Source organism: Tasmannia lanceolata, unplaced genomic scaffold, assembly GCF_043159265.1.
Source record: "Tasmannia lanceolata isolate RefF3 unplaced genomic scaffold, GAP_Taslan_0.1 ptg000013l, whole genome shotgun sequence".
In the NCBI taxonomy this organism is placed as follows: domain Eukaryota; kingdom Viridiplantae; phylum Streptophyta; class Magnoliopsida; order Canellales; family Winteraceae; genus Tasmannia; species Tasmannia lanceolata.
In genome coordinates this window covers 7,813,091-7,957,269 of record NW_027518690.1, presented here as the reverse complement: position 1 = coordinate 7,957,269, position 144,179 = coordinate 7,813,091, and the positions used below count along the sequence as shown (strand labels likewise).

At 37.6% G+C, this 144,179-nt stretch overlaps 6 protein-coding genes, 1 long non-coding RNA gene and 1 pseudogene across 8 annotated transcripts; 2 read left to right on the top strand and 6 right to left on the bottom strand.

Annotated features, from left to right (window-relative positions):
- Nucleotides 1–10,055: 10,055 nt before the first annotated feature.
- On the bottom strand, nt 10,056–16,690 carry LOC143889670 (alpha-terpineol synthase, chloroplastic-like). The gene is made up of 7 exons (XM_077393961.1): nt 16,453–16,690; nt 15,671–15,932; nt 15,219–15,594; nt 11,610–11,828; nt 11,354–11,492; nt 10,571–10,819; nt 10,056–10,488 (listed from the first exon to the last, which is right to left on the bottom strand). The coding sequence occupies exons 1-7, from the start codon at nt 16,675–16,677 to the stop codon at nt 10,192–10,194; spliced, it is 1,767 nt and encodes a 588-aa protein (XP_077250076.1). The 5' UTR covers nt 16,678–16,690; the 3' UTR covers nt 10,056–10,191.
- A 14,789-nt stretch (nt 16,691–31,479) lies between these two features.
- Nucleotides 31,480–38,413, bottom strand: LOC143889669 (alpha-terpineol synthase, chloroplastic-like). Its single transcript, XM_077393960.1, has 7 exons — nt 38,116–38,413; nt 37,334–37,595; nt 36,882–37,257; nt 33,034–33,252; nt 32,778–32,916; nt 31,995–32,243; nt 31,480–31,912 (listed from the first exon to the last, which is right to left on the bottom strand). The coding sequence occupies exons 1-7, from the start codon at nt 38,338–38,340 to the stop codon at nt 31,616–31,618; spliced, it is 1,767 nt and encodes a 588-aa protein (XP_077250075.1). The 5' UTR covers nt 38,341–38,413; the 3' UTR covers nt 31,480–31,615.
- Nucleotides 38,414–60,543: 22,130 nt separating this feature from the next.
- LOC143890762 (alpha-terpineol synthase, chloroplastic-like) lies at nt 60,544–66,804 on the bottom strand. The gene is made up of 7 exons (XM_077395445.1): nt 66,576–66,804; nt 65,792–66,053; nt 65,340–65,715; nt 62,099–62,317; nt 61,843–61,981; nt 61,056–61,304; nt 60,544–60,973 (listed from the first exon to the last, which is right to left on the bottom strand). The coding sequence occupies exons 1-7, from the start codon at nt 66,798–66,800 to the stop codon at nt 60,677–60,679; spliced, it is 1,767 nt and encodes a 588-aa protein (XP_077251560.1). The 5' UTR covers nt 66,801–66,804; the 3' UTR covers nt 60,544–60,676.
- A 316-nt stretch (nt 66,805–67,120) lies between these two features.
- Nucleotides 67,121–68,522, bottom strand: LOC143889347 (uncharacterized). Its single transcript, XR_013254808.1, has 3 exons — nt 68,242–68,522; nt 68,060–68,136; nt 67,121–67,477 (listed from the first exon to the last, which is right to left on the bottom strand). It is a non-coding gene; the product is annotated as an uncharacterized LOC143889347 (long non-coding RNA).
- A 14,748-nt stretch (nt 68,523–83,270) lies between these two features.
- LOC143890761 (alpha-terpineol synthase, chloroplastic-like) lies at nt 83,271–88,726 on the bottom strand. Its single transcript, XM_077395444.1, has 7 exons — nt 88,473–88,726; nt 87,691–87,952; nt 87,239–87,614; nt 84,822–85,040; nt 84,566–84,704; nt 83,783–84,031; nt 83,271–83,700 (listed from the first exon to the last, which is right to left on the bottom strand). Exons 1-7 carry the CDS (start codon nt 88,695–88,697, stop codon nt 83,404–83,406), a joined length of 1,767 nt encoding a protein of 588 aa, XP_077251559.1. The 5' UTR covers nt 88,698–88,726; the 3' UTR covers nt 83,271–83,403.
- An 11,022-nt stretch (nt 88,727–99,748) lies between these two features.
- Nucleotides 99,749–100,486, top strand: LOC143889266 (transcription factor HEC1 pseudogene; annotated as a pseudogene).
- Nucleotides 100,487–108,443: 7,957 nt separating this feature from the next.
- On the bottom strand, nt 108,444–121,222 carry LOC143890760 (uncharacterized). Its single transcript, XM_077395443.1, has 5 exons — nt 121,066–121,222; nt 120,738–120,808; nt 120,557–120,637; nt 120,139–120,182; nt 108,444–108,896 (listed from the first exon to the last, which is right to left on the bottom strand). Exons 1-5 carry the CDS (start codon nt 121,103–121,105, stop codon nt 108,797–108,799), a joined length of 336 nt encoding a protein of 111 aa, XP_077251558.1. The 5' UTR covers nt 121,106–121,222; the 3' UTR covers nt 108,444–108,796.
- A 1,626-nt stretch (nt 121,223–122,848) lies between these two features.
- LOC143889667 (zeaxanthin epoxidase, chloroplastic-like) lies at nt 122,849–143,401 on the top strand. 2 transcript variants are annotated; one of them, XM_077393958.1, is made up of 16 exons: nt 122,849–123,609; nt 127,525–127,687; nt 127,841–127,915; nt 128,981–129,081; nt 129,202–129,317; nt 135,946–136,157; nt 136,736–136,827; nt 137,176–137,290; nt 137,420–137,523; nt 140,407–140,452; nt 140,815–140,879; nt 140,992–141,081; nt 141,209–141,278; nt 142,186–142,274; nt 142,353–142,437; nt 143,070–143,401. In XM_077393958.1, exons 1-16 carry the CDS (start codon nt 123,116–123,118, stop codon nt 143,139–143,141), a joined length of 1,989 nt encoding a protein of 662 aa, XP_077250073.1. In that variant the 5' UTR covers nt 122,849–123,115; the 3' UTR covers nt 143,142–143,401. The 2 variants fall into 2 exon arrangements, with proteins under 2 accessions (XP_077250073.1, XP_077250074.1); XM_077393959.1 differs by having other exon boundaries at nt 122,851–123,609; nt 141,209–141,263.
- Nucleotides 143,402–144,179: the final 778 nt, after the last annotated feature.

Genomic DNA, 144,179 nt, shown 5'->3' with positions numbered 1-144,179 from the left:
CAACCCCTTCCCTTCCTGCCTTAGAGTCTTCGCAGGTTAAGGGATTTCTTCCTCTTTAGAGTTAGTCCTAGAAAGTTTAGGAGTCAGTCCTACCATCATAGGGTTTAGGAGTCTGTCCTACCCTTGTAGGGTTTAGGATTCTGTCCTATCCCTTCATAAAGTTTAGGATTCCGTCCTTCCATCTTTCAGAGTCAGTCTTCAGCATAGGAGTCAGTCCTCCAGTCTTTCAGAAGCCTGTCCTATCATCATAGGGGTTAGGATTCTGCCCATCCTCTCATCGAGTCATGTGATTTTATCCGCTCCTGCAAGGTATAGGATGCTGTCCAACCCTTGCAGAGTCGTGATTCTGTTCATTTTCCCCGCAGAGTATAGGATGTTGTCCAACCTTTGCGGGATATCAGGAGTCTATCCTACCCTTATGATGATAGGATTCTGTCCTGTTGAGTCAAAAAACATCAAAAACATCTGAAAAATCAAAAATCTCAAAAATCTTGAGTCATTAAGAGTGTAGTTAGGAAAATCTGGTCCGAACTACGGATGGCTTGATCCCTAGCTGAGGGGTACGTAGGCAGCTCAGGCGTGCAGCTGGCATCCTGAGTTCAGTCACCATTTTTACATCACCATTCTACAAATATTTCTCACCTTTTCGTCCGAACTACGTTGGCTTGATCCCTCTCCGCAGGGTACGTAGGTAGCTTGGGTCCACCCAAGTTCAGTCAAACTTTTTTAATAAATATTTTCAAACATTTCAAAACAAAAGCAAAAATGGGCAAGGGTGGTGATTGCCATTTCACATGATTTTTACCCAAAACTCTTCAAAGTTAATAATAAATGGCATAAGAGACCAGGTGCTTGCACTTGGGCGAATTGGGAGCGCCTAACCCCTTCCCCATTCGTCATCAGGCACGGACCTTTTGTATCTCTGGTTATCTGTTGCGACAGAGCACAGCATGGGATCTAGGGCCTACTTCCCTGGATGGCGACTCTTTCTTTGTTTGAGGTACGCCTCGAATCCGGGCTAGTCTCCAAATCGAGAGGTATCTCACTTTACATCGCCGCTCATGCTGTGAGGGGCACTCTTTCGAGAGTTCCTTGGCGGAGCTCTCCTTCACGTGGATGATCCTGAGACTCGCGTGGGGGACACGTCCCCCCGCCTCTCTCAGATCGGGGTCCACACCTCTCTACTCCAGTCAGGCCCAAGACCCTTCTCTTACGACATCCCCAACCAAGGCCCAAACCCCTTTCAAACGTCAGCCCCATTGCCCCTAGTCAAATTAAGCCTTCCTCTTCTGGACATGGTACCCAACCTCAACCATTTAACCCTCCTCCCAGACCAAACAGATCCCAACCCCCAGCCCCCATCACGGATAATCATGATGTCTCTGGTGGATTGTCAGTCCCAGCCGATTCGAGGCCTAAGAAGACACAAAGTGAACCTTGTCATAGTAAGGAGGAGGCAATTAGGCCTGAAACAGAGTACTCCTCCAAAGAAGAGTCGGAAATGGAAGCTGATGAAGAAGAACACCCCATCTGAAGAAAAAAGAAACCCTCCATCAAAGGAAAACTAAATCTTCTAAGGTTCAAAAGAAGCTGAGGAAGAGCCAGAGACCAAGGTATTTTAGCCAGAAGATGAAAGACGCCTTGGATCATTAGTGCCTTAATCATGAGGACCGGCTCTAGATTTCACATGTTTTCTCTATTCTCTTTCTTGTTTTGTTATCAAGGGTATTATTATCTTTGTTGTTTCCCCCTCCCTTAGTCATTGTTCTCAGGATTGGGGAGTGGTTTTGTTTCTTTCATTGTAATATCTTTCTTTAATTAATATACTGGTAGGGGTCCGCCTAACCCCAGTTTACCGATAAAAAAAAAAAGAAAAAGAGAAAGAGACACAGCAATAACAACCCATGGCCTTAAGGGGTCCAATAGAAGTGGTTTCTATCACTGTTAATTGTCCCAAAAACAATACATCAGCAACTAAGAAAATAAACAAATAAGCAACTAATAAATAAATAAATCATAGTAGCAAAAGGTAGTGTTTTGAAAGAAAGAAGGAGCCATATAGCTTACCCAAAATCAGCAACAAAACCTGCAAAGGAGCATTACAGAAGAAGATCACCAAGAATACAGAAGAAGATCACCAAGAAAAAAATATCATCATCCAAAGAGAAATGAGAAAAAAATAAACTCCCCTTGAATGTGAATTGACGTTAAAAAGAGTTAAAAGTCTGCCACTTACCCTATGTTACAGGGGTGCGAATTATCCTACAGGGTGCGAATTTATCATCACCCAAAATGAATCGGCATAAAACGTTTTAAGAATAGGAAACGATTTTTAGGAAGGGGAGGCTGTTGAAACATCCATGGATAGGTTCGGCGTAAAGTTATTTGATTTTTTTTTTTTAAAGATATTTGCCAGGAATGGAAAGGACAGGTGAATGAAATCGTGATGGGGGTGTCCCAGTAGAAATTTTAGGAGTTCGTAATTGCAAATCTGGCAAATGGGTTCCATGGCTTCAATAATATCTGCAACAGGAAACTAATACATTTATCAGCCTTCCATGGCTTCAACAGATAACTAATGGGCAAGAGGCAGAAGGGGGAGGGGGCTGTCGTGAGGAGGAAGATGAGGCTGACGAAAAAAACATAAATTTAATAAAGAGGAAGATGAAGAGATTGGTTGTCGTTGAGGAAGAGAAAGAGGGACATGGGAGAGAATTGGTTGAGTATGCTTAGAGACATTAGGCATGATTAATGAGGACTCTTCAAACGATTCTATTTTGGTCTAGAGTTAAAAATGAAACTGAAATTTTATTGAATATTAGTTGCTAAATTAAATGTGACCATAAAAATTGAATGCGTAATGGACTTCTTTTTAAAATTCCTATACATTTATCAGTTAATATCCACATGCCCTATTACCAATACACTCCGATAATCTTGAGATTTTTTAATCTGTCTCGTTGATGATGATCGACTGGATCATTTATTTTTCGTCCTGCTTTCTATTACTTTTGAGTTTATATCCTTCTTTCTTTGTAATAGGATCAGTTTCGCTCCTCTTGGTGTGCTCTTTAAATTCAAATAAGGAATTATCAATGTGCTTTTTAAGAAATTTATCTTCTTTTTTTATTAAGATTTTTTTTATAATCATTCTTTTTCCTCCCCCGTGCATCGCACGGGTGTCCCACTCGTGTATATGAGGAAAATGATTGTGAGCTTGAAGCTCATATGAGCTTGAGGGCCCAAACACATGTGGGCCCATATTATTAGGATGGTCCAAAGCATTCATTTGAAAGGCCCTTACATAGATAGGGTGTGTACAAAAAATCAGCTCCATAGGATCATCCTAACCCATCCAAAAGTGGAGGGCAAAATGGACAGACGCCGTTGGCCACAAATTTGCCCATTTTTGGCCTCCGCTTTTGGACGGGTTAGGATGATCCAATGGAGCTGATTTTTGGTACACACCCTATCTATGATGGGGCCTTACAAATGAATGGTTTGGATCACCACAAAAAATGTGGGACCCATGTGTTTGGGCCCTCAAGCTCATATAAGCTATATGAGCTTCAAGCTCACAATCATTTTCCTCATATATATATATATATATATATATATATATATATATATATATATATATATATATATATATATGAGGAATGTGTTGGTGCGCTTGAGCGCTGGAATCAAACGGTGCGCTTGAGTGCACCAATCACATGGGTCCCAGAATTTCTGTGAGGATCCAAACCATTCATTTGCAAGGCCCTATCATAGATAGGGTGTGTACCAAAAATCAGCTCTATTGAATCATCCTAACCCCTCCAAAAGTGGAGGGCAAAAATGGGCAGATTTGTGGTCTGTCCATTTTGACCTCCACAAATGGATGGGTTAGGATTATCCTATGGAGCTGATTTTTTGTACACACCCTATCTATGTAAGGGCCTTTCAAATGAATGCTTTGGATCATCCTAACAATGTGGGCCACATGGGTTTGAGTGCTCAAGCGCACCATAAGGTTCCAACGCTCAAGCTCACAATCCTTTTCCTCTATATATATATATATATATATATATATATCATCTACGCTGTGGTGCTGCCATGTGGCAGTCCCTCCTCTTTCCAAATGGAAAAGATAACAAAATCTTTCAGTTGCTTAAGCAATGTTCTGCAAAAATAGTAAATATGATAAAAGCCACTTTCAAAAAACATCATCTCTCTTACAGAGGACAGAATCCCACCAGCATTCATATAAAACTTCACTGCTCTCAACACAAACAACAGATCCTTTGAGAAGTACAGAGAACCAACTTTTGTGTCTATATAATTAAAAAAAAGCCCCTTCTTTCAAATTGAAGTGAGGAAATGGATATCAGAGTCCATAAAAAGTAAATACACTTGCATAACTATCTAATTGGACGACTTGATGTGAATCGTTGATCAATCGATTTTGATCGTCCATTTCCAGAGCACAGATCAAATTGTCAAGATCACCCAACAAATGTGAGTTTCATAAAAAATGTTTTAAAATAAGAAATAAAATGCCTTTATGCAAGTTGGATAGTAAGTTAATGTCATACGTTTTTTTAGCCAGTTAAGCTCAAAAGTTATGAATTCTTTTGCAATGCAAATATAAATATTTATAAATCAACCAATAAAAAAGAAATATTTATAAAGCAGGGACATGCCAATCAATTGATAAGAACATTAAGATCAAGCTCATTTTAAATCACCCAAGAAAGGCCACAAACATCACCATGTCAGAAAAAATTAAAAAATAATAATAATTTCCATTAGAAGTTAATATTAAGAGCCATGCTACCAACATTACGCTTCATACCTACATCAGATCACTTTCAAGGCTACATGGAAAAGATGTGTCAAACAATGAAACAAAAGCATAAACGAAACATACGTAAAAGAAAGTGTAAACAACAAAAAAATTAAACTAATATTTGTAACCCACTAATCTAAAAAAAAAATTAATATTGCTGATAGACCCTGTTTAATGAGTACATTTACATGGTCAAATTCTTAGAAAAGTTTTGTTTAGAGACTTATGAAACATAAAAACAAAAAAACAATTAGGAACAACAACCATAGATAAATAAATAAATATTTAAAATGTAAAACAACAAATGTACTTAAATATTAAGATTAAGAAATGTTAAATTAGAAAGAACTACCAATACACGAATATTCGTAGGTGATGTAACTAATAGATAAATATGACCACAGAATGTTGACGCCACTTTCCTAACTTATAAATAAAGAGGGGTGATTATGGAACACCCAAATTCACCTTCTCTACTTTTTAAAAAGCTACAAACAACACTCTATTATAGGTAAGGGACTACTACTTGGAACCAAATGTATAGATCAAAAACTTCAATTGAGAGCATTTGTTGAGAGGCCCTTTTGGATGCCAGAATTTTTTTGGTTCTTGGGACTTTTGTGGAATTTCCGCAGGAAACCCACGTTTGGTTGCTAGTTATGTAGTGGGCAAAAAAGAATCCCACAAACCAAAATAACCCTGCACGAAACCCACGTTTGGTTGCTAGTTATGTAGTGGGCAAAAAAGAATCCCACAAACCAAAATAACCCTGCACGAAACCCAAAGCTGGAAAAAAATCCCGAGAACCAAAATAATCCCGCACGAAATCCGAGGAACCAAAATAACCAAAAGAAGATACTTCCAGGGAGTTTTTTTTCCCACCAATCTCCCAGGAAGTTTTTTGTTCCACAAAAGTCCCAAGAACAAAAATAATTCTGTCATCCAAACGGAGATCTAGTAGAAATTTTTCTCTCGCAGGAGAAATAGAAGTTCAAATTGTTAGAACCTCAAATAAAAGTTTTTCCCGTAGAGTATTTTCCGTCCAAAATGGCCTTCGTGTTTTTCGGGCAAACGGAAAAAGTTTTTCTCGGAAATAATTCCCCCCGCAGAAGTCAACAATTGCGGCTGCTTTTTTAATGTGAAATTATGAAACGCCGGCGATAGTGACATAATACTACGGATTGGGGCTCTTTGCAAAATATTGACTATATCCAGTTATTTTAATTCCGGATTGGAGCACATTGCAAACAATTGACGAAAACATGGTACTTTTTCTAACATGTGGGATGTGCATGTCATCCTAATGGGCCTCGTCACTTTAAGCCCATGCATAGCACGGGTGGACCCGCCTACCATTTTACATGGGCTTAGCAAATCCAAACAACAAGCTTATCCGACTCCTTAATTCAAGGGTTTTAATTTTTGAAAAAGGAATTGCAAATTTCACTCTCTTTTGCCAGCAGTAAGAGTAAGATTCTCGGTAACTTTCTCCATTCAATCAAACAAAGCTTCTAATTAACCATGCCTCCAGTAATAGATAAACAGTGACTGATAAACAAGTGGGCATTAAGAGTTATAGTCCCGTTAGAAACCGAGCATGGCTCCCATAGATTTCCAAAAGGAATCCGAACAGAAACTTTTCACCTTACAGAGCTGTTTTATCCTCTTTTAAACCAATTCCTTTTTGTAACTCAACAGCTCATTGCGTAAAAATGTGCCCTTAAACATTGAGAAATTAAACTGTTAACAAGATTTCCAGAAGTGATGTTAAAAGTTACAGAGAATCTGATCTTGTAGCAGCACAAGGTTTCAAACATTAACACAGGACAACCGTACTTATCTCCATTCGTTCTGATTAAAAGGACTGTAAAATTGGAAGTTCAATTGGTGAACTTGAGGAGCCGAAAGGGGAATGGCCACAAACGAACTAAACAACTGTGTCAAAGAGGTTTGGTCCAGTTCTGAAATCTGAGCAAAGGGATACTCAGACCTGGTCATGAAAAACTTGATCCCAGCCATTAAAACCGGAAATCACATGGTAACGGATCTTGCATGATCCGATCAATACTTATATGCAATTCTTTTTTTTTATCTTACAAAGCCTAACACAACTGAAATATCTGTGAATGCTTACTGATTTATGACAGAGGAGAGGATTTAGCTTGAAATTTCCTCGGTCTGATTTCTGCAGATCCAAATTCTCCCAAGACCACAAGCTAGGGGACACATGAGGTTGAATCAAGCTCGGAGTCGGTAAATTGATAATCTAAACAAGTGTAGATGGGAGAAATGGAAGAAAAGCTACATTCAATAGCTTGTAACTCCATTATCTCAAGGAAAAAGATGAAGATACAAGAGGAGTCAAGCTATCTATCAAAAGAGAAAATTCTCCACCAAAACTCAAATCACCAAAAACTTAAAAAAAGAGAGAGAAATAAGGCGCTTTATATCCCAGCCCTAATACAAAGTTACTTCCTAAGCTACCCTTATTAAGGATAAGACCATTAAGGGCATATACTAAATGCAAAAATAACATGTAAATACAACTAAAAAGATAGAAAATAACTAGGTAGTCTACTAATGCAACTACCCTAAGGAGATATTAAGGCCAATTTTTCTTGCGAACTTCCTGCCACAATTCATTTGATTCTTCAAGTTCTGTATTCTCTTCTTAACCATCCTCTTGCTCGACTGGGATTAGGTAGACTAGATGACATTCGTCCGCCCAGGATACTTTATTTTCTCGAGCTTATTGGGGACCTTTTGTGTTTGTTGGATCATCTTCCTTTTATGAGGAGGATTCCAATGTGGAGGAACCTACTTCAAGGTCGGAGTAGTCCTCTGATCTTGGTCTATTTCCCCGAATAAACTGAAGGAATTTGAAAGCTCAAATGCTTTTGCAGAGTCTGATTTCACTCAAGCTAAGCATGCACAAACATTCTATTAATTTAGGTTCTACAATGGAGAGAAATTGGGTAGAAAAATGTATGTGTGTGTCAGAGAGAGAGAGAGAGAGAGAGAGAGAGAGAGAGGGTGGGGCCCACCCAAAATGTCAGCATCTCCAAGAAACCTACAGAAGCCATCACCTACTACATGCTGTAGAAGCGAAGAAGATTCTATTCTAATTTCTAAAATGCAGAACCCACCTTCCTATCTTCTTCCCCCACACATGACCACCGCAAAAAAACCTTCAATAAAAAAATAAAAATAAAAATAGATTTCAGAAACTTGATTGTACTGTTGCAGAGGGAATTCCAAGAAAAGGCAACTCAAGCAGAGCTGAGTATGGATTAATAATTAAATTTGGCTCCTTACGAGACAACTTATTTACTTAAAAAATCTAAAACGGAATCCCTCCTATTTTTTTATATGACACCTTACAAGCTTCTCTCCTCTGTCTTTTCCTGCACTCTCTTTTTTCCCTTTCTCTGACCCCTCCTTGGCGAGAAACACAACAAATATAGTTATTAAACTGTATAATCTATACATATTAAACTCTCAGACAAAACACCCTCCCTTTCCCTCAAAATAGAAACAGTCAAATTAATGTTCAAGTGTCACAAAACAATTTATGGGTCATGGGTCACGGGATAACTACACTTCAAATTAAATCAGAAAGTGAAGAGACCAATCCATTCTTAAATTGACGAAAATGCCCTTTTTTGTTTCAATGGCTTACATGGTTTCATAGTATTTCTCTATGTTTTGTTCTTGTTCTTTTTTGTCTTCAATTTTAGAAGAGGAATGTTGCCTCATTAACGTGATCTGATCCTTTAATCCAAACGCCAACAGTAAGTCCTGCGATGGGATGTTGATACCATCTTGATGGGATGATCCCAGGCCCTTTTGTTCCATCAAGCCTTGTTTAGGTTTCTGCCAAGAAAAGCAAAGCCTTTGATTTTGTAGTTCTTTTTTATCCTAGGCATGTGGTGTCAATTCGAGATGGGGCTATGACCTTGTGGGTCCACTTGTGATGTTTTAAAAGTTTGACGGTCATGATTTCAGATTCATGCCTTCTTATGCCAGGGTCGACCCTTAGAACTTGATTGGTTCTTGTCGGTAATTAATGAAATGCACCTCCCTTCTTTGGTCGACGGTGTTCATGAACGGTGTGCCAGAACTTGTTGCAGTTTAATACGTTCAGCCAATTTCGACCTGAGGCACCAAACTGATAGTGAGATTGCTTGCACTCGGGGATATGGAGGACCATGCCAGAAAAGTGCATGAGAGCCCTTGCATGTTTTATAGTGTCCTTAATGTTTAGGCTAGATTATCAAAGAGTATGTATTGGGAGTTCCTATGATGTTGCTTAGGATACCGAAAGGACTTATGGGACTACAACAAAGTGTTTAATGTAATTAGCTATTTTAGGGGTATTTTGTGTCTCTAAGTATGAAGTCACTTGTTTAAAAGGGTAAGCATCAAGTGAATAGAAGTGTAAAACTTCTAAGGGAAAAGAGAAGAGAACAAGGTAACTTGTAAGTTTATTTTTTGATATATATAAAAGTCATTTTATTTTGGCATTTTATTTGTGTTTTTAGTGGAGCTCTACATGGGCCTTTTGGAGGTGTATCTCCCTAGCTCCCTTATCATCTTTTATCCATTACCACACTGCATAATCGATCCATTCAATCAGGGCCAACAATTGTGTATTGAGCCACCAATGTATGGTGTTGAAAGTCCAGTCCAAAATGTAGGCACGTTTTATCGATTTTTTCAAAAATGTTAGTTTCGTCAAAACGTGACATATTATTTACCATTGGATAGATTTTGAGTCTAGCTTCGAACAAAAACAGGATTTTCGATTGGAATTTTATACAAAAATTTATCGTCTAAAGAGTGATGATCTGTCAAAGTGGACTGTTTTTTACGAAATTCGAATTTTCAAGTCAAAATTTTCCTCAAGGGTCTACGTTAGACAAATTGAAACCTGAGGTGCGTAATTGGTGACTTTAAAAGTCAAGGTTATAGTTGAAAATGTCAGAAAGTTGAGGGGATGTATCTGTATCTTTCTCAAATGAAAAAGAAAGCAATCAAGAATACATGAAAAGAGTGTAAATATCAATATGGTTGATAAATCTGCAAAAACCATTCTGAGTATTGTATGAGCAGACGACTTAAAAGGAACTTCCCAACTTGAGGCCGGGTATTACATTGTGACTACAGATTTTGTTCTTTTCTATATAAACATTCTTGTTACTCCACAACATAGAAAGGGCTTAAATAATTAAAAATGCAAAATTTATATCTATCTCTTTATTGCAAGTTCATAATTCATGTAAATAATATTACATTTAGATATCGTCTGATATCTACTATTATGAAGTTGATAATCATCTCCATAGACCATAAAAGACTAATTATTTTGTAACCGAAATGGGTTCAACCAGCAATGATCTAAATCGCTCTTTAGTTTCATTATCTGGAGATCCAAATCCATCACCGAAGTCGTAATAGCATTGGGCCATCCTTAGAAAATCCAACGCAGCATTGATTAGGGATTCGGGAAGGGAACAAGAGAAAGATTCCTTATTCAGCTTCTTCCATGTATCACTAATTATACCTCTTATATGTTCGCGAGCAACTTCCTCTGGAGCACCTGTTTCGTGCATGTAACATTGGATAGATTTGGGAACATCACCTCTCTCTAGCTCATCCTATATTGTTGAAAAATATACATATACAATGAAGTCAGTGATTTAAATAGTGCAACATAGAAGCTAAGTATAGCTAATTTACCTTTGAAGTCCCCCAATCATCCCAAAGTCTTAAAATCAACGATGATGAACGTATAAGCTTAGAATACTTTTCTATGCAATCCAGTGCATTCTTCGTTATCTTTGTTTTTGATGATAAATAAGCATTGCCTAGCACAACTGGCCCCGATATCGAAATCCATGCATTGCTTAGATACTCATTAAGCGTCGGTGTATATCCATTGCAATACCATTTTGCCTCCACAAGGTATGATTTACATAAATCTGCCCACTAAATCAAATAAAGCATCTCATTAGATAGGTTAAACACTAATTCCACGCATGATAATGAAATTAGTTTTAAAATGCGGGTGCAGGCCAAAATGCAGCCAAAACAAATCCTAGTCAACTCGGTGCGGTGTGATCTAGTAGTTGATTGACCCGACTGAGTACTCAATTGATGAATTCATAACATGAGAGTCAGAGAGATTTTGATTAGATTTGAAGGACTTGAATAAGAACTCATCCATAGTCTAAGGGAGTCGAATCCGGCGAGGCAACGAAGAGATGGGGGAGTTTTGATACTATAATTGAAGGGACTTGCTAGGGACCATCGCAAAAGGCATTTCGTGTAACGTCTGTTGCATGAGTATGCAGTCATGGTATGAATAATGACAAAATCTGTTGGACAGTGGGCCTATGTGGCTGCTCTCTCATGCTAGTGACACTCTGTGAAATGCCTTTTGCTATGGCCGCTAGCAAATTCTATAGTTGAATTATTGAAGAGGGAAAATTAACTTGATAAGAGTAAGAATGAAGGCACTACCAGATTCTTTAGGATCCTTGTGATTTCCAATCCTTGTGCCTTTAGGATCTCATAAGCCATTTCATTGGTGGTGTTGAAGAGAGCCATAAAACATATCTTCATGTAATCTGGAAGTTTTTCTATGGAATTAACATCCCATCTGCAAAAAGTCAGTCAAATGTCTGTAATATGAGAACTAGACAAGAAGCATTGAAGGGTCCTAAAATATTGACAAATTCTCTAGTTGGGATCAAATTATTATATACAAACTCTCTACCTATCAATAGCATCTGTAAAGAGCTCCAGTTCTTCGATGGAACCATATAGATCATAGACATCATCAATGGTTGTTATTAGTTGATTCACTTTTGTAAGCGCTTCTCTATTCGGTCCAAACTCAGGTTCTGACATAATTCCAAGGGCCCATAAAAAGCACTCCATCAAACGGTCTCTAGAAAAGCTCAAGTGCTTACCAAGTTCCAAATTTCTCCACCACCTAAGAAAAGCAAAAGAGAAAGAGCATATCTTCTTTTTGAGGTGTCTTACACCAACAAACATTCATCATACGTATAGGGAAATGATCAGCACTTCATTATATTGATAATAGCAATCCTCTCGTTTTTCCGCAATTCTTTCATTGGCAATTAGTAGCCAATTAGAAAAATGTTAACCAAGATTGAAGTGTGATTAATAAAACAAAAGAGCACTGCTACTGCTATTATCTCCACAAAAGAGCCAATGTTTGATGAGATTGGTGATAAAACTTCGGGGTCTTTTATCGGATATCAACATGTCAAAAGATCGGCAAATGATAAGGCGGATGCGCTTGCCAAGCGTGGTGTATCTAGTGGTCCTATTAGGTGGTTTGACCACCTTCCTCCTTGAGGAGTGGTGTGCCGTTGATTGCATATTTCGTCTCTTTTGTCTTCTTGTTTTCTATTGTAAATGTGGGAGTTCCATCTCGGTCCCCCTTCTTTTTTTTTCCATCATTTATAATATTACCATTTCAAAAAAAAAAATGAATTGATTATAAACTATATGAGAACTGATTTGTACTTTTCTGATTGGATGTTGATAACATCTCGAGTATTGTAAGCCGTGAAAAGTTAATTAAAAAAGTGCAATGCAAAGGAATATGTTTCAGTATAAAGTAAATATTGTAGTGATACCAGCCACCTTGTGAATGAAGACAAAATCTACTGAAAAGTGGCTGGTCTCACATGCAACTACCCATCCACAAAATGCCTTTTGCGATCCCTAGTAAATCCCATAAATGTGTTATATATATATACACTAGTGGGACACCCCGTGCGATGCACGGGGAGTGGAAAAACATTATATTTAGCTTCTCATGATAGACAATAGAGAAACTGCATATTACGGAAACCTTATAGATCGGAGGGTTGCGATCATCCCATCGAAATGATTTTGGGGGCACAACCTATTTGCGTCGCGGCCCATCAAATGGACAGCTTGGATCATCCTATGGCGTTGACCGCAAACTTAATTTGAAAAATCTGGGTGGGGCCTACAATTTGGCCTTAATGTTAATGCACGACCCACACCATAGGATGATCGAAACCATTCATTTGATGGGCCACAATGTAAATAGGTCGTGCCCCTAAAATCATTTCCATTGGATGATCACAACTCTCCAATCTATAGAGGTTTCCGTAATATGCAGTTTTTCTGTAGATCGGAGGGCTATGATTATCAAATGGAGGGTTTGGATCATGGGGTGGTGCGTACAATTCATTTTGAAAAATACAGGTGGGGCCTACCTCGTTCAAAGATTTGAAGAAATTAATATTTGGGCCCACCAACTGTAGGGATAGACCAGTTCAAAGATTTGAAGAGATTAATTTTTGGGTCCATCAAAAAGATTTTAAAAAATATGGGAGGGTTTGACCAACCCGTAAGGGTCCGGGTGACACGGGCTGGGTCAAAATGAACGGGAAAATTTTACGGGTCACGAATCTTGGACCCGTACCCGGCCCAAGAACTATACGGACCACATCACAGGTTGATCCAAACCGTCCATGTGATGGAACACAACATCAACTGGTTGTGCCCTAGAAATCATTTCCATACGCTGATCCTAGCCGTCCAATCTATAGAGGTTTCCTTAATATGTTGTTTCTCTTACATCAGATGGTTAAGATCACCCTATAGATTTTTTTATTACAAAAGCATAAAGGAGGGGAGTAAGATTGAAATTATGTGGCTTTCATTGGTGCCTTTGTTAAAAAGCATAAAGGAGGGGGCAGGATTGAAATTATGTGGCTTTAACAGGTGCCTTTGTTAGAAAGCATAAAGGAGGGGGTAGGATTGTAAATACGTGGTTGAATGGGTGCCTTTGTTAAAAAAAGTCAAAAAAGTGATGTGTAATTCTCACAGATTTTTGGGAGAAATTGAAATAATTCCCTTAGTTTCCATTCCTATATATATATATATATACACACACACACTAGTGGGACACCCCGTGCATCAGGAGTGAGAAAATATTATATTTAGCTTCTCATGATAGACAATAGAGGAACTGCATATTACGGAAACCTTATAGATCGGAGGGTTGCGATCATCCCATCGAAATGATTTTGGGGGCACAACCTATTTGCATCGCGGCCCATCAAATGGACGGCTTGGATCATCCTATGGCGTTGACCGCAAACTTAATTTGAAAAATCTAGGTGGGGCCTACAATTTGGCCTTAATGTTAATGCACGACCCACACCATAGGATGATCGAAACCATTCATTTGATGGGCCACAATGTAAATAGGTCGTGCCCCAAAAATCATTTCCATTAGATGATCACAACTCTCCAATCTATAGAGGTTTCCATAATATGCAGTTTTTCTTCAGATCGGAAGGCTATAATTATCAAATGGAGGGTTTGGATCATGGGGTGGTGTGTACAATTCATTTTGAAAAATACAGGTGTGGCCTACCTCGTTAAAAGGTTTGAAGAAATTAATATTTGGGTCCACCAACTGTGGGGGATAGACCAGTTCAAAGATTTGAAGAGATTAATGTTTGGGCCCATCAAAAAGATTTTGAAAAATATGGGAGGGTTTGACCGACCCGTAAGGGTCCGGGTGACATGGGCCAAGTCAAAATGACCGGGGGAAATTTACGGGTCACGAATCTTGGACCCGTACCCGGCCCAAGAACTGTACAGACCACATCACAGGTTGATCCAAACCGTCCATATGATGGAACACAACATCAACAGGTTGTGCCGCAGAAATCATTTCCATACGCTGATCATAGCCGTCCAATCGATAGAGGTTTCCATAATATGCTGTTCCTCTTACATCGGATGGTTAAGATCACCATATAAATTTTTTTTATCACAAAAGCATAAAGGGAGGGTGGTAAGATTGAAATTATGTGGCTTTCATGGGTGCCTTTGTTAAAAAGCATAAAGGAGGGGGTAGGATTGAAATTATGTGTCTTTAACAGGTGCCTTTGTTAGAAAGCATAAAGGAGGGGGTAGGATTGTAAATATGTGGGTTGAATGGGTGCCTTTGTTAAAAAAAAGTGATGTGTAATTCTCACAGATTTTTGGGAGAAATTGAAATAATTCCCTTAGTTTCCATTCCTCTATATATATATATATATATATATATATATATATATATATATATATATATATATATATATAGAGAGAGAGAGAGAGAGAGGTTTCTCTCTTCTTTTTTGTGTTTTCCCGGTTTTTCTTCTTTTAGTATTAATTTTTCGGATTTTTGAACGAGGGAGGAAGAGGAGGTGGGAGTGCACAGTGAAACTCCGCTTCCTCTCTCTCTCTCTCTCTAACACACACACACACATGTAAATGAGAGACAGAGAAATATGTACGAGGATGATATGTCGTATGCACTTGCCTAGACATGGCTTTAACATTGGTTTGGTATTTGGCTTGCACCATGTTGTAATCCAACTTAGCCAACTCGAATAACAAAGGGTTCACGTCTTCTTCTCCAACATATGTTTCTATGTACCATTTAGCTTCAAACCTAGGCATCCTCCAATGCAAAGGAATCTCCAAGGCATGATCTATTTGTCTTTTCAAGTTCTTACCTACTTTCTTCTCATTGACATCCTTGAGATGCTTGATCGTGAAAGCTTTGGCTTCATCCAAGACTATCTCCCCTTCGAAAGCAAGGTACGAAGCTTCATACAAGCTCAACATGCCCTTTACATCCTTACAAGTAGATTCCATTAAGTTGCCTTTCTCGTCCATGAAGCGATTGAAAATGTCTGTCCCACAAACACTACAAAAGTTAGAGATTACATACAGTTTAAAAGCTCTGTTTTGGCATGAGAGCATATCTACCTTGTGAGACTTCAAATCCATGTCTTCTGAGGAGCCTAAATCGGAGAGACGTTGTGTAAAGATCGTCCTCCATCCTCGTGTTGTTATCATGAATGGAAATAATACTTAGCGCTTCCTTGATCTCATTCTTGAAGTGATATCCCACGCCAAGGTGTTGAAGGGTATCAATCAGCTTCAGTCTAGCTAAGTCTTGGTCTACTTTCTTGAACAAACACCTCACATCATCCTTTAGCTTCTCAATCTGTCTCTCGTACACCTCACCCTGTGAAGATTAAAGAGAAATTGGGATTTATTCACTAATCATAAATGATTATACAAACCCCTATTAAGTAGTTATATAGAACACACTACAAGAAACTATACATTCCCCAGCCGGCTCAAGGATAGGCAAAAGGATAACCAAAAGGGAGATGATTTTTAGCTGGCCATCAAAACCGCCTTCTAAAACCCTTCTACGAAGGGGAGATGATTTTTTCACCCCTTGTAGGATGATGCGCCCTCTTTTTAATGTGAATTGTGGGCTGGGCCCCCTTTTAACAACGAATTGTGGGCAGACTTTTAACACTTTTTGAAATCAAATCACGTTAAAAGGGGAGCGCATTATCCTAAAGGGAGGCAAAGAAAAAATCACCCTTTACGAAATCATTTTTTACTCGATCAGTACATGTGTTCATTAACACAGATGATATAATGTTTAGGTCAAACTATATAATAATGAACGAACAAGTCACTACAAACACACCAAATCAATGGTTTAAAACACTACGGATTGCTATAATCACCGTGTAATCAGTCTTTAGTGACTGAATGAAGTCATAATCCCCAAAGCTTTGTTGGTAATTTGCTGATCGACGATTAATGGTGGGGTCGACCGTTTGGGTGCTCAGAGTGCATGTAATGTGCTTAGGCATGTTTACAGTTCTCGGAGCTATCTTTGAATGCCGAATAGAAGGTGGCAAAAGTGAAATGGAGCAGGGATTGTAGAAGGAGAGGAGAGGAAGAGCCATCTTATTCAAGTGATGATTATAAGAGTAACGGAGAGGTTATTTATACCCTCTTTCCATCTCATGTATCACGGGAGATTCCGACAAGGAAATAATGTTGTTTAATTGTGGGAGAAGTTATAGTAAGTCATGGTTCATGAATTTTATTTGGATCTTTGGGATTGATCAAAATCCAAAGATCTCTTGTGGCAAGACAAAGACACTAGGCCCACCCACGTGTGTTACACCAGGCCTCATGCCTCATGCACACACAAGTTGTGATTTTTGATCGAGTTGGGTGTCCTTATCAAATTGAACTTAAGGCCCTTTAAAGTGGCCCCACTCTTCTTTAAGTATAGAAGAACCCATAAAACTCTTAGCTTGAACCGAACCGAACCGAACTGGAAAAATACCATACGCCTAAATTTTAAAATACCTGAAATGCCAAAAATGTGGTGGGTGTTGATATCATTCTTAAGGCCAAGAATTTTTTGTTCAAAACAAAACAAGGGGCTGCTGATATCATTCTTTAATCACTTATTTCTTATTTTTTTAAGACAAACTCTTTGGATTGCAGGAATAATATTTCTTTATGCTAAGTTTAAAAGTATTTATTTTAAACATAGCATAAAGAACCGAACCGAATCGGAAAAAATACCATACACCATTACACCATTTAAATTTTAAAATACGTTAAATGCCAAATAAGTGGTGGCTGCTGATATCATTCTTGAGGCCAAGAATTTTTTAATTCTAAAACAAAAGAAGGGGCTGCTGATTTTTTTAAGACAAACTCTTTGGATTCCAGGAATAATATTTCTTTACGCTATGTTTAAAAGAATTTATTTTCTGTGATTTAGAGGGAAATGATAAATTAAAGTGATGCAATGCTAGATTAAATATCATTGTAAATAAAACTTGGACCATCTTATCAAATTAAACATGTCCTATGCAGGTTCCATATACAACGTTTATATATATATATATATATATATATATGAGAGAACATTTCCTACACACTTGTGTAGGTAAGTTACCTACGCACTACCCTATCTATGGTCCTCACATAGATAGGGTGTCCACAAAAAATCAGATCCATAAGGTCATCCTAACCATTCAAACTATGGAGGCAAAAAATGAACTAATTTGTGAAGGTTTATACACGTCCATTTTACCTCCACAAATCGTAGGGTTGGGATGATCCTATGGATCTGATTTTTTGTGGACCCCCTATCTATGTGAGGACCATTCAAATGAATTGTTTGGATCACCCAAAAAATGTGGGCCCCCACTGTATTTTAAGGTAGTGCGTAGGTAACTTACCTACACAAGTGTGTAGGAAATGCTCTCTCTCTCTCTCTCTCTCTCTCTCTCTCTATATATATATATATATATATATATATATATATATATATAATATATATATATATATATATATAGAGAGAGAGAGAGAGAGAGAAAACGGTTCCTACACATATGTGTAGAGAGTTTTCTACACACTAGCTTAAAATACAGTGGGGGCCCACATTATTTGGGTGATCCAAGCCATCCATTTTAAAGGCCCTCACATAGATAGGGTGTCAACAAAAAATCAGATCCATAGGATCATCCCAACCCTACGATTTGTGGAGGTAAAATGGATGTCTTTAAACCTTCACAAATTAGTCCATTTTTTGCCTCCACAGTTCGAATGGTTAGGATGATCCTATGGATCTGATTTTTTGTGGACACCCTATCTATGTGAGGGCCTTAAAAATGAATGGTTTGGATCACTCAAATAATGTGGCCCCCACTGTATTTTAAGCTAGTGTGTAGATAACTTATCTACACATATGTGTAGGAACCGTTCTCTCATATATATATATATATATATGAGAGAAGGGTTCCTGAGGTTAACCTCATGTAGCTTATATGAGGTGGCGCTCACAAAACATAAGGGTCCCACATTGTTAGGATGATCCAAAGCATTCATTTGAAAGGCCCCATCATAGATAGGGTGTGTACAAAAAATCAGCTCCATTGGATCATCCTAACCCATCCAAAAGTGGAGGGCAAAATGGATAGACACTTTTTGCCCACAAATCTGCCCATTTTTTTCTCCACTTTTGGAGGGGTTAGGATGATCCAATGGAGCTGTTTTTTGGTACACACCCTATCTATAATGGGGCCTTGCAAATGAATGGTTTGGATCATCCAAACAAAGTGGGCGCCTTATGTTTTGTGAGCGCCACCTCATATAAGCTTATATGAGGTTAACCTCAGGAACTCTATTCTCTCTCTCTCTCTCTCTCTCTCTCTATATATATATATATATATATATATATATATAGAGGAATATGTTCGTGCGCTCAAGCTCTAATAAGGAATGGTGCGCTTGAGTGCACCAATCACATGGGTCCCACAATTTCTGTGAGGATCCAAACCATTCATTTGCAAGGGCCTATCATAGATAGGGTGTGTACCAAAAATCAGCTCCATTGAATCATCCTAACCCCTCCAAAAGTGGAGGGCAAAAATGGGCAGATTTGTGGTCTGTCCATTTTGACCTCCACAAATGGGTGGGTTAGGATGATCCTATGGAGCTGATTTTTTGTACACATCTATCTATGTAAGGCCCTTTCTAGTGAATGCTTTGGATCATCCTAACAATGTGGGCCTCAATGGTTTTTGAACTCAAGCTCACGAATATGTTCCAACGCTCAAGCTCACAATCCTTTTCCTCATATATATATATATATATATATATATATATATATATAAAGCAGGGACATGCCAATCAATTGAAATATTTATAAATCAATCAATAAAAAAGAAATATTTATAAAGCAGGGACATGCCAATCAATTGATAAGAACATTAAGATCAAGTTCATTTTAAATCACCCAAAAAAGGCCACAAACATCACCATGTCAGAAAAAATTAAAAAAATAATAATAATTTCCATTAGAAGTTAATATTAAGAGCCATGCTACCAACATTACGCTTCATACCTACATCAGATCACTTTCAAGGCTACTTGGAAAAGATGTGTCAAACAATGAAACAAAAGCATAAACGAAACATCCGTAAAAGTAAAAATTAAACTAATATCTGTAACCCACTAATCTAAACCAAAATTTAATATTGCTGCTAGACCCTGTTTAATTAGTACATTTACATGGTCAAATTCTTAGAAAAGTGAAGTTTAGAAACTTAGAAAACATAAAAACAAAAAAACAATGAGGAACAACAACCATAGATAAATATATAAAATGTAAAACAACAACGCTACTTAAATATTAAGATTAAGAAATGTTAAATTAGAAAGAACTACCAATACACGAATATTCGTAGGTGATGTAACTAATAGATAAATATGACCACAGAATGTTGACGCCACTTTCCTAACTTATAAATAAAGAGGGCTGATTATGGAACACCCCAATTCACCTTCTCTGCTTTTTAATAAGCTACCAACATCACTCTATCATAGTTAAAGGACTAATACTTGGAGCCAAAAGTATAGATCAAAAACTTCAATTGAGAGCATTTGTTGAGATGCCCTTTTGTTTCCTAAAAGACTCCTTAGATCTAGAAGAAATTTTTCTCTCGGAGGAGAAATAGAAGTTCAAATTGTTAGAACCTCAAAAAAAAAAAAAAAATGAAGAGGATATTGCAATATTTTGATCAAAAACTAAATTGAGAATTCTTTTGTTGAGATGTCCCTTTTTTTTCCGCGAGGACTCCAAATATAAAAGCCCAAAGAAAAAAGTGGCCGCAATTAGAGACCGTGATGCATTAGCAGAGAAAAAAAGAGGAAGAATATAGAAAGGAAAAAAACTATATATATTTATATAAATATATATCTATCTATCCATCTATCTATATATATACTATGCAGCTAACTTTCCATTTTGTCATTCGTCTTTTCCTGGAAAAGTTCTGGATTTTTCAGGAAAAGTTTTTCCCGTAGAGTATTTTCCGTCCAAATTTGGCCTTCGTGTTTTCCGGGCAAACGGAAAAAGTTTTTCCCAGAAATGATTTCCCCCGCAGAAGTGAACGGCTGCTTTTTGAATGCGAAATTATGAAACATCGGCGATAGTGACATAATACTACGGATTGGGGCTCTTTGCAAAATATTGACTATATCCAGTAATTTTAATTATGGATTGGGGCACCTTGCAAACAATTGACGAAAACATGGTACTTTTTCTAACATGTGGGATATGCATGTCATCCTAACGGGTGGACCCGCCTACCATTTTACATGGGCTTAGCAAATCCAAACAACAAGCTTATCCGACTCCTTAATTCAAGGGTTTTAATTTTTGAAAAAGGAATTGCAAATTTCACTCTCTTTTGCCAGCAGTAAGAGTAAGATTCTCGGTAACTTTCTCCATTCAATCAAACAAAGCTTCTAATTAACCATGCCTCCAGTAATAGATAAACAGTGACTGATAAACAAGTGGGCATTAAGAGTTATAGTCCCGTTAGAAACCGAGCATGGCTCCCATAGATTTCCAAAAGGAATCCGAACAGAAACTTTTCACCTTACAGAGCTGTTTTATCCTCTTTTAAACCAATTCCTTTTTGTAACTCAACAGCTCATTGCGTAAAAATGTGCCCTTAAACATTGAGAAATTAAACTGTTAACAAGATTTCCAGAAGTGATGTTAAAAGTTACAGAGAATCCGATCTTGTAGCAGCACAAGGTTTCAAACATTAACACAGGACAACCGTACTTATCTCCATTCGTTCTGATTAAAAGAACTGTAAAATTGGAAGTTCAATTGGTGAACTTGAGGAGCCGAAAGGGGAATGGCCACAAACGAACTAAACAACTGTCTCAAAGAGGATTGGTCCAGTTCTGAAATCTGAGCAAAGGGATACTCAGACCTGGTCATGAAAAACTTGATCCCAGCCATTAAAACCGGAAATCACATGGTAACGGATCTTGCATGATCCGATCAATACTTATATGCAATTCTTTTTTTTATCTTACAAAGCCTGACACAACTGAAATATCTGTGAATGCTTACTGATTTATGACAGAGGAGAGGATTTAGCTTGAAATTTCCTCGGTCTGATTTCTGCAGATCCAAATTCTCCCAAGACCACAAGCTAGGGGACACATGAGGTTGAATCAAGCTCGGAGTCGGTAAATTGATAATCTAAACTAGTGTAGATGGGAGAAATGGAAGAAAAGCTACATTCAATAGCTTGTAACTCCATTATCTCAAGGAAAAAGATGAAGATACAAGAGGAGTCAAGCTATCTATCAAAAGAGAAAATTCTCCACCAAAACTCAAATCACCAAAAACTTAAAAAAAGAGAGAGAAATAAGGTGCTTTATATCCCAGCCCTAATACAAAGTTACTTCCTAAGCTACCCTTATTAAGAATAAGACCATTAAGGGCATATACTAATGCAAAAATAACATGTAAATACAACTAAAAAGATAGAAAATAACTAGGTAGTCTACTAATGCAACTACCCTAAGGAGATATGAAGGCCAATTTTTCTTGCGAACTTCCTGCCACAATTCATTTGATTCTTCAAGTTCTGTATTCTCTTCTTCACCATCCTCTTGCTCGACTGGGATTAGGTAGACTAGATGACATTCGTCCGCCCAGGATACTTTATTTTCTCGAGCTTATTGGGGACCTTTTGTGTTTGTTGGATCATCTTCCTTTTCTGAGGAGGATTCCAATGTGGAGGAACCCTCTTCAAGGTCGGAGTATTCCTCTGATCTTGGTCTATTTCCCCGAATAAACTGAAGGAATTTGAAAGCTCAAATGCTTCTGCAGAGTCTGACTTCACTCAAGCTAAGCATGCACAAACATTCTATTAATTTAGGTTCTACAATGGAGAGAAATTGGGTAGAAAAATGTATGTGTGTGTGTGTGAGAGAGAGAGAGAGGGTGGGGCCCACCCAAAATGTCAGCATCTCCAAGAAACCTACAGAAGTCATCACCTACAACATGCTGTAGAAGCGAAGAAGATTCTATTCTAATTTCTAAAATGCAGAACCCACCTTCCTATCTTCTTCCCCCTCACATGACCACCGCAAAAAAACCTTCAATAAAAAAAAACATAAAAAAAAAAGATTTCAGAAACTTGATTGTACTGTTGCAGAGGGAATTCCAAGAAAAGGCAACTCAAGCAGAGCTGAGTATGGATTAATAATTAAATTTGACTCCTTACGAGACAACTTATTTACTTAAAAAAGCTAAAAAGGAATCCCTCCTATTTTTTTATATGACACCTTACAAGGTTCTCTCCTCTGTCTTTTCCTGCACTCCCTTTTTCCCCTTTCTCTGACCCCTCCTTGGCGAGAAACACAACAAATATAGTTATTAAACTGTATAATCTATACATATTAAACTCTCAGACAAAACACCCTCCCTTTCTCTCAAAATAGAAACAGTCAAATTAATGTTCAAGTGTCACAAAACAATTTATGGGTCATGGGTCACGGGATAACTACACTTCAAATTAAATCAGAAAGTGAAGAGACCAACCCATTCTTAAATTGAAGAAAATGCCCTTTTTTGTTTCAATGGCTTTCATGGTTTCATAGTATTTCTCTATGTTTTGTTCTTGTTCTTTTTTGTCTTCAATTTTAGAAGAGGAATAGCTTTTAGAGACTCACGTGTGTTCCTTCAAGTAATTGAGGATAAAAATGGGGAAAAGGATAGGCAATGGACCGGATTCCATTGAAAGAAGGAAAATGATACAAAGAAAGTCACTTTTACCACCTTTCACTCCTAAAAGACACTTACTGGGCCCCACTTTTGCCTCATTAACGTGATCTGATCCTTCAATCCAAACGCCAACAGTAAGTCCTGCGATGGAATGTTGATACCATCTTGATGGGATGATCCCAGGCCCTTTTGTTCCATCAAGCCTTGTTTAGGTTTCTGCCAAGAAAAGCAAAGCCTTTGATTTTGTAGTTCTTTTTTATCCTAGGCATGTGGTGTCAATTCGAGATGGGGCTATGACCTTGTGGGTCCACTTGTGATGTTTTAAAAGTTTGATGGTCATGATTTCAGATTCATGCCTTCTTATGCCAGGGTCGACCCTTAGAACTTGATTGGTTCTTGTCGGTAATTAATGAAATGCACCTCCCCTCTTTGGTCAGAACGGTGTGCCAGAACTTGTTGCAGTCTAATATGTTCAGCCAATTTCGACCTGAGGCACCGAACTGATAGTGAGATTGCTTGCACTCAGGGATATGGAGGACCATGCCAGAAAAGTGCATGAGAGCCCTTGCATGTTTTATAGTGTCCTTAATGTTTAGGCTAGATTATCAAAGAGTATGTATTGGGAGTTCCTATGATGTTGCTTAGGATACCGAAAGGACTTATGGGACTACAAGAAAGTGTTTAATGTAATTAGCTATTTTAGGAGTATTTCGTGTCTCTAAGTATGAAGTCACTTGTTTAAAAGGGTAAGCATCAAGTGAATAGAAGTGTAAAACTTCTAAGGGAAAAGAGAAGAGAACAAGCTAACTTGTAAGTTTATTTTTTGATATATATAAAAGTCATTTTATTTTGGCATTTTATTTGGCCTTTTGGAGGTGTATCTCCCTAGCTCCCTTATCATCTTTTATCCATTACCACACTGCATAATCGATCCATTCAATCAGGGCCAACAATTGTGTATTGAGCCACCAATGTATGGTGTTGAAAGTCCAGTCCAAAATGTAGGCACGTTTTATCGGTTTTTTCAACTGTTTGGTGCTTAATGAGAAATAGAAGTTCAAATTGTTAGAACCTCAAAAAAAAAAAAAATGAAGAGGATTGGACAATATTTAGATCAAAAACTAAATTGAGAATTCTTTTGTTGAGATGTCCCTTTTTTTCCGCGAGGACTCCAAATATAAAAGCCCAAAGAAAAAAGTGGCCGCAATTAGAGACCGAGATGCATTAGCAGAGAAAAAAAAAGGAAGAATATAGAAAGGAAAAAAACTATATATATATATATATATATATATATATATATATATATATATGAGAAAACTGTTTGTGCGCTTAAGCGCATGAGAAATATGGTGCGCTGAAGGGTATTTTAGTTATTTTCGTTTCAAGTGGGTCCCACTAGCTAACGTAGATGAAAAACCCAAACGCCATTACCCTCGTTTTTTAAAAAGGTTGAAGAAGTTGCAGATGAAAAACCCAAACGCATTACCCTCGTTTTTTAAAAAGGTTGAAGAAGTTGCAGATGAAAAACCCAAACGCCATTTCCCTCGTTTTTTAAAACGGTTGAAGAAGTTGCAGATGAAAAACCCAAACGCCATTACCCTCGTTTTTTAAAAAGGTTGAAGAAGTTGCAGATGAAAAACCCAAATGCCATTACCCTCGTTTTTTAAAAAGGTTGAAGAAGTTGCAGATGAAAAACCCTCTAAATTAACCATAATCTTATCATTTACCTTTAACAAGAAAAAATTCTGCCAGAAATGTTTTTTCCTTGAAATCCAAGCAGATCCTTAGGGAATTAAACAAATATGATGCTCCAAAGAAACAAGCAAAAATGTTGGTACAAAAAAAATTCGATAATGTTATAACTCAGGAAACATTAAAATCCATTAAAGAGAGAGATCACTGAGTTATAACTCAGTGGTATCAACAGATTTAAACAAGGTAGGTGTTGAACAATAAAGTGATTTTCAGGGCCTCTGTTTAAATCTGGACAGTCAAAAGTTTGTAATAATTCTCCGGATTTGACCTCATCTGTTTTCCGGTAATTGTCATAACTTTCGATATTTTATTGGTATTTTTTTCGTAATTTTACAAATTTATAAACATTTCTATGTAATATTTCATTTAAAACTTTATACTTTAGCTATTTTACTTTTGTGGTGTAATGATTGCTTCTTTTTTTTTTTTTGCTAGCAACATTTGCCAAATATTTGCCATGTTCGCATCTTTGCACCCGATGGCCACATGCCGAGAAGTTGCCATAGGAGAAGTTTGGTAGCAAATTGTTATAAAATAAAAAACAAAAGGAATGTTACCAACACTACTGTTTTCATATGAGCGCACTCTCACTTTATTAAAAGTACTGTATGGCCCACACCATAGGATGATCCAAACCGTCCATTAGATGGGCCATACCCTAAATAGGTTATGTTCCAAAAATCATTTCCATAGGATGATCCTAACCCTCCAATCTGAATGTTAGAGGGTTGATCCTAACCCTCTATAGATCGGAGGGTTAGAATCAACCAATGGAAATAATTTTGGGGCATAACCTATTTAGGCTATTTTGCAACTTCTGATCTTCTTCAAGCTTTTTAAAAAACGACGCATCTGCAACTTTTGCTCTCTTCTTCAAGCTTTTTCCCAAACGAGGGCATCTGCAACTTCTGATCTTCTTCAAGCTTTTTCCCAAACGAGGGTATGTATGTATGTATGTTGCGTTTGGGTTTTTCATCTGCAACTTCTTCAACCTTTTTAAAAAACGAGGGTAATGGCGTTTGGGTTTTTCATCTGCAACTTCTACAACCTTTTTAAAAAACGAGGGTAATGGCGTTTGGGTTTTTCATCTGCGTTAACTAGTGGGACCCACTTGAAACGAAAATAACGAAAATATCAACCTTTTAAAAAAACGAGGGTAATGGCGTTTGGGTTTTTCATCTGCGTTAGCTAGTGGGACCCACTTGAAACGAAAATAACGAAAATACCCTTCAGCGCACCATATTTCTCATGCGCTTAAGCGCACAAACACTTTCCTCTATATATATATATATATATACTATGCAGCTAACTTTCCAGTTTGTCATTCGTCTTTTTCTGGAAAAGTTCTGGATTTTTCATGAAAAGTTTTTCCCGTAGAGTATTTTCCGTCCAAAAATGGCCTCCGTGTTTTCCGGGCAAACGGAAAAGTTTTCCCGGAAATGATTTCCCCCGCAGAAGTGAACGGCTGCTTTTTGAATGCGAAATTATGAAATGCTAGCGATAGTGACATAATACTACGGATTGGGGCTCTTTGTAAAATATTGACTAGATCCAGTTATTTTAATTACGGATTGGGGCACCTTGCAAACAATTGACGAAAACATGGTACTTTTTCTAACATGTGGGATGTGCATGTCATCCTAACGGGTGGACCCGCCTACCATTTTACATGGGCTTAGCGAATCCAAACAACAAGCTTATCCGACTCCTTAATTCAAGGGTTTTAATTTTTGAAAAAGGAATTGCAAATTTCACTCTCTTTTGCCAGCAGTAAGAGTAAGATTCTCGGTAATTTTCTCCATTCAATCAAACAAAGCTTCTAATTAACCATGCCTCCAGTAATAGATAAACAGTGACTGATAAACAAGTGGGCATTAAGAGTTATAGTCCCGTTAGAAACCGAGCATGGCTCCCATAGATTTCCAAAAGGAATCCAAACAGAAACTTTTACCAATTCCTTTTTGTAACTCAACAGCTCATTGCGTAAAAATGTGCCCTTAAACATTGAGAAATTAAACTGTTAACAAGATTTCCAGAAGTGATGTTAAAAGTTACAGAGAATCTGATCTTGTAGCAGCACAAGGTTTCAAACATTAACACAGGACAACCGTACTTATCTCCATTCGTTCTGATTAAAAGAACTGTAAAATTGGAAGTTCAATTGGTGAAGTTGAGGAGCCGAAAGGGGAATGGCCACAAACGAACTAAACAACTGTGTCAAAGAGGATTGGTCCAGTTCTGAAATCTGAGCAAAGGGATACTCAGACCTGGTCATGAAAAACTTGATCCCAGCCATTAAAACCGGAAATCACATGGTAACGGATCTTGCATGATCCGATCAATACTTCTATGCAATTCTTTTTTTTATCTTACAAAGCCTAACACAACTGAAATATCTGTGAATGCTTACTGATTTATGACAGAGGAGAGGATTTAGCTTGAAATTTCCTCGGTCTGATTTCTGCAGATCCAAATTCTCCCAAGACCACAAGCTAGGGGACACATGAGGTTGAATCAAGCTCGGAGTTGGTAAATTGATAATCTAAACAAGTGTAGATGGGAGAAATGGAAGAAAAGCTACATTCAATAGCTTGTAACTCCATTATCTCAAGGAAAAAGATGAAGATACAAGAGGAGTCAAGCTATCTATCGAAAGAGAAAATTCTCCACCAAAACTCAAATCACCAAAAACTTAAAAAAAGAGAGAGAAATAAGGCGCTTTATATCCCAGCCCTAATACAAAGTTACTTCCTAAGCTACCCTTATTAAGGATAAGACCATTAAGGGCATATACTAAATGCAAAAATAACATGTAAATACAACTAAAAAGATAGAAAATAACTAGGTAGTCTACTAATGCAACTAGCCTAAGGAGATATGAAGGCCAATTTTTCTTGCGAACTTCCTGCCACAATTCATTTGATTCTTCAAGTTCTGTATTCTCTTCTTCACCAACCTCTTGCTTGACTGGGATTAGGTAGACTAGATGACATTCGTCCGCCCAGGATACTTTATTTTCTCGAGCTTATTGGGGACCTTTTGTGTTTGTTGGATCATCTTCCTTTTCTGAGGAGGATTCCAATGTGGAGGAACCCTCTTCAAGGTCGGAGTAGTCCTCTGATCTTGGTCTATTTCCCCGAATAAACTGAAGGAATTTGAAAGCTCAAATGCTTTTGCAGAGAGTCTGACTTCACTTAAGCTAAGCATGCACAAACATTCTATTAATTTAGGTTCTACAATGGAGAGAAATTGGGTAGAAAAATGTATGTGTGTGTGTGAGAGAGAGAGAGAGGGTGGGGCCCACCCAAAATGTCAGCATCTCCAAGAAACCTACAGAAGCCATCACCTACTACATGCTGTAAAAGCGAAGAAGATTCTATTCTAATTTCTAAAATGCAGAACCCACCTTCCTATCTTCTTCCCCCTCACATGACCACCGCAAAAAAACCTTCAATAAAAAAAAACATAAAAAAAAAAGATTTCAGAAACTTGATTGTACTGTTGCAGAGGGAATTCCAAGAAAAGGCAACTCAAGCAGAGCTGAGTATGGATTAATAATTAAATTTGACTCCTTACGAGACAACTTATTTACTTAAAAAATCTAAAAAGGAATCCCTCCTATTTTTTTATATGACACCTTACAAGGTTCTCTCCTCTGTCTTTTCCTGCACTCTCTTTTTTCCCTTTCTCTGACCCCTCCTTGGCGAGAAACACAACAAATATAGTTATTAAACTGTATAATCTATACATATTAAACTCTCAGACAAAACACCCTCCCTTTCCCTCAAAATAGAAACAGTCAAATTAATGTTCAAGTGTCACAAAACAATTTATGGGTCATGGGTCACGGGATAACTACACTTCAAATTAAATCAGAAAGTGAAGAGACCAACCCATTCTTAAATTGAAGAAAATGCCCTTTTTTGTTTCAATCGCTTTCATGGTTTCATAGTATTTCTCTATGTTTTGTTCTTGTTCTTTTTTGTCTTCAATTTAGAAGAGGATGGTGCAAATAAGGGAATAGCTTTTAGAGACTCACGTGTGTTCCTTCAAGTAATTGAGGATAAAAATGGGGAAAGGATAGGCGATGGACCGGATTCCATTGAGAGAAGGAAAATGATACAAAGAAAGTCACTTTTACCACCTTTCACTCCTAAAAGACACTTATTGGGCCCCACTTTTGCCTCATTAACGTGATCTGATCCTTTAATCCAAACGCCAACAGTAAGTCCTGCGATGGGATGTTGATACCATCTTGATGGGATGATCCCAGGCCCTTTTGTTCCATCAAGCCTTGTTTAGGTTTCTGCCAAGAAAAGCAAAGCCTTTGATTTTGTAGTTCTTTTTTATCCTAGGCATGTGGTGTCAATTCGAGATGGGGCTATGACCTTGTGGGTCCACTTGTGATGTTTTAAAAGTTTGACGGTCATGATTTCAGATTCATGCCTTCTTATGCCAGGGTCGACCCTTAGAACTTGATTGGTTCTTGTCGGTAATTAATGAAATGCACCTCCCTTCTTTGGTCGACGGTGTTCATGAACGGTGTGCCAGAACTTGTTGCAGTTTAATACGTTCAGCCAATTTCGACCTGAGGCACCAAACTGATAGTGAGATTGCTTGCACTCGGGGATATGGAGGACCATGCCAGAAAAGTGCATGAGAGCCCTTGCATGTTTTATAGTGTCCTTAATGTTTAGGCTAGATTATCAAAGAGTATGTATTGGGAGTTCCTATGATGTTGCTTAGGATACCGAAAGGGCTTATGGGACTACAACAAAGTGTTTAATGTAATTAGCTATTTTAGGGGTATTTCGTGTCTCTAAGTATGAAGTCACTTGTTTAAAAGGGTAAGCATCAAATGAATAGAAGTGTAAAACTTCTGAGGGAAAAGAGAAGAGAACAAGGTATCTGTATTTTTGTCAAATGAAAAAGAAAGCAATCAAGAATACATGAAAAGAGTGTAAATATCAATATGGTTGATAAATCTGCAAAAACCATTCTGAGTATTGTATCAGCAGACCCCTTATACATGCACCTCAAATTTGGTCATTTTTTCGAAATAAAAGCCCAACTTTGTTGTCATACCCTTTTTTTTTTTTTTGAAATGGCAATAATAATATATAGCAAATTTAGGAGGCCGAGATGGACCACCCATATCTACAATAGGAAGCAAGAAAGAAACAGGAACAAAGAAAAGCCCAACTTTGTTGTCAAACCTAGGCTCTATTTTCGACAAAAGGATGGAATGCTTTATGATGAACTTTTTCCCCTGCATTAAAGAGGAATGATAAAGAAAAAAGTGAATATGCTTCATGATTATACTCCCTTCTTCCCAAACAGTTTTCTTTTATTCTCTTTATCTTCAATCACATCCACAGCTTCTTTTGACGTTGCCTTCTCCCACTAACACTATATAAAGACGACATATGCTACTAACTAAAAGAAACAGACTTCATCAATTAGATGCTGTACGGCTTTGGATTATGTTTGGATTCTAAATGATTTCTATGCATGGGGAATTCTTCCATGCATCATGATCGGCATCTCCTGTATCATTTGGTTATTAAAAACACATCACAGTTTTTCATCATCTTTTTGTGTTATTGGGATGCATAAAGTGACTTATATTGCTTATTCTATTTTGTATCTTGAAGATATGGACATTACTCACTTCTCCTTTATGGAGAGTTCATGTGTGTGGGATGTTGTCACGCAACACACAAAGACTTCTATTCTTTTGAAACTCTAAGTTAAAGGAAATTGCACATAGAAAAGGATTGTGCTAACATTCTCTACATGGGTGGGGCATGAATTTTTACATGATAACGTAGGTGTATATTGCCGCCGAAATACACGGGCAGAAAAGGTACAGTGGGGAATGTAACACCCGGCCCTACCTTGGGTCAGCGATGCAGTTGAATCTCAGTCGATCGACGGCTGAATGTCCCACAAAGGTAAACAGATTGATCGAATGACACAGATCAAGGGATGAAGACTTCAGATCCATGATCAACCCGAGATTATGTACAGACGATGACCATACAATGGCTGATCATTATAACAGAGCTTGGACATCACGGTGATTCTAGAAAGATAGTTCTGGTTCTTTTAGGAGTTGTCTTGTTAAACAAGTCGTTTTCCTTTCTTAGTTTCTATCAAGTCGAATTAGTTTTGGAGTCAAGGACGTTGGGTCATATAAGTCAAAGTGTTCACAAAAGCCAGGATAGTTTAGGGGTTTTGCTTTGCATTTCTTGTGCTCAGCTTTTGATAAGGACAGCCATTTAAAAGGAACTTCCCAACTTGAGGCCGGGTATTACATTGTAACTACAGATTTTGTTCTTTTCTATATAAACATTCTTGTTACTCCACAACATAGAAAGGGCTTAAATAATTAAAAATGCAAAATTTATATCTATCTCTTTATTGCAAGTTCATAATTCATGTAAATAATATTACATTTAGATATCGTCTGATATCTACTATTATGAAGTTGATAATCATCTTCATAGACCATAAAATACTAATTATTTTGTAACCGAAATGGGTTCAACCAGCAATGATCTAAATCGCTCTTTAGTTTCATTATCTGGAGATCCAAATCCATCACCGAATTCGTAATAGCATTGGGCTATCCTTACAACATCCAACGCAGCATTGATTAGAGATTCGGGAAGGGAACAAGAGAAAGATTCTTTATTCAGCTTCTTCCATGTATCACTAATTATACCTCTTATATGTTCGCGAGCAACTTCCTCTGGAGCACCTGTTTCGTGCATGTAACATTGGATAGATTTGGGAACATCACCTCTCTCTAGCTCATCCTATATTGTTGAAAAATATACATATACAATGAAGTCAGTGATTTAAATAGTGCAACATAGAAGCTAAGTATAGCTAATTTACCTTTGAAGTCCCCCAATCATCCCAAAGTCTAAAAATCAACGATGATGAACGTATAAGATTAGAATACTTTTCTATGCAATCCAGTGCATTCTTCGTTATCTTTGTTTTTGATGATAAATAAGCATTGCCTAGCACAACTGGCCCCGATATCGAAATCCATGCATTGCTTAGATACTCATCAAGCGTCGGCGTATATCCATTGCAATACCATTTTGCCTCCACAAGGTATGATTTACATAAATCTGCCCACTAAATCAAATAAAGCATCTCATTAGATAGGTTAAACACTAATTCCACGCATGATAATGAAATTAGTTTTAAAATGCGGGTGCAGGCCAAAATGCAGCCAAAACAAATCCTAGTCAACTCGGTGCGGTGTGATCTAGTAGTTGATTGACCCAACTGAGTACTCAATTGATGAATTCATAACATGAGAGTCAAAGAGATTTTGATTAGATTTGAAGGTCTTGAATAAGAACTCATCCATAGTCTAAGGGAGTCGAATCCGGCGAGTCAACGAAGAGATGGGGGAGTTTTGATACTATAATTGAAGGGACTTGCTAGGGGCCATCGCAAAAGGCATTTCGTGTAACGTATGTTGCATGAGTATGCAGTCATGTCATTAATAATGACAAAATCTGTTGGACAGTGGGCCTATGTGGCTGCTCTCTCATGCTAGTGACACTCTGTGAAATGCCTTTTGCTATGGCCGCTAGCAAATTCTATAGTTGAATTATTGAAGAGGGAAAATTAACTTGATAAGAGTAAGAATGAAGGCACTACCAGATTCTTTAGGATCCTTGTGATTTCCAATCCTTGTGCCTTTAGGATCTCATAAGCCATTTCATTGGTGGTGTTGAAGAGAGCCATAAAACATATCTTCATGTAATCTGGAAGTTTTTCTATGGAATTAACATCCCATCTGCAAAAAGTCAGTCAAATGTCTGTAATATGAGAACTAGACAAGAAGCATTGAAGGGTCCAAAAATATTGACAAATTCTCTAGTTGGGATCAAATTAATATATACAAACTCTCTACCTATCAATAGCATCTGTAAAGAGCTCCAGTTCTTCGATGGAACCATAGAGATCATAGACATCATCAATGGTTGTTATTAGTTGATTCACTTTTGTAAGCGCTTCTCTATTCGGTCCAAACTCAGGTTCTGACATAATTCCAAGGGCCCACAAAAAGCACTCCATCAAACGGTCTCTAGAAAAGCTCAAGTGCTTACCAAGTTCCAAATTTCTCCACCACCTAAGAAAAGCAAAAGAGAAAGAGCATATCTTCTTTTTGAGGTGTCTTACACCAACAAACATTCATCATACGTATAGGGAAATGATCAGCACTTCATTATATTGATAATAGCAATCCTCTCGTTTTTCCGCAATTCTTTCATTGGCAATTAGTAGCCAATTAGAAAAATGTTAACCAAGATTGAAGTGTGATTAATAAAACAAAAGAGCACTGCTACTGCTATTATCTCCACAAAAGAGCCAATGTTTGATGAGATTGGTGATATAACTTCGGGGTCTTTTATCAGATATCAACATCTCAGAAGATCGGCAAATGATAAGGCGGTTTGACCACCTTCCTCCTTGAGGAGTGGTGTGCCGTTGATTGTATATTTCGTCTCTTTTGTCTTCTCGTTTTCTATTGTAAATGTGGGAGTTCCATCTCGGTTCCCTGTTTTTTTTTTTTTCCATCATTTATAATATTACCATTTAAAAAAAATGAATTGATTATAAACTATATGGGAACTGATTTGTACTTTTCTGATTGGATGTTGATAACATCTCGAGTATTGTAAGCCGTGAAAAGTTAATTAAAAAAGTGCAATGCAAAGGAATATGTTTCAGTATAAAGTAAATATTGTAGTGATACCAGCCACCTTGTGAATGAAGACAAAATCTACTGAAAAGTGGCTGGTCTCACATGCAACTACCCATCCGCAAAATGCCTTTTGCGATCCCTAGCAAATCCCATAAATGTGTTATATATATATATATATACATTAGTGGGACACCCCGTGCGATGCACGGGGAGTGGGAAAACATTATATTTAGCTTCTCATGATAGACAATAGAGAAACTGCATATTACGGAAACCTTATAGATCGGAGGGTTGCGATCATCCCATCGAAATGATTTTGGGGGCACAACCTATTTGCGTCGCGGCCCATCAAATGGACGGCTTGGATCATCCTATGGCGTTGACCGCAAACTTAATTTGAAAAATCTGGGTGGGGCCTACAATTTGGCCTTAATGTTAATGCACGACCCACACCATAGGATGATCGAAACCATTCATTTGATGGGCCACAATGTAAATAGGTCGTGCCCCAAAAATCATTTCCATTGGATGATCACAACTCTCCAATCTATAGAGGTTTCCGTAATATGCAGTTTTTCTTTAGATCGGAGGGCTATGATTATCAAATGGAGGGTTTGGATCATGGGGTGGTGTGTACAATTCATTTTGAATAATACAGGTGGGCCCTACCTCGTTCAAAGATTTGAAGAAATTAATATTTGGGCCCACCAACTGTGGGGGATAGACCAGTTCAAAGATTTGAAGAGATTAATTTTTGGGTCCATCAAAAAGATTTTAAAAAATATGGGAGGGTTTGACCAACCCGTAAAGGTCCGGGTGACACGGGCTAGGTCAAAATGAACGGGGAAAATTTACGGGTCACGAATCTTTGACCCGTACCCGGCCCAAGAACTGTACGGACCACATCATAGGTTGATTCAAACTGTCCATGTGATGGAACACAATATCAACAGGTTGTGCCGCAGAAATCATTTCCATACGCTGATCCTAGCCGTCCAATCTATAGAGGTTTCCATAATATGTTGTTCCTCTTTCATCGGATGGTTAAGATCACCCTATAGATTTTTTTTATTACAAAAGCATAAAGGAGGGGAGTACGATTGAAATTATGTGGCTTTCATGGGTGCCTTTGTTAAAAAGCATAAAGGAGGGGGCAGGATTGAAATTATGTGGCTTTAACAGGTGCCTTTGTTAGAAAGCATAAAGGAGGGGGTAGGTTTGTAAATATGTGGGTTGAATGGGTGCCTTTGTTAAAAAAAGTCAAAAAAAGTGATGTGTAATTCTCACAGATTTTTGGGAGAAATTGAAATAATTCCCTTAGTTTCCATTCCTCTATATATATATATATATATATATATATATATATACCACAAGGCACCACAAAACGAAGTTCTAGGATGACCCTTTGGTGCTGATTTTTTGGGCACACCCTATCTATGTTTAGACCTATCAAATGAATGCTTTGGATCATCCAAACAGCGTGGGCCCACTGTGTTTTTTTAAAGGGAGGAGTAGATAAGCTTATCTAGGGGAGAGACTAGAGACACTTTCCTCATATATATATATATATATATATATATATATATATATATATATATATATATATATATATATATATATATATATACTAGTGGGACACCCCGTGCGATGCACAGGGAGTGGGAAAACATTATATTTAGCTTCTCATGATAGACAATAGATAAACTGCATATTACGGAAACCTTATAGATCGAAGGGTTGCGATCATCCCATCGAAATGATTTTGGGGGCACAACCTATTTGCATCGCGACCCATCAAATGGACGGCTTGGATCATCCTATGGCGTTGACCGCAAACTTAATTTGAAAAATCTGGGTGGGGCCTACAATTTGGCCTTAATGTTAATGCACGACCCACACCATATGATGATCGAAACCATTCATTTGATGGGCCACAATGTAAATAGGTCGTGCCCCAAAAATCATTTCCATTGGATGATCACAACTCTCCAATCTATAGAGGTTTCCGTAATATGCAGTTTTTCCTCAGATCGGAGGGCTATAATTATCAAATGGAGGGTTTGGATCATGGGGTGGTGTGTACAATTCATTTTGAAAAATACAGGTGTGGCCTACCTCGTTCAAAGATTTGAAGAAATTAATATTTGGGCCCACCAACTGTGGAGGATAGACCAGTTCAAAGATTTGAAGAGATTAATGTTTGGGCCCATTAAAAAGATTTTGAAAAATATGGGAGGGTTTGACCGACCCGTAAGGGTCCGGGTGACATGGGCCAGGTCAAAATGACCGGGGAAAATTTACGGGTGACGAATCTTGGACCCGTACCCGGCCCAAGAACAGTACGAACCACATCACAGGCTGATCCAAACCGTCCATGTGATGGAACACAACAACAACAAGTTGTGCCGCAGAAATCATTTCCATACGCTGATCCTAGCCGTCCAATCGATAGAGGTTTCCATAATATGATGTTCCTCTTACATCGGATGGTTAAGATCACCCTATAGATTTTTTTATCACAAAAGCATAAATGAGGGGGGTAAGATTGAAATTATGTGGCTTTCATGGGTGCCTTTGTTAAAAAGCATAAAGGAAGGGGTAGGATTGAAATTATGTGGCTTTAACAGGTGCCTTTGTTAGAAAGCATAAAGGAGGGGGTAGGATTGTAAATATGTGGGTTGAATGGGTGCCTTTGTTAAAAAAAGTCAAAAAAAGTGATGTGTAATTCTCACAGATTTTTGGGAGAAATTGAAATAATTCCCTTAGTTTCTCTCTCTCTCTATATATATATATATATATATATATATATATATATAAAGAGAGAGAGAGAGAGAGAGAGAGAGAGAGAGGTTTCTCTCTTCTTTTTTTGGTTTTCCCAGTTTTTCTTCTTTTAGTTTTAATTTTTCGGATTTTTGAACAGGGAGGAAGGGGAGGCGGGCGTGCACGGTGAAACTCCGCTTCCTCTCTCTGTCTCTCTCTCTCACACACACACACACACATGTAAATGAGAGACAGAGAAATATGTACGAGGATGATATGTCGTATGCACTTACCTAGACACGGCTTTAACATTGGTTTGGTATTTGGCTTGCACCATGTTGTAATCCAACTTAGCCAACTCGAATAACAAAGGGTTCACGTCTTCTTCTCCAACATATGTTTCTATGTACCATTTAGCTTCAAACCTTGGCATCCTCCAATGCAAAGGAATCTCCAAGGCATGATCTATTTGTCTTTTCAAGTTCTTACCTACTTTCTTCTCATTGACATCCTTGAGATGCTTGATCGTGAAAGCTTTGGCTTCATCCAAGACTATCTCCCCTTCGAAAGCAAGGTACGAAGCTTCATACAAGCTCAACATGCCCTTTACATCCTTACAAGTAGATTCCATTAAGTTGCCTTTCTCGTCCATGAAGCGATTGAAAATGTCTGCCCCACAAACACTACAAAAGTTAGAGATTACATACAGTTTAAAAGCTCTGTTATGGCATGAGAGCATATCTACCTTGTGAGACTTCAAATCCATGTCTTCTGAGGAGCCTAAATCGGAGAGACGTTGTGTAAAGATCGTCCTCCATCCTCGTGTTGTTATCATGAATGGAAATAATACTTAGCGCTTCCTTGATCTCATTCTTGAAGTGATATCCCACGCCAAGGTGTTGAAGGGTATCAATCAGCTTCAGTCTAGCTAAGTCTTGGTCTACTTTCTTGAACAAACACCTCACATCATCCTTTAGCTTCTCAATCTGTTTCTCGTACACCTCACCCTGTGAAGATTAAAGAGAAATTGGGATTTATTCACTAATCATAAATGATTATACAATACCCTATTAAGTAGTTATATAGAACACACTACAAGAAACTATACATTCCCCAGCCGGCTCAAGGATAGGCAAAAGGATAACCAAAAGGGAGATGATTTTTAGCTGGCCATCAAAACCGCCTTCTAAAACGCTTCTACGAAGGAGAGATGATTTTTTCACCCCTTGTAGGATGATGCGCCCTCCTGTTAATGTGAATTGTGGGCGGGGCCCCTTTTAACAACGAATTGTGGGCAGACTTTAACACTTTTTGACGTCAAATCACGTTAAAAGGGGAGCGCATTATCCGAAAGGGAGGCAAAAAAAAAAAATCACCCTTTACGAAATTAATTTTTACTCGATCAGTACATGTGGTCATTAACACAGATGATATAATGTTTAGGTCAAACTATATAATAATGAACGAACAAGTCACTACAAACACACCAAATCAATGGTTTAAAACACTACGGATTGCTATAATCACCGTGTAATCAGTCTTTAGTGACTGAATGAAGTCATAATCCCCAAAGCTTTGTTGGAAATTTGCTGATCGACGATTAATGGTGGGGTCCACCGTTTGGGTGCTCAGAGTGCATGTAATGTGCTTAGGCATGTTTACAGTTCTCGGAGCTATCTTTGAATGCCGAATAGAAGGTGGCAAAAGTGAAATGGAGCAGGGATTGTAGAAGGAGAGGAGAGGAAGAGCCATCTTATTCAAGTGATGATTATAAGACTAAGGGAGAGGTTATTTATATATACCCTCTTTCCATCTCATGTATCACGGGAGATTCCATCTCTTGTTTAATTGTGGGAGAAGTTATAGTAAGTCATGGTTCATGAATTTTGTTTGGATCTTCGGGATTGATCAAAATCAAAAGATCTCTTGTGGCAAGACAAAGACACTAGGCCCACCCACGTGTGTTTCACCAGGCCTCATGCCTCATGCACACACAAGTTGTGATTTTTGAGTTGGGTGTCCTTATCAAATTGAACAATGAGGAACAACAACCATACACAAATCAATAAATATATAAAATGTAAAACAACAACGGTACTTAAATATTAAGATTAAGAAATGTTAAATTAGAAAGAACTACCAATACACGAATAAAACATTGGTGATGTAACTAATAGATAAATATGACCACAGAATGTTGACGCCACTTTCCAAACTAATAAATAAAGAGGGGTGATTATGGAACACCCCAATTCACCTTCTCTACTTTTTAAAAAGCTACAAACAACACTCTATTATAGTTAAAGGACTACTACTTGGAACCAAATGTATAGATAAAAAACTTCAATTGAGAGCATTTGTTGAGATGCCCTTCTGTTTCCTAAAAGACTCCTTAGATCTAGAAGAAATTGTTCTCTCGCAGGAGAAATAGAAGTTCAAATTGCTAGAACCTAAAAAAATATAAAAATAATGAAGAGGATAGGACAATATTTAGATCAAAAACTAAATTGAGAATTCTTTTTTTGAGATGTCCCTTTTTTCCGTAAGGACTCCAAATATAAAAGCCCAAAGAAAAAAGTGGCCGCAATTAGAGACCGAGATGCATTAGCAAAGAAAAAAAGAGGAAGAACATAGAAAGGAAATATATATATATATATATATATATATATATATATATATATATATAGAGAGAGAGAGAGAGAGAGAGAGAGGAAACTGTTGGTGCGCTTAAGCTCACCAAGCTTATGGTGCGCTTAAGCGCCCAATCACATGGGGGCCCACTTTGTTAGGATGATCCAAAGCATTCATTTGAAAATCCCTTACATAGATGGGGGGTGTACAAAAAATCAGCTCCATAGAGTCATCCTAACCCATCCATTTGTGGAGGTCAAAATGGACAGACATTGTTTGTCCACAAATCTGCCCCTTTTTTTCCACCACAAATGGATGGGTTAGGATGATCCTATGGAGCTGATTTTTGGTACACCCCCAATCTACGATTGGGCCTTGCAAATGAATGGTTTGGATCACCACAGAAAATGTGAGACCCATGTGATTGGGAGCTTAAGCGCACCAACAGTTTCCTCATATATATATATAACTAGTGGGACACCCGTGAGATGCACGGGGGAGGAAAAAGAATGATTTTTTTAAAAAAAATCTTAATAAAAAAAGAAGATAAATTTCTTAAAAGGACATTGATAATTCCTTATTTGAATATTTAAAGAGCACACCAAGAGGAGCAAAACTGATCCTATTACAAAGAAAGAAGGATATAAACTCAAAAGTAATTGAAAGCAGGATGAAAAATAAAGGATCCAGTCGATCATCATCAAAGAGACAGAGTAAAAAATCTAAAGATTATCGGAGTGTATTGGTAATATGGCAATCGGATATTAACTGATAAATGTATAGGATATAGTATGGGCAATTTCCAAATGGAATAAATAACAAAATCGTTCAGTTGCTTAAGCAATGTTCTGCAAAAATAGTAAATATGATAAAAGCCATTTTCCAAAAACATCATCTCTTTTATAGAGGAAAGAATCCCACCAGCATTCATGCAAAACTTCACGGCTCTCAACACAAACAGCAGATCCTTTGAAAATTATAGAGAACCAACTTTTGTGTCTACCTAATTAAAAAAAATAGCCCCTTCTTTCAAATTGAAGTGAGGAAATGGATATCAGAGTCCATAAAAAGTAAATACACTTGTAAATACACTTGCATAACTATCTAATTGGACGACTTGAAGTGAATCGTTGATCAATCGATTTTGATCGTCCATTTCCAGAGCACAGATCAAATTGTCAAGATCACCCAACAAAGGTGAGTTTCATAAAAAAATGTTTTAAAATAAGAAATAAAATGCCTTTATGCAAGTTGGATAGTAAGTTAATGTCATAAGTTTTTTTAGCCAGTTAAGCTCACAAGTTATGAATTCTTTTGCAATGCAAATATAAATATTTATAAATCAATCAATAAAAAAGAAATATTTATAAAGCAGGGACATTAAGATCAAGCTCATTTTAAATCACCCAAAAAAGGCCATAAACATCGCCATGTATGTCAGAAAAAATTTAAAAAAAAAAACAATTTTCCATTAGAAGTTAATATTAAGAGCCATGCTACCAATATTACTTGGAAACGATGTGTCAAACAATGAAACAAAAGCACAAACGAAACATCCTTAAAAGAAAGTGTGAAAAACGTAAAAATTAAACTAATATCTGTAACCCACTAATCTAAACAAAAATATAATATTGCTGCTAGACCCTGTTTAATTAGTACATTTACATGGTCAGATTCTTAGAAAAGTGTAGTTTAGAAACTTAGGAAACGTAAAAACAAAAAAATAATGAGGAACAACAACCATAGACAAATAAATAAATATATAAAATGTGAAACAACAACGGTACTTAAATATTAAGATTAAGAAATGTTAAATTAGAAAGAACTACCAATACACGAATAAAACATAGGTGATGTAACTAATAGATAAATATGACCACAGAATGTTGACGCCACTTTCCAAACTAATAAATAGAGAGGGGTGATTATGGAACACCCCAATTCACCTTCTCTACTTTTTAAAAAGCTACAAACAACACTATTATAGTTAAAGGACCACTACTTGGAACCAAATGTATAGATCAAAAACTTCAATTGAGAGCATTTGTTGAGATGCCCTTTTGTTTCCTAAAAGACTCCTTAGATCTAGAAGAAATTGTTCTCTCGCAGGAGAAATAGAAGTTCAAATTGTTAACACCTCAAATAAAAAAAAATAATGAAGAGGATAGGACAATATTTAGATCAAAAACTAAATTGAGAATTCTTTTGTTGAGATGTCCCTTTTTCCGTGAGGACTCCAAATATAAAAGCCCAAAGAAAAAAGTGGCCGCAATTAGAGACCGAGATGCATTAGCAAAGAAAAAAAGAGGAAGAATATAGAAAGAAAATATATATATATAGAGGAAAGTGTTGGTGAGCTTAAGCGCCCAATCAAATTGGGGCCTACTTTGTTAGGATGATCCAAAGCATTCATTTGAAAGGCCCTTACATAGATGGGGTGTGTACCAAAAATCAGCTCCATAGGATCATCCTAACCCATCCATTTGTGGAGGTCAAAATTGACAGACATTATTTGTCCACAAATCTACCCATTTTTGTCCTCCACAAATGGAGGGGTTAGGATGATCCTATGGAGCTGATTTTTGATACACACCCTATCTATGATAGGACCTTGCAAATGAATGGTTTGGATCACCACAGAAAATGTGGGACCCATGTGATTGGGGCGCTTAAGCTCACCATAAGTTTGGTCAGCTTAAGCTCACCAACACTTTCCTCATATATATATATATATGAGAGAAGAGAAGGTACTCCCTGGAGTAGATAACTTATCGACTCCCTACCTTAAAATAACAGTTGGGGCCACATTGTTTGGGTGATCCAAAGCATTCATTTGATGGGCCCTCATATAGATAGGGTGTGCCCAAAAAATCAGCTCGATAGGATCATCCTAACCCTATGAACTATGAAGGCAAAAATGGACGTGTATAAGCCTACACAAATCTGTCCATATTTTGCCTCCAAAGTTCATAGGATTAGGAGGATCCTATCGAGCTGATTTTTTCGGCACACCCTATCTATGTGAGGGCCCATCAAATGAATGCTTTGGATCACCCAAACAATGTGGCCTCAACTATTATTTTAAGGTAGGAAGTAGATAAGTTAACTACTCCAGGGAGTACCTTCTCTTTTCTCTCTCTCTCTCTCTCTCTCTCTCTCTCTCTCTCTATATATATATATATATATATATATATATATATATATATATATAGAGAGAGAGAGAGAGAGAGAAAGAGAGAGAGAGGAAACTGTTGGTGCGCTTAAGCGCCCAATCACATGGGGGCCCACTTTGTTAGGATGATCCAAAGCATTCATTTGAAAGGCCCTTACATAGATGGGGGGTGTACAAAAAATCAGCTCTATAGAATCATCCTAACCCATCCATTTGTGGAGGTCAAAATGGACAGACATTGTTTGTCCACAAATCTCCCCCTTTTTGTCCTCCACAAATGGAGGGGTTAGGATGATCCTATGGAGCTGATTTTTGGTACACCCCCTATCTACGATAGGGCCTTGCAAATGAATGGTTTGGATCACCACAGAAAATGTGGGACCCATGTGATTGGGAGCTTAAGCGCACTAACAGTTTCCTCATATGTATATATATAACTAGTGGGACACCCGTGCGATGCACGGGGGGAGGAAAAAGAATGATTTTTAAAAAAAAATCTTGATAAAAAAAGAAGATAAATTTCTTAAAAAGCACATTGATAATTCCTTATTTGAATATTTAAAGTGCACACCAAGAGGAGCAAAACTGATCCTATTACAAAGAAAGAAGGATATAAACTCAAAAGTAATTGAAAGCAGGATGAAAAATAAAGGATCCGGTCGATCATCATCAAAGAGACAGAGTAAACAATCTAAAGATTATCGGAGTGTATTGGTAATAGGGCAAGCCGATATTAACTAAAAAAATGTATAGGATATAGTATGGGCAATTTCCAAATGGAATAAATAACAAAATCTTTCAGTTGCTTAAGCAATGTTATGCAAAAATAGTAAATATGATAAAAGCCACTTTCCAAAAACATCATCTCTTTTATAGAGGAAAGAATCCCACCAGCATTCATGCAAAACTTCACGGCTCTCAACACAAACAACAGATCCTTTGAGAAGTATAGAGAACCAACATTTGTGTCTATCTAATTAAAAAAAATAGCCTCTTCTTTCAAATTGAAGTGAGGAAATGGATATCAGAGTCTATAAAAAGTAAATACACTTGTAAATACACTTGCATAACTATCTAATTGGACGACTTGATGTGAATCGTTGATCAATCGATTTTGATCGTCCATTTCTAGAGCACAGATCAAATTGTTAAGATCACCCAACAAATGTGAGTTTCATAAAAAAATGTTTTAAAATAAGAAATAAAATGCCTTTATGCAAGTTGGATAGTAAGTTAATGTCGTATGTTTTTTTAGCCAGTTAAGCTCATAAATTATGAATTCTTTTGCAATGCAAATATAAATATTTATAAATCAATCAATAAAAAAGAAATATTTATAAAGCAGGGACATGCCAACCAATTGATAAGAACATCAAGATCAAGCTCATTTTAAATCACCCAAAAAAGGCCATAAACATCACCATGTCAGAAAAAATTTAAAAAAAAAACAATTTTCCATTAGAAGTTAATATTAAGAGCCATGCTACCAATATTACTTGGAAACGATGTGTCAAACAATGAAACAAAAGCATAAACGAAACATCCATAAAACAAAGTGTAAAAAACGTAAAAATTAAACTAATATCTGTAACCCACTAATCTAAACAAAAATTTAATATTGCTGCTAGACCCTGTTTAATTAGTACATTTACATGATCAGATTCTTAGAAAAGTGTAGTTTAGAAACTTAGGAAACGTAAAAACAAAAAAACAATGAGGAACAACAACCATAGATAAATAAATAAATATATAAAATGTAAAACAACAACGGTACTTAAATATTAAGATTAAGAAATGTTAAATTAGAAAGAACTACCAATACACGAATAAAACGTAGGTGATTATGGAACACCCAAATTCACCTTCTCTGCTTTTTAAAAAGCTACAAACAACACTCTATTATAGTTAAAGGACTACTACATGGAGCCAAAAGTTTAGATCAAAAACTTCAATTGAGAGCATTTGTTGAGATGCCCTTCTGTTTCCTAAAAGACTCCTTAGATCTAGAAGAAATTGTTCTCTCGCAGGAGAAGTAGAAGTTCAAATTGCTAGAACCTCAAAAAAAATAAAAATAATGAAGAGGATAGGACAATATTTAGATCAAAAACTAAATTGAGAATTCTTTTTTTGAGATGTCCCTTTTTTTCCGTCAGGACTCCGAATATAAAAGCCCAAAGAAAAAAGTGGCCGCAATTAGAGACCGAGATGCATTAGCAAAGAAAAAAAGAGGAAGAACATAGAATGGAAATATATATATATATATATATATATATATATATATATATATATATATAGAGAGAGAGAGAGAGAGGAAACTGTTGGTGCGCTTAAGCTCACCAAGCTTATGGTGCGCTTAAGCGCCCAATCACATTGGGGCCCACTTTGTTAGGATGATCCAAAGCATTCATTTGAAAGGCCCTTACATAGTGTACAAAAAATCAGCTCCATAGAATCATCCTAACCCATCCATTTGTGGAGGTCAAAATGGACAGACATTGTTTGTCCACAAATCTGCCCCTTTTTTTCCACCACAAATGGATGGGTTAGGATGATCCTATGGAGCTGATTTTTGGTACACCCCCTATCTACGATAGAGCCTTGCAAATGAATGGTTTGGATCACCACAGAAAATGTGGGACCCATGTGATTGGGAGCTTAAGCGCACCAACAGTTTCCTCATATATATATATATATATATATATATATATATATATATATATATATATATATAACTAGTGGGACACCCGTGTGTGGACCCCGATCCGAGAGAGTCGGTGGGGACGTGCCACACGCACGAACAGTCTCAGGATCATCCACGTGAATGGAGAGCTCTACCAAGGAACTCTCGAAAGAAGTGCCTCTCACAGCATGAGTGGCGATATAAAAGGTGAGATACCTCTCGATTCGGGGACTAGCCCAGATTCGAGGCGTACCTTAAACAAAGAAGAGTCGCCATCCAAGGAAGTGGGCCAAGGATCACATACTATGCTCTGTTGCAACGGATAACCAGAGATTATAAAAAGAGGGTTCGTGCCTGGTTACGAATTCGGAAGGTCTGAAGAGCACCTCATCCGCCCAAGTGCAAGCACCTGGTCTCTTATGCCATTTGTTATTGATTTTGAAGAGTTTTGAGCGAAAGTCATATGAAATGGGAACATATATCTCTGAGAAGACGTCTACCTAATCATGCATGTCTCAGAGATGAAAATTAAACACATACACAAAATAAATGAAGGATGTGTCACCTAAGCAAAACTAGATTATAAGTGACATGCCTAATGGGTGTCTAAGTTCTGGTGTGCAAACACATGCATGTTACAGCTAAATGTATAGGATCTGTACATGAAAGTAAGAAAACACAGCAAAAACATACAACACAAATCAACTCTATACCTGACTGGACAAAATGAGTCCTAACTCTAATGCGACCTGACTCGGACCAAGATGGCCGTCCATCCCAGCTGCTCTACGTATCCCGGCCTCGGGAAGAATCGGAGTCAACGTAGTTTGATGCCTTATTCTAAACTATGATGCCTAACCATCTAGAACCGCTATCCTAGACTCGATCCACTAGACTCGACTGATTTTTAAAGTTTTTTTGTACGATTGCTTAAGTTCATGTGAGTTGTAATTTTTAGGACTCTATATGCCATAACTAATGCAAGTTGGTTAGCCTTACGCTAATGCAGGTGTGCCCTACATCCTATATGTATCTAGGCTGTGCAACCTAATGAAAACCATGGGCCGACTATATGCTTCCTAATCTAGCCATCGGTTCGACTAAGTGTCTAACCGATCAACTTGAGGCCTCCTAACTCTAGGGACACTCACGCGACGGGACATACCATATCAACAAATCAGGACAGACATCCAACTCTAAAACACCCTAAATAGCTAGGACAGACTCCTAACTCTAGGGGAAGATCTTTTTGAAAAGGTTTTGAAGTTTTTTGTATTTTTGGGAGATTTGAAATGTTTATTTTTAAAGGTTTGGCTGGACTTGGGATGTGGATCCCAAGCTGCACTACGTACCCTATGGAAAGGGATCAAGCCAACGTAGTTCAGAAATGATTTTCCTAGCTACTCTCCTAATGACTCAAGATTTTTGAGATTTTTGGTTTTTCAGATGTTTTTTATGTTTTGGTTGTTTTATAGTGTTTTTTTTTTTTGAGTTTTTGACACAAGAGGACAAATCTCTATCATCATAAGGGGAGGATAGACTCCTGAATATCCCGCAAAGGTTGGACAGCATCCTATGCTTTGCGGGGGGAAAAGAACAGAAACACAGCTCTGCAAGGGTTGGACAGCATCCTATACCTTGCAGGAGTGGATAGAAAAACACACGATTTGATGAAGGGTTGGATAGAATCCTAATCCCTATGATGATAGAATTTGATTCCTTAACAAAAGGACTAACTCTCTAGACTAAGGACGGATTCCTATGCTAGCGGACTATCAAACTAAGATAAAACTCATAAGTAATAAAGAAAAAGAGACCTTGTGCATATTCGGCAAAGCTAAAACACCCAGCCGGGCCGGACAGCTACCTAGCCCTAGGGTGCAACAAATGTGCAACCCAATACCCATAAGGGTAGGGGTATGATGCCAAGCCGAGTAGGGTGTTCTCCCAAAACCAAACGACTCACAAAGAGGAGGTTTATTAAGAGAATGAGACTGGGTAAGTCTCTTAGACACATAGGTAGGATAGAGAAAAATGTTAACAAGGAAAAAGAGACCTTGTGCATATTTGGCAAAGGTAAAACACCCAGCCGGGCCGGACAGCTACCTAGCCCTAGGATGCAACAAATGTGCAACCCAATACCCATAAGGGTCGGGGTATGATGCCAGGCCGAGTAAGGTGTTCTCCCAAAACCAAAAGACGCACAAAGAGGAGGTTTAGCAAGAAAATGAGACTGAATAAGTCTCTTAGACATAGAGGTAGGATAAAGAAAAATGCTAGCAAGACTGAGCAAGTCTCCTAGGATGGGCTTGAGCTATCACTTTCATCGCCCTTGCAACGAGAGGGAATTCTAATATCTAAAGAATTTAACAAAAATCTAAAAGACTGTGTTAGTCTATCAAAGAGAGAAGGAAAGTCTACCAGATAATCACAAATTCCATTCTATTCTTATAAAAATAAATCAAGTACTAAACAAAGAAAAAATTTCAATAAAACAATACACGATCTATAGCAATTATAAAATGATAAACAACATTAATTAGTCCAGACCAGCCGCTGGATAGCCTAATAAAGTAAAAACAATATCAAACACTTCAAAACCAACCACAAACCCCAATACGGGGACTCCAATGAAATCAGATGATGCCAAAGTAATCATCTGATATCAAATACACATGATAATATTTCTAATCCCGCCTTGAGATCAGACAGTACTCATGTCGATAATATCAAACAGAGTAGTCATCTGATCTCCTTCTTCCTATTAACAATTTATTTAAATAAATAGGAATGAGTATAAGAAGCTTTGAGATAATCACACCTGAATAATCCATTTATCTTCAGAATCTAACTCAAAACTATAAGATGAAAGAGAAATATTAAATTTCCAACAGATTATAGAAACACATTAAATGATATTTACATCACCCTAAAAGATGGGCTTGGGATAACTCCTTCATCGCCCTTGCAATGACAGAGGGGATATAATGTCTAGAGAATACACATCTAAAAGACTAGGCAGGTCTTTTGAATAGAAGAGGGGAGTGCTACTTGGACCGAGCCAGTCCCCTAATGATAGGCTTCGACTATCTAATAAAATGCAATTATCTGATTATATTTTGGAAACATCAATTCATGATTTAAAAATAAAGGAATGCTCCTAATATTCTTTAATAATATCTATTCGACACTTCATAATATACTCATCATGATATTACTTGTAACTAAATATGCAACACTAAATAAGATGTATGACAATTGGCAGTTGCATCAACATTATCTCTTATGAGCATAATATGAAAGGCCAAGCTTATAAAGAAAAGCCTAAACCTTACATTCCCTCAACATAACAGTTAACAAGGACTAAAATAATAAAGGCTTAATTCTATATGAAGGGAATATGATACAACCTCATCCATCAGAATACTTATATCAATCTATAAATACATTTTGTTCAATAAGACAAATATGTAAGATACTTTAACTATTTATTTACCTAATGATAAGACCCTTCATTCAAACAGTCCTGACCCCAGTTAGAGGATTTCAAACATACATGACATCAGTGACATTAACTAATCTCCTTCCTTTAATCAATACTTAACAAAATATAAAAATTACAGCACACATAAACCTATCAAAACCTTAGGACACATAATCAAACAATGAATACAAAACAAGGGGCTAATCTGAAAAATAAGGGTTCCTACATTTATTTTCTTTTCAGTATATGCTATCATGACAAGTTACATCAATTACTTGATTACTCCCATGAAAATTCCTTTTAACAAGAAATACAATGTCAACATTCTTGATCATTATCTCAAATAAAATTCAGAGAAGCTCCTTTTTAGGAATCAACCACTATTGTAAAACATAATCCAAACCTTCTCACAACTCTACAAAGAAAGCCTACAAAGTAAACCAAAATCATCAAACTTATACAGGCTGTAAAGTAAAATCATATCAATCAATAGTGGAAGATATTATCATATATACATGATTGTTTTGAAATAATTTTCCAGGCCGATTTCTTACATTTATTAAGGACAATACTTTTGTCAAATCTAATCGGGTAAGCCGTTACTGGAGCATTACAAGACTTGGACAAAAGAAAGGGCCGCTTTGGAAATGAAAGACTGACATTATTAAGAGAGTGAGGGCTGTCATTACCATAAGTGAAGTGAGGACTACACATGTCAAAGCAAGGTGAGGACTACACATGTCAAAGCCAAGTGAGGTTCTCAAGTAAAATTACAAACTCCTACTATCTATCAACATATAGAATAGTACACAAATTTTAACACAGAGCCAGGCATAAAACCCCCATTCTTACTACACTATAATTCTTAATGAATTTAGCAAATTACCGTTAGAGTAATGAAATTAGAGAGAAAAAAATTTAAAAGCCTTTAATTTGCTCAATAAAGATATACATTTTTATTCAACAGCCAAACCAACTTTGAAAGTACAAAGACCCAATCAAACATGCTCAAGGAAAAGTAAAACAAATAGGCCTTGACAAAACTGGAGACTAGCTTGGTCAACTCCTTTTCTAATAATAGCACCGACTCACTCAAATGAACAAGGAAAGTAATTTAAAACCACTTACAACAGAACATGATTGTCCAGACAAGGAAAAACTAACCAAATCTCATAGCGTGTCCATTTTTTATTTTTTTTAATATAGGTACTCATCTAATATGAAAGAATTCTAAATTCTCTCTCGGTTGAATGATGAAACAGGGACCACAACCACACTAAAATCAATTATTAGAATAGAATTTAAGAGACAAAATTATTGGAAAAAGTAATATTTTATGAAGAAGATATTCATAGATCAGCTATCATTCCATTGGACTAGAAGCTAAGAACAAGAAAAAATGCTCACAGATCATCATTCAATAAGAAAAAAAAATTGATGAGTAATACCTGTTGCCGATATAATTTCCTCGGCTTCTTTCTTACCTCAGTGGCTGATGGACATCAAATGGATCTCTAAGCTCTTATGCTAATCGGAATTGTGAGATTCTTCGAAAATTTCAGAGGAAAAACAGATCAAAACCTTCTCTTCTTGCAGACTTGGATGAAATTTCTTCAAAATTGCAGATCTCAAACTCGAACTTGAGGTTCCTCACTTCTTTTCTATGATCTGAGAATTCAAGATCACCGGAGTTTGCGGCTAGAGGAGATGAATTTGCAGGCGAGAAAGAATGCTTTCCGAAGAAGATATCCGGCACCGAAAATCCGAAGAGCTTGCTTGATAAAATGAATTTGCCAAAACTTTGGCTGAAATCCTACCGGAGAATAAGAAAACTTGCCGGAGTTTGGTAGAATTTCGATCGGAAAAATCAAGATCTACTTTCTCTCTCCCCTTTTCTCTCTTTTTCTCAGATCTGATTTCTCAGTTAGGGTTTCAAGCTGTAGATCTGAGATTGGGGTAATGTTTAAAGAGAAATCGCCAAATTCCGGCGAGGATAGCCGGAAAAGATGGAGATGAAGCTAGATCTAAGGCTTGAGTTTTCGGATCTAGGATTTAGAAGGGCAAAATGGGTTTGAAATTAATAAAGTTGAGGATCATGACAATAAAGGAAAGAAAATGAGGTAATAGGTTGAAAAATGGTTGGCCGGAGCTCCGACAACCTCACCAGAGGGAGTAGCCGGAGAAGAAAACCGGAGATGAGGAAGGTGATCTCGGGAAAAAAATCTCTCGCTCTCTCTGCGAATTTTTTCTCTTTTCTTTTTATTTACGGATTTTTTTTCATTTTTATAGAAAATATGGGGTTGATATTGGCACTACTCCCTTTGATTGGCGCGCGGTTGCGCGGAAATTGATGAGCGCGCGACACAATCGTGTCTTATTCTAATTTAAAATCGCATAGAACAAGATAAATTCGCCCCCCTATCAGATAAATTCACCCCCCTTTTACGAACTTGTACTACGACTTTGCTCGACTCGTTCGCTAGGCAAACGAACTCGGATTTTGACGAAATTTTGCGGGGAGTTAGATGAGACCCTAACCTAACATAGGGTGGAGTTTGGGACCCTGGCTAGCTAATTTGGTATGGTTTTGCTCAAACTCGGAAGGATTAGGGCACGGTCAAAATGGGGTGTCTACACCGTGAGATGCACGGGGGAGGAAAAAGAATGATTTTTTTAAAAAAAATCTTAATAAAAAAAGAAGATAAATTTCTTAAAAAGCACATTGATAATTCCTTATTTGAATATTTAAAGAGCACACCAAGAGGAGCAAAACTGATCCTATTACAAAGAAAGAAGGATATAAACTCAAAAGTAATTGAAAGCAGGATGAAAAATAAAGGATCCGGTCGATCATCATCAAAGAGACAGAGTAAAAAATCTAAAGAATATCGGAGTGTATTGGTAATATGGCAATCGGATATTAACTGATAAATGTATAGGATATAGTATGGGCAATTTCCAAATGGAATAAATAACAAAATCGTTCAGTTGCTTAAGCAATGTTCTGCAAAAATAGTAAATATGATAAAAGCCACTTTCAAAACACATCATCGCTTTTATAGAGGAAAGAATCCCACCAGCATTCATGCAAAACTTCACGGCTCTCAACACAAACAACAGATCCTTTGAGAAGTATAGAGAATCAACTTTTGTGTCTACCTAATTAAAAAAAATAGCCCCTTCTTTCAAATTGAAGTGAGGAAATGGATATCAGAGTCCATAAAAAGTAAATACACTTGTAAATACACTTGCATAACTATCTAATTGGACGACTTGAAGTGAATCGTTGATCAATCGATTTTGATCGTCCATTTCCAGAGCACAGATCAAATTGTCAAGATCACCCAACAAAGGTGAGTTTCATAAAAAAATGTTTTAAAATAAGAAATAAAATGCCTTTATGCAAGTTGGATAGTAAGTTAATGTCATAAGTTTTTTTAGCCAGTTAAGCTCATAAGTTATGAATTCTTTTGCAATGCAAATATAAATATTTATAAATCAATCAATAAAAAAGAAATATTTATAAAGCAGGGACATGCCAACCAATTGATAAGAACATTAAGATCAAGCTCATTTTAAATCACCCAAAAAAGGCCATAAACATCGCCATGTCAGAAAAAATTTAAAAAAAAAAAAAACAATTTTCCATTAGAAGTTAATATTAAGAGCCATGCTACCAATATTACTTGGAAACGATGTGTCAAACAATGAAACAAAAGCACAAACGAAACATCCTTAAAAGAAAGTGTGAAAAACGTAAAAATTAAACTAATATCTGTAACCCACTAATCTAAACAAAAATTTAATATTGCTGCTAGACCCTGTTTAATTAGTACATTTACATGGTCAGATTCTTAGAAAAGTGTAGTTTAGAAACTTAGGAAACGTAAAAACAAAAAAATAATGAGGAACAACAACTATAGACAAATAAATAAATATATAAAATGTGAAACAACAACGGTACTTAAATATTAAGATTAAGAAATGTTAAATTAGAAAGAACTACCAATACACGAATAAAACATAGGTGATGTAACTAATAGATAAATATGACCACAGAATGTTGACGCCACTTTCCAAACTAATAAATAAAGAGGGGTGATTATGGAACACCCCAATTCACCTTCTCTACTTTTTAAAAAGCTACAAACAACACTCTACTTGGAACCAAATGTATAGATCAAAACCTTCAATTGAGAGCATTTGTTGAGATGCCCTTTTGTTTCCTAAAAGACTCCTTAGATCTAGTAGAAATTTTTCTCTCGCAGGAGAAATAGAAGTTCAAATTGTTAGAACCTCAAAAAAAAAAAAAATGAAGAGGATAGGACAATATTTAGATCAAAAACTAAATTGAGAATTCTTTTGTTGAGATGTCCCTTTTTTTCCGCGAGGACTCCAAATATAAAAGCCCAAAGAAAAAAGTGGCCGCAATTAGAGACCGAGATGCATTAGCAGAGAAAAAAAAAGGAAGAATATAGAAAGGAAAAAAACTATATATATATATATATATATATATATATATATATATATATATATATATAGAGGAAAAAGATTATACGCTTGAAGCGCATTTCTTTATATACGCTTGAAGAGAGAGGAGTCGTTTGATTGGCTGAAATGGTTGGCCCAGTTCTTTTTTTTTTTATAAAGGAAGCGGCGTTACGAGGGTGCATCTTCGACGTACCCTCGAAAAAAACTTAAAACAAAAACTTGCGTTACGAGACGCACCCTCGAGAAAAAAGAAACTTCATCTCTCTCAGCCGTTCTCTCTCTCTTCACTGTGTGTTTTTCTTTTTAAAAAACCGAAACCCATATGGGTTAATTTCTTCCCCTCTCTCTCTCTCTCTCTCTGTCTCAACCGTATGAGAAAACTCATCGGCTCTTCATCTCTCTCACTCGTTCTCTCTCTCTCTCACTGTGTGTTGTTTTTAAAAAAAAAACCCAAACCCATCAATTGCTGCTACCCCGATCTCTCTCTGTCTCAACCATATGAGGATCCCACACTAAGAAAACCCAACGGCTCTTCATCTCTCTCACTCGTTCTCTCTCTCACTGTGTTTAATTTTTTTTTTTAAAACCAAACCCATCTAGACCTGGCAAAATGTTAACCCATAAAAAACCGAAACCCATATGGGTTAACATTTTTTGAGAATGTTATGAGCACTACTGTTTTAGTGTTTTTTATGAGGGAACTCCTCACTTTATAAAAAGTACGGTATGGCCCGCACCATAGGATTATCCAAACCGTCCATTAGATGGGCCATAGCCTAAATAGGTTATGCCCCAAAATTATTCCCATTGGTTGATTCTAACCCTCCGATCTATAGAGGATTAGGATCAACCCTCTAACATTCAGATTGGAGGGTTAGGATCATCCTATGGAAATGATTTTTGTAGCATAACCTATTTAGGCTATGGCCCATCTAATGGACGGTTTGGATCATCTTATGGTGTGGGCCATACCATACTTTTAATAAAGTGAGAGTGCGCTCATAAGAAAACAGAGTGTTGATAGCATTTACTTCTGTTTTTTATTTTATAATAATTTGCTACCAAACTTCTCCTCTGGCAACTTCTCGGCATGTGGCCATCTGGGTGCAAAGTTGCGCAATGGCAAATGTTGCTAGTAAAAACAAAAAAACGTAATCATTACAGAAAAAGTAAAATAGCTAAAGTTTATAAAATTTTAAATTAAAAATTACGTAGAAAGAGTTATAAAGTTGTAAAATTACAGAAAAAATACTAATAAAATATAAAAAGTTATGACAATTACTGGAAAAACAAATACGGTAAAATCAGAAAATTATTAACCCAAAAATACGGTTCATCTCTCTCACTCGTTCTTTCTCTCTTCACTGTGTTTTTTTTTAAAAAAAAAAACCCAAACCCATATGGTTCTCCTACCCCTCTCTCTCTCTCTCTCTGTCTCAACCATATGAGGTTCCCACACTAAGAAAACCCATCGGGGGTTCATCTCTCTCACTCGTTCTCTCTCTCTGTCATTGTGTATTTTAAACCCAAAAATTAAACCCAAACCCTCGAAAGAAAAAAGAAACCCATCGGCACTCGGAGTTCTCCATCTTCACGGTTTGGATCACCCAAACCCTGTTATGAAACCTCCTCCTCTTATCACGCTCATTTGTAAGCTTTAAAACAACAACCCCACATAGAAACCTCCTCCTCTTCTCTTTTTTTGTCTTATCTGTTCTTTAAATTTGCAGACTATAAAGGGTCCGGGGCGTAAAGATGCTCTAGGGTTCGTGGGTTTTGTTCCTCAAGCAGGACTTTCAGGAAAAACACATAGTGAAGAGAGAGAACGGCTGAGAGAGATGAAGTTTCTTTTTTCTTGAGGGTGTCTCGTAACGCAAGTTTTTGTTTTAAGTTTTTTTCGAGGGTACGTCGAAGACGCACCCTCCGTAACGCCGCTTCCTTTAAAAAAAAAAAAAGAACTGGGCCAACCATTTCAGCCAATCAAACGACTCCTCTCTCTTCAAGCGTATATAAAGAAATGCGCTTCAAGCGTATAATCTTTTTCCTCATATATATATATATACACTATGCAGCTAACTTTCCATTTTGTCATTCGTCTTTTTCTGGAAAAGTTCTGGATTTTTCATGAAAAGTTTTTCCCGTAGAGTATTTTCCGTCCAAAAATGGCCTCCGTGTTTTCCGGGCAAACGGAAAAGTTTTCCCGGAAATGATTTCCCCCGCAGAAGTGAACGGCTGCTTTTTGAATGCGAAATTATGAATTGCTAGCGATAGTGACATAATACTACGGATTGGGGCTCTTTGTAAAATATTGACTAGATCCAGTTATTTTAATTACGGATTGGGGCACCTTGCAAACAATTGACGAAAACATGGTACTTTTTCTAACATGTGGGATGTGCATGTCATCCTAACGGGTGGACCCGCCTACCATTTTACATGGGCTTAGCAAATCCAAACAACAAGCTTATCCGACTCCTTAATTCAAGGGTTTTAATTTTTGAAAACGGAATTGCAAATTTCACTCTCTTTTGCCAGCAGTAAGAGTAAGATTCTCGGTAATTTTCTCCATTCAATCAAACAAAGCTTCTAATTAACCGTGCCTCCAGTAATAGATAAACAGTGACTGATAAACAAGTGGGCATTAAGAGTTATAGTCCCGTTAGAAACCGAGCATGGCTCCCATAGATTTCCAAAAGGAATCCAAACAGAAACTTTTACCAATTCCTTTTTGTAACTCAACAGCTCATTGCGTAAAAATGTGCCCTTAAACATTGAGAAATTAAACTGTTAACAAGATTTCCAGAAGTGATGTTAAAAGTTACAGAGAATCTGATCTTGTAGCAGCACAAGGTTTCAAACATTAACACAGGACAACCGTACTTATCTCCATTCGTTCTGATTAAAAGAACTGTAAAATTGGAAGTTCAATTGGTGAAGTTGAGGAGCCGAAAGGGGAATGGCCACAAACAACTGTGTCAAAGAGGATTGGTCCAGTTCTGAAATCTGAGCAAAGGGATACTCAGACCTGGTCATGAAAAACTTGATCCCAGCCATTAAAACCGGAAATCACATGGTAACGGATCTTGCATGATCCGATCAATACTTCTATGCAATTCTTTTTTTTATCTTACAAAGCCTAACACAACTGAAATATCTGTTAATGCTTACTGATTTATGACAGAGGAGAGGATTTAGCTTGAAATTTCCTCGGTCTGATTTCTGCAGATCCAAATTCTCCCAAGACCACAAGCTAGGGGACACATGAGGTTGAATCAAGCTCGGAGTTGGTAAATTGATAATCTAAACAAGTGTAGATGGGAGAAATGGAAGAAAAGCTACATTCAATAGCTTGTAACTCCATTATCTCAAGGAAAAAGATGAAGATACAAGAGGAGTCAAGCTATCTATCGAAAGAGAAAATTCTCCACCAAAACTCAAATCACCAAAAACTTAAAAAAAGAGAGAGAAATAAGGCGCTTTATATCCCAGCCCTAATACAAAGTTACTTCCTAAGCTACCCTTATTAAGGATAAGACCATTAAGGGCATATACTAAATGCAAAAATAACATGTAAATACAACTAAAAAGATAGAAAATAACTAGGTAGTCTACTAATGCAACTAGCCTAAGGAGATATGAAGGCCAATTTTTCTTGCGAACTTCCTGCCACAATTCATTTGATTCTTCAAGTTCTGTATTCTCTTCTTCACCAACCTCTTGGTTGACTGGGATTAGGTAGACTAGATGACATTCGTCCGCCCAGGATACTTTATTTTCTCGAGCTTATTGGGGACCTTTTGTGTTTGTTGGATCATCTTCCTTTTCTGAGGAGGATTCCAATGTGGAGGAACCCTCTTCAAGGTCGGAGTAGTCCTCTGATCTTGGTCTATTTCCCCGAATAAACTGAAGGAATTTGAAAGCTCAAATGCTTTTGCAGAGTCTGACTTCACTCAAGCTAAGCATGCACAAACATTCTATTAATTTAGGTTCTACAATGGAGAGAAATTGGGTAGAAAAATGTATGTGTGTGTGTGAGAGAGAGAGAGAGGGTGGGGCCCACCCAAAATGTCAGCATCTCCAAGAAACCTACAGAAGCCATCACCTACTACATGCTGTAGAAGCGAAGAAGATTCTATTCTAATTTCTAAAATGCAGAACCCACCTTCCTATCTTCTTCCCCCTCACATGACCACCGCAAAAAAACCTTCAATAAAAAAAAACATAAAAAAAAAAGATTTCAGAAACTTGATTGTACTGTTGCAGAGGGAATTCCAAGAAAAGGCAACTCAAGCAGAGCTGAGTATGGATTAATAATTAAATTTGACTCCTTACGAGACAACTTATTTACTTAAAAAATCTAAAAAGGAATCCCTCCTATTTTTTTATATGACACCTTACACGGTTCTCTCCTCTGTCTTTTCCTGCACTCTCTTTTTTCCCTTTCTCTGACCCCTCCTTGGCGAGAAACACAACAAATATAGTTATTAAACTGTATAATCTATACATATTAAACTCTCAGACAAAACACCCTCCCTTTCTCTCAAAATAGAAACAGTCAAATTAATGTTCAAGTGTCACGAAACAATTTATGGGTCATGGGTCACGGGATAACTACACTTCAAATCAAATCAGAAAGTGAAGAGACCAACCCATTCTCAAATTCACGAAAATGCCCTTTTTTTGTTTCAATGGCTTTCATGGTTTCATAGTATTTCTCTATGTTTTGTTCTTGTTCTTTTTTGTCTTCAATTTTAGAAGAGGATGGTGCAAATAAGGGAATAGCTTTTAGAGACTCACGTGTGTTCCTTCAAGCAATTGAGGATAAAAATGGGGAAAAGGATAGACGATGGACCGGATTCCATTGAAAGAAGGAAAATGATACAAAGAAAGTCACTTTTACCACCTTTCGCTCCTAAAAGACACTTATTGGGCCCCACTTTTGCCTCATTAACGTGATCTGATCCTTTAATCCAAACGCCAACAGTACGTCCTGCGATGGGATGTTGATACCATCTTGATGGGATGATCCCAGGCCCTTTTGTTCCATCAAGCCTTGTTTAGGTTTCTGCCAAGAAGAGCAAAGCCTTTGATTTTGTAGTTCTTTTTTATCCTAGGCATGTGGTGTCAATTCGAGATGGGGCTATGACCTTGTGGGTCCACTTGTGATGTTTTAAAAGTTTGATGGTCATGATTTCAGATTCATGCCTTCTTATGCCTGGATCGACCCTTAGAACTTGATGGGTTCTTGTCGGTAATTAATGAAATGCACCTCCCCTCTTTGGTCAGAACGGTGTGCCAGAACTTGTTGCAGTCTAATATGTTCAGCCAATTTCGACCTGAGGCACCAAACTGATAGTGAGATTGCTTGCACTCGGGGATATGGAGGACCATGCCAGAAAAGTGCATGAGAGCCCTTGCATGTTTTATAGTGTCCTTAATGTTTAGGCTAGATTATCAAAGAGTATGTATTGGGAGTTCCTATGATGTTGCTTAGGATACCGAAAGGACTTATGGGACTACAAGAAAGTGTAAAATGTAATTAGCTATTTTAGGAGTATTTCGTGTCTCTAAGTATGAAGTCACTTGTTTAAAAGGGTAAGCATCAAGTGAATAGAAGTGTAAAACTTCTAAGGGAAAAGAGAAGAGAACAAGCTAACTTGTAAGTTTATTTTTTGATATATATAAAAGTCATTTTATTTTGGCATTTTATTTGGCCTTTTGGAGGTGTATCTCCCTAGCTCCCTTATCATCTTTTATCCATTACCACACTGCATAATCGATCCATTCAATCAGGGCCAACAATTGTGTATTGAGCCACCAATGTATGGTGTTGAAAGTCCAGTCCAAAATGTAGGCACGTTTTATCGGTTTTTTCAAAAATGTTAGTTTCGTCAGAACTTGACATATTATTTACCATTGGAAAGATTTCAAGTCTAATTTCGAACAAAAACAGGATTTTCAATTGGAATTTTATACAAAAATTTATCGTCTAAAGATTGATGATTGTCAAAGTGGAATGTTTTTTTACGAAATTTGAATTTTCAAGTCAAAAATTTTAGACAAATTGAAACCTCAGGTGCGTAATTGGTGACTTTAAAAGTCTAGGTTATAATTGAAAATGTCAGAAAGTTGAGGAGGTGTATCTGTATTTTTCTCAAATGAAAAAGAAAGCAATCGAGAATACATGAAAAGAGTGTAAATATCAATATGGTTGATAAATCTGCAAAAACCATTCTGAGTATTGTATGAGCAGACCCCTTATACATGCACCTCAAATTTGGTCATTTTTTCGAAATAAAAGCCCAACTTTGTTGTCAAACCCTAGGCTCTATTTTCGACAAAAGGATGGAATGCTTTATGATGAACTTTTTCCCCTGCATTAAAGAGGAATGATAAAGAAAAAAGTGAATATGCTTCCATGATTATACTCCCTTCTTCCCAAACAGTTTTCTTTTATTCTCTTTATCTTCAATCACATCCACAGCTTCTTTTGACGTTGCCTTCTCCCACTAACACTATATAAAGACGACATATGCTACTAACTAAAAGAAACAGACTTCATCAATTAGATGCTGTACGGCTTTGGATTATGTTTGGATTCTAAATGATTTCTATGCATGGGGAATTCTTCCATGCATCATGATCGGCATCTCCTGTATCATTTGGTTATTAAAAACACATCACAGTTTTTCATCATTTCTTTGTGTTATTGGGATGAATAAAGTGACTTATATTGCTTATTCTATTTTGTATCTTGAAGATATGGACATTACTCACTTCTCCTTTATGGAGAGTTCATGTGTGTGGGATGTTGTCACGCAACACACAAAGACTTCTATTCTTTTGAAACTCTAAGTTAAAGGAAATTGCACATAGAAAAGGATTGTGCTAACATTCTCTACATGGGTGGGGCATGAATTTTTACATGATAACGTAGGTGTATATTGCCGCCGAAATACACGGGCAGAAAAGGTACAGTGGGGAATGTAACACCTGGCCCTACCTTGGGTCAGCGATGCAGTTGAATCTCAGTCGATCGACGGCTGAATGTCCCACAACGGTAAACAGATTAATCGAATGACACAGATCAAGGGATGAAGACTTCAGATCCATGATCAACCCGAGATTATGTACAGACGATGACCATACAATGGCTGATCATTATAACAGAGCTTGGACATCACGGTGATTCTAGAAAGATAGTTCTGGTTCTTTTAGGAGTTGTCTTGTTAAACAAGTCGTTTTCCTTTCTTAGTTTCTATCAAGTCGAATTAGTTTTGGAGTCAAGGACGTTGGGTCATATAAGTCAAAGTGTTCACAAAAGCCAGGATAGTTTAGGGGTTTTGCTTTGCATTTCTTGTGCTCAGCTTTTGATAAGGACAGCCATTTAAAAGGAACTTCCCAACTTGAGGCCGGGTATTACATTGTAACTACAGATTTTGTTCTTTTCTATATAAACATTCTTGTTACTCCACAACATAGAAAGGGCTTAAATAGTTAAAAATGCAAAATTTATATCTATCTCTTTATTGCAAGTTCATAATTCATGTAAATAATATTACATTTAGATATCGTCTGATATCTACTATTATGAAGTTGATAATCATCTTCATAGACCATAAAATACTAATTATTTTGTAACCGAAATGGGTTCAACCAGCAATGATCTAAATCGCTCTTTAGTTTCATTATCTGGAGATCCAAATCCATCACCGAATTCGTAATAGCATTGGGCCATCCTTAGAACATCCAACGCAGCATTGATTAGAGATTCGGGAAGGGAACAAGAGAAAGATTCTTTATTCAGCTTCTTCCATGTATCACTAATTATACCTCTTATATGTTCGCGAGCAACTTCCTCTGGAGCACCTGTTTCGTGCATGTAACATTGGATAGATTTGGGAACATCACCTCTCTCTAGCTCATCCTATATTGTTGAAAAATATACATATACAATGAAGTCAGTGATTTAAATAGTGCAACATAGAAGCTAAGTATAGCTAATTTACCTTTGAAGTCCCCCAATCATCCCAAAGTCTAAAAATCAACGATGATGAACGTATAAGATTAGAATACTTTTCTATGCAATCCAGTGCATTCTTCGTTATCTTTGTTTTTGATGATAAATAAGCATTGCCTAGCACAACTGGCCCCGATATCGAAATCCATGCATTGCTTAGATACTCATCAAGCGTCGGCGTATATCCATTGCAATACCATTTTGCCTCCACAAGGTATGATTTACATAAATCTGCCCACTAAATCAAATAAAACATCTCATTAGATAGGTTAAACACTAATTCCACTCATGATAATGAAATTAGTTTTAAAATGCGGGTGCAGGCCAAAATGAATGCAGCCAAAACAAATCCTAGTCAACTCGGTGCGGTGTGATCTAGTAGTTGATTGACCCGACTGAGTACTCAATTGATGAATTCATAACATGAGAGTCAAAGAGATTTTGATTAGATTTGAAGGACTTGAATAAGAACTCATCCATAGTCTAAGGGAGTCGAATCCGGCGCGTCAACGAAGAGATGGGGGAGTTTTGATACTATAATTGAAGGGACTTGCTAGGGGCCATCGCAAAAGGCATTTTGTGTCACGTCTGTTGCATGAGTATGCAGTCATGTCATGAATAATGACAAAATCTGTTGGACAGTGGGCCTATGTGGCTGCTCTCTCATGCTACTGACACTCTGTGAAATGCCTTTTGCTATGGCCGCTAGCAAATTCTATAGTTGAATTATTGAAGAGGGAAAATTAACTTGATAAGAGTAAGAATGAAGGCACTACCAGATTCTTTAGGATCCTTGTAATTTCCAATCCTTGTGCCTTTAGGATCTCATAAGCCATTTCATTGGTGGTGTTGAAGAGAGCCATAAAACATATCTTCATGTAATCTGGAAGTTTTTCTATGGAATTAACATCCCATCTGCAAAAAGTCAGTCAAATGTCTGTAATATGAGAACTAGACAAGAAGCATTGAAGGGTCCTAAAATATTGACAAATTCTCTAGTTGGGATCAAATTAATATATACAAACTCTCTACCTATCAATAGCATCTGTAAAGAGCTCCAGTTCTTCGATGGAACCATAGAGATCATAGACATCATCAATGGTTGTTATTAGTTGATTCACTTTTGTAAGCGCTTCTCTATTCGGTCCAAACTCAGGTTCTGACATAATTCCAAGGGCCCATAAAAAGCACTCCATCAAACGGTCTCTAGAAAAGCTCAAGTGCTTACCAAGTTCCAAATTTCTCCACCACCTAAGAAAAGCAAAAGAGAAAGAGCATATCTTCTTTTTTAGGTGTCTTACACCAACAAACATTCATCATACGTATAGGGAAATGATCAGCACTTCATTATATTGATAATAGCAATCCTCTCGTGTTTCCGCAATTCTTTCATTGGCAATTAGTAGCCAATTAGAAAAATGTTAACCAAGATTGAAGTGTGATTAATAAAACAAAAGAGCACTGCTACTGCTATTATCTCCACAAAAGAGCCAATGTTTGATGAGATTGGTGATATAACTTCGGGGTCTTTTATCGGATATCAACATGTCAGAAGATCGGCAAATGATAAGGTGGATGCGCTTGCCAAGCGTGGTGTATCTGGTGGTCCTATTAGGTGGTTTGACCACCTTCCTCCTTGAGGAGTGGTGTGCCGTTGATTGTATATTTCGTCTCTTTTGTCTTCTCGTTTTCTATTGTAAATGTGGGAGTTCCATCTCGGTCCCCTGTTTTTTTTTTTTTTTTTTCCATCATTTATAATAGAGAAAACGGTTCCTACACATATGTGTAGATAAGTTATCCACACACTAGCTTAAAATACAGTGGGGGCCACATTATTTGGGTGATCCAAACCATTCATTTTTAAGGCCCTCACATAGATAGGGTGTACACAAAAAATCAGATCCATAGGATCATCCTAACCATTCGAACCGTGGAGGCAAAAAATAGACTAATTTGTGAAGGTTTAAAGACATCCATTTTACCTCCACAAATCGTAAGGTTGGGATGATCCTATGAATCTGATTTCTTGTAGACACCCTATCTATGTGAGGGCCTTTAAAATGGATGTCTTGGATCACCCAAACATATGTGTAGGAACCATTTTCTCTTTATAATATTACCATTTCAAAAAAAAATAAAAATGAATTGATTATAAACTATATGGGAACTGATTTGTACTTTTCTGATTGGATGTTGATAACATCTCGAGTATTGTAAGCCGTGAAAAGTTAATTAAAAAAGTGCAGTGCAAAGGAATATGTTTCAGTATAAAGTAAATATTGTAGTGATACCAGCCACCTTGTGAATGAAGACAAAATCTATTGAAAAGTGGCTGGTCTCACATGCAACTACCCATCCGCAAAATGCCTTTTGCGATCTCTAGCAAATCCCATAAATGCATTACATATATATATATATATATATATATATATATATATATATATATATATATATATATATATATACACACACTAGTGGGACACCCCGTACGATGCACGGGGAGTGGGAAAATATTATATTTAGCTTCTCATGATAGACAATAGAGAAACTGCATATTACGGAAACCTTATAGATCGGAGGGTTGCAATCATCCCATCGAAATGATTTTGGGGGCACAACCTATTTGCGTCGCGGCCCATCAAATGGACGGCTTGGATCATCCTATGGCGTTGACCGCAAACTTAATTTGAAAAATCTGGGTGGGGCCTACAATTTGGCCTTAATGTTAATGCACGACCCAGACCATAGGATGATCGAAACCATTCATTTGATGGGCCACAATGTAAATAGGTCGTGCCCCAAAAATTTCCATTGGATGATCACAACTCTCCAATCTATAGAGGTTTCCATAATATGCAGTTTTTCTTCAGATCGGAGGGCTATAATTATCAAATGGAGGGTTTGGATCATGGGGTGGTATGTACAATTCATTTTGAAAAATACAGGTGTGGCCTACCTCGTTCAAAGATTTGAAGAAATTAATATTTGGGCCCACCAACTATGGGGGATAGACCAGTTCAAAGATTTGAAGAGATTAATGTTTAGGCCCATCAAAAAAATTTTGAAAAATATGGGAGGGTTTGACCGACCCGTAAGGGTCCGGGTGACATGGGCCAGGTCAAAATGACAGGGAAAATTTTACGCGTCACGAATCTTGGACCCGTACCCGGCCCAAGAACTGTACGGACCACATCACAGGTTGATCCAAACTGTCCATGTGATAGACCACAACATCAACAGGCTGTGCCGCAGAAATCATTTCCATACACTGATCCTAGCCGTCCAATCGATAGAGGTTTCCATAATATGTTGTTCCTCTTACATCGGATGGTTAAGATCACCCTATAGATTTTTTTTATCACAAAAGCATAAAGGATGAGGGTAAATTTGAAATTATGTGGCTTTCATTGGTGCCTTTGTTAAAAAGCATAAAGGAGGGGGTAGGATTGAAATTATGTGGCTTTAACAGGTGCCTTTGTTAGAAAGCATAAATGAGGGGGCAGGATTGTCAATATGTGGGTTGAATGGGTGCCTTTGTTAAAAAAAAGTCAAAAAAAGTGATGTGTAATTCTCACAGATTTTTGGGAGAAATTGAAATAATTCCCTTAGTTTCCATCCCTCTATATATATATATATATATATATATATATATATACTAGTAAAAAACCCCGTCGACAAAGAACTGTACGGACCACATCACAAGTTGATCCAAACCGTCCATGTGATGGAACACAACATAAATAGGTTGTGCCCCAAAAATCATTTCCATAGGCTAATCCTAGCCTTCCAATCTTCTAGAGGTTTCCGTAATATGTTGTTCCTCTTAAATCGGATGGTTAAGATCACCACATAGATTTTTTATTAAAAAGCATAAAGGAGGGGGGTAGGATTGAAGTTCTGTGGCTTTAATGAGTGCCTTTGTTAAAGAGCATAAATGAGGGGGTTGGATTGAAAATATGTGTGTTAAATGGGTGCCTTTGTTAAAAAAAGTGATGTGTAATTCCACAAAAAATTCTCTTATTTTATCTTCTACTATATATATATATATATATATATATACACTGAGAGAGAGAGAGAGAGAGGTTTCTCTCTTCTTTTTTGGGTTTTCCCAGTTTTTCTTCTTTTAGTATTAATTTTTCGGATTTTTGAACGAGGGAGGAAGGGGAGGCGGGCGTGCACGGTGAAACTCCGCTTCCTCTCTCTCTCACACACACACACATGTAAATGAGAGACAGAGAAATATGTACGAGGATGATATGTCGTATGCACTTACCTAGACATGGCTTTAACATTGGTTTGGTATTTGGCTTGCACCATGTTGTAATCCAACTTAGCCAACTCGAATAACAAAGGGTTCACGTCTTCTTCTACAACATATGTTTCTATGTACCATCTAGCTTCAAACCTTGGCATCCTCCAATGCAAAGGAATCTCCAAGGCATGATCTATTTGTCTTTTCAAGTTCTTACCTACTTTCTTCTCATTGACATCCTTGAGATGCTTGATCGTGAAAGCTTTGGCTTCATCCAAGACTATCTCCCCTTCGAAAGCAAGGTACGAAGCTTCATACAAGCTCAACATGCCCTTTACATCCTTACAAGTAGATTCCATTAAGTTGCCTTTCTCGTCCATGAAGCGATTGAAAATGTCTGTCCCACAAACACTACAAAAGTTAGAGATTACATACAGTTTAAAAGCTCTGTTATGGCATGAGAGCATATCTACCTTGTGAGACTTCAAATCCATGTCTTCTGAGGAGCCTAAATCGGAGAGACGTTGTGTAAAGATCGTCCTCCATCCTCGTGTTGTTATCATGAATGGAAATAATACTTAGCGCTTCCTTGATCTCATTCTTGTAGTGATATCCCACGCCAAGGTGTTGAAGGGTATCAATCAGCTTCAGTCTAGCTAAGTCTTGGTCTACTTTCTTGAACAAACACCTCACATCATCCTTTAGCTTCTCAATCTGTCTCTCGTACACCTCACCCTGTGAAGATTAAAGAGAAATTGGGATTTATTCATTAATCATAAATGATTATACAAAACCCTATTAAGTAGTTATATAGAACACACTACAAGGAACTATACATTCCCCAGCCGGCTCAAGGATAGGAGGCAAAAGGATAACCGAAAGGGGGATGATTTTTAGCTGGCCATCAAAACCGCCTTCTAAAACCCTTCTGCGAAGGGGAGATGATTTTTTCACCCCTTGTAGCATGATGCGCCCTCCTTTTAATGTGAATTGTGGGCGGGGCCCCCTTTTAACAACGAATTGTGGGCAGACTTTAACACTTTTTGACATCAAATCACGTTAAAAGGGGAGCGCATTATCTTAAAGGGAGGCAAAAAAAAAATCACCCTTTACGAAATCATTTTTTACTCGATCAGTACATGTGTTCATGAACACAGATGATATAATGCTTAGGTCAAACTATATAATAATGAACGAACAAGTCACTACAAACACACCAAATCAATGGTTTAAAACACTACGGATTGCTATAATCACCGTGTAATCAGTCTTTAGTGACTGAATGAAGTCATAATCCCCAAAGCTTTGTTGGAAATTTGCTGATCGACGATTAATGGTGGGGTCAACCGTTTGGGTGCTCAGAGTGCATGTAATGTGCTTAGGCATGTTTACAGTTCTCGGAGCTATCTTTGAATGCCGAATAGAAGGTGGCAAAAGTGAAATGGAGCAGGGATTGTAGAAGGAGAGGAGAGGAAGAGCCATCTTATTCAAGTGATGATTATAAGAGTAACGGAGAGGTTATTTATACCCTCTTTCCATCTCATGTATCACGGGAGATTCCGACAAGGAAATAATGTTGTTTAATTGTGGGAGAAGTTATAGTAAGTCATGGTTCATGAATTTTATTTGGATCTTTGGGATTGATCAAAATCCAAAGATCTCTTGTGGCAAGACAAAGACACTAGGCCCAACCACGTGTGTTACAAATTGAACTTAAGGCCCTTTAAAGTGGTTATGTCGGTTGGTATGTGTAGTGTAGTGTAAGAACGTGGTTTTTAAACCACTATTTTAAGACAAACCAAAACACCCTTAGCTTTCACACTATTTACAAACAGGCCCACTCTTCTTTAAGTATAGAACTCTTTCAATTTACAAACAAGTGCCATTAAGCCTAAAGACATGTTTTCTTTCCTCTCTCCCAAACCCATCAAACACTGAATCCTTAAAAAATCCAATTTTTCCTTCTCATGAACCTTTCCCAAATGCTCAAATCTTAAATTTTTCCTTCACTGTTTTCGCCATTTATTACACACGGGCAGCAGCTTGGGCAATGTCTCAAGGTCTTCAAACATCCCCACCTTCATCGTCCTCTCACACAACCTTCACGCCAATCCTTCCTCTCCTCAACCCGGACAGAAGTTGCAGTTTGGCGGTCATCTCTGCAAACAAGGAAGCACTTAACTCTATTATATTTTTTTTCATTGCTATAATTGTGTCTACCTAGATCTCGTGTGATTATTATCATCTTGCATATATTGAAGCTTATGCTACAATAGTTTGATTTTATCTGCAAATTATCCCTATTAAGTAGGGGTGGACATGGTCCCGGTTAAAACCAAAGAACTGAACCGAACTGGGTGCTTCGGTTCGGTTCGGTTCTGAAACCTGACGGTTCGGTTCTGGGTCCCAGATTTGGGAACCGGTGGCTTTCGGTTCGGTTCTGGGTTTGGGGACCTGGAACAGAGAACCGAACCGAACCGAACTGGAAAAATACCATACGCCTAAATTTTAAAATACGTGAAATGCCAAAAATGTGGTGGGTGTTGATATCATTCTTGAGGCCAAGAATTTTTTAATTCTAAAACAAAACAAGGGCTGCTGATTTTTTTAAGACAAACTCTTTGGATTCCAAGAATAATATTTCTTTACGCTATGTTTAATATATATATATATATATATATATATATATATATATATATATATATATATATATATATATAAAAGAGGATCCAAGAGATTACCAGCAGAAATAGAAATCAACCCAAACATATCCCATCGAACATTGGCAGAGGAAAAAGGCGAGAACATCCTCTTCTACCTACCGTTGATACCCCGTTGTCTTAAATTCTTTTAGAACCAAAATAATGAAAAAGAAGAAAATAAAATATAGATAGGAGAAATAAATTACGCGACAGTTATAAACCTGAAAGCCTTCCACCTACTGCAAAGAGAGAGTTGAGCAAAGCAATGGTTGAGAGAGAGAGAGAGAGAGAGAGGTGGAAATGTGGAATACAAAAAGCTGCGAATAAGTAAAGGCAAATCGTACCTGTAAATAAGGGAAGAAATATGAAAGGAGCTTTCAGGAGGCGTGTGATAGAAAGGAAATTACGGGAGACAATTTCTATCTAGGAGGAAACTGTGGTAGAAGGGAACGTAGGAATAGGAAGTTAATGCCAATCCTGGATTCTTAAGTTTTATCTTTTGAGTTGTCTATTCTTATCAAATTAAAAATTGTAAATTTGTACGAAAGTTAGAGTCATGTGAGGAAATTAAAATTGGCAAATTGTTTAAATAGAAGTTTTCTATGAGAGAATCCTGTGAGGAAAAAAATGGGAGAACTTAGAGCTTTAAATAGAAGAAGATTTCTATTCGAGAATCAGGAAAGCTTGGAGCTTTAAATAGAAGAAGATATCTATTCGATAATTCAGGAAAGGAAATGGAAATAAATAATTTGCCAAAATTTTGCCAACGAAGGATATTGAGAGATAGAAACAATTTTACTAAAATCATGGGACATAATGGAGGTTTTTCTCCAATAAATAGAAACAATTTTGCTAATATACGTGGGATACTGAGTAATATAAACAATTTTGCTAAAAACGTGAGACATGGTGAAATTTTTTCTACAATCCACATATAACAACTTATAAAGAGAGTTTTACGTTTTTTAGGAGGGGTGCCACGTGGCGCACCCACGTCGTCCAGGATTCCGTGCTAATATACGTGGGATATTGAGTAATAGAAACAATTTTGCTAAAAACGTGGGATAGAGTGAGATTTTTTCTACAATCCAAATATAACAACTTATAGAGGGAGTTTTACGTTTTTGAGGAAGGGTGACACGTGGCGCACCCAAATCGTCCAGGATTCCGTTTTACGTATATACTAGCGATCAACACGTGCAATGCACAGGGGAGGACGAATAGAATAGTAGACGATACAAAAAAAAAGATTAAAATTGTTCAAAGATCATATCAATAATCCAAACAAAATAAATAAATAAAATATAACATTAAAAGAAAATCCAACTGAAATCAGAAGATTCGTACATTATTATTTATTATAATAAAAAAAAACAAATCAATCTTTTCAAGTAAAGTACAAATAATTGAGATTTTGACTTGGAAAGTGCATCACCTACATTATTGAAATGTAATTATCTTGATCTATGAGTCACGGTAGTAACAGGGCAAGGTCTCCATCCCTTGAGCCAAGTAGCACTGTCTTGAGTCGTTGAATCAAATTTCATCTCGTCCTCGTAACAGCCCAACCAAAGGACATTTGCTAACTTTTCAACTCTATCAACCATTCTTTAGAAGTCACAAATGCATACATTCTCCACCTATACTACCAATTATCATAAAAACTAGTTGCATACCCGTGCAATGCACAGGGTGAGCAAAAATATGCATAAAAAACACGTAAAACGCATTAAAATATGCATTCATAAAATGCATAAAAAACCAACTAACTTAGTGATCGCTTCTTCTTTTTTCTCAAATAAAAAAAACTCATTGGCGCCAAGCGTGAGGGAATGCTAGACGTTTGGTAATTTCTCCTCCGACTAGGAGAAAAGATCCCATCGAAGCGGCTAATCCCATGCATATTGTATGTACGTCTGGTGGCACAAATTGCATAGTATCATAAATAGCTATTCCTGGTATTACCCATCCGCCGGGAGAGTTTATAAACAAATACAGATCCCTGGTATCATCCTCTATACTGAGATATAGAGCACAAAACCCTGTAATCACCAGAATTACCATAAAATAAAATCCACAGAATTACCATAAAATAAAATCCAATCTTTAATTTGAACAATAAAAAAGGAAATACATCAAAGCAAGAAGTTATCACTCTGAATGGGATTTGGAGAGAGATGGAGAGATAGATATAGAGAGAGAAGACCCTAGCAATGAACGAATTATGATGAAGCCAAAGGTGATTCGTATGGAATCTCTTTTTTGCAATATGTTTTTTTTTACCTCAAACCAGAGAAGATTCATAGAACTCAGTCAAAAATTCCATCCCGTGGAAATTAATGAGAGAGAGAGAGAGAGAGAGAGAGAGGAATGGAAGGGAAGATGAGAAGGCACGTGGAAAAGCAAAATGATACTCATAACAAAGGAATGACTAAATTAAAATGGAATAGGCTAAGCCCAAAAAAACAAATTAAAACCCCAAAAAGATGTAAATAGAACATACAGAAACTGACCTAGAGGTCCTTCAAGTTCAGCTCCTGTAGCCTTCTGGATAGATTTCTATTGCTAAATTACTTGAAAGTATAGTAGATGTAATCTCTTATACTGTAAAAGAAAAGAACACAACTAACCCGCTAATCAATTCGAGTATGAATTTCAAGTTTTCCAACTATGGATAGACAATTTTTTATAATGGCTTAACAAACCTTGCTTAAAGTCTTCCGCTTCACATGAAATTAAAGCCCAAATTCAACTCATGGTTCATCAAGAAGCTTGAACCAAATGCAAAACTCGATGTGTTTCAAAAGCCAAAGGACTATATATCTACACATTGAAATCCCTCAAGTCTCAGGTACAATCACTTATGATAACATAATATAGTGAACACATTTACTCTTTGATAACTTGGAACAATTACCTAGTGAGCTGGAGGGAGCTCAAAGAATTAACGAAGGAGTTCAAATTTCAGAAGCTTCAAAAAAGAGTGTGAGGGTACACCTTTATACAACAACCAAAAAGGCTAATACAGTAACAAAAAATTAATTGTAGAGAAGTCAGGGATATAGTAAACTACAAAACACAAAGTACAAATTTTAAACCAACCCAAATAACTGAACCATGAACCTGAAAACTATTTTTTATTTAGGAAGGGGTCATCACTCACATCAACAATGAAACATCAGCACTATGTAATAGCGAAGCTCATTTTACTTGGACATAAAATTGAACCTCAAACCCAAAAATAAAAAAGAACAAAAATAATCAAACAAACCCATATACTATTTTGCACACATTCTTAGGAAATAACAAAAACTTGACATTTTTTAGAAGAAGACTTGGACTTACAACCATGATGGAAAAAGCAATCAGCAAGGGCAGCTTCATATAATTGCCAACAGATTGAAATTGAAAACATCCTGGTGTATACAACAGAAGCCCCTTCTAAATTTTTAAACAAAATGGAAATGAGAAATATGGCGAAATAAATAAAATGACATAATTGTAATCTTCTTTAAAAAATTGACAGAATAATCATTAAAAAATATCTCACATAATTACCATTCAAAAAGGGATACTTTCAATTGATATAATGTCAAACAACTACAGAAAATTCACCTTCAATTGATTTTTAGTTTACCATAGAAAACTTATTACTATGTATCAACATCAAGCACATAGCCAAGGGCAGAAATGTTCGTTAAAAATATGAGGAAAAATATTTGTTTAAAAATATAAGTTGATTCGAGGTTTCAGCAACCCTAGTCACATATTTTTAAATATATCATAATACCCAGCTACATTCGACAACAATTTCAAATTCTGGAGAACTTATGTAGATAGGTTGGGCACAAATTGAAAACCGAAATCTCAGGCCTGCAGTAGATATTTAAACTAAAATAAGTAAGAAAGCCAAATATAAATATTAGAAACGCATAAATCTTTTCTGTTAGGAATTAACAACGCAGCATAATAACGATGCAAAGATAAAATGAAAGATCACACACAGAACACACAGATTTACGTGGTTCACCTAACCAGTTTGGTATGGGCTACGTCCACGGCAGAGCGACATGCCAACGATTCCACTATTCTGAAGAAAAGATTACAAACCCTCACACCTCTCTGTGGCATCTCCTGATATCACATCCCTTTTATATGGCGTTCAGAAACGCATTACAATAAAGAAAAACCCTAATTCATGAAAGTACAAAACTACCCCCAGTATAGTACTTTCCAGGGTAAAGTGTACAATACTTTTCATATTAGACTGAGATCAGGCTTCACCAATAACATTTTCGTTGGAAATCATCCTAGAATCATAGTTCTCTCATCTACTATTGTCGCTTGCAAGAACTCTGTTCTGTTCAGCGAGAGAGAGAGAGAGAGAGAGAGAGAGAGAGAGAGAGAGAGAGAGAGAGAGAGAGAGATACAGCCAGAGAGACAAAGACCAACAAAGAGTGAGAGAGAAAGAGAAAGAGATCCAACCCCATCTTCAACCGCCTTAGTCTCACTCACTGAGTCAACTCAGTCCACCAAGCCAATTCGCCCATCCCAACTAAGACTCGCCCCCCTCCTCGGGACCATCAAAATTAGTAAGGGCGGGAAAATTTGAAATCCTTACCGGGTTTGGAATTGGAAGACAAGCGGACCAAAACTCAAATGGGTCTTTCACGGAAATCGAGGCTCCCCGCCCAAAAAATTCAGATTTGCCCGCTCCCTCAAGCCCAAAAAAAAACCCCTCTTCATACATCAAAATCTCCTGCCCAGAGAACTCAAAGCTCAATCCATCCCTCTGTCGCCCCTACTCAAGCAAACTCCTGGCCTTCCCTCCCCTCAAATGGGAAATGGGCTGGTCTCTTTGCCTCAAACCCAAAAGCTGCTGTTAGCACCAAAATCCACTTCTTCTCCCCAATCTCCCCGGAAGAAGGATTGTTTGGAGAAGAAGACTTCGATATGGCTAAGAATATGTGGGAATATTGCCTTCTAGGTTATTTTCTGGGTCGAAGACCTTATTAACTAGCTCTAAAAACCCATTTATCCAGGAAATGGAATCCTAAGGGAGACTTCCAGCTTGTTGCCCTTCCGAACAGTTTTTTCCTGTTCAAATTTTCTAATAAAGAAGACTGCAGAAAAGTCTTGGAAACCCCTACCACTTATGGAGGCAGAACTCTGATTCTTCAAAAATGGTCTCCGGATTGCGCATTGGAAAAGTTGAAGCTAACCTCCATACCCTTATGGATAAAATTCCCAGCTCTCCATCTAAAATTTTGGACACCAACTAGTCTTGGAAAGTTAGCAAGCCTGGTAGGACGGCCTCTCTACATGGACACTCAAACTGCATAATGCACAAGACTCACATACGCCCGAGTATGTGTTGAAATCTCTGCAGAGGACTCCCTACCAGACATAATCCACATCCAAACCCCTACTGGCTTAGAGACCCAAGCTGTCGAATATGATTGGAGGCCAAGAGCCCGCCAACACTGCAAAGAATTCAGCCACAATTCAGACAAATGTGCCCAAACTGCCCAAAGGCCGATTCCTCAAGGGAAAAAGAAGCAAGAATGGATCCCCAAAAAGCAATTGGGATACCAGGAAGCAGGAAATAGTTCAGTTGTACCTTCCCAAGAAGAAAAGAAAACCCCCCCAGCTATTGATATCCAAATTAATAACCCATTTGACATTTTGGTTTCAATGGAATCTGATGAGAACCCATCCTATTCAGAGAAAGACCCCAGCTCTCAATCCTCAGAGATCCAACCTCCCAAAGAAAACCCCCTTGTAGACACCCCATTTTGACAGGCCCCAAAAGTCCCAAAGTTGAGTCGAAGCTTTGAAGTTAAATAAATTCCCGAGGAAGTGGACCCCAAGTGAGGAGAGAACCCAAATTTTACCAGCTTATTGTGTACATGTATAGGTACAAATCTCCCAAAATATTGTCATAACCCCAAGGAATGCGCCCGCAAAATTTTGCGGAAATCGAGTGAGAAATGGCAGACAAGACGAGCCAAATTTGTGCGCTCATCAAGGGTGAGTTTTGGTGCGCTTATAGGATATGGGTGTGCCAATATCATTCCCCCAAAACCTACCTATATATATCAAAGAGAGGGGAGAGAAGCCCTAATTTTCTCACCCCCATTAGCTGCAATGAGAGAGAGAGAGCAGAGAAAAAAAAAGAAAAAAAAGGGAGGGAGCTCCGACCTCCTTCTCCGACAACCTTGCCGGATTCCGGCCGAGCCACCACCATCTCCAAGATTCAGCCACCACCTCCCCCATCTCTTCTTCTCCCGTACAATTTTCCCACCTCCACCTTCTTCTTCTTCCCCTTTGTTTTACACCACCTCCCCCCATCTCTGCAACCTACCCACCCCACCTTCGGCCGGCCAACCCCACCTTCTCCGGCCGGCCTTCGCACGATTACTCCACCACCAACCCCATCAAACCCCCATCTCAAACCCTCCCCATCATTACTCCTCTGCCATTTTTCTTTCCAAACCCACCTCCATTAATCAAGCCATCACCTTCACTATCATCACTCTCCTCCCTTTCCGGCCCTTCCACCATCTCCACCTCCCGAAACCCACTTCGATTTCCATCTTCTCTGCCATTAAAACCCAATCAATCCAAACCCATTTCGGAAAAACCCAAAAAATCCACCACCACCTCCAAACCCCTCACATCTCCACCCTCTCTATACCATCCATCTCCGGCAAGCCTCTGGCCTCCCACAGCCACCGTACCCCACTACCACCAACTCCACCTCCGACCACTCCACAGCCACCCATTAAACCCTTTTCATCCACCACCTCTACCATTTTCCCCAAAACCCATTTTTGAAAACCCACATCTACCATTCGCCCAACCACCGCCTCCACCATCCGAACCTCTCTCCACCACCAGCCACCTCCATCTCCGATCCCCATCCACCACCTCTGTTATTCTCGCCCCTTCCACCACCCCTCTCGTTTCATCTCCTCCCTCAAACCCTTTTTTTTAATTTATTTACCCCCCGCAACACGACGATTTTCACTGTGCCTCCATCATTTCCATTGCCACCCCTAAATCCAACCCAGACCATCAACCAATTTTCACTCGAAACCCCACACCCCTAATCTAATCTCGTAATCCCCGCGATCCCGCCAAGATCCGATTCAATCGCCACTTCTTCCCCAATATCCATCTCCACCATTTACAGACCCCAAGGCCTCCACCTCACCTTCAACATAAGCAAACCCCTTTCATTTTACTAAGCCTCTGTCTCTCTCTTTCTGTCGCTCTCTGGGCAGGTTTTAAAAAGGAAGAAGAATAGAAGAATGGGGTTAGGCATTAGAGTTTGGAAGAAGTAGAGAAGAAAAAGAGGGGGATTGTGCTACATCTCTTGAAAAGGGTCGGCTGAGAGAAGCCATCACCACCAGTTCTGGCGATCAACTAAGGCGAGCTCCTTCGCTGTCCCGAAACCCAAATCTGACCACCATCCAACCAGCAATTTTTCGATCTCTGTTGCCGACAAGGTGAATTTATTCGACTCAAGTAACATTTCTAACTTCTTTGTTATTAATGAAGCATGCATAGTTGTTCACTTTGTCCCTTAGATATTGCAATGTTAGTCAATGGATTTGATTTTAACTTGGTTTTTGGATCTAAGCTGGGGTTTTTAATTTCTATTGTAAATGGATTATGGAGATATGGTTGCTTAATTGATGAAGGAAATCAGATGATTACTTTGCTCCATGTCGTGGACAAGGGTAGCATCTGATTTCACAGGAGACCCCATGTCGAGGGTATGATTGCGTGCATTATTTGATCTCATTTCATTACTCCATGTCAAGAGTATAGGAATAGGAATCATTTGACACTATACTGATTTTGGTTTTGGTAGTGGATTGAATCTTTCTGATGATTGGTTTAAATGATCTCTTCACCCCATGTAGAGGATAAATGCATGAATCATATTTGTTATTCGAATCAGTCGCAGGTGTTATTAAACAAAAGTAGCTTTTAATGGTTTCTTTCTCATTCAGGCTTTGTTATGTATTTTGCAGTTTGCATAGAAATTTGTTAATCCTAGGTTTTGAATGAGGATTTCTCTTTATGCCTGATGCTTGTGGCTATACCTCCACCTTTTTGGGCTGCCTGCCTTAGTATTCTCGAGGAGAAAGTCCCCGTACAATACTCTTAAGTCCCGAGGAACTTATGGCTTGTTTTGATAATATAGAATTCAGAATTAGACTTTCTTTCATTTTTCTTTTATGTCTTTTCTTCAAGATTTATTCCTATAATTAGGATTCGTATCGGGTCAAGTAATACTCTTTGGTTCTTGGTCCATTAGCACTTCAGGGACTATCTGTGATTTTCAATATTTCAATATCACTCTTTATTAGATTCATTTTCGAGATCCTCCTTGAATTTCGGATTTACATCAATCTAGGATTCTGTCCTCATGGGCTTATTCTCGGGTTAAGGCTATGACGGAATGCTTCTTGAGCCAACCCCTTCCCTTCCTGCCTTAGAGTCTTCGCAGGTTAAGGGATTTCTTCCTCTTTAGAGTCAGTCCTAGAAAGTTTAGGAGTCAGTCCTACCATCATAGGGTTTAGGAGTCTGTCCTACCCTTGTAGGGTTTAGGATTCTGTCCTATCCCTTCATAAAGTTTAGGATTCCGTCCTTCCATCTTTCAGAGTCAGTCTTCAGCATAGGAGTCAGTCCTCCAGTCTTTTAGGAGCCTGTCCTATCATCATAGGGGTTAGGATTCTGCCCATCCTCTCATCGAGTCATGTGATTTTATCCGCTCCTGCAAAGTATAGGATGCTGTCCAACCCTTGCAGAGTCGTGATTCTGTTCATTTTCCCCGCAGAGTATAGGATGTTGTCCAACCTTTGCGGGATATCAGGAGTCTATCCTACCCTTATGATGATAGGATTCTGTCCTGTTGAGTCAAAAAACATCAAAAACATCTGAAAAATCAAAAATCTCAAAAATCTTGAGTCATTAAGAGTGTAGTTAGGAAAATCTGGTCCGAACTACGGATGGCTTGATCCCTAGCTGAGGGGTACGTAGGCAGCTCAGGCGTGCAGCTGGCATCCTGAGTTCAGTCACCATTTTTACATCACCATTCTACAAATATTTCTCACCTTTTCGTCCGAACTATGTTGGCTTGATCCCTCTCCGCAGGGTACGTAGGTAGCTTGGGTCCACCCAAGTTCAGTCAAACTTTTTTAATAAATATTTTCAAACATTTCAAAACAAAAGCAAAAATGGGCAAGGGTGGTGATTGCCAGGTCACTCGGAGCCCTCTTTTCATTCCATTTTCGGTTTTCATCGTGATTTTCCGGTTTTCTGACGTTTTATCGGGTTTTGGGACGGGCGATGACGTAGCGTGGCCCCTTTACAGGGATTGTCCTCGTTGAGCCCAACGATAGGTCATGACGATCGCGAGACTTGTCCGATCTGATTAGGATCGCTGGGCTTGATTCATTTTGAATCGCCCTTTGAGCCTATCGTGTGTTCCATCTTCTTTCCCCTGGCATTTTTGGTTCTCACATGCCGTTGATTTTTCGATTTCTTTCTTTTCTTACACCTTTTAGCTTGCTGTGTGCTTATCTTAGATTTCTCATGCATTCTAGTTTGTTTGTTCTTCTGGCGTGCGATCGATTGCCATTTTCTTAGTCTTGTCTCTTGCATAGGCTCGCATGCTAGTGTGTTTACTTTACTGCTTTGATTGCTTAGCTATAGCGTTTATCCATTCATCTTAGCTTGATTATCTGTCTAAACTTAGATATTTGCTTCCCTTATCTCATTATATCTGTCATTATCTGCTTAGCTGTAGCTATGCATGCGATTGTTTGTTGCTTTCTTAGATGTGATGAGTTAGGATTAGATGAGATGAGTTAGGATTTGAGTGTTCACTTTCTTTGCCCATCCCCGGGTCATGCATGCTTAGATAGACGTTTTCTCGGGGATGATTGTTCCCATTTCACATGATTTTTACCCAAAACTCTTCAAAGTTAATAATAAATGGCATAAGAGACCAGGTGCTTGCACTTGGGCGAATTGGGAGCGCCTAACCCCTTCCCCATTCGTCATCAGGCACGGACCTTTTGTATCTCTGGTTATCTGTTGCGACAGAGCACAGCATGGGATCTAGGGCCTACTTCCCTGGATGGCGACTCTTTCTTTGTTTGAGGTACGCCTCGAATCCGGGCTAGTCTCCAAATCGAGAGGTATCTCACTTTACATCGCCGCTCATGCTGTGAGGGGCACTCTTTCGAGAGTTCCTTGGCGGAGCTCTCCTTCACGTGGATGATCCTGAGACTCGCGTGGGGGACACGTCCCCCCGCCTCTCTCGGATCGGGGTCCACACCCCTCTACTCCAGTCAGGCCCAAGACCCTTCTCTTACGACATCCCCAACCAAGGCCCAAACCCCTTTCAAACGTCAGCCCCATTGCCCCTAGTCAAATTAAGCCTTCCTCTTCTGGACATGGTACCCAACCTCAACCATTTAACCCTCCTCCCAGACCAAACAGATCCCAACCCCCAGCCCCCATCACAGATAATCATGATGTCTCTGGTGGATTGTCAGTCCCAGCCGATTCGAGGCCTAAGAAGACACAAAGTGAACCTTGTCATAGTAAGGAGGAGGCAATTAGGCCTGAAACAGAGTACTCCTCCAAAGAAGAGTCGGAAATGGAAGCTGATGAAGAAGAACACCCCATCTGAAGAAAAAAGAAACCCTCCATCAAAGGAAAACTAAATCTTCTAAGGTTCAAAATAAGCTGAGGAAGAGCCAGAGACCAAGGTATTTTAGCCAGAAGATGAAAGACGCCTTGGATCATTAGTGCCTTAATCATGAGGACCGGCTCTAGATTTCACATGTTTTCTCTATTCTCTTTCTTGTTTTGTTATCAAGGGTATTATTATCTTTGTTGTTTCCCCCTCCCTTAGTCATTGTTCTCAGGATTGGGGAGTGGTTTTGTTTCTTTCATTGTAATATCTTTCTTTAATTAATATACTGGTAGGGGTCCGCCTAACCCCAGTTTACCGATCAAAAAAAAAAGAAAAAAGAGAAAGAGACACAGCAATAACAACCCATGGCCTTAAGGGGTCCAATAGAAGTGGTTTCTATCACTGTTAATTGTCCCAAAAACAATACATCAGCAACTAAGAAAATAAACAAACAAGCAACTAATAAATAAATAAATCATAGTAGCAAAAGGTAGTGTTTTGAAAGAAAGAAGGAGCCATATAGCTTACCCAAAATCAGCAACAAAACCTGCAAAGGAGCATTACAGAAGAAGATCACCAAGAATACAGAAGAAGATCACCAAGAAAAAAATATCATCATCCAAAGAGAAATGAGAAAAAAATAAGCTCCCCTTGAATGTGAATTGACGTTAAAAAGAGTTAAAAGTCTGCCACTTACCCTATGTTACAGGGGTGCGAATTATCCTACAGGGTGCGAATTTATCATCACCCAAAATGAATCGGCATAAAACGTTTTAAGAATAGGAAACGATTTTTAGGAAGGGGAGGCTGTTGAAACATCCATGGATAGGTTCGGCGTAAAGTTATTTGATTTTTTTTTTTTAAAGATATTTGCCAGGAATGGAAAGGACAGGTGAATGAAATCGTGATGGGGGTGTCCCAGTAGAAATTTTAGGAGTTCGTAATTGCAAATCTGGCAAATGGGTTCCATGGCTTCAATAATATCTGCAACAGGAAACTAATACATTTATCAGCCTTCCATGGCTTCAACGGATAACTAATGGGCAAGAGGCAGAAGGGGGAGGGGGCTGTCGTGAGGAGGAAGATGAGGCTGACGAAAAAAACATAAATTTAATAAAGAGGAAGATGAAGAGATTGGTTGTCGTTGAGGAAGAGAAAGAGGGACATGGGAGAGAAAGGGGAATGGCCACAAACGAACTAAACAACTGTGTCAAAGAGGATTGGTACAGTTCTGAAATCTGAGCAAAGGGATACTCAGACCTGGTCATGAAAAACTTGATCCCAGCCATTAAAACCGGAAATCACATGGTAACGGATCTTGCATGATCCGATCAATACTTATATGCAATTCTTTTTTTTTTTATCTTACAAACCCTAACACAACTGAAATATCTGTGAATGCTTACTGATTTATGACAGAGGAGAGGATTTAGCTTGAAATTTCCTCGGTCTGATTTCTGCAGATCCAAATTCTCCCAAGACCACAAGCTAGGGGACACATGAGGTTGAATCAAGCTCGGAGTCGGTAAATTGATAATCTAAACAAGTGTAGATGGGAGAAATGGAAGAAAAGCTACATTCAATAGCTTGTAACTCCATTATCTCAAGGAAAAAGATGAAGATACAAGAGGAGTCAAGCTATCTATCAAAAGAGAAAATTCTCCACCAAAACTCAAATCACCAAAAACTTAAAAAAAGAGAGAGAAATAAGGCGCTTTATATCCCAGCCCTAATACAAAGTTACTTCCTAAGCTACCCTTATTAAGGATAAGACCATTAAGGGCATATACTAAATGCAAAAATAACATGTAAATACAACTAAAAAGATAGAAAATAACTAGGTAGTCTACTAATGCAACTACCCTAAGGAGATATGAAGGCCAATTTTTCTTGCGAACTTCCTGCCACAATTCATTTGATTCTTCAAGTTCTGTATTCTCTTCTTAACCATCCTCTTGCTCGACTGGGATTAGGTAGACTAGATGACATTCGTCCGCCCAGGATACTTTATTTTCTCGAGCTTATTGGGGACCTTTTGTGTTTGTTGGATCATCTTCCTTTTCTGAGGAGGATTCCAATGTGGAGGAACCCACTTCAAGGTCGGAGTAGTCCTCTGATCTTGGTCTATTTCCCCGAATAAACTGAAGGAATTTGAAAGCTCAAATGCTTTTGCAGAGTCTGATTTCACTCAAGCTAAGCATGCACAAACATTCTATTAATTTAGGTTCTACAATGGAGAGAAATTGGGTAGAAAAATGTATGTGTGTGTGTGTGTGTGAGAGAGAGAGAGAGAGAGAGAGAGAGAGAGAGAGAGAGAGAGAGAGGGTGGGGCCCACCCAAAATGTCAGCATCTCCAAGAAACCTACAGAAGCCATCACCTACTACATGCTGTAGAAGCGAAGAAGATTCTATTCTAATTTCTAAAATGCAGAACCCACCTTCCTATCTTCTTCCCCCACACATGACCACCGCAAAAAAACCTTCAATAAAAAATAAAAAATAAAAAAATAGATTTCAGAAACTTGATTGTACTGTTGCAGAGGGAATTCCAAGAAAAGGCAACTCAAGCAGAGCTGAGTATGGATTAATAATTAAATTTGACTCCTTACGAGACAACTTATTTACTTAAAAAATCTAAAACGGAATCCCTCCTATTTTTTTATATGACACCTTACAAGCTTCTCTCCTCTGTCTTTTCCTGCACTCTCTTTTTTCCCTTTCTCTGACCCCTCCTTGGCGAGAAACACAACAAATATAGTTATTAAACTGTATAATCTATACATATTAAACTCTCAGACAAAACACCCTCCCTTTCCCTCAAAATAGAAACAGTCAAATTAATGTTCAAGTGTCACAAAACAATTTATGGGTCATGGGTCACGGGATAACTACACTTCAAATTAAATCAGAAAGTGAAGAGACCAACCCATTCTTAAATTGACGAAAATGCCCTTTTTTGTTTCAATGGCTTACATGGTTTCATAGTATTTCTCTATGTTTTGTTCTTGTTCTTTTTTGTCTTCAATTTTAGAAGAGGAATGTTGCCTCATTAACGTGATCTGATCCTTTAATCCAAACGCCAACAGTAAGTCCTGCGATGGGATGTTGATACCATCTTGATGGGATGATCCCAGGCCCTTTTGTTCCATCAAGCCTTGTTTAGGTTTCTGCCAAGAAAAGTAAAGCCTTTGATTTTGTAGTTCTTTTTTATCCTAGGCATGTGGTGTCAATTCGAGATGGGGCTATGACCTTGTAGGTCCACTTGTGATGTTTTAAAAGTTTGATGGTCATGATTTCAGATTCATGCCTTCTTATGCCAGGGTCGACCCTTAGAACTTGATTGGTTCTTGTCGGTAATTAATGAAATGCACCTCCCCTCTTTGGTCAGAACGGTGTGCCAGAACTTGTTGCAGTCTAATATGTTCAGCCAATTTCGACCTGAGGCACCAAACCGATAGTGAGATTGCTTGCACTCGGGGATATGGAGGACCATGCCAGAAAAGTGCATGAGAGCCCTTGCATGTTTTATAGTGTCCTTAATGTTTAGGCTAGATTATCAAAGAGTATGTATTGGGAGTTCCTATGATGTTGCTTAGGATACCAAAAGGACTTATGGGACTACAACAAAGTGTTTAATGTAATTAGCTATTTTAGGGGTATTTTGTGTCTCTAAGGGAAAAGAGAAGAGAACAAGGTAAAACTTGTAAGTTTAAAAGGGTAAGCATCAAGTGAATAGAAGTGTAAAACTTCTAAGGGAAAAGAGAAGAGAACAAGGTAACTTGTAAGTTTGTTTTTTGATATATATAAAAGTCATTTTATTTTGGCATTTTGTTTGTGTTTTTAGTGGAGCTCTACATGGGCCTTTTGGAGGTGTATCTCCCTAGCTCCCTTATCATCTTTTATCCATTACCACACTGCATAATCGATCCATTCAATCAGGGCCAACAATTGTGTATTGAGCCACCAATGTATGGTGTTGAAAGTCCAGTCCAAAATGTAGGCACGTTTTATCGATTTTTTCAAAAATGTTAGTTTCGTCAAAACGTGACATATTATTTACCATTGGATAGATTTTGAGTCTAGTTTCGAACAAAAACAGGATTTTCGATTGGAATTTTATACAAAAATTTATCGTCTAAAGAGTGATGATCTGTCAAAGTGGACTGTTTTTTACGAAATTCGAATTTTCATGTCAAAATTTTCCTCAAGGGTCTACGTTAGACAAATTGAAACCTGAGGTGCGTAATTGGTGACTTTAAAAGTCAAGGTTATAGTTGAAAATGTCAGAAAGTTGAGGGGATGTATCTGTATCTTTCTCAAATGAAAAAGAAAGCAATCAAGAATACATGAAAAGAGTGTAAATATCAATATGGTTGATAAATCTGCAAAAACCATTCTGAGTATTGTATGAGCAGACGACTTAAAAGGAACTTCCCAACTTGAGGCCGGGCATTACATTGTGACTACAGATTTTGTTCTTTTCTATATAAACATTCTTCTTACTCCACAACATAGAAAGGGCTTAAATAATTAAAAATGCAAAATTTATATCTATCTCTTTATTGCAAGTTCATAATTCATGTAAATAATATTACATTTAGATATCGTCTGATATCTACTATTATGAAGTTGATAATCATCTCCATAGACCATAAAAGACTAATTATTTTGTAACCGAAATGGGTTCAACCAGCAATGATCTAAATCGCTCTTTAGTTTCATTATCTGGAGATCCAAATCCATCACCGAATTCGTAATAGCATTGGGCCATCCTTAGAAAATCCAACGCAGCATTGATTAGGGATTCGGGAAGGGAACAAGAGAAAGATTCCTTATTCAGCTTCTTCCATGTATCACTAATTATACCTCTTATATGTTCGCGAGCAACTTCCTCTGGAGCACCTGTTTCGTGCATGTAACATTGGATAGATTTGGGAACATCACCTCTCTCTAGCTCATCCTATATTGTTGAAAAATATACATATACAATGAAGTCAGTGATTTAAATAGTGCAACATAGAAGCTAAGTATAGCTAATTTACCTTTGAAGTCCCCCAATCATCCCAAAGTCTTAAAATCAACGATGATGAACGTATAAGCTTAGAATACTTTTCTATGCAATCCAGTGCATTCTTCGTTATCTTTGTTTTTGATGATAAATAAGCATTGCCTAGCACAACTGGCCCCGATATCGAAATCCATGCATTGCTTAGATACTCATCAAGCGTCGGTGTATATCCATTGCAATACCATTTTGCCTCCACAAGGTATGATTTACATAAATCTGCCCACTAAATCAAATAAAGCATCTCATTAGATAGGTTAAACACTAATTCCACGCATGATAATGAAATTAGTTTTAAAATGCGGGTGCAGGCCAAAATGCAGCCAAAACAAATCCTAGTCAACTCGGTGCGGTGTGATCTAGTAGTTGATTGACCCGACTGAGTACTCAATTGATGAATTCATAACATGAGAGTCAGAGAGATTTTGATTAGATTTGAAGGACTTGAATAAGAACTCATCCATAGTCTAAGGGAGTCGAATCCGGCGAGTCAACGAAGAGATGGGGGAGTTTTGATACTATAATTGAAGGGACTTGCTAGGGACCATCGCAAAAGGCATTTCGTGTAACGTCTGTTGCATGAGTATGCAGTCATGGTATGAATAATGACAAAATCTGTTGGACAGTGGGCCTATGTGGCTGCTCTCTCATGCTAGTGACACTCTGTGAAATGCCTTTTGCTATGGCCGCTAGCAAATTCTATAGTTGAATTATTGAAGAGGGAAAATTAACTTGATAAGAGTAAGAATGAAGGCACTACCAGATTCTTTAGGATCCTTGTGATTTCCAATCCTTGTGCCTTTAGGATCTCATAAGCCATTTCATTGGTGGTGTTGAAGAGAGCCATAAAACATATCTTCATGTAATCTGGAAGTTTTTCTATGGAATTAACATCCCATCTGCAAAAAGTCAGTCAAATGTCTGTAATATGAGAACTAGACAAGAAGCATTGAAGGGTCCTAAAATATTGACAAATTCTCTAGTTGGGGTCAAATTATTATATACAAACTCTCTACCTATCAATAGCATCTGTAAAGAGCTCCAGTTCTTCGATGGAACCATATAGATCATAGACATCATCAATGGTTGTTATTAGTTGATTCACTTTTGTAAGCGCTTCTCTATTCGGTCCAAACTCAGGTTCTGACATAATTCCAACGGCCCATAAAAAGCACTCCATCAAACGGTCTCTAGAAAAGCTCAAGTGCTTACCAAGTTCCAAATTTCTCCACCACCTAAGAAAAGCAAAAGAGAAAGAGCATATCTTCTTTTTGAGGTGTCTTACACCAACAAACATTCATCATACGTATAGGGAAATGATCAGCACTTCATTATATTGATAATAGCAATCCTCTCGTTTTTCCGCAATTCTTTCATTGCCAATTACTAGCCAATTAGAAAAATGTTAACCAAGATTGAAGTGTGATTAATAAAACAAAAGAGCACTGCTACTGCTATTATCTCCACAAAAGAGCCAATGTTTGATGAGATTGGTGATAAAACTTCGGGGTCTTTTATCGGATATCAACATGTCAAAAGATCGGCAAATGATAAGGCGGATGCGCTTGCCAAGCGTGGTGTATCTAGTGGTCCTATTAGGTGGTTTGACCACCTTCCTCCTTGAGGAGTGGTGTGCCGTTGATTGCATATTTCGTCTCTTTTGTCTTCTTGTTTTCTATTGTAAATGTGGGAGTTCCATCTCGGTCCCCCTTTTTTTTTTTTTTCCATCATTTATAATATTACCATTTCAAAAAAAAAAATGAATTGATTATAAACTATATGAGAACTGATTTGTACTTTTCTGATTGGATGTTGATAACATCTCGAGTATTGTAAGCCGTGAAAAGTTAATTAAAAAAGTGCAATGCAAAGGAATATGTTTCAGTATAAAGTAAATATTGTAGTGATACCAGCCACCTTGTGAATGAAGACAAAATCTACTGAAAAGTGGCTGGTCTCACATGCAACTACCCATCCACAAAATGCCTTTTGCGATCCCTAGCAAATCCCATAAATGTGTTATATATATATACACTAGTGGGACACCCCGTGCGATGCACGGGGAGTGGAAAAACATTATATTTAGCTTCTCATGATAGACAATAGAGAAACTGCATATTACGGAAACCTTATAGATCGGAGGGTTGCGATCATCCCATCGAAATGATTTTGGGGACACAACCTATTTGCGTCGCGGCCCATCAAATGGACAGCTTGGATCATCCTATGGCGTTGACCGCAAACTTAATTTGAAAAATCTGGGTGGGGCCTACAATTTGGCCTTAATGTTAATGCACGACCCACACCATAGGATGATCGAAACCATTCATTTGATGGGCCACAATGTAAATAGGTCGTGCCCCTAAAATCATTTCCATTGGATGATCACAACTCTCCAATCTATAGAGGTTTCCGTAATATGCAGTTTTTCTGTAGATCGGAGGGCTATGATTATCAAATGGAGGGTTTGGATCATGGGGTGGTGCGTACAATTCATTTTGAAAAATACAGGTGGGGCCTACCTCGTTCAAAGATTTGAAGAAATTAATATTTGGGCCCACCAACTGTAGGGATAGACCAGTTCAAAGATTTGAAGAGATTAATTTTTGGGTCCATCAAAAAGATTTTAAAAAATATGGGAGGGTTTGACCAACCCGTAAGGGTCCGGGTGACACGGGCTGGGTCAAAATGAACGGGAAAATTTTACGGGTCACGAATCTTGGACCCGTACCCGGCCCAAGAACTGTACGGACCACATCACAGGTTGATCCAAACCGTCCATGTGATGGAACACAACATCAACTGGTTGTGCCCTAGAAATCATTTCCATACGCTGATCCTAGCCGTCCAATCTATAGAGGTTTCCTTAATATGTTGTTCCTCTTACATCAGATGGTTAAGATCACCCTATAGATTTTTTTATTACAAAAGCATAAAGGAGGGGAGTAAGATTGAAATTATGTGGCTTTCATTGGTGCCTTTGTTAAAAAGCATAAAGGAGGGGGCAGGATTGAAATTATGTGGCTTTAACAGGTGCCTTTGTTAGAAAGCATAAAGGAGGGGGCAGGATTGTAAATATGTGGGTTGAATGGGTGCCTTTGTTAAAAAAAAGTCAAAAAAAGTGATGTGTAATTCTCACAGATTTTTGGGAGAAATTGAAATAATTCCCTTAGTTTCCATTCCTCTATATATATATATATATATATATATATAGAGAGAGAGAGAGAGAGAGAGGTTTCTCTCTTCTTTTTTGTGTTTTCCCGATTTTTCTTCTTTTAGTATTAATTTTTCGGATTTTTGAACGAGGGAGGAAGAGGAGGCGGGAGTGCACAGTGAAACTCCGCTTCCTCTCTCTCTCTCTCTCTAACACACACTCACATGTAAATGAGAGACAGAGAAATATGTACGAGGATGATATGTCGTATGCACTTGCCTAGACATGGCTTTAACATTGGTTTGGTATTTGGCTTGCACCATGTTGTAATCCAACTTAGCCAACTCGAATAACAAAGGGTTCACGTCTTCTTCTCCAACATATGTTTCTATGTACCATTTAGCTTCAAACCTAGGCATCCTCCAATGCAAAGGAATCTCCAAGGCATGATCTATTTGTCTTTTCAAGTTCTTACCTACTTTCTTCTCATTGACATCCTTGAGATGCTTGATCGTGAAAGCTTTGGCTTCATCCAAGACTATCTCCCCTTCGAAAGCAAGGTACGAAGCTTCATACAAGCTCAACATGCCCTTTACATCCTTACAAGTAGATTCCATTAAGTTGCCTTTCTCGTCCATGAAGCGATTGAAAATGTCTGTCCCACAAACACTACAAAAGTTAGAGATTACATACAGTTTAAAAGCTCTGTTATGGCATGAGAGCATATCTACCTTGTGAGACTTCAAATCCATGTCTTCTGAGGAGCCTAAATCGGAGAGACGTTGTGTAAAGATCGTCCTCCATCCTCGTGTTGTTATCATGAATGGAAATAATACTTAGCGCTTCCTTGATCTCATTCTTGAAGTGATATCCCACGCCAAGGTGTTGAAGGGTATCAATCAGCTTCAGTCTAGCTAAGTCTTGGTCTACTTTCTTGAACAAACACCTCACATCATCCTTTAGCTTCTCAATCTGTCTCTCGTACACCTCACCCTGTGAAGATTAAAGAGAAATTGGGATTTATTCACTAATCATAAATGATTATACAAACCCCTATTAAGTAGTTATATAGAACACACTACAAGAAACTATACATTCCCCAGCCGGCTCAAGGATAGGCAAAAGGATAACCAAAAGGGAGATGATTTTTAGCTGGCCATCAACACCGCCTTCTAAAACCCTTCTACGAAGGGGAGATGATTTTTTCACCCCTTGTAGGATGATGCGCCCTCCTTTTAATGTGAATTGTGGGCTGGGCCCCCTTTTAACAACGAATTGTGGGCAGACTTTAACACTTTTTGAAATCAAATCACGTTAAAAGGGGAGCGCATTATCCTAAAGGGAGGCAAAAAAAAAAATCACCCTTTACGAAATCATTTTTTACTCGATCACTACATGTGTTCATTAACACAGATGATATAATGTTTAGGTCAAACTATATAATAATGAACGAACAAGTCACTACAAACACACCAAATCAATGGTTTAAAACACTACGGATTGCTATAATCACCGTGTAATCAGTCTTTAGTGACTGAATGAAGTCATAATCCCCAAAGCTTTGTTGGTAATTTGCTGATCGACGATTAATGGTGGGGTCGACCGTTTGGGTGCTCAGAGTGCATGTAATGTGCTTAGGCATGTTTACAGTTCTCGAAGCTATCTTTGAATGCCGAATAGAAGGTGGCAAAAGTGAAATGGAGCAGGGATTGTAGAAGGAGAGGAGAGGAAGAGCCATCTTATTCAAGTGATGATTATAAGACTAAGGGAGAGGTTATTTATATATACCCTCTTTCCATCTCATGTATCACGGGAGATTCCATCTCTTGTTTAATTGTGGGAGAAGTTATAGTAAGTCATGGTTCATGAATTTTATTTGGATCTTTGGGATTGATCAAAATCCAAAGATCTCTTGTGGCAAGACAAAGACACTAGGCCCACCCACGTGTGTTACACCAGGCCTCATGCCTCATGCACACACAAGTTGTGATTTTTGATCGAGTTGGGTGTCCTTATCAAATTGAACTTAAGGCCCTTTAAAGTGGCCCCACTCTTCTTTAAGTATAGAAGAACCCATAAAACTCTTAGCTTGAACCGAACCGAACTGGAAAAATACCATACGCCTAAATTTTAAAATACCTGAAATGCCAAAAAATGTGGTGGGTGTTGATATCATTCTTGAGGTCAAGAATTTTTTGTTCAAAACAAAACAAGGGGCTGCTGATATCATTCTTTAATCACTTATTTCTTATTTTTTTAAGACAAACTCTTTGGATTGCAGGAATAATATTTCTTTATGCTATGTTTAAAAGTATTTATTTTAAACATAGCATAAAGAACCGAACCGAATCGGAAAAAAAATCATACGCCATTACGCCATTTAAATTTTAAAATACGTTAAATGCCAAATAAGTGGTGGGTGTTGATATCAATCTTGATGCCAAGAATTTTTTAATTCTAAAACAAAACAAGGGGCTGCTGATTATTTTAAGACATACTCTTTGGATTCCAGGAATAATATTTCTTTACACTATGTTTAAAAGTATTTATTTTTGGTGATTTAGAGTGATGCAATGCTAGATTAAATATCATTGTAAATAAAACTTGGACCATCTTATCAAATTAAACATGTCCTATGCAGGTTCCGTATACAACCTTTATATATATATACATATGAGAGAACATTTCCTACACACTTGTGTAGGTAAGTTACCTACGCACTACCTTAAAATACAGTGGGGGCCCACATTGTTTGGGTGATCCAAACAATTCATTTGAATGGTCCTCACATAGATAGGGTGTCCACAAAAAATCAGATCCATAAGATCATCCTAACCATTCAAACTATGGAGGCAAAAAATGGGCTAATTTGTGAAGGTTTATACACGTCCATTTTACCTCCACAAATCGTAGGGTTGGGATGATCCTATGGATCTGATTTTTTGTGGACACCCTATCTATGTGAGGACCATTCAAATGAATTGTTTGGATCACCCAAACAATGTGGGCCCCCACTGTATTTTAAGGTAGTGCGTAGGTAACTTACCTACACAAGTGTGTAGGAAATGTTCTCTCTCTCTCTCTCTCTCTCTCTCTCTCTCTCTCTCTCTCTCTCTCTCTCTATATATATATATATATATATAAAGCGGGGACATGCCAATCAATTGAAATATTTATAAATCAATCCATAAAAAAGAAATATTTATAAAGCAGGGACATGCCAATCAATTGATAAGAACATTAAGATCAAGCTCACTTTAAATCACCCAAAAAAGGCCACAAACATCACCATGTCAGAAAAAATAAAAAAAAATAATAATAATTTCCATTAGAAGTTAATATTAAGAGCCATGCTACCAACATTACGCTTCATACCTACATCAGATCACTTTCAAGGCTACTTGGAAAAGATGTGTCAAACAATGAAACAAAAGCATAAACGAAACATCCGTAAAAGAAAGTGTGAAAAAAGTAAAAATTAAACTAATATCTGTAACCCACTAATCTAAACCAAAATTTAATATTGCTGCTAGACCCTGTTTAATTAGTACATTTACATGATCAAATTCTTAGAAAAGTGAAGTTTAGAAACTTAGGAAACATAAAAACAAAAAAACAATGAGGAACAACCACCATATATAAATATATAAAATGTAAAACAACAACGCTACTTAAATATTAAGATTAAGAATGTTGACGCCACTTTCCTAACTTATAAATAAAGAGGGCTGATTATGGAACACCCCAATTCACCTTCTCTGCTTTTTAATAAGCTACCAACATCACTCTATCATAGTTAAAGGACTAATACTTGGAGCCAAAAGTATAGATCAAAAACTTCAATTGAGAGCATTTGTTGAGATGCCCTTTTGTTTCCTAAAAGACTCCTTAGATCTAGAAGAAATTTTTCTCTCGCAGGAGAAATAGAAGTTCAAATTGTTAGAACCTCAAAAAAAAAAATGAAGAGGATATTGCAATATTTTGATCAAAAACTAAATTGAGAATATAAAAGCCCAAAGAAAAAAGTGGCCGCAATTAGAGATCGAGATGCATTAGCAGAGAAAAAAAGAGGAAGAATATAGAAAGGAAAAAAACTATATATATATCTATCTATCCATCTATCTATATATATACTATGCAGCTAACTTTCCGTTTTGTCATTCGTCTTTTCCTGGAAAAGTTCTGGATTTTTCAGGAAAAGTTTTTCCCGTAGAGTATTTTCCGTCCAAAATGGCCTTCGTGTTTTCCGGGCAAACGGAAAAAAAATTTCCCAGAAATGATTTCCCCCGCAGAAGTGAACTGCTGCTTTTTGAATGCGAAATTATGAAACACTGGCGATAGTGACATAATACTACGGATTGGGGCTCTTTGCAAAATATTGACTATATCCAGTTATTTTAATTACGGATTGGGGCACCTTGCAAACAATTGACGAAAACATGGTACTTTTTCTAACATGTGGGATGTGCATGTCATCCTAACGGGTGGACCCGCCTACCATTTTACATGGGCTTAGCGAATCCAAACAACAAGCTTATCCGACTCCTTAATTCAAGGGTTTTAATTTTTGAAAAAGGAATTGCAAATTTCACTCTCTTTTGCCAGCAGTAAGAGTAAGATTCTCGGTAATTTTCTCCATTCAATCAAACAAAGCTTCTAATTAACCATGCCTCCAGTAATAGATAAACAGTGACTGATAAACAAGTGGGCATTAAGAGTTATAGTCCCGTTAGAAACCGAGCATGGCTCCCATAGATTTCCAAAAGGAATCCAAACAGAAACTTTTACCAATTCCTTTTTGTAACTCAACAGCTCATTGCGTAAAAGCATGCCCTTAAACATTGAGAAATTAAACTGTTAACAAGATTTCCAGAAGTGATGTTAAAAGTTACAGAGAATCTGATCTTGTAGCAGCACAAGGTTTCAAACATTAACACAGGACAACCGTCCTTATCTCCATTCGTTCTGATTAAAAGAACTGTAAAATTGGATGTTCAATTGGTGAACTTGAGGAGCCGAAAGGGGAATGGCCACAAACGAACTAAACAACTGTGTCAAAGAGGATTGGTCCAGTTCTGAAATCTGAGCAAAGGGATACTCAGACCTGGTCATGAAAAACTTGATCCCAGCCATTAAAACCGGAAACCACATGGTAACGGATCTTGCATGATCCGATCAATACTTATATGCAATTCTTTTTTTTTCCTTACAAAGCCTAACACAACTGAAATATCTGTGAATGCTTACTGATTTATGACAGAGGAGAGGATTTAGCTTGAAATTTCCTCGGTCTGATTTCTGCAGATCCAAATTCTCCCAAGACCACAAGCGAGGGGACACATGAGGTTGAATCAAGCTAGGAGTCGGTAAATTGATAATCTAAACAAGTGTAGATGGGAGAAATGGAAGAAAAGCTACATTCAGTAGCTTGTAACTCCATTATCTCAAGGAAAAAGATGAAGATACAAGAGGAGTCAAGATATCTATCAAAAGAGAAAATTCTCCACCAAAACTCAAATCACCAAAAACTTAAAAAAAGAGAGAGAAATAAGGCGCTTTATATCCCAGCCCTAATACAAAGTTACTTCCTAAGCTACCCTTATTAAGGATAAGACCATTAAGGGCATATACTAAATGCAAAAATAACATGTAAATACAACTAAAAAGATAGAAAATAACTAGGGAGTCTACTAATGCAACTACCCTAAGGAGATATGAAGGGTGATGTAAAATGCCTAGGGGATGCTCATGCATCAAGGTTCCTAGAGCTGCACTCAAGCTCGTAGGGTTCGTGCCTCCACAACGACCAATCCTCTTACTCTGAGAATGAGAAAGTGAAGTCTTTAGGACTCACAATTTCCTAACATTTCACAAATTCTCATTTCCGGTGAAATATTTCTACTTGAAAATTTGGTAGGGTTTATATTGGTAGGGGTTATTTTTTTACCAAGATAAATTCGAGTAGTCGAAAGAACACTAGACAATGTTTAGTCGTACATGTGTCAGAGATAACCATTGCTCTGATACCAACTGATGCAGTCCAATAACTAAGAGGTTCCTTATTGACCAGAAGAAAAGGCAACATAGATAAAATAACAATAAAATGGGCCCTTCGATCACCGTCGTAAGGAATAGAATACGTCGATCACCGTCAAAGGGGATGAGATTTACTATGATCCTGTTTAATTCAAGTTTCTCAGAGCAAAACTTGAAAATAGTCAAAAGTTCTCAAAAAACTCAAAAGCCTAAAGGCCAATTTCATTCAATAATTCCAAGAAGTCTATTACAATGCTTTGATAACATCTATTTATAATATAAAGAAACCCTAAAAACTTGTCTAAATCAACTTCAAAGAAGTAAAAAACTTGACAAAAATAAGCCTAAAATAGAAATTCCGTAATAGAAGTGCATCACGTCCATAAATCTTGGCCTCTTTAGATTGGTAATCAAAAAACCTTTCTAATGATACCAAAATAAAGCCTAACAAACACTAATTGACATCTAAAATGTGGACTACAAAAAAAGATGAAGAAAATAGAATTAGAAGAATAAGGAACTTTTTCATGCCATACGTTTCTTGGTAGTTTTCGCCTGCATCACTACTAGATTCTCTTTTTTCTCTCCTAGTGCAACTAGGTAGCATGCTCCATAACAATCCTACTTACGCTAGGTAACTAGCATAAGAGAAACAAACGTAGAGTGGGAAACAAGAAAAGAAACACAGCAATCAATTTCCTCTCTTAATTTTTTGAAAGACAAGATACCCATTTCCTTTTCTGTATAAAATTTTCATATATTCATTGTTTGCTTATTGGAATGATTAAGTGACAATGTCCTATCTCTCACACGTAGGTTATTTCATGCCAATGGGCTGATGAATTTGGTTAATGTTATTCATTTAAGTTTATGTTAGTACACCATTCTTGAGACATATTTGGAGCAAACTGTATTCTAGTGAAAACTAAAATCTCATCCGAATGCATGCAAGGCTGTAAATGTCACAGCATAGGGGAGGAAATAAAAGTCAATTGCCTCGGCTTAAACATCAAGCATTCTCCACCAGCGTTAGAGATAAGCTATTTTAATAGCTTTCTTTTCTCATGATCCAAGAGATGGAGAGAAAGAACAAAGCAAAGCATCAAAAGGAGGATAAAGGAAGAAAGCAAAAACAGAAACGGTACTTTTTTTATAAGAAAACACGAAGGATGGAAGGCAGCAGCCCAATGATGCACTTTTTTACTGATGATAGTTGGTTTCTGGCTTTGGGTAAGAAGAAAACGATACCTTTGAGGAGTGATAAAAATCATGAAGAGATAAAAGAGTCACAAAAGTGCCTTTCATTCCAAAGACCATAATAGAAAGAGAGTATTTGATTCCAGCTAGAGAGAGAGAGGGAGAGAGATGGGTATTTTATATTAAAAAAAGGGTTTATGCAAAAGAAGTCTTCTACTTATTTGCAAAATGAGTCTTCTAGTTTGACAATTTGTAAATAGAGTCATCACATTTTGCAATTCCGGTCATGCCATAATTTTTGTGACCAAAATACCCATGGTAGATATTTTTTTAATTGTAAAGGGACCAAAAACAAAAAATACCTAATTAAAAGACCAAAATAAAGAGTCCTACAAACTCAACTCAACTCAACTCAACTCAAACCATGAATAGGCAGAGGCCCACCATTTTACACCTGATGTTTTGATTAGGGCGGGTCCCACCAATTCAACTCAAGTCATTGCATTGAGTTGGGCTTACCCCATGTTTTGATAGGTAGGTCCCACGTTATCCACAAGAGCCTATCCATAAAGTGGAGCCCACTATTTTACATCTCATGCTTTTACGGGAGCCTCACGGTATTTTGATCTTTTTACAAGGTAATTTTCATCTTTTCACATATATATGGATATATCTACCATGGGTATTTTGGTCACAAGATTTATGGCATGACCCGATTTGCAAAATTCCCTTAAATGTGACGTCTCTATTTGCAAATTGTCAAACTAGAAGGCTCTTTACGCAAATAAAGCAAAGTAGAAGAGTTCTCCAACAAAAAATTACAGTAGGAAATGTGAAATAATTCAAGTAAAATTAGAGGAGATTAATTGAAGGTGGGGGACCAGCTTTTATATTATTGGTAATAAATGAGTTATTTAATGAAAAATCGATTTATCTATCCAATTATTTTATTTGCTTTTTCTGACTCTACAATTCCCAATGTAAGAAGGGGAGGGGTGGTGGGTTGTAGCTAGTGGGAATTTATTTTATTTTATTTTTTTGTGGGGGAGAGAAGATAAGATGTGCCCCCGTGATAATGCAAAGTAAAAGCCCAACAACAAGATCTACCTATTTTGGATTCCTTTTATCAAATCGCTTCTCATCTTGCAGAGAACATGTCCCTTTATTCATGACTTAATAATAAATTAATGTAGAAAAAGGAGAGGTTTCTGTATCCTACTCTGAAACCCGGAAGGATTTCTGTTTTGGATTGGTGTTGCAGGAAAGAGGCAGCACTTCAACAAATGGATCATTTCCCTCCTGCAAAATACAATTGTATCGTGGATGAATCAAAACACAGTCCTACACAAATGTAGCAGAAAAAAAACAAAGGATAAAAAACACCCACTAAAGCACATGTTTATATAACCTAAAAGCATATCTATAACACACAATGCTTTAGACTTAGATCTCTCTCTCTCTCTCTCATGTTGTGGTCATTTTTCTAATACGTTGTGGTCCACTGTATATGATATACGATGAGTAGTTCCTCATAATTGTATGTATGATGTACGCACTATGTGAATGATTCTACGGTGGCATCTATAAATTATTCCGGTCACCTTGTCAATCCTTTCTTAAATTGACCGCAAACGAAGTGAAAGGAATTCCAACTCATGATTTCTGTATTAGCATACATAAGCAAATCCGGACGCAAAGATTATAGGGAAAACTCTTTCTGCGCTCGAGCGCAGATAGCTTATATGCGATCGAGTGCAAAAAAACATCATGTTGGCCCACATTTTTTGGGTGATCCAAAGCATTCATTTGGAAGGCCCTTCCATAGATAGGGCGTGTACGAAAAATCAAATCTATAGGATCATCTTAACCCATCCAAAAATGGAGGAAAAAATGGACAGACACTTACCTTAATGTCACACCCCGACCCCACTGTGTAAATATTGTTCGGTTCTGAATCTTCTACGCTCCCTGGATTTCTTTTCCAATAGCACTAACCGTGCCCCGCGCACTTTGTGGGGCCATCCCCTTGGAGATGCTGAAAATGCATCCACACAGTTGAGGAGAGCGATGCAGGTGCATTACCGCTACAAACTACTAACTAATTTTCAATCACATTTTTGGACTATTAAATGGCAGAATCATAGAAAATGGTAAACTAGAAAGTTGTAGCCCTTTTTGAGCTTTGATACCATTTTGCAAGAATTTCACTTCTTGTTATCCCTCCACAACCCTAATGATTGTGTTCGTCGATCCGAACAGTATCAGGAGAGAGTCCGCATATATAGGCCAGCAAATTTTTCGATGTGGGATCTCACAATCTGTCACGCCCTACTCCACAGTGTAAATATTGTCATGATCAGGGTCTTCCACCTGCCCCAGTTATGTTTTCCAGCAGCACTAATCTGTCCGACCCACTCTGTAGGGACCCTCCCCTAGAGATGTAGAAAACGTGTCTACACAAGGAGAGGTAGAATCTACATATATAGACCAGGAACTTTCTCTCCCTTTCTTTGATACCATTATGTCACGCCTTGACCCCACTGTGTAAATATTTTCTGGTTCTGGGTCTTCCAACTGCCCTAATTTTGTTTTCAAACAGCACTAACTGTGCCCAACCCACTCCGCAAGTACCCGCCCCTTGGAGATGCTAAAAACGTGTCTACACGAGGAGAGGGAGAATCCACATATATAGCCCAATAACTTTCTATCTTTCTGATGTGGGATCTTACAATTTTAAAGCAGGCTTCAGACCATAGATTACCTCCGTCACTGATAGACGCTAGAATTGTCGACATAGTACCCTTTGTGTGGGATCGGGTGAGACAATGGACCACATGCTTATCCATTGCAGTTACGCTCGTTGATTTTGGTGTAAACTTGTGGGCCTATTCCGAATTTCCTGAGTATTCCCAGCTCACACATCATATCTCCTTCATTGTTGGTCTTTTGTTCCGTGACCCTATAAGGGTAAGACCTTATGTTATCTGACTTTGCTAGCATCCATTTGGGTACTTCGGAAAGAGAGAAATGCTTTCACTTATAAGAATGCGATTAAAAGTGCCTCATTTTCCTTCTCCAGGATAATCTCTTTAGTCGTTTTTTGGGCTAAAGTTCTTCCTACATTTTCCTTGTACTAGGCATTAGATATGAGAAGGTGACGGAAGGAGATTTGTAATAGCAAGGATCAAGAGGAGACTCTAGCTCCTGGGTGGTCTCCTCCTGACCAAGGTTGGCAAAAATTAAATTTTGATGGCTCAAGCTTGGGGAATTCGGGGCCCTCGGGAATAGGAAGTTTTCTAAGGGATGAGAACAACATTGCAAAGTGGGCCTTCTTAGGTCCAATTGGCTTCAAGGATTCGAATGAAGCGGAAGTGAGAACAATTCACCAAGGGACCAAAATGGTGTCAGATAGAGAGATGGACAATCTCATAGTGCAAGGGTGACACTCTCAATTTGTCATTAGATGGTTGGAAGGCTGAGCTCCTCACCCTTGGAGATTTTTAGAGCTTATTGATGAGAATATAAACCGAGCACAAGGCCACATGGTTCGGTTTAATCACGTTAGGTGGTCGGCAAATGGAGAGGCAAATCGTCTTGCCCATGAAGGAGTGGCTAGAAGGTCATTAGAGATATTTGACTTTCTTCCGAAAAATCGCCCTTGGATGAAAATGAGAATTTAGAAAATGAGTGAGAGAAAATAGAACTTTAGCAGAAAATGGGATGGAAAATAGGCCATGCAATTTTTTTTTTAAAATATCTTTTATGGGCCATCCAATTGGCCCATAAAAGTATTAACTTACCAACTTCTCCAATAGCTCAAGCTGTTGGAGAAAGGTAGTATTTAATCTTTTATACTTTAACACTCCCCCTCACGTGTGGCCCCACTTTCTAGGGCTCTAGGGTTGGCCTACACATGGCACATGTGGCCCCACTTTTGGGTTTAGCCATTGCATGTAGATTTTGCTATCAAGGAGGTTTGAACCCAGGCATTTGCTCTGATACCATATTAACTTACCAACTTCTCCAATAGCTCAAGCTGTTGGAGAAAGGTAGTATTTAATCTTTTATACTTTAACAAAAAGATGACCCTGAGTGTTCGATCTTAACCACTGGATTCTTCTAAGGCCTATTATCAATAGATCGGAAGGGTAGGATTGCTTGATTTGTCCAAAGTAAAAAAGAAAGGCCGAATATATTATTTCCCCCCTTTTTTGTCTATTGTGTTTTATTGTCAATTTTTTTTATTAGTCTCAGGATTCAATCTTGTTTTTCTTAATTAAGAATTAACATAATTAAACTTGGGCTTTGGAGATAAATAATAATAAATTATCTCATAAGTTGTAATGAATAATAGAAGCCCATTTGATCCCAACAAAGAAAAAGAAGTTAAAACTTTGGGTTACAAGTTGTAGGGAGCAGTTGCATCAGCTCCCTGATCTTTCTAGAAAAGCGTTCCACCGGCATAAACAGCAGTTGCAGCAGGATAACCGGAGAATTTTCCGACGACTTTACCGGGATTCCGACCTCAGACTCATCCTATTTAATGGGTTTCACTAAAGACTACTGACCTAACTCCTAAGGGTCGTTCATCTTCTGACTCTTGTCATGTGAGTGTGGGGTTCTAAAGATTAAAAAGAGGAAATAAACTAATAATTTTATCCCTTCTTTTGATATTGTCACCCCTATTTATTTTTAGAGATTTTATATGATGTGAGGCCGTATAAATCCGTATTTTTTAAAATGTACGATACAGCCCTCTCCATTGGATGATCCAAACCGTCCATTTGTTGCGACACAATGTAAATAAGTAGTTCCTTAAAAATCATTTCCATATGATGATCCTAATAAGTCATTCCTTAAAAATCATTTACATAGGATGATCCTAATTAACCCTCTGATCTGAAGAAGTTTCCATAAGGTGTAGTCCCTCTTTAGGTCGGAGGGTTAGGATACTCATAAGGAAATGATTTTTGGGGCCACAATCTATTTATGTTGTGTCATAATAAATTGACGGTTTGGATCATCGTATGGAGTGGGCCGTACCGAACTTTAACTTTTTGAAAAATACGGGTTTATACGGCCACACATCATATAAAATCTGTTATTTTGAAGTTTCTCTTGGTGAAACAGAGCTTTTTTTATCTGGACCCAAGTAAGTGAAATGATAAAAAAAAAAGAGTAAGAAAAGAAAGGCAAATGACTTTATGTTACTAAAAAAGTGGAGCAAACAAAAAAGGATCACCACCTTGTAATATATATATATATATATATATATAGGGAGACTTGCTACTGGTTGGATAGTCGGTTCCTGATAACACACAGCTACCCTTTTCTATTCTTATTTTCTCCTTTACTGCTACCCTTTTCTTAGCTGCAATTTCTGATTAAACTCCAAGTCCACTCATCTTCCCTTCACCTTCCCCATCCCTCTGTCCTTCACTTTCTCAGTTTCCTCAGCTTTACACCTCCCACTCTATTCTTCTCTCTTTCTTCTTCTCCCTTTTCCTTTTTTTAAAAAAAATTTTTGTTGGTTTTTCTCAAAAGAAAGTGAGATCCATGGATTGTGACCTAATAAAGTCTGTAAGAGAAAATCAGATGGATATGATGATGATGTTGCAAATGGGCAAGCTCCCTGAATTCTACAACTCCTCCGAAATTTCTGAATTTCCGCCCATAGACTTCTCTTGTGCAAACCAACCCAATACCTTTGAGTCCCTACAAGTAACTTCCCCTACATTGATCAATAATCCTTCCTCCTTATCATTCATGGGCACTGGAACTCAACAGCCTGTAATTCCGTCTCTCTTCTCCGATGCCATGACCGGAAAATTTACTAACACCCTCGAATTATCGGGTGCAATTGCACCTTTAACCTCAGGCCAAAAACGGAATTCGGTGGCCACGATGAGGGAGATGATCTTTCGAATTGCGGCAATGCAGCCTATACACATTGACCCGGAATCGGTAAAGCCGCCCAAAAGGCGGAATGTGAAGATCTCCAAGGATCCACAAAGTGTTGCCGCGAGGCACCGGAGAGAAAAAATAAGTGAGAGGATAAGAATTTTGCAGAGACTTGTACCCGGTGGGACGAAGATGGATACGGCGTCTATGTTGGATGAAGCAATTCACTATGTGAAGTTCTTGAAGAATCAGGTACAATCCCTTGAAAGAGCGGCAGCAAATAGGAATACGGGGATTGGATTTGTGATGGGGAATTCGAATGCGAGTTACTCGTATGTTGGGAAAGGATACCAAGCTTCACAGATTTTTAGTCCTACTCAACTGCTTAGTTGAATTGGTTTAGTTAAAAATAGTGTTTAAAAACTCCTTGAGTTGACTCCTTTTTGCCATGGTCGCGTTCTGCGTTGCACCACATCCACATTCCACGTTTTGCCCTATAGAGTTAATAAACTCCGTCGACTCTCCCGAGTTATGACCGTGTCAACATTGTCAACCGCGTTCTTGGTCACGTCCGCGCCGAGTCGACAAGGATTTTTCTTGACCGTGTTCCGCATCACATCCGCGTTTTTAAACACTGTTAAAATTTAGCTACATTGTGTAGTTATGCTGATTTGGGAGGTTTTGTAAAGAGTCTGATTTGGGTTTTTCTGAGTGTCAATCTCTTGTGGCCATCTCTAAAATCTGTCTGTGATTAAGGTTGTTATAAATTAATTTACTGCTGAATGGATAAATAAATTCGCATCATCTCTCTCTCTCTCTCTCTCTCTCTCTCTCTCTCTCTCTATATATATATATATATATATATATATATATATATATATATATATATATATATTATATTGTAGATATTCATCCAAGTAAAAATATCTTACTATTCATTTGAAAATGTTGTTGTAGGTATAAATTAATTCTTAACATTATTATTTGATATTGGTTGGGAAATTAAATCACTGGGGGTTCTTACTATTCATTTTGAAAATTTTATGTCGCCCTCTATTCAACTCGAAAATTATCTGTCACCCCTCAGAGTTCTATGAAAGACTAAAAGGGCGATGATATTTTCACTCCCCCTACAGTATGCATTCACTACCTTCATTAACGCTTTTTGACGTCGAATCACGTTAAAAGGGGAGCGAATGCGTACTGTAGGGGGAGTGAAAATATCATTGCCCAAGACTAAATACCATGTCTTTTATGCTTTTGGAGTTAACGGTTGCTTCTCCACCCCATCATAAAAGTTAACGAAAACTGTTGGGGGGAGGGGAGGGGAGGGGAGGGGAGGGGGGAGAGAGAAGAATATCCATAAGAAGGGGGAAAATATCACTGCCCTTTTGTTTTCTTTTTCTTTATATTTTTCAACCTCTCTCTCTCTCTCTCTCTCTCTGTCTCTCTCAAATCTCTTAAATTGAGGGAGGTTGAGATAAATGAATTTTTGTCGTATTATTGGGTGTTGGCAAATTTGACTTTGGTGTGTTTGGAATTCTTTCCATGTCATTGAAGAAAACCAAGGGTTGTCATAGATTGCATGGGAATTCCACGTGAAGTTCTGACGTGCCGGTGATTTTACAATTGGGCATGAGCACGACGTGGTTCATATAAACCTTTTCCCACGTGAAGATAATCTATATATTGTTTTTTTTTTTTTTTGCAAAATGATGTGGCACTTTCACTCACAAAATATTAATTCAAAACCATATAATATAATCAGGTCGACCCTATTAATTCCATGCCCTAATCCACCTTCTATTTTGATTTTTTATTCCAAAATCGGATCTTAGCTACTCATCATTGTTAGGTATTTTTGGAAAGTTAGGTTGGTGTTTGATTTTTTTTTCTACCATGGCTGATAATATTTTCTATGTTAGGAAACATGCATAGGATTGTTAGTTGTTTTTATAAGCTAGGGTTCCATTTTTAAACATAGAATTGTTGTACAAGTACTCGATGCTTCTTCACATGCATTCAACGTCAGAGTGCGAGAGTTCATTGATCGGACGGTTAGGATCATTTAATGGGTGCGATTTTTTTAGATATATTGGATCCTTGCATGTGCCACTAGATTTACCTTAAAATTCTCTTGGATTCGCCTGAGTTAACTCCCTTTTAGCTTGGCCGCATTCATTCCGAACATATTTGTACTTACAAAGTCATTCAAAAAACTCTATTGAATCACGAATTATGACCACGTCAACTGAGTAATTGATCAAGCTGCACCGAGTCAACTCAGATTAACAATCCAAAAATATTACCCGACTATAATATGTACTTTTCTCATGGCAAAGGCGAGGTTTGAATTGTCTTGGAATCCATATTTTGAAATTTTACATGCCACGCATGTGTAGGGGAAGTAGATAATTCATTAGGTGGGCCCAACCATGGATGGGCCATAGATAATACTGTAGATTGAAATGAATCATGTCATATAGATGTAGGGAATTAAAATCCTCGTTTGTGTGCTTGATCCAGACGGCAACCACAAGTCCAGCCAAATGCCATTCGAACACCTTGATCGGAACCCGTTATGCCTAATTTAGAATTGTAACAAGAAAAGTTAAAGGGTAGAGTGAAAGACACATAGGGGGTCGATTTAAGATATTTGGGGGTCGATTTATCACTGCCCAAAGTTAGATTGTTGATTTTTGTATTCCTTTATCTTACACATTGGATGTCCGTTCCTCACCAAGATAATGTACCAACATGGTGTAAATAGTGGAAGCTATCCTATGCATGGATTTGGGTGGAGATGGTGTGCCCACTCATGGGTGTAAATTGGTGGGCCTCATCATATGCATGGGTTTTGGTAGAGATGGTGGGCCCTATCATATCAAAACCTGATGTTTAAAATGGTGGGCCCCACCCATGCTATGCAAATGAGTAAAATGATAGGCCTTACTCTATCAATACATCTATTGTAAAATGATGGGCCCATCCATACTATGCTTGTGGTGTTGTAAATTTTCCACGAACTGAAAACTAATGACAGATCGAGAAAAGAAAGACTTTGAGTATACGTTGGGTAATTTGGTCACTAACACATGGCAAGACTGAATTTGCAAATTCACTCAAACGCACAAACTAGAATACTTTTTTCAAATTAGGTAAAGTAGGAGGCTTCTTTTGCAAAAACCCCAAAAAAGCATAACACATTGATAACGGGACAGACATACATGACTGATCGAGGGGTTGAGCCTCTAGCTGGCTCAAATGGTAAATGGAAAAAAAGACATACATGACTGGCAAATGGAAAAAAGGGGTGCCTATATCAGTTCCCATATCTTGATTATTAATTCCAATTAAGGGATTTGCTAACAAATTTCGTGGAAAGCCATTTTGCGGCTGGATTTTGCATGTGAGAACAGCCACCTCAGATGAATTAAATGAATAAGACAAGATCTGACAAAAAGTCAACCTATGTGGTTGTTCTCACATGTAAAAACCAGCCACGAAATGGTTTTCTGCGAAATTGGCTAACAAATCCCTTCAAATAAATTGTTGGAAAGGACAGTACAATATATCAAATGAGTAAGTTTTACAAGGCTATTTTCAAAGGAGGCTGTTACTGCAGCTTTTAAAATTGTGAACTTCCGCCCCATGTTCACTGTTTTCCACCTAAATTTATATAACTATATCGAATATAGGTGCAATCATACCGGCACAAATGCATTGGATCCCATCAGAACCTGAAGTTAGTACTAGCTAGGATGGATGGCCTCTTGGGAAATCCTTGTGTTGCGCCCCTCCGTTTTTTGGATCAAGCCTCTAGCTCAATGGTCAAGGCTATGTTCTTCAACCCCGAGGTGGAGGTTCAATCCTAGCTTACCTACCAAAAAAAAAAAAAACCTATATCGAATAGGACAAATTAACATAAATAAGCGACTTATCAAACTATATATATATATATCAAATAGCACAAACTACCATAAGACGCGGTTTGTAAATTTATCCTGCATGTAAAATACTAATACTGTATGATCTTATTTTGGTAATTTATAAGTAGCACATTGCTTGTTAATATTGAAAATTTTACTAGAATTAGTGGTAAATGAAAATTTACCTGAAATTGGCAGTAAATTGTGGCAAAACGGCTTAAAACAATTTTATATCATGATATTTTGGAGACATGACAAACAAGAAAATAAAATTATCTTCTTATCAGATTAAAGCGATGTCGCTAGATAACAATGTTACAAAACTCTGGAAACTGGAACTCGGACTCGGTCCAGAACCCAGGCCAACCTAAAAAGAGATCCAACTTGAACGACCCAAAGGAGTTTTAATTGAGTTAGTAGGAAAAAATGGGGACTCAGAAATATAACTCAGTTAATGTAAAAGAGAAGCAACTTGGGCGAAATTTTTGTTAGATATATAGTATATATCCTAATATATCGACAAGACAAGGTTGTGACTATGAATTGATTAGATGGTCTGTAAAGTATGGTATGAGGTTGCTTCCTAAGGGCATGCATGAATGAATGATAAGATTGTATTGTTCATGCTTCAAGGATCATGCCTCACTAAAAGCCATTTTATTCTCCCTTGAGAATAAAGAAAATTTTGGTCAAGAGACCAAGTCCATGGCCCATGTGAGGCATGCTACAAAGATCCCAACATCCCCATATAGGTTTGAATATGAAGAAGATAACCCTTTTGTCATGAAATAAGAGATTTCTTGTACATTGCATCCATTCAAGCCTCTCAAGTCTCAATGTCACAAATTTCCAATACCTATTGAAGGAATGAAACCACCCACAAGGCCCCAATAATGATGTGGGGTTGGTGGTGCACTAAATTAAAGTTGGTAAGGGAGGGGTGGTGACATCAAAAAGGAAGGTAGGGAAAGAGAAAAATATGAACATGGGGTTGATTGGCTGAACTTTTGTTGGGCTTTTTGGTGGATTTGGGTAGGTGGACAAAGGACACCTCTCTAGTGATTCTTCACCCAATTTCTTCCTCATTTTGTCCATTTTGCTAGGTGGGATGAATTTAGATTTAATGGATCTTTGAAGATCCTCATGGGAAGCCTAGTCATAAGGTTTTTAATAAATATATCCATTTTAAAAGGCCTGGGTATTTATGGTGAATGAGGGAAAAAAGGAAAATGAAAACAGTATTTTATGAAAAGGAATGATCCAGTGCATATGCACTAGAGCATCACCATTGTATAGAAAAATGATCAGGCTATGTTTGGATCAAGGACTGATTTGAAGGTGGGGCCCCCAAATATTTCAATGGGTCTACCTAGTGGTGGGGCCAATGATTTGGTATATATACCGCGTCCCCGTATATATGCTGTACTCTGGATTATTCCTCTACTTTTGTTCTTACACACTTTTCTATATCTTATTTTGAAGGTTTTTTTAATAAATGTAGCATTTTAAAGAGCGTGAGTATTTACAAAGAATACGAAAAAATGAATTTTTTTTTAAGTGATAGGAATGATTCAAGATCACATTTTATAACAAAATAATTAGGTTTATGCCTTGATATTAGAGTGATCGTATGGTGGGCCCGCCACGAATTTCATTGGGTCGACCTAGTGGCGGGGGGCCCATCGATTGATCAGGTGATGGTTTTAATATATATATATATATATATATATATATATATATATATATATATATATATATATATATATATATAGAGAGAGAGAGAGAGAGAGAGAGAGAATAGAGTTCCTGAGGGTGCCCTCATATAGCTTATATGAGGTGGCTCTCACAAAACATAAGGGGCCCACATTGTTAGGATGATCCGAAGCAGTGCCCTCGTATATATGCAATATATTGTATGGTACCTCTATTTTTATTTTTTATTTTTTATTTTTTCTATCACCATTTTCTCAGGTAAACATTATTCTTGAATTGTAACCCTTTTTTCCTTTATTTTGTTTCTTGAGAAAGAGAGAAGAAACTTCCTTCCAAGTGATGGAAATCAATGGGGACATGGCAAATGACCTCAGTGAAAGGGGTCAGAAATGGTTGGATTTTTTAATCTATTTATGGTGGGCCCCCTCTCTTGTGCACATGCTCCTTTGAATGGCATGGAAGAGGAAAAGGATCTCTTGCTTTTGACTGTAGATAATGATATTATCTTTTATTTTGAAGTATTATTTTTATTTCTTAACATTTATTTATTTATTTATTTTGGAGGGTTGTAGCTTTTATTGTAATAGAAGGGTGTGAAGATCATTCTCTTGTGCAGATTATATTTAAATCAAATTAAGATTGGCGGCTTAAATGGTTGCAACTCCGCGGAAAAGATTTAAACATAAATAAATACTAATTATTAATTCATGTTCTTTTTGTCTTTTTAGGGGAAAAAATAAGGTAAATGAAATTTGGTACCTTCAGTTGCCTTTGTATTTATAAAAACACCACCTCCTTTCGAGTCATATCTTAATTTTCCTTCCTAAAATGTCTAGTAAGCTTCTCAGAAGATAAATTATATTTCCACCCATTTACTCTTTCCTTTTGACCATCTAAAAACCTTAAAATGGGTGTAAAACAAATTTTATTACGGAAAAAAGGTGCTTTTATGAAAAAATAACAAACAAAAGATGGTGAGACTTGAGCCATTTTTAAGTAGAGATTTACAGAAGGAGGTGGAGATGTTGATAAATGGGTAGAAATATCGTTTCTCTTCCCAAAGTAGCTATCAACATCCATTTAATAAGTGTGTAATAAGGTGAGGAATGCTATTTTTTTAAGGAATTTGCTGGGCAATTTTGCCGAAATGGCTTTCGTGAACTTTTGCAAGAGAGAACAGCCACAACAGAGGAATTATATGAATAAGACAAAATCTGATAAGAAATAGCCTATCTGGCTGTTCTCTCGTGCAAATGTTGGTGTAACTTTCCATCTACGACTACCAAAGAGTTGTGACCATTCACCTTCCCACGAAAAGAAGTTTTGAAAATTCACAAAGTCTAGAACCTCGCCGAGCCATCAGCAGTAGAACAGGATATATCTCCATAAAGCTCAGATACGCCAAGCGCGAACTAGGAACATCCGAGCCATAGTTCGCCAAAATCTCTACTGAGCTTCTTAACGATCGAACAGAGTGGAATGGAAGCAATTCCGCTGAAGGCCGACAATTCGACGCTCGGGCAAAGATAAGATCTGAGAGGCCTAAGACTGCTTCCTCGACCCGAACACAGCTCAAGGAAGTTGGGGGCAATATATTAGGAGTAAAATCCGCACTCACCATAAACAAACGAATAACACGTGGCACCTAGCCAAAATGGAAGCCGAACTTGCCTCTGAGTACGAGTGCAAGGACTCTCCATCTCTCCAGGTTAGTAATGCCGCCCAAACATAAGAGTACTCCAAAGGAAAACTCCCTGTTAAGAAAGGCTTCACCCCTATAAGGTTGGTAGACTAATTACATAAACCAGTTCCCATGAGGAAACCTGCTACTTATCAAGATAAGTACGGAAACTAACTCTGAGGGAAGTAAACAAATAAGGAAAGACTCTCACTAAGGCAAGTCTCATAAACTGCCTTGGACTCCTCTATAAAAAAGCTTCCACGCTCAAAGGTACGCATCTTCTGAATTCCCGATTTGGCAACCAAAGGGGGGAGTGAATTGGTTAATCTTTATAAAAATTTTGCCTTTTTGAAACTTTTCCAAGTTCACGCTAGTTTTGTCTTTGCTTCATCATGTAAGATTAGTTCGTTAAAATATATGGCAATGATAAGTGCTCAAGCCCCTAGTTGATTAACAAACTTGATTAGGAGGGTTATTGGCCTAATTTGCAAGGTGTTAATGTGTAAATAATACAAATGCTAATCAATCAATCTGATGATGATATGAACATGAAAGCGCGCGCGCGCGAGAGAGAGAGAGAGAGAGAGAGAGAGAGAGAGAGAGAGAGAGAGAGAGAGAGAGGAGAATGCACACAAGGATTTTATAGTGGTTTGGTCCCTTAAGCTCAAGGGGCCTACATCCACTCTTCTCAAGTACTCCTTGAGGGAATCAACTAAAAGTAACTTTAGTACAACGAAAATAGCTCCGCGTCTTCCATACTCGCCCAAGAAGAAGGCTCCTCGTCTCCAAGCACTCGCCAAAACAATCTCTCCTTTGGGGCCAAGATTTGAGCCCTTACAAACTCCAAGGGATAGGTGCCTTTTCCACCGTTACAATCAAGCACAATGAAGAAGAGTACACATTAGCCTCTTGATAGGGTTGATTTCTACCAATCATGCTAGTAATCTTTGCAGCAAAACTCAAAAAAAAAAAAAAAATCAATGGCATTCCATCACAGACACACATCTATCATGTGGGCAAGATACAATTAAGGCAGACCAAAGTCTTATGCTTACTGGCTTAAACCCAACTCATGCTTTACAACTAAATAGTCTTGCCACACTGCTAAAATGCTGAGCCTTAAACCATACACATCGAACGAAGGATATAATTCATGTAGCACAGTGATTACAAAACAAATGCACATGCATGAGTCATAGGGTGAAGGATAATGCTTGCACTTTATACTATTTGAAATGTGAAAGTGCGGCTATGCTAACACTTATAATGAACAAGAGGGATCTTACATTCAGTTTTCGTTCTCCATTGTGGCATATTCATTTGTTGATTTCTTTAGTCCAGCTAATGGAGGTTTTGGATCTGTTTCCAAATAGTTGAACCCTAGAAAAGGAGGCTTGCCCAAGCGGCAATAAATGCAAAGCCACCGTAAGGTGCCATAAAAGAATACTTCCTGTCTTCAAGGAATGCCACAGTGTAACACCTGCAAAATCCAACAGGGATTTCATTTCTTTTATATTCAGCTGCAAACAATATGTTATATACTCAAATAAAAAAATTAGTGCAAGTTTCTGTATTGGCATTGCAACAGAATGTTTTGAATGTAGACCAAAATTCTTTGTGCAATTTGATTTAAAATGAAATAACTCCCAACTAGCGAAATACCATCAGTTTTCATTCGACCAACTTCATGTAAATGGCATGTTTATGTTCAACTGCTCCATTTTGTTGCGGAGTAACTGCCAGATGTTTGATGCAAAATACCAAATTGTGCAATATTGTTTTGAAATTCTTGTGACACATACTCCTTAGCATTGTCTGAATGTACCAAATTGAGTTTAAATTTCTGTAATAAACATTTGAAAAATAGACAAAATTGAGTATCTTTCTTTCATTAGATATAACCAAGTCATACAAGAGACATCATCCACAAAAATAGAAAATATATATGACCTGACAAACTTTGGACTCTAACTAGACCCCAAATGTAAGAATGAACAACTGAAAAAAGGAATCAGACTTCTTTTGTTATCTCTGGAATAAAACAGTACAATGAGGTCTGCCAATCTCACAAGCTTCACAATCTAAACTAGAAACAAATTCAAGACTAGGAACTACCAACTTCAAACTACAAAGGGACAGATGACCGACCGAGTTGGAAATGCTTACAAAGCTGGGGAGAAACGATAGAATGAATAGAGTTCCACTGGATGTACGCATGTCGTCATTAGTAACGTACTTACGAGGATATGTATGTACCTATGTGTGTACGTATGTACATACGTGCATACCGGTGTATGTGCGTACGTCTGTTACGCACATACGTCGCGTGTACATGCGTGCATGAGTAGGTAAGTAAAGTACCTATGAGCACATGTGTGAACCTACGTGCGTACGTGTGTGTCGGTACGTCCGTTACTTACACGTACACGTGTACGTACATGCATGCATGAGTAACATACTGTGTACGTTACTTACTCTGTCTTTAAATCATGGAATACAAGAGACAACGGGAAATATATTATTGAACATTGATGAGACTTGGTTAGTTTGCACACAAACATATTACAGAGGAAACTATGGACCATGTAGGAAATGGGATAGAGACTAGGTAGAACACATCATTTCCTTGACCAATGATAGGGGCTGATGAACCATCAGCTAAAGTAACAGAGGAATTTAGAGTAGACTTTCTAAAGGATGAGAAAATTGAAGACTCGCCACTCATGTGGTTAGAAGCTCCTGCATCAATTAAACAAGGGTAAGATTGACTAGAAACATTAATGCGCCAATGTAGCTATAGACAAGGAAGGATGATTAGCTGAATGTTAAGTTCTTTTATTTAACTTTTACTGCGCCTCAAGTGAGATCACATCTGAATCACCAAAAAGAATACCATATTGCTGACTATCAATTGGACCATATAACGAAAAGAATCATCCCCATTATTTTCATTGGAGACTTGATTTACTCATGTTGGTTGCCCAAAACTTGTCAGATGTATAATTTGATCTCGACCACCAACATTTCCTCTTCTTGACTCTCACTAATGTCCTCTGCCAAAGCACCATCACTTCTGCCTATTGAGGATGTTAAGACAGACTCCTCTCCAAGAATGTGATGCAAAGATCTCAAAACCTCAATGTTTTAAAGACTTAAAGTCCCCAATAAAGGCTATTCAAAGTGGCAAGCTCTTTGCTAGCCACGATGTGTCCACAAACCAAATGATACTCTAAACCCAATCTAGAGAAGAGCTTAGTGATCTTAAACTCTTCGTGTTACCTTTTAATAGTTCCACGTCAGTGACGAGAGGTTGATAAACATATAGCTTTTCTCGCAAAACACATAGTGAGCTATCATAGTTAATTGAACTATTGTTTCCCTGTTGAAACAATAATATGTTCTCAAGCAGCTGTTACACATGATATATTAGCATCTAAGGAATACATCTCACATATAGTTTCAATAGCTCCTTGGTCCTGTTAAGTAACATCATATTTACACGTCGCATATTGTTCCGTACGCAAGACATAATTTGATAATTGTGTCTGAGCCAGTCTTCGTACAATTAGACTCACTAGGCCTACTTTAAGTAATCACAACTTTCCTTTGCACCAAGGAAGACCTTCACAAATTGAACATGTGAGGTAATTGACCCATTTAACCTAATAAATAGCCGCATCCCTTGCATCTCCATGATGTTTGCAAAAGTGGGTTTATTTTGACGTGTTATGGAGATTCAAGAGCAGGAAAACAAACTGATCTGCACAGATAATCACAAACGGGGCAGCAACTACTCTATGCCAACCTCAAACCCTTGAATGGCGGCAACCAGGGCAGCAAGGTAACTTCATCCGTGCCATTTCAAAAAAAAAAAAAGGTAACTTAATCCGTTGGAAGGAAGCATAACCACAAAACAGATCAGCAGGATAGTTCACTAACAAATCTAATATGGGAAGCACAGCCACAAATTAGGGCACTAAGATAGAATACTCAACACGAAAGCAGCAGAGTCATGGTTAGGGCAACAAGGCAGCGCACTGGCTTCACCACAAAAACAGATTGAACACAAACCAAGGCAGTTCATAAAGAGTGTCCATACCTCAGCCCAAGGCAATCCACGTGAAGCAGTCCAAGGCAATCCACACAAACAAAGCCCAAGGCAGTCTACACTTGCGTAAGGTCATGGTTAGGGCAACAAGGCAGCACACTGGCATCACCACAAAAACAGATTGAACACAAACCAAGGCAGTCCATACAAGGACTAGACAGTCCATAAAGTGTGTCCATACCTCAGCCCAAGGCAATCCATGTGAAGCAGTCCAAGGCAATCCACACAAACAAAGCCCAAGGCAGTCTACACTTGCACAAGGCTGAACCACCATCCAATCTAAGCGTAAAAAGAATCTAGGCTAAAATTGAACCAGGAGTCTCACCAATTATCACCATGGAAGCACAATCCTTCATCTACCTCCTTGATTTGTCAATGAAAGAGGAATAGATTCACCGGTACAAAGTAGGGCACAAAGAACCGGTGTTTAAAAATGCGGATACGACGCGGAACGCGGCCAAAGAAAATCCTTGTCGACTCAGTACGACGCGGTCGAGTACTAGGTTGACGCGGCTGAGTACTCGATTGATGCGGACATAATTCAGGAGAGTCAAAGGAGGTTTATATTGACTCTGTAGCAAAACGTGGAACGTGGATGCAGCTCAACGTGGAACGCGGCCAAGGTAAAAGGGAGTCGACACGGACGCGGGGGAGTTTTAAAACTATGCAAAGAACACAATGACTCCATGGGTTTATGTGCACAAAGAAGAGAAAACACTAGGGTTTGGCCAGCACAAAAGATTCACAAAAGAAACCTAGGAAATCATTCTAAGGTTTTCAAAGGGGAAACATTGAAATTAGCCAAGGAACTTATGGATCTTGGCTGTGATACCATATTTAAGTGAAAAAAGAAGAAAACCTTGGAGACCACCCAAGTTGCCGAAGATGAAGTAGAGAATAAGAGAGAAGGTAGAGAGAAAAGAGAGAAGATAAAGTCCATGGAATCGCGGATTCGTGGACACACATAAAGTAGGATTCATGGACACATAAAGTCGGATTCGGCAAACCCTAAAAGGTAGGATTCGTGGAGTCGGTATTTTTATTAAATAAAATAATATTTAAATATATAATTTAAAATTTAAACATAAATGTGTGTGTATACACATTTATATAAAATTTCCTAACCATAACCATAACCATAATCCTAACCATAACCTATAGAATGAATGGGTTGGATGAGTCAAACAACTATGGGAGATGGTGTATTTAGTGGGTTGCTCAGGCTGAGCAATACCTTAGAAACCTTTTCCCTATATATATATATATATATATATATAAGGGAAAAGGTTGTGTGTGTGTAAGGGAAAAGGTTGTGCGTGCGTGCGTGTGTGCGCGTTCGTGCATGCGTGCGTGTGTGTGAAAATTTTAAGTGCATTAGGGTTTTTATTAAGAGAGTTAAAGGAGGAAGGGGGTCGACGTTCGAGGGAGGAGGGTCGAGAAGTTAGAGTTTTTATTAAGAGAGGACAGGTTGGGCTTTTATAAAAAAAAAAAAAAAAAAACAGTTAAGAAGAAACATGTTTAAAGGGAAAATACACGGTATTCACATTTTAAAAGAGACATCGATATGTCGAAGTCACTCGACAAAACAGGATTCCTAAGGGATACAACTAAGACAGGAATCCAATTGTGTCCCACGTGAATCCATGCCCAAAATGCGTGTCAAAATGTGTCGACATGGATTCATCATAGGGGCCAAAGAATCCATGCAACACAGTATATATGTAATAACTCAAATAATTGCAGCAAATACATTAGGGCACCATATTATGATGGGTCCCATCCCAACTAGTCGCGTATACTAAAGAAAATATGTAAACAAACTAATGTAAGGACTACTGTTTTTTTTTTTTTTTGATAGGTGATCTGGGATTGAACCTCCAACCTCAGGGTTGAAGATAAAGTCTTAAGTCTTAACCATTAAGCTAGAGGCTCAACCCCCCAATGTAAGGACTACTTAAACTATCCTAAATTTTAAAAATAGGCAAACAGTATGTAATGACACTTATGCTACATGCTCTACCAATCTCTTCGATCTGAAAATCTTTGGTAAGGATATAAGCAAACCAATTCAAACTGATTTACAGGTAATCCAAGTTTATCAACAACTGAATGTTTCTTTACTAGGAATAAGATTAGATAAACATGGGTGAGTATAACTGGGACTGACAAACTGATGAACTCCAACAGGGAAAAAAACCAGCAAATAAGAATTCCAAGTAGAAATAATGAAATGGGCTGAACAGTACATTAAGTGGATTGTTCTTGCAGTAACCAGCATAAAGAGCAAATCCTAAAGGAAAGACTTAAAATCCATTCATTAAATTCATCCTTGCATCATGCATGTAGAGTGCCATCAAGTAAGGTCTCAAACTTGTTTCCAACTAAAACTCAACTTTTGAGCAAAGAAATTAATTATCAAACTAAAATTCAAATCTCCTAAAGGCTAAAACTTAAACTAAATCCTACTTAAATACAAAAATAACTCCTAACCTAACCCAAACTTAACCCCAATAACTAATTTCTAAATATTAGAATTCCTAAAATTAAAATTTGAAACTAAAACAATTAATACCCTAGCTTTTGTCCCTACTCCCGTCACTGAACTTTGCTCCACATTTCACAGCCCAAAACTGGAAAATTTATAGGTATACTTGCTGTAGAACTTCAAAAGATTTTAAAAACAAACCATAGATTGCATAAAATGGATATTATGGGAAGAATTATCCCTTTCAGAAATTTCTGTATCAATTTAAAAGCTTCTAATTTTCTTTTACTGCATCACAACAAAGAACGCAAACTCCACAGATTCTATGATCCAAAACACTTATTATCTAGTGAGAAAACACAGAAACATGAGCAGGTATTTCAAAAGCTCAAACCTCCTAGTACCTTGGAGTTCAGAATAAGTTGCTTATGGAAAGAAAGATGTTAAAGAAAAGAACAAAGGTGGATCAAATCCAGCCCTTGTGTAAGGTAGAACAAGAAGATGCCAAATCCGTTAATTGGATGTTTGTCAAAACAGGACGTGTTGAGTGAGAAAAGTGAGTTGGGTATTGGTGGCAATCCAGGTCAACCAGTATTAATGTTTGGGCAACTTTGTTCAGGCCTATTCCAGACGAAATTGGCATTAAAGTTTCCACTGAAATGGAAATTTGTTCTTTGCTAACCGATGCCGCAGGGCTGGCATCAGCCACATTGTGTCTGCGGCATGTAGATGATATATGTATGTATTAATTCATTCTTTTAGGAGATTCTCTTATTGTTAAGCCTATTTTAATTTTGAAGGGCATCTGATGCGAGTGAAAGAAGATATGAAGATTTGAAGGCTTTGGTAAAAAGTGGACGGATTTCTATAAATGTGTTTCCATTTGCATATCTATGTGTGGGGCTTACCACACAAAACGACATAAATTCACACCCAAACTCCTCTCCATCTCTTCACTTCCTATGCTCTCTCAAGCTTCCTCTACTTTAACCCAGAGTGACTGCATACATTACATGTCAAATCCCCCATAGAGTTTATAGATTTTCAATGAGCATGCAACTGAGATTCCCAAACATAGTTTCAATCTGAATTAATATTTTGGTTATGTCGAGTCCGGTACTTCTCTAGTTCGTTGTTATCTGTGTTGATGTGTTTGGTTTACATTTCCGTCTAGTTTTACCTTACCTCAATCAAGAAATGATCAGAGAGAGAGAGAGAAAATGAAATGGAACTCAACCTTTAGCTAATATGTTCTCTCATTAAATACTAAGTCAACAATATATATCATTGCCATTATAGAAGGCAACCATTGGATTTGATACATCTACAAAATAACATCTTGCAGCAAGTAAAGACCAAGTTGAGGTCCACACGGCTACAGGGAATTTCAATGTCTAGAGCCAGTTAGGCAAATATCTACTTTCAGAATCTTTTGTATGAGACATGAGAAGCTAAGAAGTTAACCGCAGGTACTATTATGAAAAATGAAAGCTTGAGAAGAGAGGATTGGGGGGCCATCAATCCACTGCTATCCACACTAAAGCAGAGAGAGAGAGAGAGAGAGAGAGAGAGAGAGAGAGAGAATGGACAGCTTTAGCAGAGCTCTAGGTCCCAATACAAATTACTTCTTGAAATTAAGGGGGTTATGGAAATGTGGAAACACATTCATTTATTAGGAAACTAAGTGGATCAATATATTGAATAAACTATTTTGTTAAATGCTATGATTTGTGGACACGGACACGAGTGCCACGTCTCGACATGGACACAGGGTGTCGGACATGGCAAACTCCCAAAATTTAGAAACGGGGACACGTCTAAAATAGAAAGTACATACACTCATGATTTGTGGACACGGATTCATGTGTCAAGTTTGGACCGAGTTTCGACACGATAAGAGGTATCTGACATGGAAACCCCTAAAAAACTAGAAATAGTGTCACACTCATACACATAACATACATATAAAGTTGCTAACACTTCTAGCAGAACATCTAAAAGTGTCTAAAGGAGTGTCGACACGTGTGGACACGGGTGTCGTGTCGGACACGACACGACACGTGTGTCGGCAATAAATTCGATGTGTCGGCCAAATCATAGGTTAAATGGAATTTCGGCAAAAGAGCCCTGACAATGGACTTACCAGGTGATACCTCTAATTTAAGGGATCCCAAAAAGAATAACTTTGGATGCCATGAATGGTTACAGATAATCTATTTTTGTAGCATTTTTAAGAGAGTGACACTTGTGCATGGGTGATGAAATTTAGGCCTAACTTTGATGAGAAAAGCAATGAGGGTAGCCTTCTACACCACTAAACTTCATTAATCCTGGAAACAATGATGCCTAAATATGAATACTAATATGAAAAGGGATACAAGAAATGGGGTACAAGTTCAACTTTCTCAAACTTAAGACAGAGATATAGATACAGTTATTCCATTTGTAACATGCTATTCAGTTTTGGTTCTAAGACTTTCATTAGAAAGATTATACACAATTACAAAGAGTATACACAATGCTAATGTCTACACTTTTTGGGGCAATAATATTAACAATTTTATTCCAATGGAAACCAAAACGTACAACAGAAAAGAGGGGGGGGGGGGGGGGTGACGAGATGCCCCAATACACCAAATAAACCATTACACAATGCTAACTTTTACATTTTTCAGAGCAATAATAATAACGATTTTATTCCAATGGAAACCAAAAAGTACAACAGAAAAGGTGGGGACGAGATGTCCCAATACACCAAATCAACCACCCACCCAATTGGACTTACATTACAAACGGAAGGGGGGAAAGGAATCCCCTACTATTAGATCGACATTTTCTACAACTTCCTTTGCCAGAGTTTCTATCATCTCATTTGCAAACCCTGGTTGGGGTCGAGATGTTGGGAATGTCCTACGGCACAAGTCAAGAATCTCCATGATGATGTCTGCAACCTACAAGGTCCACAAGATTTCATTTGAGCCCATAAAATGAATATTGAAAAATCTCCTTCAATTAATACTTACCCATTTATTGATGATTAGAAAATCAGAAGACAAAAAGGAATGGTCATATTTATGCTTCATTTGAATCACATTCCCTGCCGGATAATGCCTTCAAAAAATCTCCATGGTGATCATGAAATAGAAGCCCCACTCCGACTAGTCCAGTGCTTCCCTCTTGAGAGCCCACCAAAGTTTATATTTATTCACTCTCTGGTGGTGGTTCCCATTAGAGTTGTGGCTTTGAACAAGGTTTAAAATTTCGGTTTGGTTTCGGTTTCAGACCCAGCCGAAATTCAGTTAAAAAAAAAATTCATTAATGTGCCAAATTTTCTCCGAAATTTTGGATTTTGATGGTTTTGGTTTCAGTCCCAACCGAAATCCGAGATTTCGGTATTTCGGCCGAAATTTAAAACCATGGTTTTGAATATAGTGTTCTTTCCCAAATGATGATTTTTCCAATCCTCGATAAATTTTGAGTTGGTAACAATATCACTGCCTTGTTGTTCCTCTCCTAATGGATTAAGTCAATATTCATTGCCGTTATTAGTTTTCCCATGGATTAAGGTGGCCGTCGAATATCCTATTGTTCCTCTACTTCCAAATGTGTCAAACCATCACAAATGGAAGAAGGCTCCAAAGGACTCTTTCAGCAGTACCAAAGGGTCCCGCCCCTCCCCAATTAAGAATAACTCTTTCAGTTGAGTCTGGAACATCTACGATATGCCAAAACTTCCTAGGAGGAAGCACAACAACTTCCGTATTAATGAACATGAGTTAATTTTCAATGACGCTACTGTCCATGAAAATATTACCACCCTACCACCCTAGGTGGAGGAATCGAGCACCAAACGTTTGCAAGAGATGATTTACAGCTTTTTGTCTTCAAAAGGCTTTGAAGGAGCAAACTGAGAATACACCTTGAGTGTCGAGGTTCAAATCCTCTTATCCGATTCTTAAAAAGACGTAAATATTATCAAGAACCCCAGGAGCTGCACCAAGTTATCGATTTTATTTTGCTTTAGGTTCCTCCTAAGACCTATTTCCCAAACAATGGTCCAATCCCCCCGTCCCCCCTGCGGCCCCGGTTTCTCTATCTCTCATAACAATCACATACTCCCACTCACCCATTTACGGTATACTAATAGATATAAGTCCAAACAATGCATGGCACGAAATGTAACCCCCCCGCAACCCCCATACACCCCACCCCTAATCCTAACCTTAGACTCATATAATGGATGCAATAAACAAATGGACCGCTATGGACCTGGATCTTTTCCTTTTGGTAGGTTCTTATGCTTCCAATCCCCCCAACCATTCTCATACTTTCCCCCTAATCATTTCGTGCCATAAGACATCTTTTTCTTCAGCAAACTTTCAAAACTGTTGTTCTCCTCAACTTGGGGTTCCTAACTCCAAGCCGCCTGTTTCTTTTATTTGTATATGCTTTTCCACTTCATGAGATGCTTGATTCCCCATCGTCCCATAAAAAATCATATAGGAGCTTCTTATTTCTTGCCTATATCTTTAATGGAAAGTTGAATAGTGACATGAAATATACCGGCTAGTTTTCCGACATTGCCTTGATTAGTTTGATTGTTCCTCCAAGTAATAAGTATCGTTTTCCTGCAACAGGCTAACTTCAGCCCCACACCTAATGGAAGACCTAAATATGTTATGGGAAGTCTTCCTTGACTACACCTCATAGAATAGAAAGCATCTCCATTTCTTGATCTTCTACATTAATCCAAACCATCATACTTTTTTCCAGATAAGTATCTTTGTTGTTTAGAATGTCTTCTACAAATTTTGAGTGGAAAATTGTGGGTGAACTTCTACTATCCTTGAAGTTGCCAATTACATTTCTCTCTTTCGCTCTTTCTATTAGTAAACTAAGAGCCTCTACTACCATGATGAATGATTTAATAGAATTGACAAGTGTGAAGATGACATGCATGCTTTTATCCATTTTCTCCATCTTTCCTGAAGCACATCATCATTTTTAAATTGTCCACAAAGTCTCAATCAACATGGTCATAAGCTTTCTCCATGTCAATTTTGCAAATGATTCATGGGTCACCTTCACGCTTTCTAGTGCTGATACATTCATTGGATAATAGAATCCTATCAAATATTTACATGCCCTTCACAAACTTCCATTGATATTGAAAAATCACCTTTCCCATACTTTACATCAATATTCTTGCAATTGCAAGTACCTTTACTAGCACTTTATATGTAGTTTTATTGAACTAATTTTTTTTTTTACAACCATCATGAACATGGAAATTTTAGTGGGATATTTAAGATTCATTACAGTATTTATTTTTTTTATTACAAAAGAAAAACAAAAAAAACGTTAGGAAGTTGAAAAACGGTGAACCAATTACAACAAGATATGGGTAAATAATATCCCACAAGTACCTTGTACCAAATGGGTATCATTCTATCAATATGGGTTCGCTGACAATTGACAAATGTCTAGGTACCTTAGTAATTTACTAATTTAGTGTGGCAAGGAGGAAGAAACATAAAAGGGTTAACAACAAAAAATGATCCAAATGACAGGTGACATCCATAAATTTCTATTGTCCAAGAGGTAAGAATTGGAATCTATCGCATGCTCAAGTGACATCCATAAATTTCTATTGTCCAAGAAGTAGAAATTTTCATCTATCGCATGCTTTAGAAGATCCATTTTTGGTGTTCCCCTTGTATTTGTTCTAGTGTTGTTTCATTAGCTCAAAGAGAATTAATAGATTTATAGATAAATCATCCATTAATTCCTCATTCATTCTAATTAAGTTTGATTATATGCTCAACTGCCTAAACTTATTTGAAGTTGGAGAAACCACTTCCACTACTCCAAGCTAGAAATACATACCACGCCGTGAAAGTCACAAAACCTAACAAACACAAGTTATGACACTTAAAATCAAGCTAGAGTATATATGACAATGACTTCAAGGCATCCCATATGTTTGAAAAGGCGTTAAAAGTCTATGACCTTATAGGATTTCTAGATCTTTAAACTGACGAACCAGTTCAGAACCACAAGATATTTGACAAACAAAATCTACAAGTTTAATACTAGTGAACTTGAGAAAACAGAAAAAAATGCACTTACGTCCCGGAAAAGGCCAGAATACCAGTAGTCAGAAAACCTCCAAACTGCAACCGAAAAGAAAAGAAAAGAATCAATAACAAACAAATTCTCTCGTCTAGACCATCCAAACCCATAACCTATCATAGAAATTGATATAACATTAACTGACCATTTGGATACAGTGATTTTATAATCCATGATTGTACAATTCTGGATTTTACAAGTTAAAACCTGAATTTCAATAGCTAAAACCAAGACTTATAAGCTAAAACCTGGATTGTACACTTTCAGGATAGTAAATTCCAAGTTTTAGCATATAAAATCTAGGTTTTAGCTAGTAAAATTCAGGATTTTACAATCCAGGATTATAAAATCCATGTATCCAAACGACCCATAAGCAAAAAATTAATTAAGACAGAAAATAGAAAATGGTATTTACAATGTTGGGGTGCTTGGTAATTGGAGCTGCAAGCAAAGCTGCTGTATGAACTAAATGGTAGAGAGATGCAGTCTGCCAAACCTTTCAAATAGAAGAATTAAAAAAAAAAGGAAGAGAGTGAGTTGATGAATAAAATTATAATTTATTCAGATTACCATCTTAGAATCAAATAAATAAATACATCTTTGTAAGCTGGGTTTTGGGGCTTGAAGGCATGGGACCCATAGGTGCCAAGACCAAGTGCAGCAATGCCTGTTTACATTTGAATATGTGAGAGGAATTCATAAAAACCATATAGAAGAAATCCAAGCTCTATGTGGGTAAGTAAAATTGAAGATATATATGAAAACCCAAAAGAAGAAATTCCATTTTTCTCACTTTATTCAACATCAATGTAAGAAACTTTACATGGGTGTTATTGAAAATTAAACAGAAAATCAATTTTCTCACTTAAATCAGCAACAATAAAAGAAATTTTCATGAGAGAGAGAGAGAGAGAGAGAGAGAACCTGAGACGGCCGCAACTTTGTGCCACATACGAGGACCCATTTTACTGGTCTCTGCAAAATACCAGAGGAAAGTTGGAACTTAACGAGTTATTGTGGTCATTTTAAACCTAGATATTATATATGCTGGGTGGCCGTACAAACTATGGCACGGCTCACATAATAAGATGATCCAAACTGTCTATTTGTTGGACCCCAATATAAATAGGTGGTTGTTCCCGATAATCATTTTCATAGGATAATCCTAGCCCTCCGATCTGTAGAAGTTTGGATGAGAATGTATTGGCCCCCTTTCTTAAGGAAGTTATATATTGGCTCCTTTATCTTCCCCTGGCCACCCACTCTAGTGTATTTATGACCAAGGTTTTAAATTTCGGTTTTGGAATGCGTTTCGATCCTCACCAAAACCCGAAATTTTGAAATTTCGGTCGAAATGGGATTAAATATAAAAAAAAAAAAAACTAATATTTTATCCTGTAAAAAAATTCGGCTGAAATTTCTGAAAAATATTAAAGAATGAATAAAATCCGGATTTTTAGGTGAAATTCCTTAAATTTCCAGCCGAAAATCACAGATTTCGATTTCCGGGTTGACCGAAACCCAAAATTTTGGAGTCGAAATGTAAAACATTGTTTATGACTACTCTTTTTACACTACAAGAGGTAGCTAGAGGAAGAAAAGGGTGAGAGTATATCATTTACCTATTTATTATTAAGGATTTCCTAGGCATGTCGGGGCTCATTTTTGCATGAGAGAACACCCACACAAGCTCATTTTTAGCAGATTTTATCTTATTTAATTCATCTGAGGTGGCTTTTCACTCATGCAAAAGTGAGCCACGATATGGCAAAATCCCTTGTTATTATATATGTGAAGGTCTCGCCACCATCACATGCCACTTTCGCACTATATTGTTTTTTGGAGGAACGTAGCACGTATTTTATGGCATAAAAAACTAGAAATTTACTTAAATCATTAAATTTTAGAGTCAAAATTCTAGACTAATGCTCCACCCAATAAAGTAAAAGTTTTCCTCTCATTAAATTTTCTTATAAAATACACCGTAGGAAATACTCGCCCAACACTAGTCATCCTACTCATGCAATATCAATATATGACAGTTTTCTTAGGGGTGCTCTAGAGACAATGTAACCTAAAAAAGGGATTTGCTATGCAATTTCGCAGAAGGGATTTACGAAATTAACATTGTAATAACTGCTGTAAAAGGGAAAAATAGAAATTGGTAATCCTGATTGAGTAAAATTGACATGGACCAATGGGAGTGCTCTATCGACTGTATTTTACAAGGGCACCCTTGAGTCTAGCATTCCTAATTTATATAAGTGGCTTCTTTTCATTTACCTTTTTTTTTTAATTATTAAAACAACCATTTAGATGTTTATAATTATAATTTTAAACATTTAATTAGGAGGAATTATCTAGTGTCCAAGCCTATTTTTCAACGGTAGATATTGGTCACCAAAGTACAAGTCTTGGACCAAAATCTTCTCTACAAGACAACCCTAACCCCCTCAACACATAGAGATTTTTTCACCTTCATTTTTTAAAGATATTGAAGGCCAATTTTTTTTTTAAAAAGGAAAAGACAAGCTGATTATGTGCAATTATTAAAGCATGGCAGTGCAAATATCAGCATCCAACTTCTCGACTCAAAAAATGTTTGGAATCAAGGCAAGGGAAATGGGTGTTTCTATCAAAACAAATGCGTGTAAAAAATGAACTTTGTTCATTATTTCTAATTCAGGTGCGGTAAATACAACCTGGGTGCGATTTTTTTGGATTCAATGGCATCACCCATTTCCCAATTGAGCAAAATTCCACTAACAAAAGGTAATATTCTTCAATCCCCAATATCAGCCCCATACATTTCACTCCTCAGTACCAATCACCATCATGCAATCTCTCTATCAAAAACTCAAATTGTAAGATTCTCTCAGTGGAATTCAAACCCTAGACCAGACCCAGATTTTTTTTTCCCTAGAATAAGTTCAATGTATTGGGTCTAACTCTATTCTTCAAACATTTGTTTTCAATGGCTTTATCAGTCTTCCATGGAACTTTTAATCCCTCTTACACAGTCTTCTCCAAAACCCACAATTCAATTCCAATTCCCGAACATTTCTCTCAAACTTTCTCAACTTCTACTCACAAGAATCCCCTCTTCAGTTGTAGTAGTAATACCTCTGAGCAGAAGAGTAAAAGGGTGGGGTCCACCAATGTCGAATCCCCAATCGTTGTTCCTGCTGTGGGTTCTCGTAAGCTCAGGGTTCTTATAGCTGGGGGTGGGATTGGTGGGCTGGTTCTAGCTCTAGCTGTAAAGAGAAAGGGGTTTGATCCAGTGGTGTTTGAGAGGGATTTGAGCGCGATTAGAGGGGAGGGTCAGTATCGCGGTCCAATTCAGATACAGAGCAATGCGTTGGCAGCTTTGGAAGCAATCGATTTGGCGGTTGCTGATGAGATCATGGAGGCTGGTTGCATTACAGGCGATCGGATTAATGGGCTCGTCGATGGAATCTCCGGTACTTGGTAATTGTTCTACTACTTTTTGTTGTTGTTGATAATATCTTTTATTGTTGTTGTTGATATCTTTTATTGTTGGTAATTCGATGAGGAGCTAGTTGTGTTGCATGGATTTTTTGTTCCCTTATGCTGAATCCGTGTCGACACGTTATGACACGCAAATCGAACATGGATTTGCGTGGGACACGTCCGGATTCTTGTTGTTAGAAATAGATTTTCCTATTTAGATGCTTTCCTTATTTATGTTATTGCTATCTTATATTAGCTTTCCTTATTTCCTTTTTTCTATTCTGCTGATTTCTATTTCCATATTTTGCTTTCCCTAATTTCTATATAATGGAGATGCCGTATGGCTTTTGAGGAAGGAATAATAAAATTAAGTGCAGTTTGCATCTTGGAGGTCGAGTTTCCTCGAATTAACTCATTGGAGGCCTGAGTTTCCTCGAATTAAATCATTATTTTCCCTTTCCCCATCATCTTCTTCCCTAATTTCTCTTCTGATAGAACGATGTTCTATCACTTGTCGTAGACGTGTCCCACACGAATCCTATTTTTTCAGGCGAATCCAACATATCTTTGTCTCTTTTAAAATGTGATTCCCATATGTTTTCCCTTTAAACACGTTTTCTTCTTTAACTTTTTTTTTAAAATAAAAGCACAGCGCATCCTCTCTTAATTAAACCCTAGCGCCTCAACCCTTCACCCTCTCTTTTTTTATGAATACACACACACACACTCTCTCTCTCTCTCTCTAGTAAGGACCATGTGCGATGCACGTGCTGGTAAAGATAGTGCAAGGAAAATATTCTAGACATACTAAAAGTTTGTAAATTTAGCAACTACAAAAGCTACAAGATCTTTTACACGAAGGAGTAAACAAATAGTATGAAAGGAATAATATTGTAATAATCATGTAAGATATTAGAGACTTGTATTTAAGATCATGTAGAGATCCTATTTAGGACTTAAATTTATCAGATTCATTCTTAAGAAAACTATACAATTCTTCCACATTTAAAAATAATACCATATTGATCAAACCAAACAAAAAAATATGAGGATCCAATCTATAGAGTTTTCTATAATGTGTTGTTTACATTGAACTTTTACAAATTGGAGGGTTAAGACCATCTTATGGAAAAATGTTTTGGGACAGGGCATAACCAAATTGAGGCCTATCAACGAAATGGTAGTGTTTGGGAAATATTGACGTATGAAGGAAGGGAATAAGAGACCAAAACAGTTTAGATACCGTTTTTGAGAGAGAGAGAGAGAGAGAGAGAGAGAGAGAGAGAGAGAGAGAGAGAGATTTAATAGCAATAATTCTAATAATTCTAACCATTAGGAAAGAGAAGATATATATATATATATATATATATATATATATATAGAGAGAGAGAGAGAGAGAGAGAGATTCCGTCTCAAAAAAAAAGAGAGAGAGAGAGAGATTTAATAGCAATAATTCTAATAATTCTAAACATTAAGAAAGAGAAGATATATATATATATATATATATATATATATATATATATATATATATATATATATATATATATATATAGAGAGAGAGAGAGAGAGAGAGAGAGATTTAATAGCAATAAAATTAAGAGGGATTTGCTAGGGTCCATTGCAGAAGGCATTTCGCTCCTGGGTTGTTGCATGTGAGTGCAGCCACACAGGCTTAGATTTTGTAATTTAATTCATCTGAGATGGCTGCTCTCACATGCAACAGCCCAAGCGTGAAATGCCTTTTGCGATGGTCCCTAGTAAATTCGAAATTAGGAAACATAAATCGTTTGGGAAATATTGATGGATGGGATAAGAAGCCAAAATAGTTTAGATAACGGTTTTTGAAAGGAGAAAGGGAGTGTAGCTTGCAAAATCGTTTGGGATAAGAGACCAAAATTGTTTATTTTTAATTTTTTAGTCGAAAAAGAGGTAAATGTCACATACGATGCGGGAGAAAGGGAGAATGCCACGTCACCCCTTGGCTTATTGCTATTATATAATAGATATATTTAAATTCTAAAATTTTATTTTATTTCATAAAAAATACTGAATCCACGAATTCTACATTTTGGAGTTTGCCGAATCCGACACCTCGAATCCATGTCAGATCCCATCACGTGAATTCGAATCTATGCAACACGGTGCTAGTTATATTTTCTTTCTTGAATTACTGTTGGCAAGTGTTTGATCATCTGTGCTTTATGGTTGTTTGGAGGGATTTAAGTGGAGAATATTGTTTCTTGTAGCATGTATTTTGTTTCTCATTATTTGCTGGGTTTTTATTTCTCGGCTCTGTATTCATCCTAGTTTTAAACCTTGCGTCACATGCTTTGAAGGATTAATGAAAAGACTTGGATTTCCATTGATGTGAGTTAATATGGTTGAGATCATTTATATCGGAGATTGGATTACCTTACTCATCACCTGCCTCTCTACATTGCGATAACAAGTCATCAATTCATCCAGTTTTTCATGAGAGGACAAAGCACATAAGGTGGATTGTCATTTTATTTGCCAGACAATCTATGATTTGGCCGATACTTCGAATTTATTGCCGACACACGTGTCGTGTTTTGTCCGACACGACACCCGTGTCTTGTCCGACACGACACCCGTGTCCACAGGTGACGATACTCCTTTAGACACTTTTAGATGTACTGCTAGAAGTGTTAGCAACTTTATATGTATGTGTGCGTATGAGTGTGACACTATTTCTAGTTTTTTAGGGGTTTCCATGTCAGATACATCGTATCCGTGTCAAAACTTGGTCGAAACTCGGCACACAAATCCGTGTCCACAATTCATGAGTATATGTACTTTTTATTTTAGCCGCGTCCCCATTTCTAAATTTTGGGAGTTTGCCGTGTCCGATACCCCATGTCCATGTCGAGACGCGACACTCGTGTCCGTGTCCACAAATCATAGTAGAGAATTCAAATGGAAGAGATTAGCACAATTTTCACAAGATCGTATGACCAAATTGCTGATATGTTCATTAAACCTCTAAGCAGAGCAAGGCTTAGTGATTTATGTAACAAGCTGGGTATGTATGATATATATACTTCAGCTTGAGGGGGAGTGTTGAGAACTATCATGTAATAATACCCTCCAAGTGGGGGTATTTCAGTCGTTGTATGTAACACACCCACACCCACATATATAATAATAATATTTTCGTGTGAGAGACACGACTTTGTGTCCAACGATTTCTCCATCTTCTCTTCTCCTCTTTTTTTTTCTCTCTCATCTCCATCTCCATTAACGCATGTAACAAAGAGATATTAAAAATGTGGACTTCACTATCCAAACGAAGGCCCTGTTTGTTTTGGATTTTAATAACCGTTTGTGAGTCCAAAGCTGATAAGCTTGTTTTGGATTTTAATAACTGATTGTGAGTCCAAAACTGATTATTGGACTCAAATTTAGGTTTAATTTTGAGTCCAATAATCAGTTTTGGACTGACAATCAGTACTCAAAAGCCGAAACAGACCAGGCCCTGAGTAAATAATGGATTATCATTGATTAATAACATTTGTTATTTCTGTAGCAAGTATTATGTTGGAATTGCTCCCTATTCACATATTATATATGTGTGCGTGTGTATTCACTTTTACCAAGTACTCCTTCATAAAATAGAAATGAAAACTTTTGACTTCATTATCCCAACTAAGGAATGGTTTCCGTAGCACCTATTGTGTTGGAAAACTCTTATTTTGGTCGTCTTGATGAAACCAAAATTTGTTTCCAAAGTATTTAATTGCGATGCATCAAATAATTACTTGTTCTCCTTCATGTACGTTAAGTTTGACACATTAACTCGGAAAAATCATATTTTGGTTGTCTTGGTTGAGTAAAAATTTGCTTTGAAAGTATCTAATTGCGATGCATCAAATAATTACTTTTCTCCTCCAGGTACGTGAAGTTTGATACATTCACTCCTGCAGCTGAAAGAGGGCTTCCAGTCACGAGGGTTATTAGCCGGATGACTTTGCAACAAATATTGGCTAAGGCAGTTGGTGAAGATGTTATTATGAATGATAGTAATGTCATTGATTTTGAAGATGATGGAAATAAGGTGATCTTATATTATTGTCATACAAGAAAATTCTTCCCAAATTTCTTGCTATGAAATCCCTGTGATTGTACATGGGAACCCTTTTGTTAGTGAAAATATTATGGCCTGATATCATAATGTTCTTTGTTGTTGTAACACATTTCATGAACTCAGGTTACTGTGACGCTTGAGAATGGACAGTGTTATGAAGGTGATCTTCTAGTTGGTGCTGATGGCATATGGTCGAAGGTAGTATTAGATACTTGACTTATTGAAATGTAATTTGCATAAAATTGAAAAAATTGATTACCCTATATCTTGAGAAATCAATGCTCACAAACCATATATAATATATATATATATATATATATATATATATATATATATATATAGAGAGAGAGAGAGAGAGAGAGAGAGAGAGAGAGAAAACGGTTCCTACACATGTGTAGATAAGTTATCTACACACTAGCTTAAAATACAGTGGGGGCCACATTATGTGGGTGATCCAAACCATTCATTTTTAAGGTCCTCACATAGATAGGGTGTCCACAAAAAATCAGATCCATAGGATCATCCTAACCATTCGAACTGTGGAGGCAAAAAATGGACTAATTTGTGAAGGTTTAAAGACATCCATTTTACCTCCACAAATCGTAGGGTTGGGATGATCCTCTGGATCTGATTTTTTGTAGACACCCTATCTATGTGAGGGCCTTTAAAATGGATGGCTTGGATCACCCAAACAATGTGGGCCTCCACTGTATTTTAAGCTAGTGTGTAGAGAACTCTCTACACATATGTGTAGGAACCGTTTTCTCATATATATATATATATATATATATATATATATATATATATATATATATAGAGAGAGAGAGAGAGAGAGAGAGAGAGAGAGAGAGTGTTTCTGAGCTCGAGCTCAAAAACTCATGTTTGCCCACATTTTTGGGGTGATCCAAAGCATTCATTTGAAAGGCCCCTACATGGATAGGGTGCCTACAAAAAATTAGGTCCATAGGATCATCCTAACCCTTCCATTTGTGGACGGAAAAAATGGGCAGATCTGTGGATAAACAGTATCTGTCCATTTTTCCCTACACAAATGGATGGGTTAGGATGATCCTACGGACCTGATTTTTGCTGCACACCCTATCCATGTAAGGGCCTTTCAAATATCTTTGGATCAGGTGATCACCCCAAAATGTGGGCCCACATGAGTTTTTGATGCTCGAGCTCAGATAGCTGCTATCTGAGCTCGAGTGTATATATATGTATATCTTGAGAAATCAAGCAATAACTATCCATTCTGAACAGGTGAGGAAGAACTTGTTTGGGCCCAAGGAGGCATCATACGCAGGCTACACCTGCTACACTGGTATTGCAGATTTTGTGCCTCCAGATATTGAAACTGTTGGGTATGTTCTCTTTGTTTTTCATTACTTTATCTACATTCTAATTTGCAAGTAATTGCAGTGATTTTCTCATCATCTTATACCACCCCAAATGTAGTCTGAATCTAAATTATTCTTCTGAAGGTACCGGGTATTCTTGGGTCACAAGCAATACTTTGTTTCATCAGACGTGGGTGCTGGAAAGATGCAATGGTATGCATTTCACAAGGAACCACCTGGTGGCATTGATGTTCCCAATGGTAGATATTCTTCATTTGAGGTTTTCTTATGGTACTCCGTGTGTGCCATAGAATTGGACCCCTACAGTTTTCTTATCCTTTGCACATCATCTCTTTCATTATAGATGCGTATGTCTGAAAATACTTTGTTCTATTTCAAAGGTTGTCTAACCAAAGATCTTTTTGTTGGACTAGAATGATCTATCCCTCCTGAGAAGGATAGTACATATGAATACATTGTAAATGCTACTGTCTGCAAGCCTCTGCTACAGATATGAAGTTATGGTATATTGAATTAGAACTAAGAGACACAAACTGCGATCATAAATGCAAAAGATTTACAAGGAGAAAATAATGGTGGAATGCGTCAAAATCATACATAAATTAACAGTCACCCTCAATAAAACGGAGTTTCATGCAGCCCAGCTTTGATGGCTCTAGTTGGGGAAACCTGGGACCTACAGGAGTAGGTGGAGTTCTTAGAGATGAGAGTGGGTCAGTGAAATGGGCATTCTCAGGTCCCATAGGGATCATTGATTCCAATGAAGCTTAGGTCAGAGCTGCACATCAGGGCATCATTCTTCTAGAGAGAGAATCTGCGGACCAAGTGATAGTGGAGGAAAACTCTATGAATGTAATCCGCCGGCTTAAGGGGTCCCATGCTTCCCATGGAGATTTGACCCTTTTTGACGAGATACAGGATGGGGTGGGGGACTCAAGTATTTCATTTCACCATGTTAGGAGGTGAGCCAATGGTGATGCCAACGGGCTAGCCAAGGACGGGGATGGGGTATCTAGGGAGATTTTGGAGCTATTTGACTTTCTTCCTCGAGCTTTTTCTCACTTGCCTTAGTTCCTCCTTTTTCTCGTGTATTTCTGTTTTCATCTTTGATTTCTCTATTCGGTTGTATTCACCATCTCGGTTGGGGGGTTATTTTCCCTTTTTTATATTATAGAATAGATTGCTACCATTCAAAAAAGTAAAAAAATAAAAACATTCAACCCTCAAATTGGAGAATAATTATCTAACCTTTGCAGTTTCTGACTAGAAGATGTAATTCGCCTTTGTAGAAATTATTAGACGCCCAACAGCTAGTTTTTCGCTCGTGGTGAGTGGTTTTCTGATTGATACAGTCACCTTCTCCTTGATGATGTGGCAATCATCTTTTATGTTTCCAATTCTATCATAGGTTGTACACTCCCAGCTCACGTAAGCTTGCAAACTCGCTCTGATCTAGCCTCTGCCCTTGCTCCTCTAGTACTTTTAGTCCTTACTCCTAGTACTTTTAGTCCTAACTCCTACAGATGAACTACCCACCTCCTGAATCGAAGGCCAATCCTCAAGACCAAGGAATTGCTGTCGGTCCTTAAATTGGCATTGCACTGTGTTCTCTCTCATAGCATGGACAAACCCAGGGTCTTCATCTGAGTTGTGTTTTTTGTCACTGCCCTCGCTACGTCTCATTCTGAATGCACCCTTTAGTTCATTACTCTATCTTTAACTTTTTTATCCCTTTGCTTCCTCCAAGTGTCTAAGCATAAGAAGTCCCACCCCTTGAGTTATAGCCATACAACCGCTAATTTGGGATTTTTTTTTCATGCAATTGTTGCTTTAAGTGAGCAATCCCCCCACTAATAACCCTGTGACAGTAATTACAACAACATTTCATCCTGTTCCTGTCGATTGCTTGTACATGTTACCACCCAATGCCTGCCTCTTCCCTCTTCCTCGGCCTCTGTCTCTCCCATCTTCATCTCCTATTACATGCCCTTTTCAGTCACATCATTGACCACCAGGCACAATCTGATCATACGAAATGACAAAAGGGTTGCATGAAACACGGAAGAAGTGGTGAAAAACAACATTAAGGTTGTGTTTTTTCACTGTAAAAGGTCGCACAGAAATCACATGTACGAACTGATACAACACTTGTACCGGCCAAACCAGCCAAAATGAATGATGTAATCACCGTTTCGGTCACCACAGAAACGGAAAAGTTTCGGTTTTGGTAGGAAATTTTTAAAAAAAATCCTATAAAACCATAGAAATCTAGGGAAACATACTTAAATGATAGAATTTTAGGATGAAACTTCAGAAAATGCTAGGATAAGCACAAATACTCTTAGGAACCATCACATAAGCAACATAACCATATATAATCATTTAACAACATCGAACACCTAGTGACATGAGTTGTCGTGCATATCTTATAAATAATAAATTAGTACATAGTACATACCACATTTCACATGTAAGTTATTTAAATATTTATATATAATACATACGCTACATTTCACATGCAATTCCTATAAATATAATTGTGTAATACCTATTAATATATTATACCACCAACACACTTATGATTTGTTTCAAAGTGCATTTCATTAGGAATGGAAACAAAAATATTATATAATTGTAGGTTTCGGTGGAACTTTAAAACCATGATCTCCGATAGGGTGTGGGGGCATCTTATTGATATCCATCGGTTTGGATACGTGTTGGCTGTATGCTGATACTATGAACCATTCCTGAGGAGATCTTGTAAAGAAAAACCTTAAGTATTCTTTTTGTCAACAAAGGAGCACTTGGCATACTGAATAGTTTAGTCCAAGATGCGCTGATCGTAATTAAGGCATGAAAATATGTATATGTTCCACCTTTTTTTTATGTTCCACTTGTCTTTAGTTCCTTTGTCATATATGGCTTCTAAGCTATGCAGACATTTTAATCCCACAAGTATCCTAATACCTCTAGAGGAGCAAATAAATTATATAAGCTCCATAATAGCTATGGCTTGAATCAGGACATCAAACAATAATATCATAAGTTCCATCATGCAATCATCCCCATAGGATCCGTAATGAACCTGGATTACTTGAGAATAGTGGGTGATATCTTGTTCTTGATACAATAAACAGATGACATATAAAATGGCCGTAACATATTAAATACAATAATAAACTTGTCGTTTGGTAATGCATTCGGAATTTTAGGAAATAAGGCAGTGATTTGCATCATTTCTCTCAACTCAGTTCAACATGATTGTACTAAGTATATTGAAATTGATAGAGATTTCATTAAGGAGAAGCTATGGGCAAGTCGGATTTGTACACCCTATGTTACAATAGAATAGGTGGATGTTTTGACTAAAGGTGTGTTCAAGGCTCTTCTAAAAGAAATTTTGTGCAAGCTAGGAATGACCGATACCTTCTCTCCGGTTTGAGGGAGAGTGTTATCATGGCTCACACTAGACATCTATTTATTAACTTAGTGATTATTTGCAAGCTAGAAATTTTGGGGCCCATCTTCTTACGTCGCTTAAGTTATATACTTATATATAAAGGCTCTTTGGGTTTTAATGGGGTTACACTTGAACCTACACGTTTTCACCAATTCTTTCCGTTTCTTTTCTTTTTCTTCTTCTTATTCCTTGCAAATGCTAACTCTAGTAGGTTCAGTTACAACTATACCCTGGCCTGCCATGCTCAGATATGTTGGCCTTTAATTCAAGAGGAATATATTTTAGTAGAATAAGGGTAAAAATATATTAAATGTTACAACTACTTTGTTAGAGAAAAGGTTACCAAGTCTTGTCGAGGCCCCATTTTGAGTAAACCTGATAATCCAATGAATTTGCTGCTCCCAAAGTAGTTGATGCTTACTTTCTAACAAGAAGGGACTTAAATTATTATTTTTTTGGATCCTATAGAGTCAGTGGATGTTGCTATTTTCCTTTACCTATGTTGTATGTTTGCTCTTAAGTCTAAACTACGCCACAAAAAGAAAAATACTTGATACTCTTATCAAATCTATGTTCTTCAACCTAGAGTTATATTACTTACCCACTAAAAGAAAGAAAACTCATAATAAAAGATGTACATAGCAAATTCAAAACTCCAACAAAGACATAGCAAAAGTATATGTAACACATGAAAATACTCTCCCTCAAGCTGGGCTGTACACATTCAAAATGCCCAACTTGATATTTGTATCTTGAAGAAGAGAAGGCCATATAGCATTTGTAAAGTTATCAGCCAATTGATCTGACAAAGGAATATAAGGAACTAAGGAAGCACCTAGGACCCGTCACAGAACTTCTCCCTCACAAAGTGGGCATCCACTTCAATGTGCTTGATTCACTCATGAAGGAAGAGTCTCTGACTTTGTTGTCACAATGAAGTGGTATTGGGCTGTGAAACCCAGCTGGGAGATCAAGGAAAGAAGCCATAGAAGCGCGGCAGCTTTGCATTCTCCCTCATCAGTAGAACAAGAGACAACAGGTTATTTCTTGCACTTCCATGTAACTACATCTCCTCCTAGTAAGGCACAATATATCGATTTGGAGAGACGATCCGTAGCTGAACATGCCCAATCTGCATTTATATAAGCAGAGATATCAAGGTGACCATGGTGACAATCCAAAAGTCCACAGTGGGGTCTCTAATTGATGAAGCGAAGGATGCAATGCATAGCACCAAGATGAGGACAACGAGGAGCATTGATGAATTGGCTAACAATGCTGATCGCAAAGACTATATTGGGATGAGTAATAGTCTAGTAGATAACGCATCCTACCAGGTGCTGGTACTCTTGCGGATCTGGAAGAGTTTACCCTCACTAGCATGAAGAGAGTGCTTTTGATCCATGGTTAAACTAAAGGGTTTACCTGCCATTATTCTAGTGTCCTTTAAGAGAGCAAGGGCATACTCAGTGAAAACTGTATGATCTGAATGTCCTTGGTGAACACGTATTACTCTATCAAAACGTTGAAATACTCGTGGCGACTGCTTCATACTCTCTCGATTTATGAAGATGACATAACACACACCCCCCGCCCCCCCCCCCCCCCCCCCCCCCCCCCCGGGTCCCTGATGCCAACTCTGCCATAGAAGCAAAAGTGGCACTGTAGTCAAGAACGTGTCTAGTTGAAGCCCTGATCAACAAGGGATGCCTTGTACTTCTCAACACTTTTTTTTGAAAGGTAGCAAAACAAATTATTAATAGCTGCCATAGAGTTACAATGACAGGGACAAGGCATCCCACTAATGCAAAATTAAAACAACAAAACCATAACCCCGTACACAACCATCAAAAGCAAGCCAGCACAGGAGATACCAATTACAGTTTCATACACATCGTACCTACTGAATATCACATGATTTCATGCTGTGCAACCAAAGACGGGAGAGTAATGCTGAGAGCAAGATCAACTGTATTTGATTCAACGCCACAAAAAAGGAGCCCTGCCTCTGAAAGAGCCTTTGAGAGAATAGTGCCAAAGCGATCAATGTCTTCAAGCTCTAGTTGTCATCTGATTAGAGCATAATATTGTCCCTTTCTGCTCTGTCCTTACCAAACCCGTCTGCCTCCTCTTTCGCCGATCACCTTCTATGCTGAACTGTTGGTGAGATCCGCTTGACAATGTCTTGGATTTCATCAGTGACTCAATCACTACTGCCAGCTTCTAAGGTCCGACTGATTTGTGTGTAGCCCATGTTATAACATCGGTTGAATCACCTTCTATGATAAAGGACCGGAGCCATTGGGCTCACACCATTTCAATCCCCATATCAATGCCCTTGCTTCCGCCTCATTTGCATCAAACACACACACACCCCTGCTGGTCCTGAATAAGAAAGAAGTTTTCGCTCCGTTGAATCCCTGGAAAGCCCACCTATGCCCGCCATGCCTAGGTTTCCTTCAGAGCTGCCATCAAAATTTAATTTTACCCATCCGGGGGGAGGAGGTGTCCGCCTCGGGACTACTTCCCTTTTTTCTCTTTTTTCATTCATTACCACTTTCCAATTTAGGATTTCCCCAACACTGTAACTCGACGGCTCTTTGCCAATATTACTTCTATATATAAGATCCATCTTGGCATTTAGAGCAATCTTACTCCAGCTTCTCTCTTTCTACTTGAACACTTGGTTATTTCGTTCTTTTAAAAAATGCCAAAGCATTGCATAAGACACTAGCCGCCACATTGCTCGGCCCAACTCGCCAAATAGACCCGATCCCCAGTCGAATAGGATGTTTTTTTATCGAGCCTTGGAGTGACCATGAGACTCCAAAGCTTTTGATGGTGCTCATCCATAAGCGGTGTGAGAAAGAGCAATGTCCCAATAGATGCTCCAATGATTCTTCATTTCTTTTGCAGAGGACACACCGACTTGCAAGCTGTACTTGTCTTCTTTCAGTCTATCACACATGTTTTTTTTTTTAAATGGAAAACTTAATTCACGTGTTAATTTTCTTTTAAGCCATCGACCGAGCAAAACCAGTCACACGCGGTGGAGCTCGGGATTTCCACACTTTTGCACACTTGGAATCCCGCCTAGAAGTGACACCAACCTGTAGAAAAAAGAATGAATAGAGAAGGAGCTAGAAGGATCTGGCATCCACACTCTTTGGTCCAAGGCGTTAGAGGACCAATAGGTAGAGTAAAGATGCGACAAGAGATCTGATACTTTAAGCATAAACTGCAGTACATAAGCCACACGAGCAAATAACTGCGTCTATAGAGCCACCTTTTGTGTTATTTCTATGCCTTTGTTCTTCTTTTTAAGTCATCATCAATAAACTGCCATAATACGGACCTTCAATTAACCATCCATCGTGATCTATACCTTTTGTATTTGATATTGACAGGTAAGAAAGAAAGGCTGCTTAAAATATTTGGAGGATGGTGTGATAATGTTGTTGACTTGTTAGTTGCAACTGATGAGGAAGCGATTCTTCGTCGGGACATATATGATCGGATACCTGTTTTTACTTGGGGGAAGGGTCGTGTAACCTTGCTTGGGGATTCTGTTCATGCTATGCAACCAAATATGGGTCAAGGTGGCTGCATGGCTATTGAGGTATGCTTAAGTTATGAGGTAGCTTACTTTCCTTTTCAAATGGAAAAATTTCGGTGGAAATTTAAAAAAGACAGAAATTTTTATCAAGGTTTTACATGATTTCAGCCGAAATTTCTACCGAAGCCAAAATATTTCGGTTTCGGTGGTGCTGAAACCGACACCGAAACTGATATTTAAATCCTTGTGTGACTGCTGATTAAAAACTCCCTGACTTAATCAACAACTCGTCCTAGTCGACTGCCGGATACCTTAGCTGAGCTTGTCCGAGTTTTTCCCTAGCAAGTCAACCATAATCTCCTTTGACTCGCCGAAGTTAATGAAAAGTTGACCGTTTGAAATGTTGATTCACCTGAGTCGACTTTTTTTTTTTTTACCTTGTCCGAGTTCTTGTCTGAGTCTTATGTTTTATACAATGGTTGTTAGTTGTGACTGACCCTGGCACTCGTAATAACTTGCATTTAACTTGTTCTTCCTTTCTCATGTTATTCTTGAGTAGAAAAAAGTAGCATATTCCACATCTTTCTAAATTTCTGTTGCATATGGTTCAAGATTATGATTATTTTACAATGTGTTTGTAGGATAGCTATCAACTCGCTTCAGAGCTTGAGAGAGCTTGGCGACAGAGTGTTGACTTTGGGACTCCTATCGATATTCCGTCTTCCCTAAAGCGGTAAAGTTCCATCTCTTAGTCTAAGAAAATTTTAGATTTGCTGCTACATAGTTACACTGCAATCAGATCTGGCACACGAATATTCATCATATTGTGAACAGTCAATATAAGAACTTTACCCTGCTCTACATTTCTGAGATTTATCTTCTGCTAAGTAGTTACACTGCAATCAGGTCTGGCACATGAATATTCATTATATTTTGAACAGTCAATATAAGAACTTTACCCTGCGCTACATTTTTTAGATTTATCTTTCATTATTATTTAGAGAGTTAGGGCAATGATTCCATGATAAAGGAATGCTACTTAATAGTTTTAGTACTATTTGTGATTTTTTTTCTATATCAGTTATGAAAGTGAAAGAAGACTGCGCGTGGCTGCTATATATGGAATGGCAAGAATGGCTGCCGTAATGGCTTCGACTTACAGACCATATATGGGTGTGGGGCTTGGACCATTGTCGGTATGAACACGAAAAACTTAATAAATTAGGAAAATATGATTATTCCATGATATTAGGTTTTCTGGAAAATGGATATTGCACTAGGTTTTCTATTGTTCTTTTTTGTGACGGCTTAAAACTCTTTTGTAGTTTTTGACTAAGCTCCGGATTCCGCATTGGGGAAGAGTCTGTGGGAGACCTTTTGTTGTGCTTGCAATGCCTTCAATGTTGAATTGGGTCCTAGGTGGTAATAGGTAAAACAGTTTCAGATCCCATGTTATATTGTTTCTTATTTTCCTATAACTTGTGTTTTTTCATCTAGACTGTCAGTTTTTTTAGTTGTTGTCTCAGTTATTTAAAACTTTTGCAGGTATTTTTAAACTTAGTGGAACCTTCTTGGCCATTTATTGTGCTCTATTTCGCTGGTTAGGAGAGTCATTGTCATTGTTCATCTTCGGTCTTTATTATTTATCTTTCTTATGAAGGTCAACATTAATTGAGACAAGTTGAGTTGTGAAAGGGTTTATTCACGAAGTGTTACCTGAACAGATGTCTCATCAGATTATTGGACAGCATACTTCAAAATTTTGCTTAAATATTTCTTTTAAAGCTATAGGAATTGTGGGAAAACAAAAGCGGGGTGCTTTGTGATGGAAGTAACAACTGTAATCTGAAATTATGGTCATTAACCTGCTATAAAGTTCAGGGAACTTAGCAACATTTTAGAATTATGTCCAAACAAATTTCAGAACTCTTGATTTTCCAAGTTGTATCAAATTAATGATTTTAGTCTTCTCCAAGGATTGAAACATCAACTTCGGTCCCCGCAAAACTGGAAGTACTTTGTGGAAATTTATGGAAGTCCATTGAACTCTTGTAAAATTCATGGAAGTTTATGAAAGCCCAGGTAAGCGATGAAAATTTAAGATAATAGAATAAGGTCAAATGCACACTTAAGCCATACACAACCATTCACAATGATTTAACAAGATCAAACACCTAGGGTTTGTTCAGTTGGTTTCCAGATCGTGGAAAAAAAAAAGAAAAGTGCCCAACTTTTCCGTCGAAACGGGCAGAATGAGCGTTTAGTTGTTTTCAAGGGAAACCTTCTTTTTTTTTCTTGTGTGTTAAGCTGAGGTGTAAATTCCGAATTTCCAATGTGTAAAGAGGTTGCCCCTTCCCATCAAGTTTCCGTTGCTAAGCAACAGGAAAGGGGGGTTTTCTTCACTTTTCCGTTGATGGAGGCTGCCCAATGGGTGTTTTTTATAGACGAAACTTGACTTGTTCCATGAGTGAATGAGAGGAGCAACACACCACAACTTGCAGAGAAATAAAGCAGCAGAAGGGGAGAAAATAAAATTCTGAAATGTCAGGAATAAATAATTAAAATTTCCCAGTGTGGGCTTCCCCATGGGCCTTATAGACAAAACTTATTCCATACTTGAATTCGAAATCGGACTCTAATTAAATAACTGAACCTGGTTTTCTGAGTTAAACTCAGAGAACTTTTGCTAAGAAGTCAATCCTAAATCAACTAAAACTCCTTAAAACTATGTTAAACGTTCCTCTCACTTATGTTCATGGGGGAGAATCCTAAGCCAACCAAAACAGCCCTGAAATCTGCTACAAGAGTTCTTTAAGGATGTTTTACCAGAATTTAGGTGCGGGGGTAGTCAATTTCACCGAAACAGGAGTTCTTAAAAACCCTAATTTAACATTTTCATAAAATTCAAAAAAAATATATCATAATTATTTTATAAAAAAATTCATAATTATTTTATAAAAGCAGGGGTAACTGGGTAAGGCTGTGTACATCTAATCCTCCCCAAACCCCGCAATGGCGAGAGCCTCGTGCGCTGGGCCTCCCTTTTTTTATAAAAAATCAGCAATAGATGTTGTTATAAATAAAGGGTTGATCAGTCAACCAATCTTATTAAAGATATTTTTGTTATTGTGATTTTTTGTATATACCATTCAAAAGAAAAACCATAAATTGTTATATGATTTGAGCAATGAAAACCAATTTTGACAGCTCCATACAAATCATGTGTCTCCTCCTTCATTAATCTCATCGGATATTAATGTTATTCTTAACATGGTATCGGAACCATTCAATCAAGAGTCAAGGACAATGGTTTTATCTTCTCAATGCAGGTAGTTTGGTTTTCTTCTCTCATTCTCATCTTTGCTTTGAAATCTTAGAATCTTTCACCTTCTTCATGAAAATTTTCTAAAGGATTCATTAGCCGGACCCCAACTAGTTTGGGACAAAGGCTTAGTTGAGTTGATTATTCTCATCTTTACTTTCTTCTTCCCGTCTTTAAAATCCTAATTATCTTGATATTCTTCTTATCATATTTCTCTCGTTACAAATTCTAAATCCATTCTTCTTACTCAAAGCCCCATTTTTTCACCATCTCGCTTTTTTTTTCTCCTACTCGCATGCTTTTCACCCTTTGCATACTTATCCCCCTTGCATTCATTTGCTTCTTTCTCTTGCTAACTTGAGCTTCAGCTTTAGTAAGATGTACGTTAACATATCACTTACAACCTCTTTTTACAGCATAACAATGGCGTCAAATATTACTAGTATGCCAGTAATGTATGATGGTCCCCATACTAAATGCATGAATAGCCATATAAACTATCATATCTCCTAACAAGTTTAAGAAAAGTTTTTGATTGTTTTCTGTTCATACTTTAGAGTTACAACCCAACAATGCACAGTTACTTTCTGGGACATAGTTGAAGTTTCGGGCCCTCATCCTACTTAAGATTGTAATTTTATGCATATGACTGATTTAAATATATCTGCTATAGAGGGCGAGCCTTGGCGCAACAGTAAGGTTGCTCCATTGTGACCTGGTGATCACGGGTTCGAGTCATGGAAACAGCCTCTCTGCAAAGCAGGGGTAAGGCTGCTTTCATCTAGCCCTCCCCAGACCCTGCAATGGCAGGAGCCTTGTGCACTGGACCGCCCTTTTTTTTTTGCTGTAGTTTAAGAAATTTATTTTCATTTATGTGGATTTCTTTGTTCAGGATATAGAATTTAATTTTCTTCCATTTTAACCCATTATGTCATTAGGTTTCATGTTTTCTTTTTAAATAAAATTGAAAATATCGATTTTCCTTTGCAGCTCAAATCTTGAAGGGAGATCTCTAAGCTGCCGGCTCACTGATAAAGTATGATATATGCAAAATTTCCCCGGATCTTTAAGATTTAATTAATTGATTAAAAACTCTTTGTTCTGAAATAACTACCGGGTGTTAGAAGTTGAATCCACGGTTGAAAACTCCCGACTCAATCATTGACTTGCCCCACTTTTAACTCAGTCGAGTCACTTAAAAGCTCATTATGTCAATCATTGAGCTGCTCAATTTTAACTTGCGTGAGTTCTTGTTTGAGTATGAGTTTTAAACACTCTTAGAAACGATGGGGAATTTATATCATACTTTTCTTTTTTGAGTATGAGTTTTAAACACCCTTTGAAACTATGGGGAATTTATATCATACTTTGAAAGCGAATATATGTTCATCAATGAAGGCAAGCAACCAGTTACAAAGGTGGTTTGAGGATGATGATGCCATGGAGCGCGCTCTTAATGGAGAGTATGTTTTTCCATCAATAAATCTATTCCCCATTGACTTTATATCATTCTGGTTTAATAATACTTTTTGCTAGTTACAATCAATTAATCTTATTTTCCTATTTGTTTTATAGGTGGTATCTCTTACCTGGAAGAAATGAAACTAATGGTACTTTAAAACATATTCATTTAAGTAGGGATGAGCATGAACCCTGTGTGATAGGGTAATGGCTGAAAGATTTTAATTGCCCAACTTTTTATTTTCTCACTCCTGAAAGATTTCGATTTCCCACATTTTTATTTTCTCACGTAATAGCTATTCACGTGATGCATGACCGCTTTGCATTGCAGGAATGTCTCACATCCAGAATTTCCTGGAATATCAATAGTCATACCTTTATCACAGGTGAGTGGATTCAAGGTACAATATGCACTTATTATTGTTAGTAGGATTTACAATTTCTTGTGATAAATACTCCAGTTTTAAAGTATCGAACTTTGACAACTGATGCATATGTTATACATATTTTAAAGTATCAAATTCTGACAACTGATGCATTACACTGATGCATATGTAATGCATCCCTTTAGAGTCATTTTCATCTTCAATCTTTGACAATCCGTTGCATCTAATGATTCAATTTCTATTATTTATTTTGGTAAACCATTCTTTTGTTTTTTGTCTATAAGATCTTTATTGCATTTCTGTTGAATGAGCTTAATATCATCATTGCTGATTATATATGTACGTGGAGAGCGACTAGCAAGACAATATACCATCTTGATTAACAAAAATGACCAAATGCATTGTACACATGGCACACATTTTCGGTGTGTGGGCTCATTCATCTGATGGGTCATCACATGGTGTCCGAAATTGGAATGGGCTGGAACCATGAACTTATAATTATGAACTTGATTGTCAGATTATAAGCTCATTCCACACCAAACCAGATCAAGTGGGTCCACTCATACTGTATGGAGACCCCATTTGCAATAATTGAGACAGAATGAATCAATGCCTTGGGGACATCTTAAAAGGATGTCTTCTTTATCACCCTCTGCCCAAGGGGCTAGTATCATCTGATGAGGGTTAATGTGCCAGATTATAATGGACAACAAGATTTGCGGCAGTGGGTGCATGCAATACAACATCATTTTCTTGGAGGAAAATGATGATTGTTTGGAAGAACTTTTCCTGTTAGTAATATTAAGCCTCTCAGAGAAATTTTTTTTTAAATACTTTTGGTATTCTGATCTACTTGGGCCGGTGGTCAATATCAGAATATTGGTATAGTTTTTAGTTCATCAGGATTGCTCTGTCTCAGGTGTCTAAGATGCATGCGCGTATCTATTGCAAAGACAATGCCTTTTACTTGATTGATTTGCAAAGTCAACATGGTACCTGGATTACTGAGTAAGTTATCGCGAGTGGGACCCTTTTTTTTGTATATGGTCAATCTTTTTGCAAAATTGAATTCCTTTCTCCATGCAGCATTGAGGGGAGGCGGTATCGAGTGTCTCCGAAAATCCCTGTTCGGTTTCATCCATCTGATGTCATCGAGTTTGGTTCAGATAAGGTATGGAGTAGGCCTCTCAATTACTGCATGAACTATTTTCAGCTCTTATTCATGATGTGTTAGACATGGCAATCCTAGGGAACCAAAATGCTATACAATTATTCTATTCCAATAATTAAATATTCATATATGAATAATGTTTAAAAAGCAGCCAACAATTCCAACTACGTAATTTTTCCATATTCAGCCTCCAACAACGAGTTAAGGCTAACAATGCATTCCTTACATGTACCAATTCATACTAACTGACAGCAGCTACCTCAGCTGAATTAAATGAATAAGACAAAATCTGAGCCTCTGTGGCTGCACTCATGCAACAGCTGTTCTGTGAAATGCCTTCTGCGATGCTCCCTGGCAAATCCCTTTTTAATATATTGCTTATTATAACCATAGTATTGTGTAAATAATTAAAATTTAAAAAAAAAATTAAATAAAATATATTAGCAAATGCACGAATCTTTCTTTTTGAGGTTGCTGAACCCGACACTTGATATACATGTTGGATCCCGACACTAGTACCCACACATATGCAACATAGCCTGTAGTAGTGCAGCTGGAATACGCAAGTATAATGATAGTAGGGCATTCTTATTTCAATTTTGAAGGTTGAAAATGTGTATTATATTGTGTAGGCCGTGTTTCGTGTGAAGGTTCTCATGAATATTCCAGAAACCAAAGAGAGTCAAATCCTACAAGCGGCGTGAGAAGAAGCACCAATTGTTTTTGCATCTGTACAGTGAATGCACCCAGACAGGCTACTTAAAGCCCACTTGGGATATTAATGAATTAAAGCATCACATATCAGAATGTAGACAAGTACTGCTTTTGAACTGCCTCATATACCATAAATAAGGTCTTTGTCTCAACTCAATTTTAGTTTTCCTGCTGAAGACATTGATACTGAAGTATACATATTATAGAAGAAAAAGAAACAGGGAAATTCCCAATATAAGTTACTTTCTTAGACTGGTATCTTCTCTTTCATAACTTCCCTTCCATTTTTTATTTATTATTACTCATCCAAGTCGATTATTGAATTCAGCATTTTAATCGCAAAAGATAACATGTGTTTCAAAGTTAGCAGGTTCAATTTTTTCTTCCATTGTATCTTCTCTATGCCCTCATTATTATGCAGATACAGATGGAACCTGAGAGCCCAAATCTCAGAACCATCATTCATGATATTTGGTAATATATGTTTCATTGTACTATAATCTTGTCTACAATGTTACACAGAATCTTCTGAGTGGGCGAAGTACCCATGTCAGACACTTCTCATATTCTAATACTTGAGGATTCATATCGGCACTTCTAGGTCTCTTTTATTTGTTTTTTGAGAATATTACTATCACAACTATACAATTACTGCACCATAATCAGGGAAAAAAAACTATACAATTACTGCATGTTTTGAGTTGTATCCTTCTTAATAGTAAGTTTTTTATATAGAAATAAAACATTATATTTCCTTAAGCTATTAAAAATTTGAGGAATGATAGATGCAAGGGCCCTCTTTATGCAAGGGCAGGAGAAGGGCACTTGAATAGATCCACGTCATTTTCAAAGTCAGTTGAGAAACTGAATTCGGTTGCACTTAATGACGTGGGTCTATTCAGGGACCCTTCTCTAGCCCTTGCATAAAGAGGGCCCTTGCATCTTCATTCCTCTTAAAATTTTCAATATATTATTTATCATAATTAAAATTTGAGAGTTGATTAAAATGTTTTTTCAAATCCACGAAT

Excerpts from the sequence above, each read along its gene's own strand:
- LOC143889667 (XM_077393958.1), top strand. The coding sequence starts at position 123,116 with ATGGCTTTATCAGTCTTCCATGGAACTTTTAATCCCTCTTACACAGTC. Across the intron at positions 137,524-140,406 it reads TGGGTCCTAGGTGGTAATAG|CTCAAATCTTGAAGGGAGAT; the intron begins GTAAAACAGTTT and ends TTTCCTTTGCAG. Across the intron at positions 141,082-141,208 it reads CATGAACCCTGTGTGATAGG|GAATGTCTCACATCCAGAAT; the intron begins GTAATGGCTGAA and ends TTTGCATTGCAG.
- LOC143890760 (XM_077395443.1), bottom strand. The coding sequence starts at position 121,105 with ATGGGTCCTCGTATGTGGCACAAAGTTGCGGCCGTCTCAG. Across the intron at positions 120,809-121,065 it reads CAAAGTTGCGGCCGTCTCAG|GCATTGCTGCACTTGGTCTT; the intron begins GTTCTCTCTCTC and ends AAATGTAAACAG. Across the intron at positions 120,638-120,737 it reads AAAACCCAGCTTACAAAGAT|GTTTGGCAGACTGCATCTCT; the intron begins GTATTTATTTAT and ends TCTATTTGAAAG.
- LOC143890762 (XM_077395445.1), bottom strand. The coding sequence starts at position 66,800 with ATGGCTCTTCCTCTCCTCTCCTTCTACAATCCCTGCTCCATTTCACTT. Across the intron at positions 61,982-62,098 it reads TTTACAGATGCTATTGATAG|ATGGGATGTTAATTCCATAG; the intron begins GTAGAGAGTTTG and ends GACTTTTTGCAG. Across the intron at positions 60,974-61,055 it reads ATGATTGGGGGACTTCAAAG|GATGAGCTAGAGAGAGGTGA; the intron begins GTAAATTAGCTA and ends TCAACAATATAG.
- LOC143889669 (XM_077393960.1), bottom strand. The coding sequence starts at position 38,340 with ATGGCTCTTCCTCTCCTCTCCTTCTACAATCCCTGCTCCATTTCACTT. Across the intron at positions 32,917-33,033 it reads TTTACAGATGCTATTGATAG|ATGGGATGTTAATTCCATAG; the intron begins GTAGAGAGTTTG and ends GACTTTTTGCAG. Across the intron at positions 32,244-32,777 it reads CAAGGATCCTAAAGAATCTG|TGGGCAGATTTATGTAAATC; the intron begins GTAGTGCCTTCA and ends TATTTGATTTAG.
- LOC143890761 (XM_077395444.1), bottom strand. The coding sequence starts at position 88,697 with ATGGCTCTTCCTCTCCTCTCCTTCTACAATCCCTGCTCCATTTCACTT. Across the intron at positions 87,615-87,690 it reads TGGATTTGAAGTCTCACAAG|ACATTTTCAATCGCTTCATG; the intron begins GTAGATATGCTC and ends TTTGTGGGACAG. Across the intron at positions 84,705-84,821 it reads TTTACAGATGCTATTGATAG|ATGGGATGTTAATTCCATAG; the intron begins GTAGAGAGTTTG and ends GACTTTTTGCAG.
- LOC143889670 (XM_077393961.1), bottom strand. The coding sequence starts at position 16,677 with ATGGCTCTTCCTCTCCTCTCCTTCTACAATCCCTGCTCCATTTCACTT. Across the intron at positions 15,595-15,670 it reads TGGATTTGAAGTCTCACAAG|ACATTTTCAATCGCTTCATG; the intron begins GTAGATATGCTC and ends TTTGTGGGACAG. Across the intron at positions 10,820-11,353 it reads CAAGGATCCTAAAGAATCTG|TGGGCAGATTTATGTAAATC; the intron begins GTAGTGCCTTCA and ends TATTTGATTTAG.